Raw genomic sequence first — 144,179 nt, 5'->3', positions numbered from 1 at the left:
CGCCAATTCTTGCACATTCATTGTTTCATTGTGTGAATTGTTTGCCCTTTGATTGTTTATTTTGACCAATTCACATTACATATGTAACCAGTCGGCCTAGTAAATGCACCGTTAATCCCCGTAATATGGTTACATTCATTTCTGTTATTGCATTACAGTAATTTACCGTTCCCATTCTCAGAGTGGAAACGTTGAATGCCAGAGTTCACAACTTGCTTGGTTTATTTCATAACCATCATTTAGGAGTTTTGTCCATTTTTTCATTGTCTTTTGTTTGGAGTGCTCCATGTGAGCAATGAGCATGTGTGTGGCGTCTCTGTCCTGATAACCTTGAGGTAGCGCGCGCCTGAGCACGCCAACCTGCTGAGTTGATACATAGTTGCGCTTCACTAGGCAATAGCTCAAGTCAAGACAAATCGAAAGGGAGGCAGATTAATACGATTGAAAGAACCTACATTTTCATCAAGAGATTCTCTACTGTTTTTATTTGTCGGCTTTAGGCCTATGTATTTTACTTAGTTGACGATGGAAGTTATAGGCCTACTGCTGCATTGTCTATAGGCCATCTCTTGAGTTCCATGCGCAAATTTATTTAGCAGCCAATGGATCACGGCATATCAATGTGTCCATATGGCAAAGGCTGATGCTCTTGCATTAGTTGAATTTTAACTTGTCGATTTTTATCATTTTAATTCAGATTATGATTAACCACGTGACAATAATTTTGAGAAACGAAAACGTTATTATTTAAATTAAACTATTCCACCAAAATGCGCATATAAAAATAATCATAACTGGCACGCAGATACAGTAGGTAGAAATGGTAGGTTTAAATTGTAAGCTTCCCCAAACTTGAAACTCACCAGCTGCTTATGGTCTTTATTATAACACCCATTAACAAAATTAGTGTCCCGTGAAAAAAACGGGTCCGCCTATAGAAATCAAATGCAGTCCAAATGATTTGTTCTGGTGCCAGGCCCTGGAATAGTCTGATAGGTGAAAATATGATCACTTGATGATCACAGCGTGTGCAGCCTGAGGCAAGGAACAGATCGCAAGCTTTTTTTTCTTCTACTTTCTCAAATCATCAAAAGCCTATAGTTGCATCAGCCAGCCCATATTTGTTTTGATTTCTAAGACATTCTAAGATTTGTATCATTCACAACTAAAGTTGCCAAATAACTCTAAATCCAGCCTATAGGACCTGTTTCAAATGATCACTTTTATGCTCAACTTGCTTCAGAATGGGAAAAATATCCTTTACATTTTATTCAGCACACTTCAATTATATTCTTCTTACTATAAAATCATACAATGGCACGGGACTTATAAGCATCTCATGTCTGCTAAATGAACAAGCCTACAGCCTATGGCATGGCACATAGCCAGATAACATACAGTAGGCCAACTCATATTCTGTTCTTCTGAAACACATTTTTTTCATATCATGTTTCGTTATACCTGCCCAAATTAATGCATTTATTGTGATGGTGTATATTACATTGATTTATTAGATTTTTAAAAAATATGTAAAATGTTTCAAAGGCACGAATCAGCAGCTTGTATGCGGTTTGTATGCGTGGAGGCCTGGAGATGTTAAATGTTTTTATGTTAATTAACGGTAAATTACCGTAAAACCGGCAGTCTTTTGCATGATAATAACAGGCTGACAAAATGTAATGACTGCCACAGCCCTAGTCAACATCCACAAGGCTGTGGGGGCCAACGGTATTCCAGGGCGCATTCTCAGAGCATGCGCAGAACAACCTCTCCTTGTGCCAGTCTGTAATCCCGACATGTTTCAAGATGACCACCATCATTCCTCGTCCCAAGAACTCTAAGGCTTCATGTCACAATGACTACCGCCCTGTAGCACTCACATCTGTAATCATGAAGTGCTTTAAGAGGCTGGTTATGGCACACATCAACTCCCTCATCCCAGACACCCTAGATCCACTCTAATTTGCATACAGCCCCAACAGATCCATAGACGACGCAATCTCAATGGCACTTCACACGGCCCTAACCCACCTAGATAAGAGGAACACCTACAGTGCCTTCGGAAAGTATTCAGACCCCTTGACTTTTTACACATTTTGTTAGGTTACACTCTTATTCTGAAATGTATTACATTGTTTTTCTCTCTCTCATCAATCTACACATAATACCCCATAATGACAAAGCAAAAACTGGTTTTTAGAATTTTTTGCTAATTTATAAAAAATAAAAAACGGAAATATCACATCTCCAGAGATGTTCGATCAGGTTCAAGTCCGGGCTCTGGCTGGGCCACTCAAGGACATTCAGAGACTTGTCCCGAAGCCACTCCTGCGTTGTCTTGGCTGTGTGCTTAGGGTCATTGTCCTGTTGGAAGGTGAACCTTCGTCCAAGTCTGAGGTCCTGAGCCCTCTAGAGCAGGTTTCCATCAAGGATCTCTGTACTTTGCTCCGTTAATTTTTCCTTAGATCCTGACTAGTCTCCCAGTCCCTGCTGCTGAAAAACATCCCCACAGCATGATGCTGCCACCACCATGCTTCACCGTAGGGATGGTGCCAGGTTTCCTACAGACGTGACGTTTGGCATTCAGACCAAAAAGTTGAATCTTGGGGTCATCAGACCAGAGAATCTTGTTTCTCATGGTCTGAGAGTCTTTAGGTGCCTTTTGGCAAACTCCAAGCGGGCTGTCATGTGCCTTTTACTGAGGAGTGGCTTCTGTCTGGCCTGATTGGTGAAGTTCTCCAGAGATGGTTGTCCTTCTGGAAGGTTCTCCCATCTCCACAGAGGAACTCTGGAGTTCTGTCAGAGTGACCATCGGGTTCTTGGTCACCTCCCTGAGCAAGGCCCTTCTGCTCAGTTTGGCTGGGCGGCCAGCACTAGGAAGAGTCTTGGTGGTTCCAAACTTCTTCCATTTAAGAATTATGGAGGCCACTGTTTTCTTGGGGACCTTCAATGCTGCAGACATTTTTTGGTACCCTTCACCAGATCTGTGCCTCGACACAATCCGGTCTCGGAGCTCTACGGACAATTCCTTTGACCTCATGGTGTGGTTTTTGCTCTGACATGCCCTGTCAACTGTGGGACCTTACATAGACAAGTGTGTGCCTTTCCAAATCATGTCCAATCAATTGAATTTAGCACAGGTGGACTCCAATCAAGATGTAGAAACATCTCAATGATGATCAATGGAAACAGGATGCACCTGAGCTCAATTTCGAGTCTCATAGCAAAGGTTCTGAATACTTATGTAAATAAGTATTCTGTTTTTTATTTTGAACACATTTGCAAACATTTCTAAAAATCTGTTTTTGCTTTGTCATTATGGGGTATTGTGTGTGAGGATTTTTATTTATTTAATCCATTTTAGAATAAGGCTGTAACGTAACAAAATGTGGAAAAAATCAAGGGGTCTGAATACTTTCCGAAGACACTGTATGTGAATGCTGTTCATTGACTACAGCCCAGCGTTGAACACCATTGTCCCTTCCAAGCTCGTCACCAGTTCCTGTGTTGTCCTAAGCTTGAACACCCCCCTCTGCAACTGGATCGTGGACTTCCTGACGGGCCGATCCCAGGTGGTGAGGGTAGGCAACACTGGCCCCACAGGGGTGTGTGCTTAGTCCCCTCCTGTACTTCCTGTTCACCCACGACTGCGTGGCCATGCACAACTCCAACATCAATAATTTATTTCCTTCTTAATGCCTTTGAGCCAATCAGTTGTGTTGTGACAAGGTAAGGGGGGTATACAGAAGATAGCCTTACTTGGTAAAATACCAAGTCCATATTATGGCAAGAACAGCTCAAATAAGCAAAGAGAAACGACAGTCCATCATTACTTTAAGACATGAAGGTCAGTCAATACGGAACATTTCAAGAACTTTGAAAGTTTCTTCAAGTGTAGTCGCAAAAACCATCAAGCGCTATGATGAAACTTGCTCTCATGAGGACTACCACAGGAAAGTAAGAACCAGAGTTACCTCTGCTGCAGAGGATAAGTTAATTAGAGTTACCAGCCTCAGATATTGCAGCCCAAATAAATGCTTCACAGAGTTCAAGTCACAGACACATCTCAACATCAACTGTTAAGAGGGGACTGTGTGAATCAGGTCTTCATGGTCGAATTGCTGCAAAGAAACCACTACTAAAGGACACCAATAAGAAGACGAGACCTGCTTAGGCCAAGAAACATGAGCACTGGACATTAGACCGGTGGAGATTTGTCCTTTGGTCTGCAGTCCAAATTGGAGATTTTTGGTTCCAACCGCCGTGTCTTTGTGAGACGCGGTGTGGGTGAAAGGATCATCTCTGCATGTGTAGTTCTCACCGTAAAGCATGGAGGAGGTGGTGTTATGGTGTGGGGGTGCTTTGCTGGTGACACTGTCTGTGATTTATTTAGAATTCAAGGCACACTTAACCAGCATGGCTACCACAGCATTCTGCAGCGATGCGCCATCCCTTCTGGTTTGGGCTTAGTGGGACTATCATTTGTTTTTCAACAGGACAATGACCCAACACACCTTCAGGCTGTGTAAGGGCTATTTTACCAAGAAGGAGAGTGATGGAGTGCTGCATCAGATGACCTGGCCTCCACAATCCCCCGACCTCAACACAATTGAGATGGTTTGGGATGAGTCGGACGGCAGAGTGAAGGAAAAGCAGCCAACAAGTGCTAAGCATATGTGGGAACTCCTTCAAGACTGTTGGAAAAGCATTCCAAGTGAAGCTGGTTGAGAGAATGCCAATAGTGTGCAAAGCTGTCATCAAGGCAAAGGGTGGCTATTTGAAGAATCTCAAATATAAAATATATTTGTTTAACACTTCTTTGGTTACTACATGATTCCATATGTGTTATTTCAAAGTTTGATGTCTTCACTATTATTCTACAATGTAGAAGGTGTGTCCAAACTTTTGACTGGTATTGTATGTATTTTATTTGTGCACTGCCTCTATGCACACTCACAGGGCCCTACACACTCATGCACACTGACACTCCAACACACACTTCATCATTTGGTCACACACACATAATCCTTAAGAGTCTATTGACGCACCCATGCGTCAATCTAAGTAACATAAAAAAAATCCCCATCAAAATCCGTTAGCTTAAGCTAGATATAGGTTTTTTTGCTGCCTGTGGGCCTTCAGCATCTGCGGTGGAAGGTGATCGAGCTACAGCGGTGTTTGTCAGACTATGAAACATCCCAGAAATTGGTCTTCTCACAAAAAAGTCTGTAGCGTCCAAACTAATATGACCACGACAGTGGCTTGCGAAAGTATTCACCCACCTTGGCATTTTTCCTGTTTTGTTGCCTTACAAACATGGAATTCAAATTGATTTTTGGGGGGTTTGTATCATTTCATTTACACAACATGCCTACCACTTTGAAGATGAAAAATATTTTTTGGTGTGAAACAAACAAGAAATAAGACAAAAAAACTGAACGTGCATAAATATTCACCCCCACAAAGTCAATACTTTGTAGAGCCAACTTTTGCAGCAATTACAGCTGCAAGTCTCTCTGGGTATGTCTCTATAAGCTTGGCACATCTAGCCACTGGGATTTTTGCCCATTCTTCAAGGAAGGCAAAACTGCTCCAGCTCCTTCAAGTTGGATAGGTTCCGCTGGTGTACAGCAATCTTTAAGTCATACCACAGATTCTCAATTGGATTGAGGTCTGGGCTTTGACTAGGCCATTCCAAGACATTTAAATGTTTCCCCTTAAACCACACAAGTGTTGCTTTAGCAGTATGCTTAGAGTCATTGTCCTGCTGGAAGGTGAACTTCCGTCCCAGTCTCAAATTTCTGGAAGACTGAAACTGGTTTCCCTCAAGAATTTCCCTGTATTTAGCGCCATCTATCATTCCTTCAATTCTGAGCAGTTTCCCAGTCCCTGCCGATGAAAAACATGATGCTGCCCTTCACCATGCTTCACTGTGGGGATGGTGTTCTCGGGGTGATGAGAGGTGTTGGGTTTGCGCCAGACATAGTGTTTTCCTTGATAGCCAAAAAGCTCAATTTTAGTCTCATCTGACCAGAGTACCGTCTTCCATATGTTTGTGGAGTCTCCCACATTCATTTTGGTGAACACAAATGTGTTTGCTTATTCTTTTCTTTAAGCAATGGCTTTTTTCTGGCCACTCTTCCGTAAAGCCCAGCTCTGTGGAGTGTACGGCTTAAAGTGGTCCTATGGACAGATACTCCAATCTCCGCTGTGGAGCTTTGCAGCTCCTTCAGGGTTGTCTTTGGTCTCTTTGTTGCCTCTCTGATTAATGCCCTCCTTGCCTGTGTATTTTGTAGAATTTCTTGAAACAAGTAATTATTTTCATTTCACTTCACCAATTTGGACAATTTTGTGTATGTCCATTACATGAAATCCAAATAAAAATCCATTTAAATTACAGGTTGTAATGCAACAAAATACTTTTGCTAGGCACTGTATATGGAAAGATGAGACTCTCACGAATACGATAATGTTCTCAATTTTGCTCTACGACCCCCACGGGACTCATCTGAAGTCGGTAATGCTGACGTGCCAACTTCTGTCTGTAGCGTCCGAACGGTTTGGCCTACAAACTCTATTCAAAGATGACTCTCACGAACATGGTGTTCTCCATTTTGCTCTACGACCCCCACAAGTGTCACGGATTCGTTCAAAGGTAACCCATACAAATGAATGGAAGTATGGAGGTAGTTTTGTACCAACAAAAATAAAGGGGTTAAATATGTCAATAATACAAATAAAAAAACATGCGCTTTCTAATATATCTCTTATATAGGACAGACACTTCAAAACCTTATTCCTAATGATGTATTTATTGACTGTCTTTTTTGCCATTTATGAATGTGTTATTCAATGCGTTTCTATGGGCTATAGTAGTAATACAAAATCAAAAAATGGAGATACCTAAAGGGGTCCTAAAATTCAAAACCAATAGCTAAATGATCCATGGTATGACCATCTCAATAAAACAATTCCATATGTTAGCTTAGTACCTCCATATGTTAGCTTAGTACCTACATATGTTAGCTTAGTACCCCCCCCCCACCAACGGCTTAGACTTTTAGAGGATAATATACCCACACCCACTCACATACAATCATCATATACGCTGCTGCTACTCTGTTTATCATATATCCTGATGCCTAGTCACCTTACCCCTATACATGACCAAAAGTATGCAGACACCTGCTCGTCGAACATCTCATTCCAAAATCATGGGCATTAATATAGAGTTGGTCCCCACTTTGCTGCTATAACAGCCTCCACTCTTCTGGGAAGGCTTTCCACTAGATGTTGGAACATTGCTGCGGGGATTGCTTCCATTCAGCCACAAGAGCATTAGTGAGGTCGGGCACTTATGTTGGGCGATTAGGCTCGCAGTCGGTGTTCTAATTAATCCCAAAGGTGTTCGATGGGGTTGAGGTCAGGTCTCTGTGCAGGCCAATCAAGTTCTTCCACACCGATCTCAACAAACCATTTCTGTATGGACATCGCTTTTTGTGCACGGGGGCATTGTCATGCTGAAACAGGAAAGGGCCTTCCCCAAACCATGTTGGAAGCACAGAATCGTCTAGAATGTCATTGTATGCTGTATGCTGTATGCTGTAGCATTAAGATTTATCTTCACTGGAACTAAGGGGCATAGCCCGAACAAAGAAAAACAGCCTCAGCCCATTATTCCCCCTCCACCAAACTTTACAGTTGGCACTATGCATTCGGGCAGGTAGCATTCTCCTGGCATCTGCCAAAACCAGATTCGTCCGTCGGACTGCCAGATGGTGAAGCGTGATTCATCACTCCAGAGAACGCATTTCCACTGCTCCAGAGTCCAATGGCAGCGAGCTTTACACCACTCCAGCCGACGCTTGGCATTGTGCATGGTGATCTTAGGCTTGTGTACGGCTGCTTGGCCATGGAAACCCATTTCATCAAGCTCCGGACAAACAGTTATTGTGCGGATGTTGCTTCCAGAGGCAGTTTGGAACTCGGTTGTGAGTGTTGCAACTGAGGACAGACAATTTTTACACGCTTCAGCACCCGGTGGCTCCATTCTGTGAGCTTGTGTGGTCTACCACTTCGCGGCTGAGCCACTGTTGCTCCTAGACGTTTCCACTTCACAATAACAGCACTTACAGTTGACTGGGGCAGCTCTAGCAGGGCAGAAATTTGACGAACTGCCTTGTTGGAAAGGTGGCATCCTATGACAGTGCCACGTTGAAAGTCACTGAGCTCTTCAGTAAGGCCATTCTACTGCCAATGTTTGTCTATGGAGATTGCATGGCTGTGTGCTCGATTTTATACACCTGTCAGCAACGAGTGTGGCTGAAATAGTTGAATCCACTAATTTGAAGGGGTGTCCACATTCACTATATATACCAAAGTATCTACCTCTATCCCTCCAGTATCCCTACACATTGTAATGGTACTGGAACTGACTGACCCTGTATGTAGTATGCTTAGTTACTTTCTCATGTTCATCTTATTTTTATTTATTGTGTGTTTTTGTTCTACCTTATGTTATTTTTAGTATTACATTGTTATTGATTATTGCATTGATGGGATTAGAGCTTGCAAGAAAGGCATTTCACTGTACTTGTGCACGTGACATTAAAACTTGAAACCTAAGGATAGAAGGGACGGCCTTTTCCACATTCTGTGCCATAAAAAACTCTTCCACATATAGAAGGTGGAGTCAACATGGGCCATCATCCCTGTGGAACGCTTTCAACACCTTGTAGAGTCCACGCCCTCACAAATTGAGGCTGTTCTGAGGGCAAAGGAAGGTGTTCTAGGAAGGTGTTCTTAATGTTTTATACAGTCAGTGTATATTGGGAATAGGGTATCATTTCAGATAAAGCAAATGTGCTTTAGGTTAACAGGGGGGTCGTACCAGAGTCTGATTGTCCTGTCTGTTGATGGTGACGATGCGACTCTCGATAGCGGCGTCCTTGTTGGCCTGCTTAATGCTGATGTCTATAACCTCAGGGAAATCACAATACGTCTGGAAGCCCTGACAGAGAGACCGGGAGAGAGAGAGAGACCGGGAGAGAGAGAGAGAGAGAGAGAGAGAGAGAGAGAGAGAGAAAGCGAGCGAGAGAGAGAGAGAGAGAGGTCACATACAGTAGCAGCAATCCTGAATGCACAACAGTTTCAAACGCCCTTCCGCTTACTCTCTTTGAAACTATGGACAATCGGAACACATGACTAATCATAGTCCTTCCGTGGTCGTTTCAACACGGCATATGCTGTTTCCAAGAAGAGAGGAATAGAGAAGAGAAAGAAAGGAGAAGAGGACGAGAAGAGAAAGAGAACGCTACTTCTCCCTACCTTTTCTATCTCCATATCCTTCCCCTTGGACCACTGGATTCCATTGTTACCCATGACGACGATGGTGACCTCTCCGGCCGAGGGCTCTGTGACCCAGAAGCACTCAGAGTAGAAGGCTGGCTGCAGTGTCTCCAGATTTGCCAGGTATTTGAGCTTGAGGTCGCAAGCGGTGGCATTACACTGGCGGAACTGCTGGATGAACTTCCTGAAGCGATGGCGGATCCTCTTCCGGGTCACAAAGTGGTACTCCTGGATACTGGCACGTATGTCCTTGGGCAGGAATGACTTATAGCTATTGGGGGAGACAGAATGGGATTGGTTTAGTTACAATTGGGTGCATTACATACTAGTATCAATAGCAGCCAAGAGCTGAATTATGTGATACAATTTCATGATTTAAGAAAGGACATTATTATCAAATTAGCAACGAACACAAATTAATAAATATTTTAAATACATGGGCTGGGTTGGATTGGAGGGAGGTGTGGTGTGATGGGTTAGAGTGAGAAAAGGAGGCCAGGGTGAGTACAGACATTGTGTATCATGAAAATGTTTTATTCAAGCTCTGTCAAGTTGGTTGTTGATCATTGCTAGACAGCCATTTTCAAGTCTTGCCATATATTTTCAAGACGATTTAAGTCAAAACTGTAATTAGGCCACTCAGGAAAATTCAAGGTCATCTTGGTAAGCAACTCCAGTGTATATTTGGTCTTGTGTTTTAGGTTACTGTCATGCTGAAAGGTGAATTTGTCTCCCACTGATAAATAGGCATAAACTCATTGTTAAGAGAATAAAATGCAGATGTATGAAATTAGCATTTACAGTGGGGGGAAAAAGTATTTAGTCAGCCACCAATTGTGCAAGTTCTCCCACTTAAAAAGATGAGAGAGGCCTGTAATTTTCATCATAGGTACACGTCAACTATGACAGACAAAATGAGATTTTTTTTCTCCAGAAAATCACATTGTATGATTTTTAATGAATTTATTTGCAAATTATGGTGGAAAATAAGTATTTGGTCAATAACAAAAGTTTCTCAATACTTTGTTATATACCCTTTGTTGGCAATGACACAGGTCAAACTTTTTCTGTAAGTCTTCACAAGGTTTTCACACACTGTTGCTGGTATTTTGGCCCATTCCTCCATGCAGATCTCCTCTAGAGCAGTGATGTTTTGGGGCTGTCGCTTGGCAACACGGACTTTCAACTCCCTCCAAAGATTTTCTATGGGGTTGAGATCTGGAGACTGTCTAGGCCACTCCTGGACCTTGAAATGCTTCTTATGAAGCCACTCCTTCGTTGCCCGGGCGGTGTGTTTGGGATCATTGTCATGCTGAAAGACCCAGCCACGTTTCATCTTCAATGCCCTTGCTGATGGAAGGAGGTTTTCACTCAAATTCTCACGATACATGGCCCCATTCATTCTTTCCTTTACACGGATCAGTCGTCCTGGTCCCTTTGCAGAAAAACAGCCCCAAAGCATGATGTTTCCACCCCCATGCTTCACAGTAGGTATGGTGCTCTTTGGGTGCAACTCAGCATTCTTTGTCCTCCAAACACGACGAGTTGAGTTTTTACCAAAAAGTTATATTTTGGTTTCATCTGACCATATGACATTCTCCCAATCCTCTTCTGGATCATCCAAATGCACTCTAGCAAACTTCAGACGGGCCTAGACATGTACTGGCTTAAGCAGGGGGACACGTCTGGCACTGCAGGATTTGAGTCCCTTGCGGCGTAGTGTGTTACTGATGGTAGGCTTTGTTACTTTGGTCCCAGCTCTCTGCAGGTCATTCACTAGGTCCCCCAGTGTGGTTCTGGGATTTTTGCTCACCGTTCTTGTGATTATTTTGACCTCACGGGGTGAGATCTTGCGTGGAGCCCCAGATCGAGGGAGATTATTAGTGGTCTTGTATGTCTTCCATTTCCTAATAATTGCTCCCACAGTTGATTTCTTCAAACCAAGCTGCTTACCTATTGCAGATTCAGTCTTCCCAGCCTGGTGCAGGTCTACAATTTTGTTTCTGGTGTCCTTTGACAGCTCTTTGGTCTTGGCCATAGTGGAGTTTGGAGTGTGACTGTTTGAGGTGTCTTTTATACTGATAACAAGTTCAAACAGGTGCCATTAATACAGGTAACGAGTGGAGGACAGAGGAGCCTCTTAAAGAAGAAGTTACAGGTCTGTGAGAGCCAGAAATCTTGCTTGTTTGTAGGTGACCAAATACTTATTTTCCACCATAATTTGCAAATAAATTCATAAAAAATCCTACAATGTGATTTTCTGGATTTTTCTCTCCACAATTTGTCTGTCATAGTTGACGTGTACCTATGATGAAAATTACAGGCCTCTCTCATCTTTTTAAGTGGGAGAACTTGCACAATTGGTGGCTGACTAAATACTTTTTTTCCCCACTGTATGTTGTTTATGAACGAAACTCTTCAAAAATATAATTTCGGATACGGTCGGCATTTCACCTATTTTCACACAGATCCGAGGTCTGTGGCCACCGAGCGGGATCCAACCTGGGATCCAAGGGGTTAACTACAACATTTTGGTCGGATCTTGGGTAATCGGGTAGATCCGTGAAGACCTCTAGTAGAGAGGGAGCGACATCATTATACCATATGTCATGTGCCAAAACATGCAAGAGTTATATTTAACCCTGACTGTATTTGTATTTATTATGGATCCCCATCCCCCCAATAGTTGCAGGGGAGAGGGGTGCAGCTGAATGAGCCAATTGGAAGTTAGGGATTTAGGAATGATTAGGTGGCCAGGCAGGAAATACAAATGTCAGGTTAGCATTTTAGCCAGGACACAGGGTTAACATCCCTAATTCTTTAGTGACCACAGGGGAGGCTATGCATTCCACCTGGTTTGACCGTTGTGAACACTGCTTTGTGACCAAACGTTTTCAGTTCAGTTTCCTATACGTTGTTCTTTGTGTTGAGGTTCAATATGCGCCATCTTCCTCCATTGTACTCACCTGGTGTCGTTGTAGATGTCCACAGGAGCCTGGCTGCTCTCCTTAGCCATCCTCATCATATCCAACACAGCCATACCAAGACACTCCTCCTGGGCCTCATGGTTTACTGGGATACTAACCCAGCCATCCACAAAGTCACTACGCCACTGAGGGAGGGAGGGGAGGGACAAGCAAGAAAGGAAGTAGTGGCACAGGGAGTAAACAGGCAGGGAGATAGCGGGTAGAGGTGGCATGAGGTGAAAACAGAAAAGGGAAAGAAGGGAAAAAGAGAGAAGAGACAGAAAGAAAATGGGAGAGAGAACAGGTGGAGGGTTGATAACGTTAACATGATATGAGAGACGAGGAACGGCAGACAGACTGGCAGACATAAGTAACATATGACAAGTCTGATTAGGCACAAAGCAGTTGTTAAGGCCTCAAATCAGTAGTTATACAGCCCTATCAGTGTCATGCCTCTCTCTGTCCCTATAGGCCCTGGTCTAAAGCAGTGCACTACACTGAGTATAAAAAACAGTATGAACACCTGCTCTTTCCATGACATAGACTGACCAGGTGAATCCAGGTGAAAGCTACAGTATGATCCCTTATTGTCACTTGTTAAATCCACTTCAAATCGGTGTAGAGGAAGGGGAGGAGACAAGTTTAAAATGATTTGTAAGCCTTGAGACAATTGAGACATGGATTGTGCATGTGTGCCATTCAGAGAGTGAATGGGGAAGACAAAAGCTTTAAGTGCCTTTCAACGGGGTATGGTAGTAGGTGCCAGGCTAACCGGTTTGTGTCAAGAACTGCAACGCTGATGGGTTTTTCACACTCAACAGTTTCCCGTGTGTATCAAGAATGGTCCACCACCTGAAGGACATCCAGCCAACTTCACACACCTGTGGGACGCATTGGAGTCAACATGGGCCAGCATCCCTGTGGAACGCTTGACACCTTGTAGAGTCCATGCCCCGACGAATTGAGGCTGTTCTGAGGGCAAAAGGGTGGTGATGGGGGTGCAACTCAATATTAGGAAGGTGTTGTTAATGTTTTGTACACTCAGTGTACAATAGGAATATAGTGCCATTTGGGATGCAACCTTTCTGTCTGTACAGACACGCTGGCTCAGGATGATGTCCTCACATGCAGGGTTACCACCTAACTGGAGCAAACAGGCAGCCTAGGTGTTTGAGGGGATCAGTTTGAGCAAGGCAAGACGTAGGCAGAACCGCTTCATCACATAATGATTAGTTATGCTATTTGAGATGCAAGTTGATTTGCAGTTCTGTGATTCCAACTGCAATGTAACCGATCTCAAACACGTACACTCTGCACGTGCAATCCTGCATCCTTCGTCTTCTTGACTGTGTCCTCACTTCTTTTCTAGTTATAGAAAAGAATACCCAACATGAAATAACCTACATGACATGTTTTAACAAGCTACACTTGAAGTATTAAACTTTCTCTCTTCCATCTTTAATCTCAACAATTGTCTGTGGTGCACCAGTGATAGGGATCTTGTGTTTGTACACTTTAAGACTGTGGACAGCCACTCTCTTTGTTATTAGAACCATGGCAAGTCCATTTTCACTTTCTATATTCTCTGTGGATAACATCAACAGACATCGGCCTCGACTAGATGACTAATGCATTAACCAGACAGAACATCTTGAGGAACATTACCCAACTTTCGAAGATGTGTGGAAACCAGGTACCTCAGTTTTCAGAATGTGCACTAAAGAGTCAAAACCCCTTTTCCTTACAGCAACCCAGGGCCTACTGTTGGAAACGGACTAATTGACTTGAGCATGTTTTTGTATGTTTATAATCATATAAGTAGCCTAGCAATAGTGATTAACGTGTTTTGGGTTAGATGGATGGCCCCCTGAGACAGAATGTTTCCATAAGGGTGAGATAGGAGTCATATGATAGAGCTAATAGATTGCGAACTACTGCCCTGGAACATGTATAGCTTCACTGTTTTGTTAATATGTTTTGCATCATGATATTCACTTGAGTATGAATATATTGCTTATTCTCAAATAGCTCTCTGTATGAGAGGAGAATTAACAATGGACTGCGGCAAGGTGCAAGAATGTATACTCCCTATTCATAAGAAGACTGGAAGATGTGTGGAGGAGTACCAAAGGTTCTGGACTCGGGCTGGGACGATAACACCGCCTGCCAAGCCACAGAGATTCATTGTACATCCTAGACTCAGAAGGGGGGAGGACTTGTCTGGGAAAACAGAGGTGATAAATATATATATATGTGCTGAGATTCTGTAACTTGTCTTTTGCAGCTGTATGACCCAGTGTGGTTGAACAAATCTAGCTTGAGCTTTCTTCGGAGTCCGACTGGAATTTGTACCAGAAACTTAGAACCTAACGCTACAGAATTAAAGGGGCAATCCGCAATTGAAACAATAGAAAATACCCAACATGAAATGACCTACATGACATGTTTTAACAAGCTACATTTGAAGTATTAAACTTTTTGCTCAAAAATTTTCTCTGCTGCACCAGTGATAGGGATCTTGTGTGTGTACACTTTAGGACTATGGACAGCCATTGTTATTAGAACCATAGTATGTGAGTGGAGTTGAGCAGTCCGAAATCCCGCTCATCGCAACGCTCCGGTGCTCTAAGTCCTTTCCAACGCTCCGCTTAAAACCGCTCCGCACTCAACATTTTTTATAAACGACGCTCAAAATTTGCTCCATTCATTAACATCACAATTTAACAATAGGTAAATAAACCCATGTAATTCCAGTTGATATTGCGAGGGATGTTTTGTTTGCGAAATGCGCTGTCTGTGCGTCGGTATATTGTCTATAAAAGTGGATCCTCGTAATTGTATTTTACTTCGTTTTTAGACCACATACGCCTAATAAAATACTTCAAATGGTAGGCTAACCGCGTCTCTCTCTATCTGAGTCTCTGAATTTCTATCGGTGTCCATTTTGAAAGTGCTGAATGAATAGGCCTACCTCGTCGCAGCTCGTTTGCTTGCATTTGCTTATACTTAGAGCTAAGTGTTTATGAATTTACTGAAAATAAATGTAATAATGTTTGTGTATGGTTCAAAAGTCAAAACTCATGTTGGCGTTCGTTATTATTGAAGGACATTGAGGTTCTTATCGTCTTACACAAATCCACAAGGAGTCAGTTGACACCACATTTGTTTAAGCAAGTCAGCCAAATCTGCTATGGTTTTAAAAAGTCAGTAAATGAGGCTGAATTAACTGTTTCGCTGCCAGACGAGGCTCCGCTGATAGCCAGGTGTAGCGGTGGTAAGGATTCACTCCTTGGTGCTGAAAGCTCCGCTGTCGGGACAGCCTTATGTAGGCCCTAACAGTTTGTGGGCACCGTTTGTCACCGTTATAGTGCAATTAATGTATTGTTTAATGTTGTGTTGTGTAGTGGCTTTGCTGGCATGCATTTAAAGAACATTTGAGTTGAGTTTGCCCCAACAAGATTTACATGCTAAAATCGCCACTGATACAGTGGTATAGTATATGAAACTGTAACCTAAAGTTAGTTATATGTGACTTTATACAGTGGGGGAAAAAGTATTTAGTCAGCCACCAATTGTGCAAGTTCTCCCACTTAAAAAGATTTTCATCATAGGTACACGTCAACTATGACAGACAAATTGAGATTTTTTTTCTCCAGAAAATCACATTGTAGGATTTTTAATGAATTTATTTGCAAATTATGGTGGAAAATAAGTATTTGGTCACCTACAAACAAGCAAGATTTCTGGCTCTCACAGACCTGTAACTTCTTCTTTAAGAGGCTCCTCTGTCCTCCACTCGTTACCTGTATTAATGGCACCTGTTTGAACTTGTTATCAGTATAAAAGACAGCTGTCCACAACCTCAAACAGTCACACTCCAAACTCCACTATGGCCAAGACCAAAGAGCTGTCAAAGGACACCAGAAACAAAATTGTAGACCTGCACCAGGCTGGGAAGACTGAATCTGCAATAGGTAAACAGCTTGGTTTGAAGAAATCAACTGTGGGAGCAATTATTAGGAAATGGAAGACATACAAGACCACTGATAATCTCCCTCGATCTGGGGCAAAAATCTCAAATTTGGACTCATCAGACCAAAGGACAGATTTCCACAGGTCTAATGTCCATTGCTCGTGTTTCTTGGGCCAAGAAAGTATCTTCTTCTTATTGGTGTCCTTTAGTAGTGGTTTCTTTGCAGCAATTCGACCATGAAGGCCTGATTCACGCAGTCTCCTCTGAACAGTTGATGTTGAGATGTGTCTGTTACTTGAACTCTGTGAAGCATTTATTTGGGCTACAATCTGAGGTGCAGTTAACTCTAATTAACTTATCCACTGCAGCAGAGGGAACTCTGGGTCTTCCTTTCCTGTGGCGGCCCTCATGAGAGCCAGTTTCACCATAGCGCTTGATGGTTTTTGTGACTGCACTTGAAGAAACTTTCAAAGTTCTTAAAATTTGCCGGATTGACTGACCTTCATGTCTTAAAGTAATGATGGACTGTCGTTTCTCTTTGCGTATTTGAACTGTTCTTGCCATAATATGGACTTGGTCTTTTACCAAATAGGGCTATCTTCTGTATACCCCTACCTCGTCACAACACAACTGATTGGCTCAAACGCATTAAGAAGGAAATAAATTCCACAAATCAACTTTAACAAGGCACAACTGTTAATTGAAATTCATTCCAGGTGACTACCTCATGAAGCTGGTTGAGAGAATGCCAAGAGTGTACAAAGCTGTCATCAAGGCAAAGGGTGGCTATTTGAAGAAAATCAAATATAAAATATATTTTAATTTGTTTAACACTTTTGTTTACTACATGATTCCATATGTGTTATTTCATAGTTTTGATGTCTTCACTATTATTCTACAATGTAAAAAATTGTGTAGCTACTCACTCAGCAAGGCAATTAAACTGGCAAAACATCAGTATAGAGACAAAGTGGAGTCGCAATTCAACAGCTCAGACACAAGACGTATGTGGCAGGGTCTACAGACAATCACGGACTACAAAAGGAAAACCAGCCACGTCGCCGACACCGATGTCTCGCTTCCAGACAAGCTAAACACCTTCTTTGCCCACTTTGAGGATAACACAGTGCCACTGACGAGGCCCACTACCAAAGACTGTGGCCTCTCCTTCTCCATGGCCGACACATTTAAGCATGTTAACCTCCGCAAGGCTGCCGGCCCAGACGGCATCCCAAGTCGCGTCCTCAGAGCATGCGCAGACCAGCTGGCTGGTGTGTTTATGGACATATTCAATCTCTCCCTTTCCCAGTCTGCTGTTCCCACATGCTTCAAGATGGCCACCATTGTTCCTGTACCAAAGAAAGCAAAGGTAACTGAACTAAATTACTATCGCCCTGTAGCACTCACCTCTGTCATCATGAAGTGCTTTGAGAGACTAGTCAAGGATCATATCACCTCTACCTTACCTGTCACCCTAGACCCACTTAAATTTGCTTACCGCCCCAATAGATCCACAGACGATGCAATCGCCATCACACTGCACACTGCCCTATCCCATCTGGACAAGAGGAATACCTATGTAAGAATGCTGTTCATTGACTATAGCTCAGCATTCAACACCATAGTACCCTCCAAGCTCATCATTAAGCTCGAGGCCCTGGGTCTGAACCCCGCCCTGTGCAACTGGGTCCCAGGTGGTGAAGGTAGGAAACAACATCTCCACTTCGCTGATCCTCAACAATGGGGCCCCACAAGGGTGCGTGCTCAGCCCCCTCCTGTACTCCCTGTTCACCAACTCAATCATCAAGTTTACAGATGACACAACAGTAGTAGGCTTGATTACCAACAATGACGAGACCGCCTACAGGGAGGAGGTGAGGGCTCTGAGAGTGTGGTGCCAGAAAAATAACCTCTCACTCAACATCAACAAAACAAAGGAGATGATCGTGGACTTCAGGAAACAGCAGAGGGTGCACCCCCCTATCGACATCGACGGGACCGCAGTGGAGAAGGTGGAAAGCTTCAAGTTCCTTGGCGTACACATCACCGACAAACTGAAATGGTCCACCCACGCAGATAGTGTGGTGAAGAAGGCGCAACAGAACCTCTTCAACCTCAGGAGGCTGAAGAAATTCGGCTTAGCACCTAAAACCCTCACAAACTTTTACAGATGCACAATTGAGAGCATCCTGTTGGGCTGTATCACCGCCTGGTACGGCAACTGCACCGCCCGCAACCGCAGGGCTCTCCAGAGGGTGGTGTGGTCTGCCGAACGCATTACCGGGGGCAAACTACCCGCCCTCCAAGACACATACAGCACCCGATGTCATAGGAAGGCCAAAAAGATCATCAAGGACATCAACCACCCGAGCCACTGCCTGTTCACCCCGCTATCATTCAGACGGCGAGGTCAGTACATGTGCATCAAAGCTGGGACCGAGAGAATGAAAAACAGCTTCTATCTCAAGGCCATCAGACTGTTAAATAGCCATCACTAGCACATTAGAGGCTGCTGCTGCCTATTGAAATCACTGGCCACTTTAAGAAATGGAACACTAGTCACTTTAATAATGTTTACATATCTTGGACTACTCATCTCATATGTATATACTGCATTCTATTCTATAATATTCTACTGAATCTTAGTCCATGCCGCTCTGTCATTGCTTGTCCATATACAGTGGGGAGAACAAGTATTTGATACACTGCTGATTTTGCAGGTTTTCCTACTTACAAAGCATGTAGAGGTCTGTAATTTTTATCATAGGTACACTTCAACTGTGTTGAAAAATCCAGAAAATCACATTGTATGATTTTTAAGTAATGAATTTGCATTTTATTGCATGACATAAGTATTTGATCACCTACCAACCAGTAAGAATTCCGGCTCTCACAGACCTGTTCGTTTTTCTTTAAGAAGCCCTCCTGTTCTCCACTCATTACCTGTATTAACTGCACCTTTTTGAACTTGTTACCTGTATAAAAGACACCTGTCCACACACTCAATCAAACAGACTCCAACCTCTCCACAATGGCCAAGACCAGAGAGCTGTGTAAGGACATCAGGGATAAAATTGTAGACCTGCACAAGGCTGGGATGGGCTACAGGACAATAGGCAAGCAGCCTGTTGGCGCAATTATTAGAAAATGGAAGAAGTTCAAGATCAAGTTCAATCACCCTCGGTCTGGGGCTCCATGCAAGATCTCACATTGTGGGGCATCAATGATCATGAGGAAGGTGAGGGATCAGCCCAGAACTACATGGCAGGACCTGGTCAAAGACCTGAAGAGAGCTGGGACCACAGTCTCAAAGAAAACCATTAGTAACACACTACGCCGTCATGGATTAAAATCCTGCAGCGCACGCAAGGTCCCCCTGCTCAAGCCAGCGCATGTCCAGGCCCGTCTGAAGTTTGCCAATGACCATCTGGATGATCCAGAGGAGGAATGGGAGAAGGTCATGTGGTCTGATAAGACAAAAATATAGCTTTTTGGTCTAAACTCCACTCGCCGTGTTTGGAGGAAGAAGAAGGATGAGTACAACCCCAAGAACACCATCCCAACCGTGAAGCATGGAGGTGGAAACATCATTCTTTGGGGATGCTTTTCTGCAAAGGGGACAGGACGACTGCACCGTATTGAGGGGAGGATGGATGGGGCCATGTATCGCGAGATCTTGGCCAACAACCTCCTTCCCTCAGTAAGAGCATTGAAGATGGGTCGTGGCTGGGTCTTCCAGCATGACAACGACCCGAAACACACAGCCAGGGCAACTAAGGAGTGGCTCCGTAAGAAGCATCTCAAGGTCCTGGAGTGGCCTAGCCAGTCTCCAGACCTGAACCCAATAGAACATCTTTGGAGGGAGCTGAAAGTCCGTATTGCCCAGCGACAGCCCCGAAACCTGAAGGATCTGGAGAAGGTCTGTATGGAGGAGTGGGCCAAAATCCCTGCTGCAGTGTGTGGAAACCTGGTCAAGACCTACAGGAAATGTATGATCTTTGAGTTTTGATTGGTTTACAGTTTAGTACTCGGTAGTGTTTGCCTGTCCAGCTAGCGAACATAAAAGTAAGTATATTGAAGAAGTGTGCAAGAATTGACAACAAACGGAAATGTGTTCAGAATAAATAAATATACACAATATGTAAAAACCAGATCCTTCCTCGACAGAGATCGATCAGCTCGAAAACTAAATGATATAGCTTGCTACGGCCCACCACCTAATTGTTTTTGTGACCAGTGGACAGCCAGTGAAAAATGCGCTCTTGCAACAGCTGCATAGTGTATGGAATTCCTCCCTTCTAAACTCCCCCGTGGTATTCTGCTACATACTGTCAAAAACACGTTTATTTAAGAAATAACACCACGAGTGGGGCTTTTGTTGCTCAATCTAATTCATGCTGATTTAAAAAAAAAAATATATATATATATATATATATATATATATATATATATATATATATATATATATATATATATATATATATATATAGGCCTAACGTACACATGCTCAAACTTGCGCACTTTTAAAATACTTAAACAGCTGCAAATTATCAAGATATCAAAGGGTCACCAACAAAAATTTAAACAATAGGCCTATAGCAAAAGCAGCATATGGCATAAATTGTTCACATACAAATCGCACTTTTCGGTAGTGCTCAAAGCATGCCATTCCGAGAGCAGCATTTGAGCCCAATCAGCCCTCCATGACAACAAAATCATAAACAACACAATATAAAACTTTTCCCTGTAAATGTACAGCATTATACTGGCACCAGAGTTGCCAGATTAATACTGTAATTTTGCTTTACAGCACAGATGCTGTAATATATTTTGCAGTACTATTTTCCGTACTGTAAAACATATTACAGCATCCCTGGTGCAACTATTCGGAGTAAGGGGGTCAGAGGCAGTGAAACACACAACGGGACACTTTGGGCAGGAGAGCATCAGGCATTCCTAATGGGGCTCTGTAACAATCCTCCTCAATTCTGATTTGTCAGCTCTTCTTACCCTAGGACAAGCATAGAAAAATAAAGAATAGAATGAGAGACAGAGAGCACCAGGGCTGTTACTCTGTGGGTAGCCTCGACGCGAACCAGGCTTCCCTAAAATGGGATAGCCTGGGGAAGTTCATGGCAGAAAAATAGCTAGATAGGGGTGGGAAACCGGTGTAAATCAGTGATGCCTCGCAACACATCAAACCAATCAAATGCCTTGCTTGGGCGGAGCTCCAATAGTGCTCACTAGATTAAGTGTCGTAGGTGCAACAGTGCGTGAGGATGGCTAGGAAATCGCAGATTAAAACCCCATCAAAATATGTTAATGTATGTTGATTTTATGCATAGAGCACACTACTGGAAAAACATAATTCAGTTTTTCTTCAATTTTTTGCAATGTTGCAAACTAGCATATGGAACAACTCTCTGCAAAATGTGTCCTTCCCGGTCTAAAAACAGTGATGAACATAACACGTAGCACCAACGGCATGTGGGAGAGGGTTCTTGAAATGTAACATCGAATCAAAATCTTGCAATGGCAGCAAGCAGACCATTCAAACCGTTTTTTGCTATATACAATTCTCCAGACCTCCATGGGAAGCGTGACAACGACGCGAGACTGTGGGTAAAATAATTGGTGACAAGGGACACATCAAGCTGGTGTCGTGTGTGTGCGTATGTGGTCTAACTTTACTAGTGAGGACATTTTACCGGTCCCCAAAAGGAAAAATGATATTTTAGGGTTAGGGTTACAATTAGGGTTAGGAGGCAGGTTTAGTTTTAGTGTTAGGGGTTTGGGGTTAAGGTTAGGGTTAGGTTAAGGGTTAGGCAAAATAGGATTTTGAATGGGAATAAAATTTTTGGTCCCCACTTGGAAAGTAAAACCAACGTGTGTGTGTGTGTGTGTGTGTGTGTGTGTGTACTTACATCACTAGAGGTCGTCATTCAAACCCATTGAGCTCTTGGAAGAATGGGGAAATGTAGGGGTTAGAACAGCTGGTTTCCTTTGGGCCACCTTTGTCCCATCTTCAGGGTTCATCATCTTGATTATTTGACCAGACTCACAACATTTTCCTTTCTTTCTGTGTCACCAAATGTTTGCATACTACTAGTAAAGTGAACAGGTTTAGCTAATACTGTAACATTATGGAACAATGTTGTTGAGAGGTTATACGGACACCAAAGTATGTCGCGCAGCTGAGAGCCAAGTGAACCGAATCACACAGCCTGTGTGACAGGGTAGTGACAGCTAAGGTGGACACTGTGTCCCAGTGTTGTTGCCATTCACGCTCTCCCCATTGAGTAGACTGTATCACATTGACATCTAGATTGCTACCAATATTGGTTATTTCTTGTGTAGGCTGCTATCCTACATGCATGGAAGCCTTGAAGCCCAAGGAAAAAACAACAACCTGGAATTATCTTGTTCAAACGACTTAGTATCTTGTTTGAACAACTTAACTGTTCTTCTGTTTAATTAGGCCTAATTTGTTATGCACTGATTCCATCCATTGATATGATTATTCATTGACATTTCTTTAATAGCCTAAAGCAGGGTGGCTTTTGAATGCCAGAGCATGTAAGTGGGTGAGTGTGGAGCGAGGAGCATATCATAATTCGAGCAGATTTTTAAAATGGTGTTGACCTTCTCTCCTGCTCCAATTTTGCTCTGGTACTGCTCAGCCACAAGCTCTGGGCATGCTCTGCCTCGCAATTTTTGTTTCCTTTATCATTATTATTTTAAATTATGCCTATACGGTTGTAATTATTACGACCCCCACACAATAGCCTACAGTGCCTTCATAAAGTATTCACACCCCTTGACTTTTTCCACATTTTGTTGTGTTAGAGCATGAATTTAAAATGTATTACATTTAGATTTTTTGTCACTGGCCTACCCACAATACACCAGAATGTCAGAGTGGAATTATGTTTTTAGAAAGTATTCAACCACTTTGTTATTATTTATTTACATTTATTTAAATCAGGGAGTCACCATTGATACCAGTGTCTATTTTACAATGGAGCCCTGCATATACAATTTCATAAAATACATAAAAAATAAAAGACAATATAAAACAAATAAAATACAGCACAACACATATTGCACAGACAAACATAAATATACACAATATACACAAAGCACAGTCAACTAAAACAAACACATTCTTCATTATAAAAATCCTCTGTCGGAACTGCCCTAGGGACACTAACGCATCTATTCGAAATGTATTTTGGAGATCATTCCAAACATGTGAAGCAAGAAAACTAAAGGCTGACTTACCTAACTCTGTAGACACCAAAGGATTCTCCAGAGTTAACCAACCCTGTGAACGGGTTTGATAACTTAGCATTTTAAATTTTAACAGTGACGTTAGGTAAGTCGGAAGCTTGTGGAGCAGGGATTTGTAAACAAAAAGAGCGTAATGATGTGATCTACGTGACTTCAGAGGTCCAGCCAACCTTTTGGTAAAGAATGCAGTGATGAGTAATACAACTGTCTCCTGTGATAAAACGAAGGGCGCTATGAAAAACAGCATCTGGGTGTTTAAGAGTAGAGGCAGCTGCACTTTGATAAATAGTATCCATAATCAAAAACAGGTAGAAAGGTTGACTGCACAATCTGTTTCCTGCTGACTAGAGAGAGACAAGATCTGTTTCTGTAAAAACGATAAATCATTGTCAATCCAAATACCAAGGTATTTGTATGCAGGGACTTGTTTGATTATGGAACTATCCGATGAGTGAAGATATAATCCATCTGAGACAATATTATGAGAACTTGAAAACAACATGTATTTAGTTTTGCCCATATTAAGCACGAGTTTTAAATGAGGAAGGGCTTCCTGCACAATTGCAAAATGGGACTGTAGCCTTGTCACAACCAGGTCAGCAGTCGGGGCAATTGCGTACATAATAGTATCATCTGCATATAGATGTTCTGTCACTAAGATAATCATGAAACCAAGAACAGGCGTCAGAGTCCAGGCCAATCGAGGATAACTTGTTCAATAAAATAGCATGAACAACAGTATCAAACGCTTTTGACACTTCCACAAACAAGGCAGCACAATTCATTTTAGCGTCTAAAGCATTGACAATATCATTAGTGCTGTGCCTTGGCCTAAATCCAGACTGATTTATTTTCAAAATACCATGCTCAGATAAAAAAGAGCGAAGTTGCTTATTTACCAAATATTTGAGGATCTTGGCTAGACATGGAAGCCTGTAGACAATGATCAAGATCACTACTACCACCCTTATGGAGTGGCAGCACATAAACTGTGTTTGATTTAAGATATGGGTTACTGAGCCAGCAATGTGGGGGGCAGCACACATAACCAGACCTGGCTCCAATTAGTCCGCCCATGTCGATTTCTTGGTATCTAAAGCAAGTAACACATCAAGGACTTATTTTTCTGTGAGTTGCCGAAATGCAAAAACTTGACTTCCAATCTGTCAGTCAATCTGCAAAATTCCCGAATCAGCGTTTAGCCCACTATTAGAGATAGAAGGGTTAGACGCTCTTTCAAAAAGATAGCCTGCTGAAATAAAATGACGATTAAATGCATCAATGATGGCATTTTTGTCCATAATGGGGCCAGAGTCTGAATGAATTTGTTGGGGCAGAAAGGAGGAAGTGCAACCCTTCATATATTTGACAGTTTTACAGAATGTATCCAGGTTCCCCTTACAATCAGAAAGAGTGGTTACATAATAATCAGACTAAGCCTTTTTGATCAGTCTTACACATTGATTCCTCAGTTGCCTAAAATATTGCCAATAGTTGCCTTGACCCAGGCAACATTTCTCTTACGAATGACTTCGGATAATCAGGAATGAACCAGCCATTCGATTTACCTTTAACTCTCAGAGTTTTGAAGGGGGCATGATTATCTCCAATAGTATTGAAGACATTAGCAAAAAAGCTTAAAGCTAAATCAGGTTCAGGGATAGTTGAGATACAATCAAGGTCACTAAAATAAAGTTAATGTAAAAAAGCTTGTTCACTAAAGTTTTTAAAGTTCCACTTAGTGATGACACTAGGCTTAGATTTATGCATTTTCACATCTCTGACACAGACAACTGGGCAATAGTCACTAAAATCCAGTGGGAAAACCCCACTAGCAACATATTTATCTGGAGTATGTCAAAATAATATCAATCAGGGTAGATTTTAATGGATCTTTAGGATTCGGCCGTCTAGGCTCAGTTATTTACATTTTTACATTTTAGTCATTTAGCAGACGCTCTTATCCGGAGCGACTTACATGAGCAATTAGGGCTAAGTGCCTTGCTCAAGGGCACATCAACAGATTTTTCACCTAGTCGGCTCGGGGATTAGAACCAGCGACCTTTCGGTTACTGGCACAAACTAAGCTACCTGCCATCCTCTAGTCCTCTGACTCGTAAGACATTGACTGTACCCCACCCAAAACATGCCAGTACACCAATTTACCAGGTTCTAAACGCCTAACAGACATCGGCTCTGATTTAATCTTTCTATCCATTACAATATGCCTTGCAAATGTACGGTCAAAGTTTTGCACCTAGAGCAAACTAAAATAACAAAATAAAACATAAGGATACAGCACTTTTTACAAAAGGTCAAATGAAATACAAATTGTTGAATTTACAATATGTACCTGAACCAACAGGTTTATTTTTCATTTTTTTATTCTTTCCCACAGCAAACAGGGTTGCCAGACATTCCATTTTACTCCTTTGGAAAAACTAAAACAACTGATGGATAATGCAGATGGGCAGTAGGGACATTTCAAAACTCACAGGCAGCTCTCAAGCTGAGGTGAAGATAAGTTTTGGTGATTGGGGTTTGGGGGGGGGGGGCGTGCAGGGGGGGGAGCCCTAATGAGCCCATTACAGTTATATCAATGCAGCTTTCTGAAATATCCAAAAGGCTCTCCCAGCATATAGGTATGGTGATAAGACGGAGTCTTTTCAAAATAGTAAAATAGACCAGGATTTTAATCATCAAACTTGATCTTCTTGCCCTGGGGCTTGTCCCCGAATCCTCCACCTCTTCCACCTCTAAACCCACCACGTCCACCTCCACGGTCGCCTCCTCTACCCCCCCTGAAGCCACCGCCGCGACCTCCCCTGCCACCTCCGAAACCACCGCCACGGCCAAATCCACCCCCGCGACCTCCCCTGCCACCGCCGAAGCCTCCCCAACCCCCAAAGGGTTAGTTATCAGTTATCAGAGCAAATATCTTTCAGCGGATCGGACACTCCAATCAATATTAAAATTGCCCATAATTAATAGTTCAGATTTACCATTCTTAGATCGCAATTCAGATAAATTGTTAAGAGCACATGAAATTAGAGTGGAGTTAATATTGTGAGTAATTGTTTGAAGAAGCAATTCTGTCAAGCGACAGCATTGGGGTTACCAAACCTAAAATGACCTTTTAAAATGTTGTAGTGCGGTGGTTACGCAACATCATGGAGAAAATAGAGACCAGTCATGTATGGGAGTCAATCGTTAGACTCGGTGGCGAGAGGAATGCCGACGTGTCTAAGGGTAGTACAGGCTACATAAATGGTACATAAACGTTGGGATGGATTAAAACACAAACGATTAATTACATTTTAAAAAATTTTGTCATTTAGCAGACGCTCTTTTCCAGAGCGACTTACAGTTAGTGCGTGCATACATTTTCATACAATATATATTAATGAGTGTAGGGAGGACAGTGGACTCCCGGTGAACCGAAGTTATCATGTTTTGTCTGTAATTAAAACTTTAGTGTTGCTGATTTAAGATTTAGCATAGTGAAAACTAACGAAATGTACATTTTCTCCTCCAGGAGAGGAAGGGGTGACCCTATCTCTCTCTTTGAAATGTTTCCTGAGGCTGTTGTCTTGGGAGAGCAGTTAGTGAAATTCTCCAATTTATAAAGTATAAAGATACTCAGATTTTTGCCCTATGTTTTACCACACACACACCAGCACACGCACACACAACCCACCAGTTATGAATATTTGTTTGTGGTGTTAATACCTTCTCTCATTTAATTGTGTGGGGTCTTTTAATTTGATTTTAGTAGGTTCTTTATGGGTTAGAAAGGATGCACCTTAAAGGGCATGTCCCTTTTATAGTTAAAGTCTGCAAGTGACTCCATCTGTTTACTTTCAGGGCAGAGAAAACCATACATTTTGTTTTCCTTGCACTAAGCACAAGTTTCAATTCAAAAAGCTGCCTTTGAATAACATCAAAAGCCAACTGTAAGTCCTGTATGCATCATGGGCAGTGTTAATGGGGGCAGGAGTTATCTTGTTAGCATTGCTGGGATATCACCTTCTGAAGGCATTGATGTTGAAACGGGTGTACAGTGCTGATTTGCCTCAAGATGAGGTAGTTGATTAAGGCCACCGCACGTGTATATCGGGTGGCCATGGAGGAAGAAGGAGATGGGGGGCAACGTGATGATATGGCCTTTTGTAACCTGTGGTCTAACGGGGAAGACTGGGTGAAAGCATGAGGAGGTTTTTTAGGGCCTTCCTTTTTGTGGACCCCAGCAGAACAGTATCCCGAAGGTATAGAGTCAGGCTAAGAGAGAGTGGGAATTGTCATGTTATCAAACTTCAGATTTTTTTTGTATATCTAAATATGCATAGCTTAGCGCATTATTAATACTTACGTTTTGTGTTTCCTTTTGCTTTTCAAGTCTTGTGCTACACTCTCTTAGGAACCCGGAAGCTGAAATGGAGAAAGTCAAAAGCTCCAGCTGAAATGTCCTTATCAGTTGTACAACGAGAGGGGGGAATAGTGTGATTATAGATCAGAGACCATAAGTCTTGGAGGTGTAAACATACAAATCAACTGAGAATGTTAATCATGTTCTATTTTTTGTTCATTTATAAGTAATTTCAAAGTTTATGTAATGTTGAACAGTATGTTCAAAAAGGAGGGACTGTTGGATTCTAGCTTGACATATATACTTATTCATGTTCCTATACTAGAACTACGTTACATGTATAATGTTATTGTTAAATCTCATGGATCCTATGGAGAGGGTAACAGTCTGGTTTCAGTCACTGATAAGGTTGGATAGCTGTGGATTAGGGAGGAGTGAGGAATGTGGGCCGAGGTCAGGTCAGAAGAAGTGATAAGGAAGTGTGGCGCAGTGGTCTAAGGCACTGCATCGCAGTGCTAGCTGTGCCACTAGAGATCCTGGTTCGAATACAGGCTCTGTCATAGCCGGCCGCGACCGGGAGACCCATGGGGCGGCGCACAATTGGCCTAGCGTCGTCCAGGGTAGGGGAGGGAATGGCCGGCAGGGATGTAGCTCAGTTGGTAGAGCATGGCGTTTGCAACGCCAGGGTTGTGGGTTTGATTCCCACGGGGGGCCAGTATGAAAAATACAAAAAATAATGTATGCACTCACTAACTGTAAGTCGCTCTTTTAAGCAATGATGATGCCAGTTATACCAAAACTATACAAATAGACAAATTGCAACAGAATCACTTGGGACCAGTGTTGGGTGTAATATATTACTTTTATGAGTAATGGCGTAATATAATCAGGTATTGTCGTCAAATATTGTAATATTATTACAATATATGTTATTTTCATAAGCATATCTCTACTGGCGTGTTATATATATATTTTAACGCCTTGTCTCATGCTTACGGAATTCAAGCTGTAGGCGTAAAGCCACAAATCTAAGAAAGAACGCAGCTGTGTTACCCCGCTTGACCTTTTCCTTGTGAAAATGCTCCCATTATTTTAAGTTAATCGAGGAGAAAGAAAATGTTTGTCAAATGTTAACTCTGCAAAGGCATCATTGATCTCTTCTTCCGGAAACACCACATCAAACCTGAAAAAGCATCTGGAGGTCATGCACAAAGGCACAAAGCTGGTAGCCAAAGTTACAGAAATGCGTAAAAGAGGAGAAATCTATACTTATTATGGTAATAAACAAAGACGTATAAATAATATTTCCAGATGTTCTAACGAAAATTCCATATAAACAATCTAAATGCCTGATAAATGCAATTCAAAACAGCAATAATTACATTAACATATACTGTATTGCTAAGATTGTGAGAGTAGGGTGACTCCCCGAGCGGGTCTCGAACCCAGGCCCTCAATGACTAACGCCCTAACCACTGGCGTAGCACTCACGAGTTGGGGTCCCCCCGGAGGTCAGGCCCCCCAGATAGCATATGAACATGTCATAAGCCATATAAAAAATAAAATCACGACACCTATGATGGAAACAGCTAGTTTCTGTTCAACTTTGTAAATGCCTACCGATAATTTGTTGGTTTGACATCATATCGAAGTAAACCACGATGATATGGTATGTGGTCCTCCCACTACGACTAAGTTTATTAGACTACAGATGAAATATACTGAACAAAAATGCAACATGCAACAATTTCTAAGATTTTACGAACTTACAGTTCATACAAGAAAAATCAGTCAATGGAAATAAATGAATTAGGCCCTAATATATGGATTTCACATGACTGGGAATACACATGCATCTGTGGGTCACAGATACCTTAAAAAAAAAAAGTAGGGGCGTGGATCAGAAAACCAGTCAGTATCTGGTGTGACCACCATTTGCCTCATGCAGCGCGACACATCTCCTTTGCATAGAGTTGATCAGGCTGTTGATTGTGGCCTGTGGAATGTTGTCCCACTCCTCTTCAATGGCTGTGTGAAGTTGCTGGATATTGGCAGGTACTGGAACACGCTGTCGTATACGTCGATCCAGAGCATCCCAAACATGTTCAGTGGGTGACATGTCTGGTGAGTATGCAGGCCATGGAATAACTGGGAAATGTTCAGCTTCCAGGAATTGTGTACAGATCCTTGCGACATGGGGCCTTGCATTATCATGCTGAAGCATGAGGTGATGGCAGCAGATGTGGCATTGTGTTGTGTGACAAAACTGCACATTTTAGATTGGCCTTTTATTGTCCCTAGCACAAGGTGCACCTGTGTAACGATTATGCTGTTTAATCACCTTCTTGATACGCCACACCTGTCAGGTCGATGGATAATCTTGGCAAAGGAGAAATGCTCACTAACAGGGATGGTAACAAATTTGTGCACAAAATGTGAGAGAAATAAGGTTTTGTGCATATGGAAATTCTGTTATCTTTTATTTCAGCTCATGAAACATGGGACCAACACTTTACATGTTGTGTTTATATTTCTGTTCAGTGTAAGTCATGAACTTCACAGGGAGGTGAAAGTGCAGTGATGAGCTTGATGCTCCTTTCCAATAAATAGAGGGTCTTATTCTGGTGACATGATGATCGATGCTTGACTGCCGTTTGACAAATACAATTATTTTCGCTCCTATCCTCACCTGGGATTTGAACTCATAACCTGTTGGATCACAGTACTCCGATCTTCCCAACACGCCACCATATCCATGTCAGGTATCAGTTAATCTGACTGTTCTCATCATTGATTTTATTTACTTGTTTCTGCAATTTTAGGGCTTTCTGTATAGTTGTCTAATGTTGGTGGGGCATGTTAACCTGTTTTAATGATACACCTGAATCACTATGATGAATAAAAACGTTTTTTCTTGAGTGTACTTTTAACAGAGCTGACAGATTCTTCAAAGTGCATTCACCCTATTGCTTACACCTATCAAGTTGTTTAATCTACACAAGTGTCTAGGGATAAGGGGTTAGGATTTGCTTCTGGACAGGCCCTAACTACACTGGCCCAATAAATACATGCCCTAGGGATATCCCTTATTGGAACAGTGTTTAGGGCGTTTGTCATTGGTGCTGGTGGCCTGGGGTCGAGACCCACTAGGGGAGTCACCCTACTTTCTTAGCAACTAAGTGTACAAAACATTATGAACACCTGCTCTTTCCATGACATAGAAAGCTATGATATCTTATTGATTTCACTTGCCTTGATACAATTGAGACATGGATTGAGCATGTATGCCATTCAGAGGGCGAATGGGCAAGACAAAATAATTAAAGTGCCTTTAAACGGGGTATGGTAGTAGGTGCCAGGCGCACCGGTTTGTGTCAAGAACTGCAACACTGCTGGGTTTTTCACACTCAACAGTTTCCCATGTGTATCAAGAATGGTCCACCACCCAAAGGACATCCAGCCAACTTGACACAACTGTGGGAAGCATTGGAGTCAACATGGGCCAGCATCCCTGTGGAACGCTTGACACCTTATAGAGTGCGTGCCCCGACAAATTGAGGCTGTTCGGGGGGGGGGGGGGGGTGCAACTAAAAATTAAGGTGTTCTTAATGTTTTGTACACCGTGTATGTTAATGTAATTATTTGGCAACAGTTACAACACACCTATCTGATCAAATTTAAATGATTTGTCAATGATGCATGTTTGTTCTACATGGTATATGTGGTGTAGATTTAAAGAAAGACAATAGTTATCTTTGAGATGCTCAGCTATATAAGAATGAATACTGATAATTTACGAATGTAGTGGAAATGTGGTCAAAATTCATTCTCAAGAGAAAATCCTACAGATTCCCATCTTTCAATGAGAAACTTATTTTAATTAGATCCCTTGCCTTTACAACTATACAAAAACACTTAAATTACAAATAGTTACACATCATACATGTTTTTGTTTATACTGAACTGTTTATCAATGATTAACATACTGCAAGTCCTTTATACTGCAAAACTTAGTTTATACATTGTTTAAATCTACTTAAGAGTATGCAAATTGGCTTGTACCAGTAGTGATGTGTAAAGTTGTAGTGACATGTTTTGGGGATTTAGAGATATCTCTTATTTTGAATGCTAGAAAGTGAACAAATGTATTTAATATATTGTATAGATCAATAAAAACAAAGGCTATTAAAATACCTATGATTTTTTATTGTATAATGTCTGTCCCTCAGTTGTATGTAATTGGGGTTACCGCCTTGAAATTCAAAGATATACAAGTTCCTTGAGCATTCTCACCAGTGGCAAATTTATCGGCGGGGTCTATATTACAGAAATCCTTTTAGTACGTCATAAATTTGAGGATTCCATTGATAATTTGGTGTGTTTAAATCCAAAAAGTGTCACTTGGTGTTACTCAATTTAAATGAAGGGAAATAACATTGTGAGCAAAATTATTAATCATATCACTTCAGTAAATAATTTTTAAAAGGGTTAATAATGACCTTAGATTTGAGCACGTGACCTCCATTTACAAAAATCCTCAATAACATAAAATGTCTTATTGGTGTTACCATCATTGGTGTTACTACTCCTACTGGTGGCACAATGTTATCCTAATGGCACAAATTATTTAAAGTCATTAAGATTACATATTAGTTGATTTAGAATGGGAAGATGTGCCCAAATATATTTAAATAAAAATCTAGAAAAAATAATTTATCCAAACTGCCATTCCCAAATGCCACCGCAATTAAAGAACGACCCAGGTAGAAAAAATACTGTAGTCTTTATTTGATTGATTTGCTGATGTTGGTATAGCCGGCTCCAACACAGGTCATCAGTACTTTGTCTCCTCCTTTCCTCTCGTCCTCCGATGGTTTCTGAGTCTCGATCTTGAACATCATCTGGAAGAAGTCTCTCATGTGTCTGAGGAACTCAATCCTGAGAGGAGAGCGAGAGTTCAGGTGGGTGGGTTGGCTACTCAAATACAGCAGTCCAACACGTGACAGGCTAACCTCATGGAGATTATTCGTTATTTTACAACAGAGTAAAATACAAAACACCAGAGCATCCTAGAAAAAGGCTCTAAAGGCCAGAGGGGACATCAAACAATGTGGAATACTGAGAAGCACTGACCCCTGACTAGGGTTGCAGAATTCCAAGAACTTTCAATAAATTCCCTGGTTTTCCCAAAATCCCTGTTGGAGGATTCCCGAAATCAGGAGGGAATAAGCAGGAAATCTGGAATCCTCCAATCAGGATTTCTGGAATTCCGGAACAAAACATTCCCGAAATTTTGCAACCCTACCCCTGACCCTGTGTGATGTCAGAGTAGATGACTGGGGACAAGCACTGACCGAGGACAGTGTGTGCTTTGGGATGCCTTCAAAACACCTAACAGCAGCTCAAAGGTCTTTATGATCACCTATACACAACAACATATACACACACAATCAGGAAATGGATGGACCGTCCAATCATACTGTAGAACATCAATACTGAGAACTCAGAATCTGAAAATGGACGATCCACACTCACAGAAACCAATAAAAAACTGTTAATAGCAAGAAGAAGAAAAAATGAGAGAGAGCCCAGAGAGCTGTGGTCCTGGCTAACTGCCTCAGAAGGTGCTCAGAGAACCATTGAGATGGCACTGCCAATCTTCAGTTATCATAGTACTGTACTTGACAGGGACACAGCACCGGTACCATGATAACTGAAAATGGACAGTTCATAGTCTGACTCTGAGAGGACTGGAACCCATTCATATTGACAATAACATCTTCTGTTCGTGGGAGTTTTTTTAAAGATCCCCGACGCTCGTTCTGAATGTTAAAATCCATCGCTTGCGGTACGGTTTTGGAATCTTTCATATCAGCGAGAAACATTTTGAAAAAAAAAAAGGTTAAATTACTACACACCTTTATAGGGTTAGGGTTAGGGCCAGGACGATACCAATATTGCGATACTCGTTAGTATCGTGGCAAGGAAACAAAACACGAAGCGGATTTAACTTCTTTAGGAAAACAGCCCTAATGTTGGAAACAAACATCATTATGCTCTCATTATTTTCCAAGCTATAGCACACAGTATTTTACATACAGCAGGTTATTAAAGGACCAAAGAATTTGGTCTGCTTCACGTTTCTCATTTTAGCCATTGAAAGAATTGTTGATTAGCTATCTAGCTTGCTTTGAACACCTGTGTGTAAGCGTGACTGGGGAGGAAGTGTATTTCGTCAACTGAAGGCACACACAACTTGTGGATCTGTGCAAAACTGTGACAGAAAGTGTATATTTTTTATTTGAAAGATTATTTCTCACTGATATGAAAGGTAAGGGGCATATGTTTCAGAAAAACCGGTTTGAAAGCGAGGATTGACATTTCTAAACGGTAAAACATTGTCGGAAATGTAGTTCACATGGAGCCAACCGTGGGCGAATGTAACCGATAAAAACCCTACGTACGGAGAAGGGTTTTCGAGCGCTAAGAGGAGTGATGAAACCGCTGTTCCCGACTGAGCCACATGATCACTGCCATGCTATCATGGGATAAAATGTCAAAACACATGGAGAAACACACACCGACTTGTGCAAATGTCACCACACACCAACTTACAGTATACAGTTGAAGTCGGAAGTTTACATACACTTAGGTTGGAGTCATTAAAACTCGTTTTTCAACCACTCCACAAATTTCTTGTTAACAAACTATAGTTTGGGCAATTCGGTTAGGACATCTACTTTGTGCATGACACAAGTCATTTTTCCAACAGATTATTTCACTTATAATTCACTGTATCACAATTCCAGTGGTCAGAAGTTTACATACATTAAGTTGACTGTGCCTTTAAAGAGCTTGGAAAATTCCAGAAAATGATGTCATGGCTTTAGAAGCTTCTGATAGGCTAATTGACATCATTTGAGTCAATTGGAGGTGTACCTGTGCCTCTTTGCTTGACATCATGCGAAAATGAAAAGAAATCAGCCAAGACCTCAGAAAAAAAATTGTAGACCTCCACAAGTATGGTTCATCCTTGGGAGCAATTTCCAAACGCCTGAAGGTACCACGTTCATCTGTACAAACAATAGTATTCAAGTATAAACACCATGGGACCACGCAGCCGTCATACCGCTCAGGAAAGAGATGTGTTCTGTCTCCTAGAGATGAACGTACTTTGGTGCGAAAAGTGCAAATCAATTCCAGAACAACAGCAAAGGACCTTGTGAAGATGCTGGAGGAAACAGGTACAGAAGTATCTATATCCACAGTAAAATGAGTCCTATATCGACATAACCTGAAAGGCCGCTCAGCAAGGAAGAAGCCACTGCTCCAAAACCGCCATAAAAAAGCCAGACTATGGTTTGCAACTGCACATGGGGACAAAGATCGTACTTTTGGAGAAATGTCCTCTGGTCTGAAAAATAGAACTGTTTGGCCATAATGACCATTGTTATGTTTGGAGGAGGAAGGGGAATGCTTGCAAGCCGAAGAACACCATCCCAACCGTGAAGCATCATGCTGTGGGGGTGCTTTGCTGCAGGAGGGACTGGTGCACTTTACAAAATAGATGGCATCATGAGGAAGGAAAATTATGTGGATATATTGAAGCAACATCTCAAGACATCAGTCAGGAAGTTAAAGCTTGGTCAAAAATGGGTCTTCCAAATGGACAATGACCCCAAGCATACTTCCAAAGTTGTGGCAAAATGGCTTAAGGACAATAAAGTCAATGTATTGGAGTGGCCATCAAAAAGCCCTGACCTCAATCCTATAGAAAATGTGTGGGCAGAACCGAAAAGAGCAAGGAGGCCTACAAACCTGACTCAGTTACACCAGCTCTGTTAGGAGGAATGGGCCAAAATTCACCCAACTTACTGTGGGAAGCTTGTGGAAGGCTACCTGAAACGTTAGTCCCAAGTTAAACAATTTAAAGGCAATGCTACCAAATACTAATTGAGTGTATGTAAACTTCTGACCCACTGGGAATGTGATGAAAGAAATAAAAGCTGAAATAAATCATTCTCTCTACTATTATTCTGACATTTCACATTCTTAAAATAAAGTGGTGATCCTAACTGACCTAAGACAGGGAATGTTTACTAGGATTAAATGTCAGGAATTGTGAAAAACTGAGTTTAAATGTATTTGGCTAAGGTGTATGTAAACTTTCGACTTCAACTGTATGTAGAAACACACAAATGTTAGACAGAACGATACCAGTTATTTACCTTTATGGCTTAGTCTTAACTTTCTCTATTACAGATATGGTCAAATATATTGCACCCTTGCACGATTCACTATTTCTTCTAAAATATATTGAAATGTTTAAAAAAGTTCACGTGTTTTTGTTTTATATTTTTAAGAAATCCTAACAAACATTTAGTATTTTCACTTTAAAGTAAAAATGTCCTGGACTAAATCATTAAACATTTTAATTAATTTGGTTGGAGGCAAATTCTTGTTTACTGTGTAATTTCTCTCACCTGTGGTAAGTTGCAGGTGTCTACAGGGTAAAAAATAGCCATTCAACCAGTTTTGAAAAGAGAAATCAGAAAATGTCGCTCCATTCTAAAGTGCAAGGGTGCCGACATTTTTACCGCATCTGTAGGATATTAATGGATTGTATTTAATTTCTCAAAATGTTCTCATTAAATAATTAAATACAACATTAAAACAAATGTAGTAATAAAACATTCTTTTGAAGTTCGTAGAAGAATCAGAAGTATTCACCCTAAATGTTTTGCACAAATCGACAAACCAAAGATTCAACAAAAATGTGGCCAATGGTTTATCGGAAATGACAACTTGTTTGCGTTCCACTGTCAGGTTACTCGCAGTTTGTTTGACCTGCTATGGGAACTTTGGATTGCAGGTCCTGCCAAGCAGCGTACTGTAAAAAAGAAAATACATAAATAAATAAATAAATAACTTACGTGTATGGAGAGAGGTGGCCGAGCAGCGCTTTAGACACATCTTGTTGACCCAAGGTCATGTACACGAGAGCCAGGCTTTGATTGGCTGAGTCGATACAGCCGCCCTGAAAAAGAGTGAGCAGAGTGGGGGGTGTCAGTGCGTCAGAAACAACATCAACATAACACAACGTCGTCACAAGGGGAGAGGTCACATAAAGCTCAATCCCCTCGAAGAAAAGAAGACTGCATGTGGCATCATGGCCTCACTTAGAACATAACAAAAAGCAGATTAGACTGATCATTCTGTTATACAAAACTAAAATTTGACATAACCCAACTAGGAATATGAACAATCAAATCAAATGATATTTGTCACATGCGCCGAATACAACAGGTTAACCTTACAGTTAAATGCTTACTTACAAGCCCTTAACCAACAATGCCGTTTAAAAAAAGAATATCCCCCCAAAAAAACTATACAAAATAAAAGTAACAAATAATTAAAGGGCAGCAGTAAAATAACAATAGCGAGGCCATATACAGGGGGTACCGGTACCGAGTCAATGTACGGGGGCACCGGTTAGTTGAGGTAATATGTACATGTAGGTTGAGTTATTAAAGTGACTATGCATAGCTAATAAACAGAGTAGCAGCAGCTTAAAGGGGGGGGGGGCAATGCAAATAGTCTGGGTAGCCATTTGATTATATGTTCAGGAGTCTTATGGCTTGGGGGAGATGCTGTTTAGAAACCTCTTGGACCTAGACTTGGCGCTCTGGTACCGCTTGCCATGCGGTAGCAGAGAGAACAGTCTATGACTAGGGTGGCTGGAGTCTTTGACAATTTTTAAGGCCTTCCTCTGACACCGCCTGGTATAGAGGTCCTGGATGGCAGGAAGCTTGGCCCCAGTGATGTACTGGGCCGTACGCACTACCCTCTGGAGTGCCTTGCAGTTGCCATACCAGGCAGTGATGCAACCAGTCAGGATGCTCTCGATGGTGCAGCTGTAGAACCTTTTGATGATCTGAGGACCCATGCCAAATCTTTTCAGTCTCCTTAGGGGGAATAGGTTTTGTTGTGCCCTCTTCACGACTATGTTGGTGTGCTTGGACCATGTTAGTTTGTTGGTGATGTGGACACCAAGGAACTTTATGCTCTCAACCTGCTCCACTAATGGTAGTGACAACAAGTACAGCAACTCTAATATTGAAGTGTTTGTGTACTCAAAGACTTTCCAGACAGACAGGGTTAGAGTCCAATCATGTCTGTCAATTCCCTTGTAGCTTTGACATATGACATTTTAGTACAGTTGGGCGATATTGCGATAGCATCGTCTATCGACGATAATTGACAGCCATCGTCGATGGTGACGACATCGTGATGTGACAGACGATGGTTTGAACTTGACTGGCATTGCACAGTAAAAGTCTCGCAGGGCACAGCAGGGCTGCCCAACCCTAAAATAAAATGGTTGCCCAACCCAACATCTTAGATTTACTGAATAGCAGACGGTAGCCTGGTAGACAGAGAGTCTGGCTGTGTGCATCACGTGCCATGTGAGCATGCAGTGTCAGTGGCCTTCTTTATGCCCAACATCTGCTCATCATCATGAATATGATTCAATCACTTAATCAGTTTTTGAAATAACTAAGGCAACATTGTCTCCAGTCATTCCGTGTTCCACAATACTACTGGGATTCCAAACAATTCACTGTTCATTGTCCGACTGTCTGACCCGATGATCTGTTTAGGAAAGGTATGTCCTCACTCCTGATGAAAATGTAACAGAATAAGGACATAAGCTAAATGTTTAAATCATATCATAAAGCACCTAGACCTACCATTTAAAACAGAAATTTTTCACAATTCAAACAGTAACATTGCATCATTAGTAGGGCTGTGGTGGTCATTAAATTTTGTCAGCCGGTGATTGTCAAGCAAATAACTGCCGGTCTCACGGTAATTAACCGTTAATTAACATAAACAGGTTTAACATCTCCTGGCTTCCACACATAGCCTACAAGTCACTAATGCAGACCTTTGGAACATCTACATTAAAAAAGTCTAATAAATCCATGTAATATAGCCTACACCATCACAATAAATCCATTATTTATTTGAGACAGGTCTAAAGAAACATGATATGAAGAAAATGTTTTCTATTTCAGAAGAACAGAATAGCGTACTCTGAGTTGTCCTTATGTTAGGCCCTGATCTGGCTATGCCATATGGCTGTGGGCTACACTAGTTCATTTAGAAGAAAAGGTTTGCTCAGAATTCCGTGGCATTCTTTTTTATTATTTTATAGCATTAAGAATAGAATTGAACATAGCTGAATAAAATAGAAAGGATATTTTCTCCAAACGATTCCCAATGAAGGGCGCACATGCGGCTATTCTGTGATGAGCGATTAACAAAGAAACAGGTCCTCCTATATGCTTAATTTTGAGTTATTTATGCAACTTTACCTGTGATACAAACGTTGGGCTATACAGTGCATTCGGAAAGTATTCAGACCCATTGACTTTTTCCACATTTTGTTACGTTACAGCCTTACTCTAAAATTGATTAAATTGTTGTTTCCCCTCAATCTACACACAATACCCAATAATGACAAAGCAAAAACTGGTTTTTAGAAATATTAGCAAATGTATAAAAAATAAAACACACGGAAATATCACATTTACATAAGTATTCAGACCCTTTACTCAGTACTTTGTTGAAGTACCTTTGGCAGCAATTACACCCTAGAGTATTCTTGGGTACGACGCTACAAGCTTGGTACACCTGTATTTGGGGAGTTTCTCCCATTCTTCTCTGCAGATCCTCTCAAGCTCTGTCAGGTTGAATGGGGAGCGTCGCTGCACAGCTATTTTCAGATCTCTCCAGAGATGTTCGATCGGGTTCAAGTCCGGGCTCTGGTTGGGCCACTCAAGGACATTCAGAGACTTGTCCCGAAGCCACTCTGCGTTGTCTTGGCTGTGTGCTTAGGGTCGTTGTCCTGTTGGAAGGTGAACCTTCGCCCCAGTCTGAGGTCCTGAGTGCTCTGGAGCAGGTTTTCATCAAGGGTCTCTCTGTACTTTGCTCCTTCATCTTTGCCTCGATCCTGACTAGTCTCCCAGTCCCTGCCGCTGAAAAACATCCCAACAAGAATACAGATGCTGCCACCACCATGCTTCACCGTAGGGATGGTATTGGCCAGGTGATGAGCGGTGCCTGGTTTCCTCCAGACGTGACGCTTGGCATTCAGGTCAAAGAGTTCAATCTTGGTTTCATCAGACCAGAGAATCTTGTTTCTCATGGTCTGAGAGTCCTTTAGGTGCCTATTGGCAAACTTCAAGCAGGCTGTCATGTGCCTTTTACTGAGGAGTGGCTTCCATCTGGCCACTCTACCATAAAGGCCTGATTGGTGGAGTGCTGCAGAGATGGTTGTCCTTCAGGAAGGTTCTCCCATCTCCACAGAAGAACTCTGGAGCTCTGTCAGAGTGACCATCGGGTTCTTGGTCAACTCCCTGACCAAGGCCCTTCTCCCCCAATGTGTTCCCCAACTCATAAAATATTTTTGAAAAAAGCTCAGGGGGGGCCTCCCGAGTGGCGCAGCGGTGTAAAGCACTGCATTTTTTAAAATTACTTGTTAAATAAAATCTCTTTATCTGAGCAATTGTATTAGCATAAAATAATATAATTTCCCAAATTTTTTGAGCATCCAATATAGCTCAGTATTTTTTATTATACAGTCATTTTTGCTCATCTTTATCAACTGTGTCAATAATTTCTGACCCCAGAGTATTTGGCATCTCATGAACTGGTGGGAAATAACTGCTCAAATGTAATTATCCCACATTGAAAGCCATTGTAACCTAGGTCCAGAAAATACCTTGAATGATTTAGCCTAATATTTTGAAGAAGCCAAAGGGAGTTTATATTCCCCTGTCCAAGATGCGTAGGCGTAGCCTGCCTCTGAACAGAATATGAACTCTAAAAGTCTGACATTATGCATAGAAAACCGCCGAAGCGCAAGAAGACATTCTGACTTTAAGGTAACATATGGTTGAGTTACTGGACGAATACTATCAAATAATCCAAAACCAAAAAGATCAAGTTTACTTCATTTCATATTTAACAATTTGCCAAATCCATTGTATTGATATGAAGTCAACTCTAAAGACATTAATAACTCTAAAAATATAAAAAGACCACTACTTACATCAGCTCCCCTTGTCCCTCATCTCACCAGGCGCTCCAAAACATATCTTGTTTACTACGACCACTACGCTAGCTGCCTGCCTGCCAGTACTACTGATTAGCCACTGAACAAACACAGAAGTGCACCACGTCCTCAAAAAGAAACTCCAGCACCCTTATATGCTTCAAACAACCATTCACAGGAGACACCAGTGACTCTTCTATCTCCTATCTCCTAGTCTTCCCCTTCCCTCCTCTCGGCCAATGAGGAGATTGAAGCAGTCTCTCTCCACGGGCCTAGCTTAGTAGATAAGGGAGCAACAATATTCGGCATTCAAAACAAATCATAAAATTCTCCTGGCTAACTTGATTCACATGCTCTTATGAAAGGGGGTGACCAGTGGGAGTCAGGAGGAGTAAAGTGAAGTCACAGACTCAGCGGCTAATTTAATATTTTTTGATAAAGTGAGTGAGAGGGGGGTTGTGCATTTTGCATCACATCGTGATTATATTACCACTTATAGATAACATTCACAATGACATAGCGTTAACTTCCATTTATAATCCATGGCGTTAGCCAACCACTTAACCAACATTAACACTTCTAGCATTCCGCTAGTGATTAAAGATGAGGAACATATTTCTTCACAAAACTATCAACTATAAACACTCTCTCTCTCTATACATAAAGCACTGCAGTGTAATGTTGTCTAGATTGGTACAGTCACTTTATAGACAGACTGACATCCTTACAGTCTTAAAATGTCTAACTTTAACACTTCACAGGGCTTCATTGTGTCTCTGACTCGTGTGAGACAACTAACCAGGCACTGGTAATCTCATACAACTCAGGGCTCATATTCACAAAGCGTCTTGAAGGAGTGCTGATCTAGGATCAGTTTTGTCTTTTAAATCATAATGAATAAGAGGGGGAACCTGATCCAAGATCACCACTGCTACTCTGCGACGCTTTGTAAATACGGGCCCAGATGTCCGCAGCACATTAGAGCCTGTCAGACACATAAGTGTCTGTAACACAGTTGAGGGCTTGACTCAATCACAACATGTAAACAAACAGCGTCCTGCCTGTTTACCCACATTCCCCTGTAATGATGAGCTGAGTCTGAGCTCTATCTGAGAGATGGCTGTCTCTCTCTGTGCACCACTGATGGTAAATACCACACACTGAGAATGGCAAACATTTCATCTTAAACATATGGTGATTTGAATGTGTGAATTAACAAGCCCGGACACTTAATGTCTGGTACGTACTGTACAGTACTCAACAGCTGTGATGACATTTATACATGATAGTCCAGGTCTCCCTTGGGAAAAAGGTATTCTGACCTCCATGGGACTTCATGGTTAAATAAAGGTTAAATAAATAGTACATTCAAAGTCAATAAGAGCTTAAACTTGACTTGAGAGGGCTACAACTCGATTTAAAACGCGTATGACAGGAGTCCTGTGTGGCTCAATTGGTAGAGCATGGCGCTTGCAACGCCAGGGTTGTGTGTTCGATTCCCAGGGGGGACCAGAACAAAAAATGTATGCACTCACTACTCTAAGTAGCTCAGGATAAGAGCGTCAGCTAAATTACTAAAACATGTAATTTTTTTAAAGTGCACCACACCCTGTGGCTTGGGTTTCGATTGATGGTGTGTGTGTGTCACCTACCCTGTAGATCTCCTCCAGCAGTAGCTTGGCACAGTTTCTTCCCAGGTCCTCAGGCAGCACAGGGTCTCCCTGCCCCTGGGGGGTGGACACCTGCTCTGCACTAAGGAACGTCCCGTTCAGGGTTTCAGCCACCAAGGTCAGGCCAAAGCCTGGAGACCTGAGGGAGAGAAATCAGCCATGACAGAACAGTTTTCAGGGGAAACACAGGGAAACAACCTTATCAATAAGTGTTTGCGTCACTAAGTGAAATACTAGCTACTATTTGCTACTCGAAACAGTACCCTTGAACCTTGAAGTAGGCTAGAACAACTATTGTTAGTGTGATCAATAGTGCTGAGCGATTAACCAAAATTGTGATTTTTTCATTTTTAAAACAACTAAAATTGTCCGACATCTGTTCCATTATTGGAATTCCATTTCGTTCCATCTTTTTCTCAGTGCAATGCGCAGTTTCTCTACAGATAAATCAGATCCAACAGGCCAATTTTCTACGTAGTTAAGCACAGAAAACGTGGTCATTATTTACAATGACCATAAACTATTGCGTGCCTGCTTGTCCAGTCTGAGACAGAGAAGAGCCAGAAGAATGCACGATCGAGAGCAGTTGCTTCATGAGGTGCATCTACCTGAAAACACATGATCTAAGACTGATAGTTGGTATTCAGCAGTCATAAAAGTATGCCTTATTTACGTTGAAGAACTACTAAAACAGTGATTTTGTCACAGCATAGGCAGCAGCTCTATAGAGATGAGATGATGACTTGGAATGAAATAATAAAGTCATCAAATAGGCCTAAAACAAATGTAATATACACAACTAAAACATTTTAGTAAAGTAATGTGAATAAATGATGGTTAATAAATGATAAGCAGTAATGGGCAGTCACTACGATCATGGGACTTTTATTAATTGTTTTATTCTGTATTGTTACAGCATTCAACCCACAATGCATTTAAGGTTAAAAAATTGTATATATATATATAACCAAAATCAAATAATCAAACTGACCTCAAAAAGCACTAATCACTCAGCACTAGTGATCAACATGACTGATGACAAATGTTTCCCTACGATAAATAGTATAATGACGTGACCAACAGAAAATACTATGCGTGCATACAAGTAACGGACATTTATCATTAAGAGCTTCATTGAAACATGCAACAATAGCAAGCCAATCACCTCACACCAATTTATATATACAAAAGTATGTGGACACCCCTTCAAATTAGTGGATTTGTCTATTTTAGCCACACCCGTCGCTGACAGGTGTATAAAATCGAGCACACAGCTATGCAATCTCCATAAACAAACAATGGCAGTAGAATGGCCTTACTCAACGTGGCACTGCGTCGTCCAGGGTAGGGGAGGGAATGGCCGGCAGGGATGTAGCTCAGTTGATAGAGCATGGCGTTTGCAACGCCAGGGTTGTGGGTTGGATTCCCACAGGGGGCCAGTATAAAAAATAAAAATAAAATATATATATATTCACTAACTGTAAGTCGCTCTGGATAAGAGCGTCTGCTAAATGACTAAAATGTAAATGTAAATGTAATGAAACCTTTCAAACAAGTCCGTTCGTAAAATTTCTGCCCTGCTAGAGCTGCCCCGGTCAACTGTAAGTGCTGTTATTGTGAAGTGGAAACGTCTAGGGACAACAACAGCCGCAAAGTGGTAGGCCATACAAGCTCACAGAACGGGACTGCCGAGTGCTGAAGTGCGTAGCGCCTAAACATCGTCTGTCCTCGGTTGCAACACTCACTAGCGCATTCCAAACTGCCTCAAAGTAATGTCAGCACAAGAACTGTTCGTCGGGAGCTTCATGAAATGGGTTTCCATGGCCCGAGCAGCCGCACACAAGTCTAAGATCACCAAGCGCAATGCCAAATGTCGGCAGGAGTGGTGTAAACTCGCCGCCATTCGACTCTGGAGCAGTGGAAACACGTTCTCTGGAGCGATTAATAGCGCTTCACCATCTGGCCATCTGACGGACGAATCTGGGTTTGGCGTATGCCAGGAAAACACTACCTGCCCCAATGCATAGTGCCAACTGTAAAGTTTGGTGGAGGAGGAATAATGGTCTGTTTTTCATGGTTTGGGCTAGGCCCCTTAGTTACAGTGAAGGGAAATCTTAACGCTACAGCATACAATGACATTCTGGAAGAACTTGACTGGCCTGCACATAGCCCTGACCTCAACCCCCTCAAACACCTTTGGGATGAATTGGAATGCCGACTGCGAGCCAGGAAATCGGCCAACATCAGTGCCCGACCTCACTAATGCTCGTGGCTGAATGGAAGCAAGTCCCCGCAGCAATATTCCAACATCTAGTAGAAAGCCTTCCCAGAAGAGTGGAGGCTGTTAAAGCAGCAAGGGGGGACCAACTCCATATTAATACCCATGATTTTGGAATGAGCCGGTGTCCACATACTTTTGGTCATGTAGTGTATATTATTGAACAACTACTGTAATGATGCAGGCAATGTAAAACATTTGCCAAAATGCAATTCACTGGAAAACACTGTTCTAAATAGCACACCTGATGCGAGTGGTTCCATATGTGACAGCGATGAAAAGCTCAGTTAGGAACTTAGAGGGTGAATCTAAAGAGGCAACAACTAGGATGGGTTGCTAATATGACTAGGATTGTGCCTTTGGCTTCTGGACAACGAAAGAAAGTTGATCTGAAAACCAATAGAACAGGAGAGAAATGTCTCATAATATATGAAGTAAAACATCCAGGTTTCAAACAATGAAGTATGTGTTTTCAAAATGCATGTTGCCTCTAATTGCAAGGTGTCGGGTAATGTGCTGATAGCCTGCCAAACGTATTGCCTATGCACTCGAATGGCGAATGGAGGACGGGCTTCAATTAGGAGTTGAGAAATAAAGATAGTAGCAATAGAAAGCTGGGATCCTCTTTTTCATCAAGGCCATCAAATTTATTTTTAACACGCAACTGCATTTCGAATTGTTGCGCAATTACGGGGCTTATAAGAACAAGTTTCACTCCAGCAGCAATCAGCTGCAGCACTCCCTGTCTGACAGGTGATATTATTCCACTCAAACTATGCTCTGTATGGTGTGCGTGTGATAAATAAGATACACAGTCCAATTTAATTCCACTAAATTATGCAAATTAACCTATCGACCGATAAGCATGACCGGTCAAATTTTGGTCCGCCAGCTAACCGATTAACATCCCTAGTTAAGTACAGTTTGCCTGCCTGTTTTCTTGGAAAGTAAATCTTCCAGCTTTTCCTAAGTATTTCCCCATCTAGTGGCCAAAGTTACAGCATCAGAGAAAGACCATGGTTGTGTTCATCAGGCAACAAACAGAAGAAAACAGACTGAAACGGAGAGGGTTTACCTGCACTTCTTTTCTCGTTTTCCTAAGCTGTGGACTAATGAATATGACACAGGCTGAGACACTACTTACTTTCCAGACTTGTCCCCCTTCATGTGGTCTGTGTAGATGTAGATATCAGGAATGAATTTGTTCAGTATGCTTCTGGCAGAGTCCACTATTCTGTTGGCCATCTGTGGAGAGACTCTAACAGAGTATCTGTATGACCAATGTCAAGGTGTGTAACAATTTCTGTTGTCTCTGTATAACGGATCAATAAAGTTGTGTTATATGAGCCAGGTAAAGCAAGAAGGTGGCAATGACAGAGAAATACAAGTATGTAAACGAAGACTGAAACATGTCATACATACAATAACTGCCATACATTTTGCTGGTGTCAAGACTCTCGACAACACCATAAGAGAAAGGACAAAACATTGAATTAAGAGAATGAAAAAGATACGCTATTCCTCTGATCCGCTTGATCTTGCCGGGGTCTGACAGTTGGACGGGACGGAGAGTCTTGCGAACGGGACACGTAAACAGTACCTCGCCTCCCCCACCTGGAGCCATCCCCCTTTTCACTACCTGGACACAGGAAACACAATCATCTTTATTTAACCAGGTAAGTTCATTCAGAATAAATTCTTCCAACGTCCTGGCAAGTTGCAAAAAAAACAAAAAATGCTCTAAAACCTTATACCAATAACACATTCCACCACATACCAACGAAGAGTACCAGACAAAGATAGCAGTTATTCTGTATATCATATGAAGACGGGTAAACCCCTACACAGTAATGCTAGGAATGTGCTCTGAAAGCCTCACCTTCAGTTCCAGCCCCTCTCCATCAATCCCAAACTTCTTCATCACAGGAATGGCCGTATATTTCAGTTGGTCAACCTGGAAGAAAGGGCGAGATAAGAGGTTTGGTTTTCCACTTATACAACCTTTACAAACATGTTTCCATTCAGCATGTGTGACAGAGTGGAAATCACAACCCTCTGCATCATAACAATTTAAAGGGCAATTCTGCCACTATTCCAACTCGGTGTCTTACAAAAAAAGAAAATGCAGCCCCCTCCCCAACGTTACAAATATATGCACATTACCCTCCCCTTGTACTGTAAATGTTTTGGGCACAGCCTCCCCCCTCATTGAATTAACTGAAAAATATTGTTTACAACCACAAATAACAATAACGTGAATATCGACTTTGCCACTTCAGCATGCTTTTGTGGCACAGTCAATGCCACGCAGGGCCAGAAGGTTGAGGGATCGCTGACCACCATGGACAAGCTCACTCTCCCTGCCTGTTTCATTATTCTACGATCAAAACCAGCTGCAGACAATGATCAGCTAGGGGGAAATCATATTTGGTATATTTTGATGCTACAGTTGAAGTCGGAAGTTTACATACACTTAGGTTGGCGTCATTAAAACTCGTTTTTCAACCACTCCACAAATTTCTTGTTAACAAACTATAGATTTGGCAAGTCGGTTAGGACATCTACTTTGTGCATGACACAAGTAATTTTTCCAACAATTGTTTACAGACAGATGATTTCACTGTATCACAATTCCAGTGGGTCAGAAGTTTACATAAACTAAGTTGACAGTGCCTTTAAACAGCTTGGAAAAGTCAAGAAAATGTCATGGCTTTAGAAGCTTCTGATAGGCTAATTGACATAATTTGAGTCAATTGGAGGTGTACCTGTGGATGTATTTCAAGGCCTACCTTCAAACTCAGTGCCTCTTTGCTTGACATCATGGAAAAATCAAAAGAAATCAGCCAAGACCTCAGAAAATAAATTGTAGACCTCCACAAGTCTGGTTCATCCTTGGGAGCAATTTCCAAACGCCTGAAGGTACCACGTTCATCTGTACAAACAATAGTACGCAAGTATAAACACCATGGGACCACGCAGCCGTCATACCGCTCAGGAAGGAGACGCGTTCTGTATACTAGAGTTTAACGTACTTTGGTGCGAAAAGTGCAAATCAATCCCAGAACAACAGCAAAGGACCTTGTGAAGATGCTCTAGGAAACAGGTACAAAAGTATCTATATCTACAGTAAAACGGGTCCTATATCGACATAACCTGAAAGGCCGCTCAGCAAGGAAGAAGACACTGCTCCAAAACCGCCATAAAAAAGCCAGACTACGGTTTGCAACTGCACATGGGGACAAACATCGTACTTTTTGGAGAAATGTCCTCTGGTCTGATTAAACAAAAATATAACTATTTGCTCATAATGCCCATCGTTATGTTTGGAGGAAAAAGGGGGTGCTTGCAAGCCGAAGAACACCATCCCAACCGTGAAGCACGGGGTGGCAGCATCATGCTGTGGGGGTGCTTTGCTGCAGGAGGGACTGGTGCGCTTCACAAAATAGATGGCATCATGAGGAAGGAAAAGTATGTGGATATATTGAAGCAACATCAAGACATTAGTCAGGAAGTTAAACCTTGGTCGCAAATGGTTCTTCCAAATGGACCCCAAGCATACTTCCAAAGTTGTGGCAAAACGGCTTAAGGACAACAAAGTCAAGGTATTGCAGTGGCCATCACAAAGCCCTGACCTCAATCCTATAGATAATTTGTGGGCAGAACTGAAAAAGCGTGTGCGAGCAAGGAGGCCTACAAACCTGACTAAGTTACACCAGCTCTGAAGCTGAAATAAATCATTCTCTCTACTATTATTCTGACATTTCACATTCTTAAAATAAAGTGGTGATCCTAACTGACCTAAGACAGGGAATTTGTACTAGGATTAAATGTCAGGAATTGTGAAAAACTTAGTTTAAATGTATTTTCCTAAGGTGTATGTAAACTTCCGACTTCAACTGTATATTTCTAATTATATAAAATATATGCAACAAATTTTCCACCAACAGGTTTCTGTGCCAATGCACCACACAACCAGGGTTTCAGTTACCCGGTAATATCCGGCTTTTGTCCAGTTTTGTTGTTGTTGAAAAGCCAATAAATAAAATTGACACCGGCCAATTGTCCGGGAGAAGAAGAAAAATCTCATTGCGAAATAATGCTTTTTTGCCTATTAATTTATGGAAATACCATTCGATGGAAATACATTTGACTGGTCATGCATATCGGTCTATAGGTTAATTTGCATTATTTAGTGGAATTAAATTGGCGCGTGTGCACAGTTATTCGTTATGTATCTTATTTATCACAAGCGTACAGCATACAGATACAGCGCCTTTGAATGGAAAATCTGGCAGACAGTTGGATGACCGGTCAAAGCAATCTTTCCCCAGGCGGAGCTAGTCTTTTCCCAGTTGTCTTGAATGCACTGAAGTCAGAGTTCCCAGTTGTTTTGAACATGGCATCAAACGGCAGGCTTCATCAGCGCGTCACACACGACTTTGCAATGAGCTGGAGGCGGTACGCATTTTGAAAACATATACTTAATTGTTTGAAACCTGAACGTTTTAATACATATTATGAGGCATGTCTTACTTGCTTCAAAGTGGCCTATTAGATCTCCTCTCTTTCAACATTTCTAACTGATATTTTCATCTCTGTCACATGAAACCGCTCCCATGTGCAGTGCCCTTTTGACAAGTGTTTTCCCGCTAATTGCATTATTGAACAAACATTCACACATAGCCTACTGCCTTGTGCACATTGCTGCGTTTATAATGTGAAGAAATAATAGTTTATCAACATTTTAAGCTAAACGTTCTGATCTGTTGCATCAGACATCGCTTAAAAAAATAAAATAATTATGTAGCCTAGGCCTACTGGTTGTATGAATTTGGGATCCTTCGTCCCACAACTGTCCCAGAGTCTGTTTAGAATAGGCTATTTCTTTATCGACAAGCTGACCAATATAATAGGTAGCCTAAACTTTTCTATTATAGTAAATTGACATAGGCTAGTGTTTTTGTTGGTCGTTACTCGTCTTGTCGGCTGAGGAAAAGTAAATGTGGACAGTTATTCTAACATGTTCAAAGTGCACATCATAATTTCGCTAAGAAGGACTACATCGTTTTATCCTCAACTTGCATGTTCTGTTAATATGAATTACCATATCTAAATGGGATTTCTGTCATTCTGAGCACCGTAGGTGGACACCTTAATCAGGTTACGCACCCAATGCATACGAGTCCGGTATATTCCTCAAATGTATGGTAAATTAAAATGTTGCCGGACCGGCACCACATTTTCCTAACATAAACCCAGCACACAACCAATAAGCAAAGTATACCAACTTCGGGCACTTCAACATCATGGCTTGCATTTTCAGCACCACAATCAAATAGCCTATAGGCAGTTTTCCATTGACCCAGGTTTATTTGACAAAAGCAATGTCGCAAAAAAAAATCTTTGCCACATGTATAATGGAAACGGCAGATATAGGAGACATTTTCTAAAGATCAACAACATTTGTATTAATTGGCTAACCTTATTTATGACAAATTAAGTGTTTCGAATAAATTATGATTGCCAAATAAGTTTGAAGGTACGCAGGGCATGTGATGTCATCACGTAACTATAAGCTCCACTCCACTTTTAATTCTAAATGCCTACTGCTTGCAAAATCAATTTTTTTCCAACTATAAAAATAAGGCTTCTTTATAGAACAAGGATTGTCCTGACCTACAGTGAGGGGGGAAAAGTATTTGATCCGCTGCTGATTTTGTACATTTGCTCACCTGACAAATAAATTATCAGTCTATCATTTTAATGGTAGGTTTATTTGAACAGTGAGAGACAGAATAACAACAAAAAAATCCAGAAAAACGCATGTAAAAAATGTTATGAATTGATTTGCATTTTAATGGAGGGAAATAAGTATTTGACCCCCTCTCAATCAGAAAGATTTCTGGCTCCCAGGTATCTTTTATACAGGTAACGAGCTGAGATTTGGAGCACACTCTTAAAGGGAGTGCTCCTAATCTCAGCTTGTTACCTGTATAAAAAGACACCTGTCCACAGAAGCAATCAATCAGATTCCAAACTCTCCACCATGGCCAAGACCAAAGAGCTCTCCAAGGATGTCAGGGACAAGACTGTAGACCTACACAAGGCTGGAATGGGCTACAAGACCATCGCCAAGCAGCTTGGTGAGAAGGTGACAACAGTTGATGCGATTATTCACAAATGGAAGAAACACAAAATAACTGTCAATCTCCCTCGGCCTGGGGCTCCATGCAAGATCTCACCTCGTGGAGTTGCAATGCTCATGAGAACAGTGAGGAATCAGCCCAGAACTACACGGGAGGATCTTGTCAATGATCTCAAAGCAGCTGGGACCATAGTCACCAAGAAAACAACTGGTAACACACTACGCCTTGAAGGACTGAAATCCTGCTCAAGAAGGTCCCCCTGCTCAAGAAAGCACATATACAGGCCCGTCTGAAGTTTGCCAATGAACATCTGAATGATTCAGAGGAGAACTGGGTGAAAGTGTTGTGGTCAGATGAGACCAAAATGGAGCTCTTTGGCATCAACTCAACTCACCATGTTTGGAGGAGGAGGAATGCTGCCTATGACCCCAAGAACACAATCCCCACTGTCAAACATGGAGGTGGAAACATTATGCTTTGGGGGGGGGGGGGGGTTCTGCTAAGGGGACAGGACAACTTCACCGCATCAAAGGGACGATGGACGGGGCCATGTACCGTCAAATCTTGGGTGAGAACCTCCTTCCCTCAGCCAGGGCATTGAAAATGGGTCGTGGATGGGTATTCCAGCATGACAATGACCCAAAACACACGGCCAAGGCAACAAAGGAGTGGCTCAAGAAGTAGCACCTTAAGGTCCTGGAGTGGCCTAGCCAGTCTCCAGACCTTAATCCCATAGAAAGTCTGTGGAGGGAGCTGAAGGTTTGAGTTGCCAAACGTCAGCCTCGAAACCTTAATGACTTGGAGAAGATCTGCAAAGAGGAGTGGGACAAAATCCCTCCTGAGATGTGTGCAAACCTGGTGGCCAACTACAAGAAACGTCTGACCTCTGTGATTGCCAACAAGGGTTTTGCCACCAAGTACTAAGTCATGTTTTGCAGAGGGGTCAAATACTTATTTCCCTCATTAAAATGCAAATCAATTTATAAAATTTTTTACTTGCCTTTTTCTGGATTTTGTTGTTGTTATTCTGTCTCTCACTGTTCAAATAAACCTACCATTAAAATTATAGACTGATCATGTCTTTGTCGGTGGGCAAACGTACAAAATCAGCAGGGGATCAAATACTTTTTCCCCTCACTGTAACTTTCAAGAACGCCCGAAATGCTTCGCCTTGCTTTTCTGGTTGGCCGGCAAGTTTCACCATCCAATTAGTCAGATCTAAAGGAGTGCAAATTTCACCATGGCACGGCCCGTGGCGATACATCGGCACGAGAATTATTAGAATATGGCAACTATTAGTCAATTATTGCATTCTATCGATGCTGGCTTTCACAGGCTACCCGAGGCATGAAACAAGGTAGGTGGTAGGGCATATAGGCTGTCACCAATTTATTAATGCACAATTGGCCTAAATAGGGGTTGGAAATACTTCAACCACTACATTTTGATTCGACACTAAGTTTTAGCGAAAACTTTAAGTGTGATGTCATTACGTCCAGCTGTTTTTATCGACACAAGATAGTTAAATGGAAACGCAACCTAGCAGGCAATTACATTTTAGTCATTTAGCAGACACTCTTATCCAGAGCGACTTACAGTTAGTGCATACATTTTTTTTTTTGATGTTTCATACTGGCCCCCCGTGGGAATTGAACCCACAACCCTGCCGTTGCAAACGCCATGCTCTACCAACTGAGCTACATCCCTGCAAGCCATTCCCTCCCCTACCCTGGACGACGCTGGGCCAATTGTGCGCCGCCCCATGGGTCTCCCGGTCGCGGCCGGCTACGACAGAGCCTGGATTCGAACCAGGATCTCTAGTGGCACAGCTAACACTGCGATGCAGTGCCTTAGACCACTGCACCACTCGGGAGTGTATTGTTGTAATTGTTGCATCTATTTTCTATGTGAACTTTCTAAAATGTCTACAAAAAAAAAAATCACTGGACAAGTTTATGGAAACATAGCAGTATTGTGATACTCGTTAATATCATGGCAATATTTAATAAATGTTACTTCTTTAGGAAAACGACCCTAATGTTGGAAACAACCATCATTATTTTGTCATCCAGTCACATTTATTATTTTCCAAACTATAGCACACAATATCTTCCATAAAGAAGGTTTTTAAAAGACCATAGTGTTTGATCTGCTTCATGTTTTCATTTTTGCCATGGAAAAAATATTGCGATACTGGTATCGTCACAGCCCTAAAACATAGCTGCTGTCAATCTCGACAAACAGAACATACATCCCTCCCTACCTTGTACCCAGTATCGAAGGCTTGGCTTGACAATCTCTGAAAGTCATTCAACTTTCTGGTGCTTCGTAACAAATGTCTCTTTCCATTCATCAAATGGCCGGTGCACAGTTTGGATGTCCAGGTCCTGAGGCAGCAAAGCATCCCCAAACCATCACACCACCACCACCATGCTTGACCTTTGGTATGATGTTCTTACTGTGGAATGCAGTGTTTGGTTTTCGCCAGGCATAATGGGACCCATCTCGTCCAAAAAGTTGACTCAAGTTTGCCAAAAAGCACCTGGATGATCATCAAGACTCTTGGAAGAATGTTCTATGGACAGATGATTCAAAAGTATAACTTTTTGGACGACATGGTTCCAGTAATGCCTGGCGAAAACCAAACTCTGCATTCCACAGTAAGAACATCATACCAAAGGTCAAGCATGGTGGTGGTGGTGTGATGGTTTGGGGATGCTTTGCTGCCTCAGGACCTGGACGACTTGCCTTAATAGAAGGAACCATGAATTCTGCTCTGTATCAGAGAATTCTACAGGAGAATGTCAGACCATCCGTCTGTGAGCTGAAGCTGAAGCGCAGCTGGGTCATGCAGCAAGACAATGATCCAAAACACACAATCAAGTCTACATGTAAATTGCTAAAAAGCAACAAATTGGAAGTTTTGGAATGGCCTAGTCAAAGTCCAGACCTAATCCCAATTGAGATGTTGTGGCAGGACTTGAAACAAGCAGTTCATGCTTGAAAACCCACACACGTCACTGAGTTAAAGCAGTTCTGCATGGAAGAGTGGGCCAAAATTCCTCCACAGCGACGTGAGAGACTGATCAACAACTACAGGAAGCATTTGGTTGGAGTCATTGCAGCTAAAGGTGGCACAACCAGTTATTGAGTGTAAGGGGGCAATTACTTTTTCACACAGGGGAATTGGGTGTTGCATAACTTTGTTTATGAAATAAATGAAATAAATATGTAATTGTTGTATTATTTGTACACTTATGTTCCCTTTATCTAATATTAGGTTTTGGTTGAAGATCTGATAACATTCGGTATCACAAATATGCAAAGGTAGAGAAAATTAGAAAGGGGGAAAATACTTTTTCATAGCACTGTATATATATATATATATATATAAAACACAATAAAATAACAATAACGAGGCTATATACAGGGGGTACCGGTACCGAGTCAATGTGCGGGGGTACAGGTTAGTCGAGGTAATTTGTACATGTACTGTAGGGGTAAAGTGACTATGCATAGATAATAAACAGCGAGTAGCAGCAGTGTAAAAACAAAGTATGAGGCCAAGATTGGGAATTTAGCCAGGACTCAGAGGTTAACACCCCTAATCTTACAATACGTGCCATGGGATATTTAGTGACCACAGAAAGTCAGGACACCCGTTTAACGTCCCATCTGAAAGACGGCACCCTACACAGGGCACTGTCATGGGGATATTTCTTTTTTTGACCCGAGGAAAGACTGCCTCCTACTGGCACTCTAACACCACTTCCAGCAGCATCTGGTCTCCCATCCAGGGACTGACCAGGACCAACCATGCTTAGCTTCAGAAGCAATCCAGCAGTGGGATGCAGGGGGTATGCTGCTGGAAAGGATGACTTGAGAGAATGATGATCCGCAAAAGACAGCGCATCTCAGTATCTGAAGTAAAAATACAGCCAGACTGGCCTGCTACTGTGCCTTTCTAGACCTTACAAACTATCCAGAGTAGACCCACAACTGATCCAAATGGAATTAAACATTCAAATCACAGGGCTTTTGTCCGTTATTCAAATGACATTTTCACTGCAGTTTACAGCCTAAAGTAGAATGCTGTACTCACTTGAAAACAATCATGCAATTATTCCTTGTACTGTGGTGTTGTAGGCTACTATAGTCTAGCTAGGATAATTGTATTGTCCCTAAACAAGATCAATAGGGGAGCTTTTTCAGCTGTGTGTCTCACGTCTTCACTGTTCTTTCATGCGCAATGACGCACCTGGCCTCTCCGCTGCCTATCAGCTATTAGTCTTTGTTCTTGTGGATTTATATAGAAAATTGCTGCAGCTTTGAATTATTGTATGTGTGGTATAGTTAACGTGCGGAAAAGCGTAGTGCATAAGGGAAGTACCAAAACACCTTGATCTGCAAGCAGATGAGGAAATTTGGCTAGGATGGAAGAAATTATATAGTAAAACCTGCAAAAAGGTGACTGTAAATCAGGGAAAAAACACACTACCTTTCCCTGTGCCCAATAAAAATAAAAAATACTGCCCAAAGCAAATAAATATTTTTTACAATAGACAACCCTCCCCTATTTTGTACCACCCCCCCACCCCAGTAATTGTTTTACTGCCCCTTAGCCATCCGCTACACATGTATATATAAGAAAGGGAACATGGGTCTAACCGAGGGGTCTGTAGGGTCATTGGTGACCCCCTTCAGCACAGCCTTCAGAGGGTTCTTCATGAAGGGAGCCAGCATGAGTAGAGCTTCCAGGTAGTAACCCACAGACCGCTGGGTGTTACACTCATGTTCCACCACACCACCATACAGCAGGCCTGGCTGGTAGAACAGCACCGTACCTACAGGGCAGAGAGAGGAGAGGTTGGTTTTCAGTGGGGATTTTTATTTTATTTTTACAACTGGATGGTCGTACATACAGTTGTCCAATGAAAACACAGATTTTTGTTTTCTGTTGCATGATGTCTTGCTACGATGTGCCCTTATGAACATGGCCCAGGACAGGGATATCAGTCTGTGCCGCCTGGCCTCTGGGTCTAGGAGTTGAAAAATGTACGCAGAAATGCCTAGTGACATCATCAAAAGCGGACATTTGGTGCATGTAAACAAATGCAACTACACCCACGTTAGCATGTGCATATCATGCCTTGCAAATGCTGTGTTTCAACATCTATGACACTGTTGGGGGCGCCGCAGCACCAAGGTCTCCAAAACATGTGGAAACATTTCCCAACATAAAAAACATTCAAGAGCTAAACTGCAACATTCATGTTACAACAAGCAAAAATCAGGTTCAGGATTACAAAATATGACCTATGTTTGGGTAATACCATGTTCATTGGCCCAGCGTCGTCCGGGTTTGGCCGGTGTAGGCCGTCATTGTAAATAAGAATTTGTTCTTAACTGACTTGCCTAGTTAAATAAAGGTAAACTAAATAAAAGAAAATATCATTGAAGGGCTGATGAGTTCCTTCCTGTTATCCCACTGTCAACCGTGATAGATCAATAGCTTGCCCCTTCAAACACAAGAGATGACCTGTGTGTGTGTGAGGACGAGTGAAGTGTGCATGTGTTGTGTCATACTGCGGTCCTGCCAAGGTCAGTTTGGTGTACATGCATGCATCATGCATTCAAACGGTAGGTGGCTGCAGAGTACAAACTAACCCAATTACATTGAAATTCAATAGTGAGCATGACATATGATGTGGTCTGTGTATTCATCCTCCCGTGGTTTACCTGTTTGGTTGATTTCTATTCTGGTCCCATTGGTTACCTTGTCCAGAAGCCTGATGAAGCTGGCTTCAAAATCTAGAAAAAAATAAGTCAATAAAAGTGTAGCTCCACCCCAATAACAACCACACCCTTATATATGTATTAGGCATATGCAGCATTTACTTGACTGTATACAAAGAGTTATGGGATAATTTGCAGAATTAAGGATGTGTGTTTATAGAAGCATGATCTTCTATAGAGGAGTGTTAGTCTTTGGTTGAACGCAAATGCCAGCTGGTAGGGGTAGTGACTGCTATTTACCTAGCTAACAAAAAATCCTCAAAAAGGATCACATGAATATGCATTGTTATGTAGCTATGTTCCTAATGTATCCTACATTAGATGTTGTCCAATAACTTAGCTGGTTGACTAATGTCTATGGTATTTGTGCCAAAAAGCAACAATTCAGTCTACTTGTGCGTGCTGGAATGGGTGAACTTTAACTGCGTAGTAACAGCTAGCTAGGTAATGCTAGCCATATATAATAATGCGACGCCACATGGGTGTTTTGTAGTCCACTTACCTCTAAGTCCTGGGTTATCATCTTTAGATCGTATGTTTCGGATTTTGACTCTTTTGCCACTTAGAGTTGATAACACTAGTCGTTGTCTGAAAAAATTACAACCATCGTAGGTGAGCCCCTGGCTTGCCATGCTGTTGTTATTTCCACACGTGTTTTCGATATGGGGAGGCGAGAGGGTGAAGGGTTAACTACGGTACGCCATGAGGGACATAAAGGGCATTTTAAATGGAGCATTCCGATTAACCACCAGATGGCGCCCTAGCACTGCTTTAACCCCGTTATCTCTAGTTTTATCAAACACCACAGGGCACAAAGTTCAGTCAGAGAGAGTTAATGGCTCACACTGTGACACCAATACATCACACTGTGATGAGAAACCTTTTGACCGTGGGTAAATATCAGTAATTATTCACTTATTTATTTATTCTCTGTCCAAATGGTCTTTGGTCCAAATAAAAGCCTATGCAAAAAACACATACTGTTATGGCACATTTTCATACAGGACAAACCTTTGTTCTCGAGAACCCAAGGCATTAAACGAGGCATTCTGCCTTATCTCAAGGGTTCTCAGCTATAAGCACTGTTTTAACATTTAGAAACGTCAATAATCATTGGTTGCGATACAGTTTTTGAAACATATGGAAGTCATCTTCCATATCACCAAAAAATAATTTCAAATAAAAACATACACTTACTGAGGCAGGTTTGCACAGATCCATATGGTTGTGTGCCTCCAGCTGACGAACTACACTTCCTTCCCAGTTATGCTTACACACAGGTGTTCGAGCACGCTAGATAGCTAATTAGCACAGGTAATTAGCACAGGTAGTCGCCTCTGTCTTCCGTAAACAAGCGCTGTAACATGGAGATATCGCTGTGTGGGAACACTAACCCTATAAAGGTGTGTAGTGATTTAACCTTTTTTTTCCTTTTCTTTTTATCTATGAAAGATGTTTCCAAAACCGTACCGCGTGTTAATGTTCAGAACAAATCTACCCCGGCCAGAAGATACCATCAGGAATAGATGCTAAAGGTAGTTAGCATCTATGAATGGGCTAATTTACCCCAGTGTTTTACCCAAAAGGCTCAGACTTTTCTATTTCCATCTATGCGGGTCGAGCTCCTTGGTGTCAGAGGAAGGCCCCAAAAAATGTAAAAGACTCCAGCCACCCAAGCTATAGACTGTTCTCTCTGCTACCGCACAGCAAGCGGTAACAGCGCACCAAGTCTGGAACCAACAGGACCATGAACAGCTTCTACCCACAGGGCATAAGACTGCTAAACAAGACTGCTAAATGGCTAATGAAATGGCTACCCGGACTACCTGCATTGACCCTTTCTTTGCACTAACTCGCTTGCACTGACTCTATGCACACACACTGGACTCTACTCACACAATCCCACATACTTACACTGACACCCCAACACACACATACACATACTACATACACCCACACACACATACAGTACCAGTCAAAAGTTTGGACACACCTACTCATTCCAGGGTTTTTCTTTATTTTTTACTATTTTCTACATTGTAGAATAATAGTGAAGATATCAAAACTATGGAATAACACATATGGAATCATGTAGTAACCAAAAAAGTGTTAAACAAATCAAAATATATTTTGTACTTGAGATTCTTCAAATAGCCACCCTTTGCCTTGATGACAGCTTTGCAGACTATTGGCATTCTCTCAACCAGCTTCATGAAGCAGTCACCTGGAATTCATTTCAATTAACAGGTGTGCCTTGTTAAAAGTTAATTTGTGGAATTTCTTTCCTTCTTAATGCGTTTGAGCCAATCAGTTGTGTTGTGAGGGGGGGTATACAGAAGATAGCCCTATTTGGTAAAAGACCAAGTCCATATTATGGCAAGAACAGCTCAAATAAGCAAAGAGAAACGACAGTCCATCATTACTTTAAGACATGAAGGTCAGTCAATCTGGAAAATTTCAAGAACTTTGAAAGTTTCTTCAAATGCAGTCGCAAAAACCCTCAAGCACTATGATGAAACTGGCTCTCATGAGGACCGCCACAGGAAAGGAAGACCCAGAGTTACATCTGCTGCAGAGGAGAAGTTTATTAGAGTTAACAGCCTCCGAAATTGCAGCCCAAATAAATGATTCACAGAGTTCAAGTAACAGACACATCTCAACATCAACTGTTCAGAGGAGACTGTGTGAATCAGGCCTTCATGGTCGAATTGCTGCAAAGAAACCACTACCAAAGGACACCAATAATAAGAAGAGACTAGCTTGGGCCAAGAAACACGAGCAATGGACATTAGACCGGTGGAAATCTGTCCTTTGGTCTGATGAGTCCAAATTTGAGATTTTTAGTTCCAACCGCCGTGTCTTTGTGAGACGCAGAGTAGGTGAACGGATGATCTCTGCATGTGTGACCCAAAACACACCTCCAAGCTATGTAAAGGCTATTTGACCAAGGAGCATGATGGAGTGCTGCATCAGATGACCTGGCCTCCACAATCACCCGACCTCAACACACTTGAGATGGTTTGGGATGAGTTGGACCGCAGAGTGAAGGAAAAGCAGCCAACAAGTGCTCAGCATATGTGGGAACTCCTTCAAGACTGTTGGAAAAGCATTCCAGGTGAAGCTAGTTGAGAGAATGCCAAGAGTGTGCAAAGCTGTTTTTTGGTTATTACATGATTCCATATGTGTTATTTCATAGTTTTGATGTCTTCACTATTATTCTACAATGTAGAAAATATTAAAAATAAAGAAAATCCCTTGAATGAGTAGGTGTGTCCAAACGTTTGACTGGTACTGTATGTGCACACATGCATACTGATGCTACACACACATTCACACACACAGACACACACAGACACACACACACTTTCACACGCTGCTGCTACTGTCTATTATCTATCCTGTTGTGTAGTCACTGTTGTCTACCCCTACCTATATGTACAGTAGCTAACTCAATTACCTCGTACCCCTGCACATCGACTCTGTACTGGTACTCCCTGTATATAGCCATGTTAATTTTACTCGTTATTTTTATTCACCATTCACTGTGTATTTAGGCTTATCATTTCATTATTTCTATTATAATTTTGTATTTATCTTTAACTGCACTGCTGCAGAGCATTTTTGTCTGATGAGTATTTGTCTCTGCTCATACAGGAGTAATAAAGGCCTAGTGCACTAATTTGGTAGATTTTGTTCTTCATTTTTTAATTAAAATCTATTTATATTATATGATTTTATCAGGGGGTGCTGCAGCACCCTCAGCACCCCTACTTTCTGCGGCTATGAATCTAGGGTTTATATCACAGTCATTGGTTTATATTATACATCATTGATCTTGACTGATGTGTGGATTTGAGCGTCCTCACGTGCCCTCCGTGCAGCGCAGCCAGCCCATGCAGCGAGCCGAAGCGGTTTTCTCGTTATGAACTACCTCCTCCTCTATCCACGTCAATGTTTTCAGAAAAAAAGGGCTGATTTGAAGGGACAAGCTAGGACTGCTACAGGAGACGCCCACAGTAGGCGAATGCACTATTGCGCACAGTGGATAGGCTTGGACATCCAAGGGCACTTGAACGGAAGTTTCCTTGTGTCAACGCACAAACAACAGTTTCATGGGAAGGACAATACTTTTCTTTATGTGGTGGTTACAACATTAACAACAACATTGGAAAATGGTTCTACAAAGGATATTCCGGGCGGTTATCGTGGGACCTCCGGGCTCGGGGAAAGGCACTGTGTCGGGGCGCATAGTAAAACGTTTCGGATTAATGCACCTTTCAAGTGGGGACCTTTTGAGGGCCAACATGAAAGCCAAGACAGGTAAGATTAGATCAGGGTGCAGTTCTAAACCTCTCCACATACGCAGATAACGGAAATGGCTGCTATGGCTGATGATGAAATTCTGCAGAATTTGAAGTAATGCATAATGCCTTAGATAGTTTCCTCGATGTAGTCAGATTGATCCAATTTGTTTGTGTTAGGTCTTTCTCATGCATGACCGCAGCAGTTGTCACATTAGATAGGATAGATGTTGCTATCACGTTCTTAAGTTTGTGTGATTGGCTATTATAGGGTTACTTTCAAGAACCCTAATCAATAATCATTCATAAATCAAAATGAATATGAATATATGGTTTAAATCGGCAATCAATAGTAGAAACAATAACAAAGCGTTTTATCGCCCCTGTTTCAGTAAAAAGCTGAGGGATTGGGGCTGGAGAATTTTAACCAAGAGCTGTGGATGCAGCTAGCCTTTTGGGGGCCCTAAGGCGAATAATTGTTTTGTTTGTTTTAAAGTAAGGTTCCTGCAATTCTACACATTTTGCCATGGGGGTAGAGACAATGTTGGAGTTTTCTGCATTTTGGCATGGGGCAGAGAGACATTTGAGCAGTTTAAAGCTATTTTTCTGAAATTCTACACATTTTGCCATGGGGGTAGAGACAATGTTTGAGTTTTCTGCATTTTGGCATGGGGCGGAGAGAAATTTGAGCAGTTTAAAGCTATTTTTCTGAAATTCTACACATTTTGCCATGACTTATGCCATGTTAATATGATATCTGAGTGAATGTGACAATCAATGGGGGCCCCCTGGAGGTCAGGCCCTGGGAACGTGCCCTTTTTTGTCACTGGCAATACCCCATAATATACAGATACAGTATATACCCCATAATATATACCATATAATGTAAAAAATAATGCCAAAATGTCAATGTCAAAGTGGAATGATGTCTTTTGAAATTTGAATGAATTAATACAAAAGGAAAAGCTGAAATGTCTTGAGTCAATAAGTATTCAACCCCTTTGTTACGGCAAGCCTAATTAAGTTCACAATAGCCCATAATGTCAAAGTGGAATTATGTTTTCAATTTTTTTATGAATTAATTAAAAATGAAAAGCTGAAATGTCTTGAGTCAATAAGTATTCAACCCCTTTGTTATGGAAGCCTAAATAAGTTCAGGAGTAAACATTTGCATAACAAGTCTCATAATAAGTTACTCTGTGTGCAATAATAGTGTTTAACAGGATTTTTGAATGACTGCCTCATCTCTGTACCCCACACATACAATTATCTGTAAGGTCCCTCAGTCGAGCAGTGAACACAGATTCAACCACAAAGACCAGGGAGGTTTTCCAATGCCTCGCAAAGAAGTGCACTTATTGGTAGATGGGTAAGAAAAAAATAAAGCAGACATGGCGGTGGCTGCATCATGTTATGGGTATGCTTGTCACTAGGGAGGTTTTTATGATAAAAAGAAACAGAATAGAGCTAATCAGGCAAAATCCTAGAGGAAAAGCTGGTTCAGTCTGCTTTCCAACAGACAAATTCACCTTTCAGCAGGACAATAACCTAAAACACAAGGCCAAATATACACTGGAGTTGCTTACCAAGACGACATTGAATGTTCCTGAGTGGCCTAGTTACAGTTTTGACCTAAATCAGCTTGGAAATCTATGGCAAGACCTGAAAATGTTTGTCTGGAAATGATCAACAACCAATTTGACAGAGCTTGAAGAATTTTGGAAAGAATAATGGGAAAATGTTGCACAATCCAGGTGTGGAAAGCTCTTAGAGACTTGCCCAGAAAGACTCACAGCTGTAATTGCTGCTAAAGGTGATTCTAACATGTATTGACTCAGGGGTTTGAATGCTTATCTAATCAAGATATATTAGTGTTTTATTTGTAATCTTTTTTTAACGAATGTTAAACATTTTCTTTCACATTCAAGTATTTTGTGTAGATTGTTGACAAAAAATCACAATTACATCAATTTGAATCCCACTTTGTAACACAACAAAATGTGGAAAAAGTCAAGGGGTGTGAATACTTTCTAAAGACACTGTATATGGGTCTTTCTATAAATAATGGGGCCAATTTGTGACATTGGGATCAACATTTCAAAATGGTTTGAAACAAAAATAGTATTTTCATGCAGTTCCACATGTGAGAATAATGTGGATATTGTTTTGCCTGACTAAATAGATTGTGTGCATGCATGGCGATTTTTCTGTAGGCTATGTGGCCGACTCAGCCATAAATAGTGATAGCATTAATCTCACCGTTTGAATCTCACCATTGCTGTTTTTGTAATGAGAAAGTGACCAAAAACCAGGTTCCTTTTTTAATGGAATGATTTTTTTAAAGCCAAGTTGAAGCCAACATTAGATGTTGTCGTCCTCATAATAACCGCACATGGATTTACCGCAACAGAGTAGTGCAACACCCTTCAATTAAGCGTCGGGACACAAACGAAAGTGGCCAAATCACTTACAAAAACGGATCAAAAATGTAATCGCGGATCATTATAAGGGAGCAGGAGAACTTATACATTGGCTACAATAATTACAATAACTTTTCAAGCACCAAATTGAGGAAATGTCTGATTTTCAAGGTAGGCCTATTCCAGTACTTGAATTTTTGAGCTCCAAATTCAAGTTCAAGTAGGCTACTTCAAGCCCCTTGTGTTGTTTAAAATTGCAGGTCTAACATGGAAAACAAAATGTATTTGTCATGTTATTTCATTACCAGATCATATTGTGAATAAGCCCACTAGGCTATGTAATTTGTTGTCATAATATCCAGAATAGTTAATAGGAATAGCGCTGGGTGTTGCCTTTCCTACACAATTGTGCACAGTAGACTCTGTGTCCAATCTGAAGCACAAAAACATATGAAAACATGAACTCATTACCTTGATGCTTTCTCTGTTAAATCTTACAAGACCCTGCTGTAAATCAAGCAGACAATAACAGATGATCAACATCAATTCGCTAGGGATATTGTGCATTGAAGTCCACAAGCGAAGGGAAAAGGTGAGAGGAGGAGAGCGCATAGATGCGAGAAGGAATACAACTTGGCTGCTATGAAAGTGAACTGTGTTTACGCGTGATCAGGGGTGTATTCATTCCGCCAATTCTGTTGAAAAACATTTCTTTAATGGAAGCAAACGGAACAAAACGGATAATAATTGTTGAAATAATAAGCTTCACTGTGCAGTTGTTTCGGAGTGCCTACAGAAAAAAGTGAGCGCAGATTCGTTCAATCCAAAGTCTACATGTAAAGAATATTAAAGAATGCATCAGTGATTTGTATTTCTTGCAACTTTCTGAAGACTTAATGGCATGGGAAAGCCTGTGTCTACCACTTTGTGTAGCCAGTTAGCGATGCCAAAACAGTCATTTCTAAAGGCTTTCCCATAAAACTTTCCAAATTAAATGTTAACTGCAAAGTAGGCTTACCTGGCAGAATGATATGATATCATGATTTGTATTAATCAGGTGGTCTTTTGTTTTGCAAACTCTGCTATTGCGCATGCAGTACAGAAACACCGCCAGCCAAACACCAGTCTATTGAAGTGTGCAAGCGAAAATAAAGAGCAACTATACCCTCCAAATATATATATATATATATTTTTCCAAACCTCAAAAGTGGTCTCCTGATGTGGTTTAAGCATTTTTGTGGACTTAGAACATCAATTTGTTTAGTTTTTCTATTTAAAAAAGTGTGATTTTGAGAGTGAAACCCTGAAAAACACTAGGGGAAATCAGAAACCTGGAAAAACAAAACAGAAAACTATTTTTTTGTAGGTTTTGGTGTTATTATGGCGAATAAATGTATTGGTTGGTAAGAATTCTGAGTGGCTGGTAGATTTTTTCATCTACCTGGGACAGTGGCTGCTGGACCAAAAAGTTAGTTTTTATGGCCATGTCCATAAACCAAACATTTGTTTACACCTTGTTCAGTCATGCTACCTCATTAGCTAGCTATCTAAACATTTGTTTATACCTTGTTCAGTCATACTACCTCATTAGCTAGCTATCTAAACATTTGTTTACACCTTGTTCAGTCATGCTACCTCATTAGCTAGTTATCTAAACATTTGTTTACACCTTATTCAGTCATGCTACCTCATTAGCTAGCTATCTAAACATTTGGGGGCACAGAAAGAAAGGAAAAGGGATAGCTTCTTTAGAAGATCAATGATCATAGCAATTAATTAATGACTTATCTCTTGCATGTCCTCACTCACATATTTGAGACAGTGTAGATTTTTCAATGTAATGCAGCTCAATAGGTAGTGCTTTTACACAATGTAGAAACCACCTAATATTCCACAAATTACTTTCAATGACAGGTTGTATTTACAGGTTTAAATATTAGTTTCTAGAGCACAACCAGGCCCCCAGTGTCCGGTCTGGAGTGTAAAGTCATGAGCTCTGCTAATCGGCTACTGCGTAGCAACCTAGTGGTCCACGAGCCCTGGTCTGCCCTAGAAAGCCTATGTTTTGGCCTCTAAAATGTGTTTGCTATGATCAGGTTTGATTCCAACTATTAATTATTTTAAAGTTTGCTACAAATCTAGATATTTAATAAAATAGTGATCTATTCTGACTACTACATTTGTCGTCACACAGGACCACGTGCTGACACAGACCAATCACGGGCCAGCAGGCTAGGAGGAGGCTCCCGGTTGACTCTCTCAGGCAGGATGAAAACGACTACATCGACCATGATCCTTTGCTAGTTACGGCCACATTCACCATGATCCTTTGCTAGTTACGGCCACTTTCACCATGATCCTTTGCGATTTTTTTGTGCCATTCAGCCCCTTTCAGCAAAATGGCGCGCTTCAAATTCAAACACTTCCGGCTTCATGCACGATCGGGAGTTTTCCATAGGAATAGGTGGATGACATGCCTATGATCACAACATGTGCTTCAAAAGTAGCTAGAATTAATATAGGCCCAATATGCTATATCTCAATCAATGAAAAAATATATATCTTCTGGTGCTCCTAGATTTTATGTTGTGCTCCTAGCTTTGTTAAATTGGGCGCGCCAGTGCTACCAATGTTTTTATTTATTTAGAGCCCTGGGTACGGCAGTTGAACTAAGCTATTGAAGCATTTATACGTTATATTCTTCAAGAATATTGGGAATATATCATTAATTTATAAGTCCAAAAATGAATGTAGCATCTGCCACTTTAATAGTGATGCAATCAGATTATTTTGGATGTAAGCACAAAATGCAACAGACATAGAGAGAGAAAGAGAAAAAATAAATAAATTGTTATCCACAAGATTATGCAATGAAGCATGCAATGAATGTCATTAAAAAGTTCTGAGTTCTCACACTCCTACTAAATTATTATGGTGTGGTGGTTGCTGATCATCTGACCCCTGGGGAGAAAGATGCAGATAAAAAGTTCTGCAAAGTTTTTCTAATGACCCCTGGCCTAAACATCTGGATTTCCTGTCTAACTAGTTGTTGTTTTGTTGAAGTTGCTCTTGACAACTATTACAGAGATAGTAAAAGACCTATACCTTGCAAATAAAATAATCCCCCCTACAGTAGCCAATAGTGTGTTTCTGGTCGGACTATGATAAGAGAAACAGTTCAGTCCAGTTCCACAATCATACTGGTATCTTACTGCAGTTAGGTCGAGCCTAACTGGAGCCTGAAGAGGAGTGATAAGACCCCCATCACATATCATTAAGTGGAAAGAAGAGTCATTGTGACAAAGAACAGTTTTAGTTTGAAACAATTCATACACCTGTATTTTACATAGACCTACAGCTAAGGTAAACCTGTGCACAGGTAACCTGATATTTAAACAAGCTGCTACCTGAGCTTTCTACAGTGAAGGTCATGTGGTTCTGTATGTAACTGCAACATGTTATCACACTGCTCCAGCTCTTACCTTGGCTGAAGTCCCATCAGATATGAGGACCATCATAAACTGAGGAGTAGCCTATAGCGGACAACTGACTTCAAGGACTTAATTCCCACTCTCCCTAGCTCCTTTTTATTACATTGGAATGATATGAAGGACATAAAAGGCAATAGAGTTTTCTTTCAGAACACCACGTGAAAACATGATGAAAAGACTCAGTTTTATTGCCCATACCATCTTCCACAAATCTGTGATCTAGTTAGCAGTTGAATTGTATATTTTGTAAGTACACACAAGCACAGCAAGACATGTGCCAAGTCCTCAAAGAATGCCAATAGTTCAAAGAATGCAAGCCTGTATTTCCAAAACACATATTTTCAGTGTGGAGTGTGCAGCCTCTGTGCTCTAGCCTGAGATGAGCTCCACTGAGCACAGTAGGCAATATTATCATGCATATGGGTCCTGCTGCACCGTCTATGGCCCTGCACAACCCCCTGCCCTGACTGTCAGGAAATTCCTTTCTGCTGTTGGACAAAGACCAATTAAGGGAAAGGCCGAGGGGGAAATGTATTCTGGCCTACATAGGAAATAATCTACTAAAGTTTTTCAAAACTTATTAGAAATATATAGGTAACTGCCAAAATAAAGGAAACACTTGAGTAAATGAGGGATACAACGTATATTGAAAGCAGGTGCTTCCACACCGGTGTGGTTCCTGAGTTAATTAAGCATCCCATGGTTAGGGTCATGTTTAAAAATGCCCAGTTGCCCATTATTTTGGCTACCATGGCTAGAATAAGATTTCAATGACTTTGAAAAAGGGGTCTCAAAGGAGCATAGGGGGTTTAAAGTGTGTGTGTCTCAGTCTCCAGAACCGAATCCAATTGAACACTTATGGGAGATTTTGGAGTGACGCCTGAGACAACGTTTACCACCACCATTAACAAAACACCAAATTATGGAATTTCTCGTGGAAGAATGGTGTCGCATCCCTCCAATAGAGTTCCAGACACTTGTAGAGTCAATGCCAAGGCGCATTGAAGCTGTTCTGGCGTGCCCTATTAAGACACTTTATGTTGGTGTTTCCTTTATTTTGGCAGTTACCTGTAGTTTCTTTGAGTACAGTACATATCGTAATCAATTGGAGTGATTTTGTCTTTTCTCGACTTGGTAAAGACACAGGATGTTTTTGTCCTTAATGTACATGTTATGTTATATATAGCTCTATTCTGGACAAAATAGGATTTGGTAGAATATGTTCTTACTAGAGAATACACAGGAAAGATGACATCTGAGCTGTGTGTTCCTGTGTCTCTTCTTCTGGCAGAGCTGGAATGAATACTGAACAAAAATATAAACACAACATGTAATGTGTTGGTCCCATGTTTCATGAGCTGAAATATAAGATGCAGTTTTGTCACACAACTAAATGCCACAGATGTCTCAAGTTTTGAGTAAGCGTGCAATTGGCATGCTGACTGCAGGAATGTCCACCAGAGCTGTTGCCAGAATATTGAATGTTCATTTCTCTACCATTTCTCTTCATTTTAGAGAATTTGGCAGTACGTCCAACCGGCCTCACAATCGCAGACCACGTGTAACCATGCCAGCCCAGGACCGCCACATCCGGCTTCTTCACCTGCGGGTGATGAATGAAACTGTGGGTTTGCACATCCAAACAATTTCAGCACAAACTGTCAGAAACCGTTTCAGGGAAGCTCATTTGCATGCTTGTCATCCTCACCAGGGTCTTGACCTGACTGCAGTTCGGCATCGTAACCGACTTCATTGGGCAAATACAGTGCATTCGGAAAGTTTTCAGACCCCTCAACGTTTTCCACATTTTGTTATGTTACAGCCTTTTTCTAAAATTGATTAAATTGTTTTTTTCCCCTCATCAATCTACACACAATACCCCATAATGAGAAAGCAAAAACAGGTTTTAGAAATGTTTGAGGAGTACACCATATCAGTCACTGGCTTCATCAATAAGTGCATCGATGACGTCATCCCCACAGTGACCATACGTACATACCCCAACCAGAAGCCATGGATTACAGGCAACATCCGCACTGAGCTAAAGGGTAGAGCTGCCGCTTTCAAGGAGCGGAACTCTAACCCGGACGCTTATAAGAAATCATGCTCTGCCCTCTGACAAACCATCAAACAGGCAAAGCTTCAATACAGGACTAAGATTGAATCTTACTACACCGGCTCTGATGCTCGTCGGATGTGGCAGGGCTTGCAAACAATTACAGACTACAAAGGGAACCACAGCTATGAGCTGCCCAGTGACATGAGCCTATCAGACGAGCTAAATCACTTCTATGCTTGCTTCGAGGCAAGCAACACTGAGGCATGCATGAGACCATCAGCTGTTCCGGACGACTGTGTGATCACGCTCTCAGTAGCCGATGTGAGTAAAACCTTTCAACAGGTCAACATTCACAAGGCCGCAGGGCCAGACGGATTACCAGGACGTGTACTCCAAGCATGTGCTGACCAATTGGCAAGTGTCTTCACTGACATTTTCAACCTGTCCCTGACTGAGTCTGTAACATGTTTCAAGTAGACTGCCATAGTCCCTGTGCCCAAGAACACTAAGGTAACCTGCCTAAATGACTACAGACCTGTAGCACTCACGTCTGTAGCCATGAAGTGCTTTGAAAGGCTGGTCATGGCTCACATCAACACCACTATTTCAGAAACCCTAGACCCACTCCAATTTGCATACCGCCCCAACAGATCCACAGATGATGCAATCTCTATTGCACTCCACACTGCCCTTTCCCACCTGGACAAAAGGAACACCTACGTGAGAATGCTGTTCATTGACTACAGCTCAGCGTTCAAAACCATAGTGCCCTCAAAGCTCATCACTAAGCTAAGGACCCTGGGACTAAACACCTCCCTCTGCAACTGGATCCTGGACTTCCTGACGGGCCTCCCCCAGGTGATAAGGGTAGGTAACAACACATCTGCCACGCTGATCCTCAACACGGGGGCCCCTCAGGGGTGCGTGCTCAGTCCCCTCCTGTACTCCCTGTTCACCCATGACTGCATGGCCAGGCACGACACCAACACCATCATTAAGTTTGCCGACGACACAACAGTGGTAGGCCTGATCACTGACAACGATGAGACAGCCTATAGGGAGGAGGTCAGATACCTGGCTGTGTGGTGCCAGGATAACAACCTCTCCCTCAACGTGACCAAGACAAAAGAGATGATTGTGGACTACAGGAAAAAGAAGAGGACCAAGCACGCCCCCATTCTCATCGACGGGGCTTTAATGGAGCAGGTTGAGAGCTTCAAGTTGTGTCCACATCACCAACAAACTATCATGGTCCAAACACACCAAGACAGTCGTGAAGAGGGCACGACAAAGCCTATTCCCCCTCAGGAGACCGAAAAGATTTGGCATGGGTCCTCAGATCCTCAAAAAGGTCTACAGCTGCACCATCGAGAGGATCCTGACTGGTTACATCCCTGCCTGGTATGGCAACTGCTCGGCCTCCGACCGCAAGGCACTACAGAGGGTAGTGCGTACGGCGCAGTATATCACTGGGGCCAAGCTTCCTGCCATCCACGACCTCTATACCAGGCGGTGTCAGAGGAAGGCCCTAAAAATTGTCAAAGACTTCAGCCACCCTAGTCATAGACTTCTCTCTGCTACCCCACGGCAAGCGGTACCGGAGTGCCAAGTCTATGTCCAAAAGGCTTCTTAACAGTTTCTACCCCCAAGCCATAAGACTGCTGAACAGCTAATCAAATGGCTACCTGGACTATTTGCATTGACCCCCCCTCTTTTTATACACTGCTGCTACTCGCTGTTTATTATCTATGCATAGTCACTTTACCCCTACCTACATGTACAAATTACCTCAACTAACCTGTACCCCCGCACATTGACTCGGTACCGAGTCTATATAGCCTCGTTATTACTTTTTATTTTATTTTTGACTTTAGTTTATTTAGTAAATATTTTCTTTACTCTATTTCTTGAACTGCATTGTTGGTTAAGGGCTTGTAAGTAAGCATTTCACGGTAAGGTCTACACCTGTTGTATTCGGCGCAAGTGACAAATACAATTTCATTTCATTTGGGTTGGTGGTGGTGGTGGGGGGGTGGCTACGCAGACATGCGAGCAACTGCGGCCCCTCATGATGAGTTCAGATTTTTTGTGGTCCCCGCCCTCAGTTGTAGAGCATGAACCTGCAGGAGCGAGTCACTGCTTTGATGTTTCCATCAAAAGCTGTAAGCACCTACACATTGATGAAATGTTGTCTTGTTTGGAGGCAGAGCTCATTAAAATATTAGCCATTGTGTAGAATTATACCCAAATATGCAAAGGAGGATATTACATATTTATACCTTTGTGTACCTATTTAGGATACATTACCATGAAGAGAATGACTTTCATATCCATAATTATGAATTTCTGTGTACTACAGATCAGGGACATATGATGAAATTCCGTTACCGCAGACATAAAAAAAAACTGAGGAAGATTTTACTGAAATTCTGTTACCAAACCTTGCATCTGCACAGTTCTTCCAAAAATGTATTTTTGGAAAATGTTCAGTGTAAATTGTTAAAAGTAGTCCTTGTGTGATGCGGGATTTGAAGGAGTCAGGCGCAGGAGGGTAAATCACAGTATACAGAGTTTATTCCGTAATCCAGCGTAACCAGTCCAGTGCGCAAAACAGGTGCACTTGAACAAACATGGCGACAGGGAAAATACCCCGGCAATACAAAATACTGAGCTCAACCGAGCTACTAATCCTCACAATGAACAATCACCCACAAGGACAAGGGGGCAGAGGGAACACTTAAACACATACTAATGAGGGGGATATGAACCAGGTGTGTGTAATAGACAAGACAAGACAAATGGAATGATGAGATATGGAGTGGCAGTGGCTAGAAGGCCGGTGACGACGAATGCCAAAGCCAGCCCGAACAAGGAGGGGAGGCAGCTTCGGAGGAAGTCGTGACAGTACACCCGCCTTGACGCGCAGCTCCAGCAGCGCGCCGACCCCGGCCTTGGGGACGGCCAGGAGGACACGGAGCAGGGCGAGCCAGATGGCAACGGTGGAAATCCCGCAACAGGGAGGGATCGAGAATATCCCTCACCGGGACCCAGCACCGTTCCTCCGGACCGTACCCCTCCCACTCCACGAGGTACTGAAGGCCCCCCATCTGACGCCTCAAATCCAGGATGGAACGGACAGAGTACGCCGGGGCCTCCTCGATGTCCAGAGGAGGCGGAGGGACCTCCCGCACCTCAGACTCCTGGAGCGGACCAGCCACCACCGGCCTGAGGAGAGACACATGAAACGAGAGGTTAATACGGTAATCATGGGGGAGTAATAACCTATAGGTAACCTCGTTGATTCTCCTCAGGACTTTGAACAGCCCCACAAACCGCGGGCTCAGCTTCCGGCAGGGCAGGCGGAGGGGCAGATTCCGGGTCGAGAGCCAGACCCGATCACCCGGTACGAAGACCGGGGCCTCACTGTGGTGGCGGTCAGCGTTGGCCTTCTGACGACGCACGGCGCGTTGGAGGTGGACGTGGGCAGTGTCCCACGTTTCCTCCGCGCGCCGAAACCAGTCATCCACCACAGGAGCCTCGGTCTGGCTCTGGTGCCACGGTGCCAGAACTGGTTGCTCTGGTGCCATGGTGCCAGAACCGGTTGGTAACGTAAAACACATTGGAATGGCGTTAGGTTAGTGGAGGAGTGATGGAGAGAGTTCTGGGCATATTCGGCCCATGGCAAGAACACCGACCACTCCCCCGGCCGGTCCTGGCAGTAGGACCGCAGGAACCTACCCACATCCTGATTTACCCGTTCCACCTGCCCATTAGACTCGGGGTGGAAACCAGAGGTCAGGCTGACCGAGACCCCCAGACGTTCCATGAATGCCTTCCAGACCTTGGATGTGAACTGGGGACCTCGGTCAGACACTATATCCTCTGGTACCCCGTAGTGCCGGAAGACGTGTGTAAACAGGGCCTCCGCAGTTTGCAGGGCCGTGGGGAGACCGGGCAGAGGAAGCAGGCAGCAGGCCTTGGAAAAGCGGTCCACAACGACCAGGATGGTGGTGTTACCTTGGGAGAGGGGAAGATCGGTAAGGAAATCAACACTCAGGTGAGACCATGGTCGTTGTGAAACTGGTAAAGGTTGTAACTTACCCGCTGGGAGGTGCCTCGGTGCCTTACTCTGGGCGCACACAGAGCAGGAGGAGACATACACCCTCACGTCCTTAGCCAAGGTAGGCCACCAGTACTTTCCGGTCAGGCAGCGCACTGTACGACCGATACCTGGGTGACCAGAGGAGGGTGACTTGTATGCCCAGTAGATCAGACGGTCACGGATAAGAGCAGGCACGTACTGCAGCCCAGCTGGACACTGAGGTGGAGATAGCTCTGTGCGTAACGCCTGCTCTATATCCGCGTCCATCGCACATACTACCGGCGCCACAATGCAGGAGGCTGGGAGTATGGGGTTGTTGTCTCTGGGCCTCTCCTCTGTGTCATACAGCCGTGACAATGCGTCTGCCTTCACGTTCTTCGTACCCGGGATGTATGATAGTGTGAAATCAAACCGGGTGAAGAATAGGGCCCACCTGGCCTGGCGAGGATTCAGCCTCCTCGCTGCCCGGATGTACTCCAGGTTACGGTGGTCTGTCCAGACAAGGAAAGGGTGTTTCGCCCCTTCGAGCCAATGCCTCCACATGGTCAGGGCTCGGACAACAGCCAACAGCTCCCGATCACCAACGTCGTAGTTCTGCTCCGCCGGGCTGAGCTTCTTAGAGAAGAAGGCACAGGGGCGGCGCTTGGGTGGCGTGCCCGAGCGTTGAGATAGGACAGCGCTTATCCCTACCTAGGACGCATCCACCTCCACTACGAACGGTAGTGATGGATCGGGGTGGGCCAGTACCGGGGCTGAGGTGAACAGACCCCTCAGGTTACTGAAGGCCCTGTCAGCCTCAGCAGACCAGCGGAGCCGGGACGGCCCACCCTTCAACAGAGATGTAATGGGAGCTGCGACCTTGCTAAAGCCCCGGATAAACCTCAGATAGTAATTGGCGAAGCCAATAAAGCGCTGCACCTCCTTAACCGTGGTTGGAGTCTGCCAATTACGCACGGCTGAAATGCGATCTCCCTCCATCTCCACACCTGAGGTATCCGAGGAAGGAGACGGACTGCTGGAAAAACAGACACTTTTCTGCCATGGCATAAAGGTTATTTTCCAACAGTTGGGCCAGCACTCTGCGAACCAGGGACACATGCTCGGCGCGCGTAGTGGAATACACCAGAATGTCATCGATGTAGACCACTAAACCGTGACTAAGCATGTTCCGAAACACCTCGTTCACAAAGGACTGGAAGACGGATGGAGCATTCATCAAACCGTACGGCATCACCAGGTATTCGGAATGCCCCGTGGTTGTGCTGAATGCTGTCTTCCACACATCCCCCTCTCGGACACACACCAGGTGGTACGCACTCTGGAGATCTAATTTGGTGAAGAAGCGCGCCCCATGCATTGACTCGATCACTGAAGGAATGAGGGGGCGAGGATAACTAAATCGTATCCTTGTTCAGTGATAGATAATCAATGCAAGGGTGCAGACTGACGTCTTTCTTCTTCACAAAAAATAAACTTGAGGAGGCGGGTGAAGTGGAGGGACATATAAACCCCTGGCACAGGGACTCGGTGACGTATGTTTCCATAGCCTCCGTTTCAGCCTGTGACAGGGGATACACATGAATCCTGGGAGGCACAGCGTCTACCCGGAAGTTTATTGCGCAATCCCCCGCCCGATGAGGTGGTAACTTGGTCGCCTGCGTTTTGGAAAACGTGTGCGCCAAATCGAGGTATTCGGGGGGAATGCGCACAGTGGAGGTACTGTCTGGACTTTCCACCGTGGTTGCACCAACGGAAACACAGAGACACCTACCTTGACACTCTCGCGACCACCCCGTGAGAACCCTCTGCGGCCATGAGAATGTGGGGTTGTGGCGTGCTAACCAAGGGATACCTAGTACCACAGGGAAAGCAGGAGACTCAATAATGAAAAAACGTGACTTGCTCGCAATGAGTCTCGTGGGTAACCATGGTGATTGGTGCGGTAACTTCCCTAATATACCCAGACCCTAATGGTCGACTGTCAAGTGCTCTGATGGGGAGTGGAATGGATAGGGGATCCAATTAAATGCCTAGACTGTGTGAGAATGCCCTGTCCATAAAGTTCCCAGCTGTGCCTGAATTGACTAGCGCCTTACACTGGGGAACTACAATGTGATCAGGAAAGTGGATGGGTAGGGTACAGTGCGCAGCAGAGGGCTCTGAACAAGTGTGGGTGATCGATACCTGGGGTGATGTGAGAGTGCCCTGCCTGCCACCTCTAGACCCAAAAGAACGCTGATGACATCGTGCGGTGTAATGTCCCTTCGTGCCACCAGAGTGACACTGGCGCTGTCGTCCTCCGCTCTCTCGGATCACGGCTCCACCCAGCTCCATCAGCTCGTGATCCGAGTCGGCCGGGGTTGGAACGGGCAGATCCCCTCCAGGACGTCCTCTGGCCGCCAGCAGGTTGTCCAAACGGATGCCCATGTCCACCAGTTGCATGAAGGACAACATGGTGTCCCGGCAGGCTAGCTCCCTTCGGACGTCCTCCCGCAGATGGCCCCGGAAGTGGTCGATAAGGGCCCGCTCGTTCCACCCGGACCCAGTTGCTAGAGTCCACAACTCCAAGGCGAAGTCCTGCGTAGTCCTCGTCCCCTGCCTCAGGTGGACCAGCCGCTCGCCCGCCTCTCGACCTTTGGGTGGGTGAAGACAGCCCGAAAGAGGCGAGCGAACTCCCCGTAGTTGTCCAACGAGGCTCCTCCTTTGTTCCAGACCGCGTTGGCCCATTCCAGGGCTTTCCCCGAGAGGCAGGAGACGAGGGCGGACACCTTCTCCCGCTCCAATGTGGCCGGGCTGATGCTGGAGAAGTAGAGCTCCAATTGGAGGAGGAATCCCTGGCAGAGAGCAGCTGTCCCGTCGAACTCCCGTGGTCGGGATATATGGATCCCTCTGGGTGCTGGGGTGTGGGTGGCTGGATCCAGTTGCCCAGCTGGTCTCGACAGATCGGGTCCTCTCCTCTCCAGGCGTTGGACGACCTGGAGAACCCGATCCATCGCTTCTCCCAAGCTGGCTAGCATTGTTGAATGCTCCTGGACCCGTGCCACGACTCCAGGCATGTGCTCCTCTCCCGCTGACTCCATAGTGGGTGGGTGATTCTGTGATACGTGATTTGAAGGAGTCAGGAACAGGAGGGTAAATCACAGTATACAGAGTTTATTCCGGAATCCAGCGTAACCAGTCCAGTGCGCAAAACAGGCGCACTGGAACAAACATGCACACAGGGAAAATACCCCGGCAATACAAAATACTGAGCTCAACCGAGCTACTAATCCTCACAATGAACAATCACCCACAAGGACAAGGGGGCAGAGGGAACACTTAAACACGTACTAATGAGGGGAATATGAACCAGGTGTGTGTAATTGACAAGACAAGACAAATGGAATGATGAGATATGGAGCGGCAGTGGCTAGAAGGCCGTTGACGACGAACGCCGAAGCCAGCCCGAACAAGGAGGGGAGGCAGCTTCGGAGGAAGTCGTAACACCTTGTGCATAGAGTTAGACTATGGTTTGTTAAACTTTGAAATCAATGGTTTTTGTTTGGCATACATTTTAAGTGAAAAATCTGAGTCTCGTCGCAATTCCGTTAGTGTGGAATTGCCCATGACAGCTTTCTGTTTTATCCTTGCAGAATTGGGTCTTCTGAGATAATAAATTGTAAAGATGACAGCTCTGATCCTTGTGTTTTTCTGTCTCCTCTCCGGACTCCTGCAGAGCTGGGTCTTCTGATGAAGTGCATAATGTGTATATGTTTAAATAGTAAAGATCACAGCTCTGTGCTTTATCTTCCACTGTGTCTCCTCTCCTTGCAGAGCTGGGTCTTCTGATGAAGTCATGCATCGACCAGGGTCAGCTGGTACCTGATGATGTCATCTCCCGTCTCATCCTGACAGAGATGAGGAACATAGACCAGAGCAGCTGGCTGCTGGATGGTAAGCAGTAAGCACCTGCACCACACTAATTACACCAACAGATAGAGGGGATAAAAATGGGGAAAGATAGAAAAAGGTTATAATAATAAATATAGCTCCGAGCACCAATGAACGGGGTTCACAGGATTACAGAAAGGACACAAGATCAGTTGAATAACAAAGCAAGCACTCTATCATGTGAAAGCATTATTATGTTTATCTCTCAATACCACATGGATGACACAAGTGAAGTTTAGACTAGTACTGTAGGTTGGTTATCTTTGAATGCAGCATCTAATCATTCCATGGTTCATGAGAAGAAGATTTTTAAGCATTAGCATATGTGCTAACATGCATCTATAGGTACACATGAGAAGAAGATTTTTAAGCATTAGCATATGTGCTAACATGCATCTATAGGTACAGTGCGGCCATATTTGAATTCAGCAACAATTTTTTATCTAAACCATTAAAGACTGAGGTAATGAGTCTAAATACAAAAGCTGGAGTGAATCTGATGTATGGTTCATGAGAAGATGATTGCAGATGATTTTGAGCAAAGAATGAGTTGTTAATAGTTTCCTTGTTTTTTGAAATATCAATACCAAATTCAGTGTGGTTCATCTTAGGGACATCCATGATAGCGATAACAAACTTCAAGTTGATAGGACACTGTGGAGTGGATTTACAGTGGTTTAAATGGACACGTAAAATCATATTTTTGATTAGTAAATAACTCAGCCATCTTTTGATCAATCCCTTAGCTTATATCGAACTTTTAGGTAGTCTGGGTAACAGTCTTTTTAGCTAATGTTCCACTCCTTGCCACTCCTGTCATTTGCCAAAGAGACTGGCCTTTCGGCAGTCTCATTGTTCAATATGCAGCCGGATTTACGGCGCAGTTGCTGATTGGTAGTTGGAAACAACATTAATGTTAAACATAAACATGTGTGCAAATTCGATAGAAATATAGAATTTTAAGAACAACAATAAACAATACCGTTACGACCTGCTGCGGTCACTCCCTTGTGAGAAGGTAGTGTCAATGCAGGATCATGTTAAAAGTGGCTGGAGAAGACTAATGAGAGACAGAAATAATGATAAGGAAAATATTAGCCTACAAGATTCAATCGCGCTACGTTTGCTTCAGTTGCATCCCATTAAAACTGGCACCTGTTGTCATTCCTCGCACTTGCTGATCATCATGACTTTCTTACATTTGTTACATTTTGTTATGCTCATTTCAGTTATATTATTTGTCCCTCCTCTCTTATTAAGATATGGAGTCCAGACAGGCTACTTTAGGATTGCCTAATTTCTGAATGGAAATTACTTTTCCAAACTGCCCCCTCTAATTCTTTTTTAAATTCAATTAAGTCTATGATGGAAGCCTGGTGGTTTTTATTCTAGGCTTGAAGATATTTCAACATCATGTCTAGACGATAAAATGCTGCACGATCACTCATGCTGGGCTGCCAAATGTGTAGGTGTCCCCATAGGCCTAATATGTGATCATAATCATTATTTAGTGATCTACGGCAGACGTCCCTCCTAATGAAAAGGCTCCCCATCCTGCTGATGTGAGCTGCTGGAAAGCACACTTGCACTTGATCAAATCAAATCAAATCAAAATGTAAAGCCACATGCGCCGAATACAACAGGTGTAGACCTTACAGTGAAATGCTTACTTACAAGCCCTTAACCAACAATGCAGTTTTAAGAAAAATAAGTGTTAAGTAGAAAATAGATAAGTAAATAATAACAGTAGGGAGGCTATATACATGGGGTACCGGTACAGAGTCAATGTGCGGGGGCACCGGTTAGTCGAGGTAATTGAGGTAATATGTACATGTGGGTAGAGTTAAAGTGACTATGCATAGATAATAAACAGAGTAGCAGCAGCGTAAAATAAGGGGTGGGGTCAGGTGGGGGTGACAATGCAAATAGTCCGGGTAGCCATGATTAGCTGTTCGGGAGTCTTATGGCTTGGGGGTAGAAGCTGTTAAGAAGCCTTTTAGGCCTAGACTTGGCGCTCCGGTACCGCTTGCCGTGCGGTAGCAGAGAGAACACTCTATGACTAGGGTGGCTAGAGTCTTTGACAATTTGTAGGGCCTTCCTCTGGTATAGAGGTCGTGGATGGCAGGAAGCTTGGCCCCAGTGATGTACTGGGCCGTACGCACTACCCTCTGTAGTGCCTTGCGGTCAGAGGCTGAGCAGTTGCCATACCAGGCGGTGATGCAACCAGTCAGCATGCTTGATATGCGTTTATGGATTAGAAAGTGAACTTGCCATTTCCAAAAAGGAGCTCAGTGGGGAATTGGGGATTCCCAGCTTTGCGATCTGTTGCTTACGTCAACTGCCAGGGTTTCATTAAATAGGCCTAGGCACTATACTTTTTTATTGCACATTTAATTAACCCTCATACTACCGACTGGGGTTATTTTGACCCCAGAGGCATATTTTTTATCATAGCCCAAAGTTGGTCCATTCAAATTTTTCATGACTTTGTCAATCAACTTGTTCTTAATACATCAAAATAATTGTTCAGTGTTTCTGTATCAATATGGACTTTAAAATAATGTTAGTCCTTTGAGGTCATTTTGATCCCAGCTAAAAACACCTCATTCCTCTTATAGTAATTTGATAGATAGGACCTTTCTTTGAATCTAGGTTTCACTGGAGACATAATAACAAGATATCCATACCACCAAAGGGTGGAGGAGGACCTGTATCAGTGATTTTGACCAGATAGACAGATCACCTGCAGAGATATAGCAAAATGACCCCAGTTGGTAATCATGTATGCAAAATATGTTGGTAGAATGAGGGTTAAACTGACTCATTTGGCGATGTTCAGCTTCAATTAATTGGCACAAAACGTGCGTCAGACAAAATATATTTTGCCAAACTTAACATGTTTAAAAAGTTTCAAGTTGATTGGCCTTTTTGGAGTGGATTTATAAAGGATTTAAATGGACAGGTAAAATCTGATCTCCTGATTTATCAATAACTCAGCAATATCTTAACCAATCCCTTATTTATTTTTATACACCCAAAACCACTCATTCCAATAATTTACAGTGTAACACTAATATGTGAGAATAATATTTTTTGTGAACAAATGTTTCATTTTGTCATTATAATAAGGTTGGTAGCAACATGGTGGTTAAGAGCGTTGTGCCAGTAACCGAAAGGTCGCTGGTTCTAATCCCTGAGCCGACTAGGTTCTAACCCTAATTGCTCCTGTAAATCGCTCTGGATAAGAGCGTCTGCTAAATGACAAAAAATAAAAAATAAAAAGTGAAAATCGTTGCGGAAATCTGTTGCAGCTCAAGTCGACTACAAAATCCACAATGCAATGCTCCAGTTGTCTTGATAGATGCGAAGGGTGAACACCTTTAGTTGGCTCTCCCTATTTTCAGTTGTAAACAAACAATCCTTTATCAGATTTCCCTGATTTTGTTTTGCTCCACCTTTTTGGTTTGCTTCCTGTCTTTAAGATTGATGTGTGTTTTCCTTTTGTTTGCTTCTTAGTGGACGCTCATGGTGGGTGTCTTTTAGGTCCCAGTTCTTGCTAGTCAACTTTCAGTGGAACCCCTCCTGTTTCGTTTTGGTTATTGTCAGTGACTCTTTGTTAGTTCCCACTTCTGTTTGAGCGACAATTCGATTTTTTTTTTTTTGGGGGGGGGCGGGCGTAACAAATCTCACCATGATCAACCTGCAGATCGATGTGAGACATTCACAACGGCACCATGCAATGCACCCTGGACTGAAGAGGCAGACAAATAGGAGAAATGTGTTTGAGACATTCACAACGGCACCATGCAATGCACCCTGGACTGAAGAGGCAGACAAATAGGAGAAATGTGTTTGAGACATTCACAACGGCACCATGCAATGCACCCTGGACTGAAGAGGCAGACAAATAGGAGAAATGTGTTAGACCCTCGGTTAAATTACAAATTTCTCGAGGTAGGAATATCGCAAAAAATATGATTTTATATGATCAATGTCTCCTTCGACAGAAGACAACCTCCTGCATTATGACATTGGCCAGTATTGAAATCTGACATGTATGGTAGACGTTTTTGCGATCTAAAAGTCATATTCCTATTAATTTCCAGTGTAGTGAAAGCGGCATTATCGCAATGCTACGTCATACCGGCTGAATTTCTGCCTGCTTGAACGGCAATAGCTCAGATACACATGAAAATATTGAATGACCCAGGGAATCGATAGAACATCGCTCAGAGATGCACAACAACAATAACATTCTAAATAGGTGAATCTTTACTTTAAGGCATTATGGAGTGGACTTATGGTTTATGAGAATACATTTTTCAAAGGCTTTCCATTGTCCTTGAGGCAATTTTGCCTCAAGGACCTGTACAGTCCATCTAGATGGACTGTACAGGTCCTTGAGGCAAAATTGTTCAGCATGAGGAAAGACACCTACATACAAAGTTTCAAGTCTCTAGGTCAAACGGGGCGACGGATATTAGGGTTTAAGCCCCCCACCGAGTCCAGAACTGGGCAGCGCAGGGCCAAACAGGGGTTGTACAGTCATAACTGTACGTTCTCTTTCAGTCGGTCAATTCGGTACAACACAGCTACGGGGACATGAAATCACGCCCCAAGCCGACCCCAGCCGACACTAAATGACATGGCCCACGGCAGACCACCCATTGTTCTAACCCTACAGGAAAACATGTGGTACCTGAAATAAAAAAGAACCTCATAACATTTGACCTGTAATGCTCATCTCCTGTAGCCTAATTCTCATCTCCTTATTTATTTATAAAAAATAAAAAAAATAAAAAATCATACTGTACTTAAATCACAATGGTTGGATTCTCACTAAACAACTTTATATGTCAGCACTTAAAAGTAATGTATAAAATCTGGTATGTGGTTTGCCTCATATACATTGTCAACTGGTATCATTTTAAATTGAGAACATATAGCTCAACATGTAAACAATGTGTGAGTTTAGCTATTCTCTGCCTCAGATGACAGATGCCCATAAGGCCAGTAATGCCATCATACTGTAGGCCTATGGCTGCATTGGTGATGCATGACATATGATAAGCTGCTAAATGGATTCACATAGCTGATATACTGAGAGAGAGAGTGACAATAAAATAAAACTGATTGGAGATCTTACAACTAGACAAAAAGGAAATGTTCATTTGAGAATACAACACAGAAACACAGACACATTACAGACAGAACCTCTTCCCCTTTTTATTGCAGGATTGTGATATGTGATTAATCAACATTGACACTAGTTCATTTTAAATAATAGTTTAACAATTAAAACAAGTTTAAACACTTCACTTCAAATAATCAACACTTCATTACTTAAAAATCTACAAATAAATGTAACTTGTACTGTATGTAATGGTTAGACAGCTTAGTCTAATTAAGTGATAATGCCCTCGAAGCCGGTGTTTAGAGGATATATTGGCACGGATGTTGTTAGGCCGAGACGTGCCAATATATTCTCCAAACACCGGCATCGAGGGCATTATCACTTTTATATAACGGTTTACCAACATATTCAAATAATGATTGACATATTTTCATTAAAAACGTTATTTTGATTAATTTATTGATACTATTTTATCCTTCCACAAGATATTGTCCCGACACAAATCTAGGTTTGCTACCCAAGCCCGCCGGTCGTTCCTTCTATCGGTTCGGTTGTCAGAGACGCGACCCAGCCTTTTTGTTCTGTATCTATGGACGCAACCCAGTAGTTTGTTCTAAATGTTCCATTTCCATATATATCCATAAAAATTATGCCAGCTGATTCATGATTTAGACTGGCTGAGAAACGCTGCCTGTCTGTCCGTCTTGTACCCGACACGTTCATTACTCTGGGACAGCTGGAGATCGAATTTGAATATTGAAACAATGTTGCAAATGTCGGAGAGACAGACAGCAAGGTTTATACAAATCTCCACTGTTGAAAACCAAATGTTAGTCTAAAAGAAATGTGGCATAATGTCTGGATGCTTTTTATTGTGGAGATCAAGTTGATAAATTCCTTGGCTGGGCTGATGAGACAGTGGATTGCGCAGTCAGATGGAACAGAGTAAATAGGCATTTTAACGTCATAGATTTAGCCAGTGGTAATTTGTGGGATAGACACCGGCTGGAATGCGGGTTTAACCAATCAGCATTCAGGATTAGACCCACCCGTTGAATAAACAACAATAGATAACTGAGTAGAAACAATTAGGCTATTATTACTAAAGCATAATTTCAGTTGAACAAAAAAAACTCCATACCAGCGGTGGCCAACCTTGCAGACTTCTATTCCAGCTCAGCAATAGCTCACTTGATTATCAACTCATCAGATTTTATAAATTGAATCAGGTGTGTTATTGCTGGGATGAAACAGAACCCTGCACACCCAGTAGACCTCCAGCAAGGTTGGCCTGCTCCAATTGTGATAGGTTTATACATTTTGTGTGATGTTTAACAGTATTTTTGTATACAACATTTGATAATATAGGTAGGCCTACACATATAACCCATTGCATATAGGATATACCCTTAGTCTCTTGGGACATTCATTAGGATCCTCTCTCTTCATCTGAAAACAGGCTTTTACAGCTTTCCATATCTGAGGACAGAAAGAAAGAAACAGGCTTCATTTTACTCAAATTAGACAGCACTGAATATTATGTTGCTATTATCTCTCTGTCCTCAAAGTTTTCCCCTCTAGGGACTGGAACTGGAGAATCTTTTCATAATGTCCTCCCACAAAAGTATCTGCCCTATCCAGTGCAGTAGCCTACACTCTCCCTTTACTGACAGCTGGAGCTGCAAGTTCACCCTCCACCATGGCTGTTATCTACAAATACATTTACATACAAATACATACTGTGTTTTTCTTTTACAATGATTACATCAAGATAGCTAGCTAAAAGGAAGTTAGCTAGCTGATGACATTTAATTCACTCAGTGTGTAAAGTTAGCTAGCTAATTACTTGAATAGGTTCTCCCACTGACTCTGTTTTTTGGGTTCTTACAAAACTAACTAGCATAGTCAACAACTACCCAGATGGAAAACAGTGACGCACAAAAGACACCACCCCTTCTACGGGCGTGTGGGGTGAGGGTTCTTGAAATGTAACATCCAATAAAAATTCCCAGCGGACCATTCAAACCGTTTTTGCAATACAAAATTCTCCAGACCTCCAAGGGAGGTGTGACGACGATGTGACTTTGGAGGTATGGCAACGTGAGACTAGTGAACTCCTAATAATAATTTTGTGGGTGCTTACATCTGTCCTATTTCACAAATGTACAAGTGTGTATTAATATGCATGTATGAATTAGAAATTTGTTTTTTGTATATCCCACTCTCCCTGAGACACCCTCTGAAAGTGGGGTCACGGCCAGGGTCTGCCATTATCTACGGGCGACCCTGGAGCAATTACGGTTAAGTGCCTTGCTCAAGGTTGTGTCAAAGGGCAGTATAGCTCAGATTTAAACCTATGCTGAGGCCGATGACATTACAATGTTGTTGATCCATCCTCAGTATTTTCCTATTACAGCCATTCAACTGTACCTGTTTTAAAGACACCATTGGCCTCATGGTGAAATCCCTGAGCAGTTTCCTTCCTCTCTGGCAACTGAGTTAGGAAGGGCACCTGTATCTTTGTAGTGACTGTGTGTATTGATACATCATCCAAAGTGTAATTAATAACTTCACCATGCTCAAAGGGATATTCAATGTCTGCTTTTTTTTTACCCATCTACCAATAGCCCTTTGCGAGGCATTGGAAAACCTGCCTGGTCTTTGTGGTTGAATCTATGTTTGAAATGCACTGCTCGACTGAGGGGCTTTACAGATAATTGTATGTGTTTGGTACAGAGGTGAGGTAGTCATTCAAAAATCATGTTAAAGACTGTTATTGCACACAGAGTCCATGCAACTTATTATGTGACTTGTTAAGCACATTTTTACTTTACTATTTAGGCTTGCCAAAACAAAGGGGTAGAATACTTTTAGAAATTTAGAAAAACAATTCCACTTTGGGTATTGTGTGTGTGTAGGCCAGAGACAAAAATCTCAATTTAATCAATTTTAAATTGGGTTGTAATGTGGAAAAAGGGGTGTGAATACTTTCTGAAGGCACCTGAACAGCTGGCTGATGAACAGTAAGCAGCACCTGCATTCATTAGGCTACTGGTCTTTAGGCACGTACGCACACAAACACACACACCACGCTCATTAGGCTTCTCTTTAGGCACACCAGCATTAGTCTCTACCACCAGCTGGCTCTCTAGAAATTAGACTGGGGACTAGGTTATACCAACACAGGCTTACGTAAAAAGGCATACACTCCAAAAACCTTCAGATGAGAAGGAATAAGCTTTAGATGTATCTACATTGAACAGATCTTGATTGCTTTCATGCTATTTATTACAACTTTGTAATTATTTATAGATGAATACATGTATGCTTTTTGTGGGAAAAAGCCACTATGTATAAAAAAGGCTCTAAAAGGGTTAAATAACCTTAGGCCACTAATATGACAACTGAAACTGTATGTGATGAACGGGAATGGACTATCAGATCAATTTATGTTCAGCCTGGCCCAAAGTGGTTTTCCATTTCAAAATGTCTGTCCAAGTGGGAGATAATGACAAATTGTACAGTCATATACAGTGGGGAGAACAAGTATTTGATACACTGCCGATTTTGCAGGTTTTCCTACTTACAAAGCATGTAGAGGTCTGTAATGTTTATCATAGGTACACTTCAACTGTGAGAGACGGAATCTAAAACAAAAATCCAGAAAATCACATTGTATGATTTTTAAGTAATGAATTTGCATTTTATTGCATGACATAAGTATTTGATCACCTACCAACCAGTAAGAATTCCGGCTCTCACAGACCTGTTAGTTTTTCTTTAAGAAGCCCTCCTGTTCTCCACTCATTACCTGTATTAACTGCACCTGTTTGAACTCGTTACCTGTATAAAAAACACCTGTCCACACACTCAATCAAACAGACTCCAACCTCTCCACAATGGCCAAGACCAGAGAGCTGTGTAAGGACATCAGGGATAAAATTGTAGACCTACACAAGACTGGGATGGGCTACAGGACAATAGGCAAGCAGCTTGGTGAGAAGGCAACAACTGTTGGCGCAATTATTAGAAAATGGAAGAAGTTCAAGATGACGTTCAATCACCCTCGGTCTGGGGCTCCATGCAAGATCTCACCTCGTGGGGCATCAATGATCATGAGGAAGGTGATGGATCAGCCCAGAACTACATGGCAGGACCTGGTCAATGACCTGAAGAGAGCTGGGACCACAGTCTCAAAGAAAACCATTAGTAACACACTAAACCGTCATGGATTAAAATCCTGCAGCGCACGCAAGGTCCCCCTGCTCAAGCCAGCACTTGTCCAGGCCCGTCTGAAGTTTGCCAATGACCATCTGGATGATCCAGAGGAGGAATGGGAGAAGGTCATGTGGTCTGATGAGACAAAAATAGAGCTTTTTGGTCTAAACTCCACTCGCCATGTTTGGAGGAAGAAGAAGGATGAGTACAACCCCAAGAACACCATCCCAACCGTGAAGCATGGAGGTGGAAACATCATTCTTTGGGGATGCTTTTCTGCAAAGGGGACAGGACGACTGCACCGTATTGAGGGGAGGATGGATGGGGCCATGTATCGCGAGATCTTGGCCAACAACCTCCTTCCCTCAGTAAGAGCATTGAAGATGGGTCGTGGCTGGGTCTTCCAGCATGACAACAACCCGAAACACACAGCCAGGGCAACTAAGGAGTGGCACCGTAAGAAGCATCTCAAGGTCCTGGAGTGGCCTAGCCAGTCTCCAGACCTGAACCCAATAGAAAATCTTTGGAGGGAGCTGAAAGTCCGTATTGCCCAGCGACAGCCCTGAAACCTGAAGGATTTGGAGAAGGTCTGTATGGAGGAGTGGGCCAAAATCTCTGCTGCAGTGTGTGCAAACCTGGTCAAGACCTACAGAAAACGTATGATCTCTGTAATTGCAAACAAAGGTTTCTGTAACAAATATTAATTTCTGCTTTTCTGATGTATCAAATACTTATGTCATGCAATAAAATGCAAATTAATTACTTAAAAATCATACAATGTGATTTTCTGGATTTTTGTTTTAGATTCCATCTCTCACAGTTGAAGTGTACCTATGATAAAAATGACAGACCTCTACATGCTTTGTAAGTAGGAAAACCTGCAAAATCGGCAGTGTATCAAATACTTGTTCTCCCCACTGTATGCGTCATGTTTAGGGTACTATAAAGGGTTAGAATACTTTTCACCTTTTACAAAGCATCTCACCAATGGAACTCTAAGCCTGGTTGTGTGGTACATGTAAATGCATGGTCCTTAGCAGTTAGGCTTGGAGAGCTAGGCTCCTGGTCGGGTAGTAGTCTGTTATAAGGTGACCTATCTTCCCTCTGAGAAGATTCTGACTAGGGTTTTCTCAATTAATCTTTCCATGATTCCTCGCCTCCTTTCTCCTTGAATCCCATCTCATCTCCTTCTCTTACGCATTGGGGGAGAAGGTCTGAGGGAAGGGACCTTGTACCTTCTCCCTCTATATGGTTAAGAAGGAGGCGAGGAAAGATGATGCAAGGAATCGTGGAAAAATGTATTGGAAAAGAGCCTGACTCTGGGCCTCTCCTCCTTTCCTGTCAGGGTTCTCGAACTATGAAGGTCTATAACATCAGCCGCTCTTTTGTACACTGAGTGTACAAAACATTAAGGACACCTTCCTAATATTGAGTTGCACTCCCCCCCCCCCCCCCCCTGCCTTTTGCCCTCAGAATGGACTCTACAAGGTGTCGAAAGCGTTCCACAGGGATGCTGGCCCATGTTGACTCTAATGCTTCTCACAGTTGTTTCAAGTTAGCTGGATGTCCTTTGGGCGGTGGACCAACTGTTGAGTGTGAAAAACCCAGCAGTGTTGCAGTTCTTGACACAAACCGGTGCTCCTGGCACCTACTAACATACCCCGTTCAAAGGCACTTAACTCTTTTGTCTTGCCCATTCACCTTCTGAAAGGCACACATACACAATCCATGTCTCAATTGTCTCAAGGCTTGAACATCCTTCTTTAACCTGTCTCCTCCCCTTCATCTACACTGATTGAAGTGGATTTAACAAGTGACATCAATAAGGGATCATAGCTTTCACATGGATTCACCTGGTCAGTGTCATGGAAAGAGCAGGTGTCCTTAATGTTTTGTACTTCTCTCCTGTCTGGCAGGGTTCCCCCGTACCGTGTCTCAGGCAGAGTCTCTGGACAACGTGTGCAGTGTGGACACAGTCATCAACCTGGACGTGCCTTACCAGACTATCAAACAGAGACTGACCTCTCGCTGGCTCCATCTGCCCAGTGGACGTGTCTACAACATAGACTTCAACCCACCCAAGATCGCTGTAAGTCTAGTCTATGACAGATGTATTTGACAGCTATATAAAGGCTGGCAGCTAGCCTAGCGGTTAGAGCGTTGGGCCAGCAACTGAAAGGTTGCTGGTTTGAATCCCTGAGCCAACAAGGTGAAGAATCTGTCGATATGACCTTGAGCAAGGCATAAGAGCGTCTGCTAAATGACTAAAATGTAGATACGACTGAGTTATATTGAAGCTTCTGCTCCAAATGTGTGTGGCCACGTTTTACACAGGTCTTATCAAATTGTAATTAGAATGTTATTACACATGTAATAACCATGTAACAGGATAGTAAAAACACTGATACGACAGCTATGTCTTTAAAAACTGTAATATCTTATGTTTCACCGAGTCGTGGCTGAATGACGACACGGATAATATACAGTAGGCTGGGTTTTCCGTGCATCGGCAGGACAGAACAGCAACGTCCGGTAAGACGAGTGGTGGGGGTGTGTGTCTATTTGTCAATAACAGCTGCTGCGCGATGTCAAATATTAAGGTAGTCTCGAGGTATAGCTTGCCTGAGGTAGAGTACCTCATGATAAGCTATAGACCACGCTATCTACCAAGAGTTTTCATCTATATTTTTCGTAGCCGTCTATTTACCACCACAAACCGACGCTGGCACTAAGACAGCACTCAACGAGCTGTATAAGGCCATAAGCAAACAAGAAAATGCTCATCCAGAAGCGGCGCTCCTAGTGGCCTGGGACTTTAATGCAGGCGAACTTAAATCCGTTTTACCTCATTTCTACCAGCATGTCACATGTGCAACCAGAGGAAAAAAAAACTCTAGACCACCTTTACTCCACACACAGAGACGCGTACAAAGCTCTCCCTCGCCCTCCATTTGGAAAATCTGACCATAATGCTATCCTCCTGATTCCTGCTTACAAGCAAAAACTAAAGCAGGAAATACCAATGACTCGCTCAATACGGAAGTGGTCAGATAACGCGAATGCTACGCTACAGGACTGTTTTGCTAGCACAGACTGGAATATGTTCCGGGATTCATCCAAAGGCATTGAGGGGTATACCACCTCAGTCACCGGCTTCATCAATAAGTGCATCGACGACATCATTCCAACAGTAACCGTACGTACATATCCCAACCAGAAGCCATGGATTACAGGCAACATCCGCACCGAGCTAAAGCCTAGAGCTGCCACTTTCAAGGAGTAGGACACTAATCCGGATGCTTATAAAAAATTCCGCTATGCCCTCAGACCAACCATCAAACAGGCAAAGCGTCAATAGAGGACTAAGATTAAATCCTACTACACCGGCTCTGACGCTCGTCGGATGTGGCAGGGCTTGCAAACTATTACGGACTACAAAGGGAAACCCAGACACGAGCTGCCCAGTGACGCAAGCCTACCAGATGGGCTAAATACTTTTTATGCTCGCTTCGAGACAAGCAACACTGGAGCATTACCAGGACGTGTACTCAGAGCATGCGCGGACCAACTGGCAAGTGTCTTCACTGACATTTTCAACCTCTCCCTGACCGAGTCTGTAATACCTACATGTTTCAAGCAGACCACCATAGTCCCTGTGCCCAAGAAAGCGAAGGTAACCTGCCTAAATGAATACCGCCCCGTAGCACTCACGTCGGTAGCTATGAAGTGCTTTGAAAGGCTGGTCATGGCTCACATCAACAACATCATCACGGAAACCCTAGACCCACTCCAATTCGCATACTGCCCCAACAGATCCACAGGAGACGGTGCCAGTTTCATCATAGCGCTTGATGGTTTTTGCAACTGCACTTGAAGAAACGTTCAAAGTTCTTGAAATGTTCCGTATTGACTGACCTTCATGTCTTAAAGTAATGATGGACTGTTGTTTGTCTTTGCTTATTTGAGCTGTTCTTGCCATAATATGGACTTGGTCTTTTACCAAATAGGGCTATCTTCTGTATACCCCCCCACCTTGTCACAAAACAACTGATTGGCTCAAATGCTTTAAGAAGGAAATAAATTCCCCAAATTAACTTTTAAGAAGGTACACCTGTTAATTGAAATGCATTCCAGGTGACTACCTCATAAAGTTGGTTGAGAGAATGCCAAGAGTGTGCAAAGCTGTCATCAAGGCAAAGGGTGGCTATTTGAAGAATCTCAAATACTAAATATATTTTGATTTGTTTAACACTTTTTTGGTTACTACATGATTCCATATGTGTTATTTCATAGTTTTGATGTCTTCACTATTATTCTACAATGTAGAAAATAGTAAAAATAAAGAAAAACCCTTGAATGTGTAGGTGTTCTAAAACATATGACCGGTAGTGTATACCAAAAAGCAGGAAAAAGAAGCAGGATCGGTAAATTAGTGGGATCTTTGTCTGTGTTTGAAACGGGGTGACAGATGGTGGGATGAGGGATTAGACAGGTAAGACACTGTGCATCCCAAATGGCACCCTATTCCCTATGTAGTGCACTACTTTTGACCAGAGCCCTAGGGTGGCATTTGTTTGCTGTAGAAATCCAAGTGGGGACCTTTGCTCTCATCCATGCAATTCAACTGGAGCAAACAGACTTGTTGGCAGCCGACCACAGCCATTGTCAGCTGACTTGGGTTCAAATGCTATTTAGAATCATTTTAAATACTTTAGCTATGCTTGATTGAGCTTGCCTATTGCAATGGAACCAATAGATAAGTCCCAAAATTTGAAACCTGCCCACTTGGCACTCCACACTGGCTAAAGCACATGCTCAAAGTATTAGAATGATTTCGAATAGTATTTTAACCCAGGTCAGATTGTTAGTAGGGTAAACAGACAGTGCCAGTGGAAATGTTGTTACTGCTTTCACATAGGATTCACGGTATGTTGCCTGTAAAAACGGTATTCACGGTATGTTGTTTCTTTCAACCAGCCCTATTTTTTACCTCTTTCTTGTCGGCATCACCTATTATATAGCCATTGCTTTTGCCTGGAAGGAGCAAGAGACAATCAACTTTGACCCCGTTGTTGCGACTATTGTCATGGTAAGATCTTCTACCCCCCCCCCCCCCTTGTTTTTACACTGCTGCTACTCACTGTTTATTATCTATGCATAGCCACTTTATCCCTACCTACATGTACAAATGACCTCGACTAACCTGTACCCCCGCACATTGACTCGGTACCGGTACCCCCTGTATATAGCCTCGTTATTGTTATTTTATTGTGTTACTTTTTATTTCATTTTTTACTTTCCACTGCTCCAGAGTCCAATGGCGGCGAGCTTTACACCCAGCTGACGCTTGACATTGCGCATGGTGATCTTAGGCTTGTGTGCGGAAACCCATTTCATGAAGCTCCCAACGAACAGTTCTTGTGGTGACTTTGCTTCCAGAGGCAGTTTGGAACTCGGTAGTGAGTGTTGCAATCGAGGACAGACAATTTTTACATGCTATGCGCTTCAGCACTCGGCAGTCCCGTTGTGTGAGCTTGTGTGGCCTACCACTTTGCGGATGAGCCGTTGTTGCTCCTAGATGTTTCCACTTCACAATAATAGCACTTACAGTTGACCGGTGCAGCTCTAGCAGGGCAGAAATTTGATGAACTGGCTTGTTGGAAAGGTTGCATCCTATGATGGTGCCACGTTGAAAGTCACTGAGCTCTTCAGTAAGGCCATTCTACTGCCAATGTTTGTTTGTGGAGATTGCATGGCTGTGTGCTCGATTTTATACCTGTCAGCAACGGGTGTGGCTGAAATAGCAGAATCCACTAATTTGAAGGGGTGTCCACATACTTTTGTAGTGGATCATACTAAATGGATTGTCTCGGATTTACATACAGAATAATACGAATTGCTCTGAGACCAGGTTGTTGTATTCTGAGGTGTTGAGACTGAGAGGACTGGATGCTTTATACACCTCTATATGTGCAACTATAGATTTTGTCAAGACAAACTGTTTCACATGAGTTTTGCAAACAGGATGGAACTTTAGTAGATAACAACCTCTTATCTTTGCACTTTAGAGGCTGCTTGGTCTGGGAGGGAGGTGCATAGTCTACACTGTAAAAATAGTAAGCCTCAAAACACCATGATTGTGTAATGAAACCATGAAACGTAGTGCATCTAACCTGAGATCTGGTGTTTAGAGGGTGTTTGAACGTAAACCCATTTGGAAAGTATTCAGATCCCTTGACTTTTTCCACATTTTGTTATGTTACAGCCTTATTATAAAATGGATAAAATTCTTTCCCCCCCCCTCATCATTCTATACACAATACCCCATAATGACAAAGCAAAAAAATAAAAAACTGAAATATCACATTTACATAAGTATTCAGATCCTTTACTCAGCACTGTTGAAGCACCTTTGGCAGCGATTACAGCTTCGGGTCTTCTTGGGTATGACGCTACAAGCTTGGCACACCTGTATTTGGGGAGTTTCTCCCGTTCTTCTCTGCAGATCCTCTCAAGCTCTGTCAGGTTGGATGGGGAGCGTCGCTTCACAGCTATTTTCAGGTCTCTCCAGAGATGTTTGATTGGGTTCAAGTCCAGGCTCTGGCTGGGCCACTCAAGGACATTCAGAGACTTGTCCCGAAGCCACTCATGCGTTTTCTTGGCTGTGTGCTTAGGGTCGTTGTCCTGTTGCCCCAGTCTGATGTCCCGAGCGCTCTGGAGCAGGATTTGTTAATTTAATTTAACAAAACATGTTACGAATAAATCCAATTTAATATGTTTCTCAAAATGTACTGAAAGTATATTTTTTGTGAGGATAACCAAAGAGAGAAAATGTTGTGATTGAACTAATTACAAGTCTGGTTTTAATCTCCTTGCACTTCCTATATGTTTTTAGAGGATTGTGGGTAGTTAAACATTTATTATTTTACACAATGTTATATGTGTAGCACATCGGGATGTGTGAAACTTACTCCTCAGCCTGAAGTGCCCCCACTTGAGCCAGCGTATAGCTAGCTTTTCGTGTGGTGCTGACTGGAAAGAAGCTTCAGTAGGGCGGTCACATGTGCTAGCAAGGCAGGGGTCCCGGGTTCACGCCAGGTATGGGCCAAATCGGGAGGAAGTGGTATTCACTAAGCAAGCAGCGTGATGTCCTGTACATATGCATGTTTGAAGTAAGAAAAGTATACTTCTATATTAGCAGCTTGTGCCATGATGTGTAATGGATCATGATGAACGGATATCAAAACCGTCAGCAAAATGACGTTCAATGATAAGACGACCCATTACCACATTACCAACTTTTAATGGTAGAGGCAAATACAGTATCCTGCAATGCTTGCTGCTAAACATCCAGTTACTGCTGGTGGATTGAGCACTGTGCTCAACAGATCCTGCCAAAATGGGTTAAACTGGCAAATGATCAGATACATAAATCAATGAAAATACCCCAGAAGAAGGTATCTAATTCTGCACTAAACAGAACTTGAAACACCAAAATTGTGTTTTCAACATTTTCCGGTAGTGCTCCCAGACCCTGGCAAGGTGCTGCACAACACTTGATTAAGTGGTGTACCAACACACCGTGTCATGTTTCAAAACATCTCAGGATGATGTCTTTCAATACTCCAGCAAAGTTAAGGTTTCATCTCCTTTGCATTGGTGGCAGCTCAGTTGCCACTAGTTTTGGTGTTACAAAGCACTTTATTTTAACAGTGTACTCTCTCTCTCTCTCAAGGGTCTATTCACATCTTTAGAGAAGTGGAACAAATGTTGTTCAAGGTTTTCTATGCAGTGATCACTTGTTGGAGTGTTTTTGTTGTCATGGTCACATGAGGAGTTTAAAGTATGTGGCAATTTCTTTGAGTGCTTTCAAGGTAAAGCAAGGTCATCATAGTTCTACTAACTATAGGCCTACAGGTTTTCCCTGTCCCTGCATGTCTCAGAACAGGCAACACAGGCTTGGGCTGTGGTGTTTACAATTTACATTCCACTATGGCAGTATGTTGGACACATTGACAATGGCTTAACAGCCAAATCGTTTGTCCTGCACTTGTTGCCTCTAAAGTTAATAAATAAGCTTAAAATAACTTAAGCTCTCTTTTTTGAATACAGACCATCACTGCATTATGATGTGCTACTAAATCATCCAATATACCTCTTCTAAACACACTCATGGACTGTTTGGTCTGTTTTGGTTTGCCTACAGGGCCTTGATGACGTCACCAGAGAGCCTCTGATTCAGAGAGACGATGACACACCAGAGACCGTCACCAGGAGGCTAAAGGCATACGAGAACCAGACACAACCTGTGCTGGAGTACTACAGGTAGCGTCCCAAATCTGAGCCATATACAGTTGAAGTCGGAAGTTTACATTCACTTAGGTTGGAGTCATTAAAACTCATTTTTCAACCACTCCACAAATGTCTTGTTAACAAAGTCGGTTAGGACATCTACTTTGTGCATGACACAAGTAATTTTTTGTTTACACACAGATTATTTCACTTATAATTCACTGTATCACAATTCCAGTGGGTCAGAAGTTTACATACACTAAGTTGACGGTGCCTTCAAACAGCTTGGGAAATTCCATAAAATGATGTCATGGCTTTAGAAGCTTCTGATAGGCTAATTGACATCATTTCAGTCAATTGGAGGTGTACCTGTGGATGTATTTCAAGGCCTACCTTCAAACTCAGTGCCTCTTTGCTTGACATCATGGGAAAATCAAAAGGAATCAGCCAAGACCTCAGAAAAAGAATTGTAGACCTCCACAAGTCTGGTTCATCCTTGGGAGCAATTTCCAAACGCCTGAAGGTACCACGTTCATCTGAACAAACAATAGTACGCAAGTATAAACACCATGGGACCACGCAGCCGTCATACCGCTCAGGAAGGAGACGCGTTCTGTCTCCTAGAGATGAACGTACATTGGTGCGAAAAGTGCAAATCAATCCCAGAACAACAGCAAAGGACCTTGTGAAGATGCTGGAGGAAACAGGTACAAAAGTATCTATATCCACAGTAAAATGAGTCCTATATTGACATAACCTGAAAGGCCACTCAGCAAGGAAGAAGCCACTGCTCCAAAACCGCCATAAAAAAGCCAGACTACGGTTTGCAACTGCACATGGGGACAAACATGTCCTCTGGTCTGATGAAACAAAAATAGAACTGTTTGCCCATAATGACCATTGTTATGTTTGGAGGAAAAAGGGGGTCGCTTGCAAGCCGAAGAACACCATCCCAACCGTGAAGCACGGGGGTGGCAGCATCATGCTGTGGGGGTGTTTTGCTGCAGGAGGGACTGGTGCACTTCACAAAATAGATGGCATCATGAGGAAGGAAAATTATGTGGATATATTGAAGCAACATCTCAAGACATCAGTCAGAAAGTTAAAGCTTGGTCGCAAATGGGTCTTCCAAATGGACAATGACCCCAAGCATACTTCCAAAGTTGTGCCAAATAGGCTTAAGGACAACAAAGTCAAAATATTGGAGTGGCCATCACAAAGCCCTGACCTCAATCCTATAGAAAATGTGTGGGCAGAACTGAAAAAGTGTGTGCGAGCAAGGAGGCCTATAAACCTGACTCAGTTACACCAGCTCTGTCAGGAGGAATGGGCCAAAATTCACCCAACTTATTGTGGGAAGCTTGTGGAAGGCTACCCGAAACGTTTGACCCAAGTTAAACAATTTAAAGGCAATGCTACCAAATACTAATTGATTGTATGTAAACTTCTGACCCACTGAGAATGTGATGAAATAAATAAAAGCTGAAATAAATCATTCTCTCTACTATTATTCTGACATTTCGCATTCTTAAAATAAAGTGGTGATCCTAACTGACCTAAGACAGGGAATTTTTACTAGGATTAAATGTCAGGAATTGTGAAAAACTGAGTTTAAGTTTATTTGGCTAAGGTGTATGTAAACTTCTAATTCAAGAGTTTTTCTTTATTTTTACTATTTTCTACATTGTAGAATAATAGTGAAGACATCAAAACTATGAAATAACACATATGGAATCTTGTAGCAACCAAAAAAGTGTTAAACAAATCAAAATATATTTTATATTTGAGATTCTTCAAATAGCCACCCTTTGCCTTGATGACAGCTTTGATCACTCTTGGCATTCTCTCAACCAGCTTCATGAGGTAGTCACCTGGAATGCATTTCAATTAACAGGTGTGCCTTCTTAAAACTTAATTTGTGGAATTTATTTCCTTCTTAATGCATTTGAGCCAGTTGTGTTGTGACAAGGTATACAGAAGATAAGACCAAGTCCATATTATGGCAAGAACAGCTCAAATAAGCAAAGAGAAACGACAGTCCATCATTAATATTACTTTAAGACATGAAGGGCAGTCAATACTGAAAATGTGCAGTCGCAAAAACCATCAAGCGCTATGATGAAACTGGCTCTCATGAGGACCGCCAAAGGAATGGAAGGCCCAGAGTTACCTCTGCTGCAGAGGATAAGTTCATTAGAGTTACCAGCCTCAGAAATTGCAGCCCAAATAAATGCTTCACAGAGTTCAAGTAACAGACACATCTCAACATCAACTGTTCAGAGGAGACTGTGTGAATCAGGCCTTCATGGTCGGATTGCTGCAAAGAAACCACTACTAAAGGACACCAATAATAAGAAGAGACTTGCTTGGGCCAAGAAACACAAGCAATATATATATATATATATATATATATATATATATATATATATATATATATATATATATATACAGCTCTGGAAAAAATTAAGAGACCACTGCACATTTTTCTTAAATCAGCATCTCTGCATGTATGACAGCCATTCCATTCCAGTGTCTGTTGAATTCCAACGCAGGCACACCTCATTCTACTGAATTAGGTACTGATTAGGTGATCACCTGAACCAAATCTTATTTAACGGGGAAAAGTATAAAAACATCACTATCGTCTTGCAATAGGACCAGCTGGATGGCAAAAACAGTGCTAATAGTACCTCAAAAGTAATATTAATAAAAAAATAACTATTGACCATGCCAAAATAGTTGAAAAGGAAAGTTTTGAGTGAGGAAAAGAAAGGTTCAATTCTGGCTTTACTGGCAGAGGGATACAGTGAGCGTCAGGTTGCTTCCATCCTTCAAATTTCAAAGACGGCGGTTCATAAGAACAAGGTCAAGCAGCAGACATTGGGGACAACAAAGCAACAGACCGGCAGAGGGCGAAAACGACTCTACTGACCGGGATGACCGCCAACTAATTAGAATGTCACTCAACAACCGTAGGATGACATCAAGTGACCTACAAAAAGAATGGCAAACGGCAGCTGGGGTTAAGTGCACGGCGAGTTCGAAACAGGCTCCTAGGGGCAGGGCTGAAGTTGTGCAAAGCTAGAAAAAAGCCCTTCATCAATGAGAAGCAAAGAAGAGCCAGGCTGAGGTTTGCAAAAGACCATAAGGATTGGACCGAAGAGGACTGGAGTAAGGTCATCTTCTCTGATGAGTCCAATTTTCAGCTTTGCCCAACACCTGGTCGTCTAATGGTTAGACGGAGACCTGGAGATGCCTACAAGTCACAGTGTCTCGCACCCACTGTGAAATTTGGTGGAGGATTGGTGATGATCTGGGGGTGCTTCAGCAAGGCATGAATCAAGCCACGTACAAGGTTGTTCTGGAAAAAAACGTGCTTCCTGTTGCTCTGACATTGTTCCCCAACTCTGAGGATTGGTTTTTCCAGCAGGACAATGCGCCATGCCACACAGCCAGGTCAATGAAGGTGTGGATGGAGGACCACCAGATCAAGACCCTGTCATGGCCAGCCCAATCTCCAGACCTGAACCCCATTGAAAACTTATGGAATGTGATCAAGAGGAAGATGGATGGTCACAAGCCATCAAACAAAGCCGAGCTGCTTGAATTTTTACACCAGGAGTGGCATAAAGTCACCCAACATCAATGTGAAAGACTGGTGGAGAGCACGCATGAAAGCTGTGATTGAAAATCAGGGTTATTCCACCAAATATTGCTTTCTGAACTCTTCCTAAGTTAAAACATTAGTATTGTGTTGTTTAATAATGAACATGAACTTATTTTTTTTGCATTATTCGTGGTCTGACAACACTGCATATTTTTTGTTATTTTGACCAGTTGTCATTTTCTGCAAATAAATGCTCTAAATGACAATATTTCTATTTGGAATTTGGGAGAAATGTTGTCAGTAGTATATAGAATAAAACAAAAATGTTATTTTTACCCAAACACATACCTATAAATAGTAAAACCAGAGAAACTTATAATTTTGCAGTGGTCTCTTAATTTCTTCCGCAGCTGTATATGTATTTATATGTATGTATGTGTATATGTATGTATATGTGTATATATATATATATATATATACATATATATTTGCGAGAAAAAAAACATATGGGGGATTGGTGGTGATGCAGACAATTACATTGATGGAAGTTACAATCTATCTGCAATATTAAAGCTGATCTACCCTCTAAAAAAAACTAAAAAAACATGAGCAATGGACATTAGACCGGTGGAAATTTGTCCTTTGGTCTGGAGTACAAATTGGAGATTTCTGCTTCCAACCGCTGTGTCTTTGTGAGACGCAGTGTGGGTGAACGGATGATCTCCGCATGTGTATTTCCCACCGTAAAGCATGGAGGAGGTGTTATGGTGTGGGGGTGCTTTGCTGGTGACACTGTCTGTGATTTATTTAGAATTCAAGGCACACTTAACCAGCATGGCTACCACAGCATTCTGCAGCGATACGTCATCCCATCTGGTTTGGGCTTAGTGGGACTATCATTTGTTTTTCATCAGGACAATGACCCAACACACCTCCAGGCTGTGTAAGGGCTATTTTACCAAGAAGGAGAGTGATGGAGTGCTGCATCAGATGACCTGGCCTCCACAATCCCCCGACCTTAACCAAATTGAGATGGTTTGGGATGAGTCGGACCGCAGAGTGAAGGAAAAGCAGCCAACAAGTGCTCAGCATATGTGGGAACTCCTTCAAGACTGTTGGAAAAGCATTCCAGGTGAAGCTGGTTGAGATATGCCAAGACTGTGCAAAGTTGTCATCAAGGCAAAGGGTGGCTATTTGAAGAATCTCAAATATAAAATATATGTTGATTTGTTTAACACTTTTTTGGTTACTACATGATTCCATATGTTATTTCATAGTTTTGATGTCTTCACTATTATTCTACAATGTATAAAATTGTAAAAATAAAGAAAAACCCTTGAATGAGTAGGTGTGTCCAGACTTTTGACTGGTACTGTATATATACAGTGGGGAAAAAAAGTATTTAGTCAGCCACCAATTGTGCAAGTCCTCCCACTTAAAAAGATGAGAGAGACCTGTAATTTTCATCATATGTACACGTCAACTATGACAGACAAAATGAGAAAGAAAAATCCAGAAAATCACATTGTAGGATTTTTAATGAATTTATTTGCAAATTATGGTGGAAAATAAGTATTTGGTCAATAACAAAAGTTTCTCAATACTTTGTTATATACCCTTTGTTGGCAATGACACAGGTCAAACGTTTTCTGTAAGTCTTCACAAGGTTTTCACACACTGTTGCTGGTATTTTGTCCCATTCCTCTATGCAGATCTCCTCTAGAGCAGTGATGTTTTGGGGATGTCGCTGGGCAACACGGACTTTCAACTCCCTCCAAAGATTTTCTATGGGGTTGAGATCTGGAGACTGGCTAGGCCACTCCAGGACCTTGAAATGCTTCTTACGAAGCCACTCCTTCGTTGCCCGGGTGGTGTTTTTGGGATCATTGTCATGCTGAAAGACCCAGCCACGTTTCATCTTCAATGCCCTTGCTGATGGAAGGAGGTTTTAACTCAAAATCTCACGATACATGGCCCCATTCATTCTTTCCTTTACACGGATCAGTCGTCCTGGTCCCTTTGCAGAAAAACAGCCCCAAAGCATGATGTTTCCACCCCCATGCTTCACAGTAGGTATGGTGTTCTTTGGATGCAACTCAGCATTCTTTGTCCTCCAAACACGACGAGTTGAGTTTTTACCAAAAAGTTATATTTTGGTTTCATCTGACCATATGACATTCTCCCAATCCTCTTCTGGATCATCCAAATGCACTCTAGCAAACTTCAGACGGGCCTGGACATGTACTGGCTTAAGCAGGGGGACACGTCTGGCACTGCAGGATTTGAGTCCCTGGCGGCGTAGTGTGTTACTGATGGTAGGCTTTGTTACTTTGGTCCCAGCTCTCTGCAGGTCATTCACTAGGTCCCCCTGTGTGGTTCTGGGATTTTTGCTCACCGTTCTTGTGATCATTTTGACCCCACGGGTGAGATCTTGCGTGGAGCCCCAGATCGAGGTAGATTATCAGTGGTCTTGTATGTCTTCCATTTCCTAATAATTGCTCCCACAGTTGATTTCTTCAAACCAAGCTGCTTACCTATTGCAGATTCAGTCTTCCCAGCCTGGTGCAGGTCTACAATTTTGTTTCTGGTGTCCTTTGACAGCTCTTTGGTCTTGGCCATAGTGGAGTTTGGAGTGTGACTGTTTGAGGTTGTGGACAGGTGTCTTTTATACTGATAACAAGTTCAAACAGGTGCCATTAATACAGGTAACGAGTGGAGGACAGAGGAGCCTCTTAAAGAAGAAGTTACAGGTCTGTGAGAGCCAGAAATCTTGCTTATTTGTAGGTGACCAAATACTTATTTTCCACCATAATTTGCAAATAAATTCATTAAAACTCCTACAATGTGATTTTCAGGAAAAAAAAATCTAAATTTGTCTGTCATAGTTGACGTGTACCTATGATGAAAACTACAGGCCTCTCTCATCTTTTTAAGTGGGAGAACTTGCACAATTGGTGGCTGACTAAATACTTTTTTTCCCCACTGTACCCTTTGTTGGCAATGACACAGGTCAAACGTTTTCTTTAAGTCTTCACAAGGTTTTCACACACTGTTGCTGGTATTTTGGCCCATTCCTCCATGCAGATCTCCTCTAGAGCAGTGATGTTTTGGGGCTGTCGCTGGGCAACACGGACTTTCAACTCCCTCCAAAGATTTTCTATGGGGTTGAGATCTGGAGACTGGCTAGGCCACTCCAGGACCTTGAAATGCTTCTTACAAAGCCACTCCTTTGTTGCCCGGGTGGTGTGTTTGGGATCATTGTCATGCTGAAAGACCCAGCCACGTTTCATCTTCAATGCCCTTGCTGATGGAAGGAGGTTTTCACTCAAAATCTCACGATACATGGCCCCATTCATTCTTTCCTTTACACGGATCAGTCGTCCTGGTCCCTTTGCAGAAAAACAGCCCCAAAGCATGATGTTTCCACCCCCATGCTTCACAGTAGGTATGGTGTTCTTTGGATGCAACTCAGCATTCTTTGTCCTCCAAACACGACGAGTTGAGTTTTTACCAAAAAGTTATATTTTGGTTTCATCTGACCATATGACATTCTCCCAATCCTCTTCTGGATCATCCAAATGCACTCTAGCAAACTTCAGACGGGCCTGGACATGTACTGGCTTAAGCAGGGGGACACGTCTGGCACTGCAGGATTTGAGTCCCTGGCAGCGTAGTGTGTTACTGATGGTAGGCTTTGTTACTTTGGTCCCAGCTCTCTGCAGGTCATTCACTAGGTCCCCCCGTGTGGTTCTGGGATTTTTGCTCACCGTTCTTGTGATCATTTTGACCCCACGGGGTGAGATCTTGCGTGGAGCCCCAGATCGAGGGAGATTATCAGTGGTCTTGTATGTCTTCCATTTCCTAATAATTGCTCCCACAGTTGATTTCTTCAAATCAAGCTGCTTACCTATTGCAGATTCAGTCTTCCCAGCCTGGTGCAGGTCTACAATTTTGTTTCTGGTGTCCTTTGACAGCTCTTTGGTCTTGGCCATATTGGAGTTTGGAGTGTGACTGTTTGAGGTTGTGGACAGGTGTTTTTTATACTGATAACAAGTTCAAACAGGTGCCATTAATACAGGTAACGAGTGGCGGACAGAGGAGCCTCTTAAAGAAGAAGTTACAGGTCTGTGAGAGCCAGAAATCTTGCTTGTTTGTAGGTGACCAAATACTTATTTTCCACCATAATTTGCAAATAAATTCATTACAAATCCTACAATGTGATTTTCTGGATTTTTTTTCTCCATTTGTCTGTTATAGTTGACGTGTACCTATGATGAAAATTACAGGCCTCTCTCATCTTTTTAAGTGGGAGAACTTGCACAATTGGTGGCTGACTAAATACTTTTTTCCCCCACTGTATATACTGTATTTGTTTCTGTCCCAAACATACTTCAGTCATTCTACAACACATTTTAAATACCTTTATATTAGTTATTACATTATATAAGATGTAACTGCGTAATAACGTTGCAGTGGCTCTTCTCGGGTCATCATAGGCTTTAAGGCTTACTGTATATCTGAGCTTTCAAAGCTGGGACATAAGGGGGCATAACAAACTGACATTAATCTCAATTAAATAGCTATGCATCTAAATTCAAATTTGTAAGTGCATGTCTGAATGTCAGGATGAAAATCATATCTACATATTTCAGTGGCCAATTAAAGAAGGAAAACATTAGTCAGAGCTCCCTGTGTACATAGGATGTTATAGCGTCCAAGTTATTGATAACATAGATGTTGGGGCTCTTCATCACTGGTAAATTAATAGCAGGAAGATTAAGCTGATTAAACCCTACTACAGAGGCCAGTCTGAGAACTGAAATATCTTGGGAATGTAACAAAGGATTCAGGTTCAGACAGCAGACCAGACAGTGAATGCTTTACACTGTACAGTGATTTCTTTCCCTTTGTTATACAGTGAATGATCTATGTTGGCAATCTTGAAAGTATTATGTAACCGAGAACTGGGTTGCATTCAGTAGAGCATACTGCAGCAAAACATTTTGCAGAAATGTGTTCTGATTGGAGAAAATGTAGGTAGTACCTCCCCGTTTCAAAAGTGTTTTACCTACTGAAAATGACCCTGTTCACTGCTTATGTTTATTATGATAACAACTGTCATGACTGTCATGAGGTACTAATGTCTGTTTCTAACAACAGGAGTAAAGGGGTGTTGGAGACATTCTCAGGAACGGAAACCAACGAGATTTGGCCTCACATTCAGGCCTTCCTGTCCAAAAAACTCTCCCCACAAAATTAAAAGGTTGTTGGGAAAGCATAGAATACACTCCCGGGAAAAGGATGGATCAGTTTACCACAACTTAAATGGGACTCAAGTCTTTGTTCCAAAACGTAACAGCATCTCAGTGCCTATACAAGACCATGTCATTTACTACTACAACATAGGTTGATGAGTACCACTCATTCAACTAATGTCACATTCTATTTCTTTTCATTCCATATGTAGCCTGGTCCAAGATCTGTTTGCGCTCTGGCCAACTTCTATAGTCATGCCAAACAATGACCATAGAAGTTGGCAGGGCAGCACAAACAGATCTAAGACCAGACCAGGCTATTCCATATGTATTGTAGCTTGTTGCCAGGTGATGTGGTTTTGTGTCCAATTCATACCAGTCCTTGGTCTGTCTGTGGACAGGACAACTATAATGGGTTAAAGGGAAAAGTGCCATTATATTATGTGAAGTTGTCATTAATCAATCTTTAGGGCCAAGTGCCTTTTGTTGACATGACAATATGTCGCTTTTAAATGATAAAATGTGAATCACCATGCAATTAATTACTGATAAAAAAAGACTTAATGCCTATGACTGACCACACTGATTGTAGTGAAACATGTGTAACCAGAAATGCAGTAGTTTAGAATAGCTGTCATTTTAAATTGTTAGTCTGGTTAAACCAGACTGAATGCTGCACTCCCGTGAAGTGAAACATCAATTATATTTGAATGCCAGGCTAATAAGATACATTTTTATCAAAAAAGCTATAATTAGCTGATGCCTAGTTTTAATTACGATGTGTGTATTTGCTCTGACTGTGGCCTTGCCTTGGGAGTATATATTTGTAATCTGATTAATCTATACTGAAAATGTATGCTGAATGTCTTACCAGCTAATTATAGGTAGTATTTTTGTAGCACATTATCTGTACTTCAATGATCAGTGAAAGGAATAATTACATTAAATGTGTATAATATACTTTTATGAACCTTCAACCTTTACTTCATAACAAGTGTATTATAGTCTCACTTGCTGGAAGAGACTGTATTCAGACAAACTGTTAAAAAATAAATACTGTAACAATAATGAAAAAAAAAATAGTGAAAAGCAACAAACAGCTTTCCATTTATGCTTACTTTATTAGACTTTTGCAGAGCGTCTAAGTACCTAATATGGCTGGTAGGCCTAAGGTATTAAAACCATTTCCCCTGCACATAGTTGTTTTAAAGCTGTTCTATTTCAAACAGAGCACTGAAGCGGAGTCCAGGATGTGATCACGTTATGTCAGCCAGAAAGTTTTACGGTTTGTTTCTATTTCACAATCAATTATGTGAGAAGGTTTAGCAGCTATACACATGTTGAGAAGCTTATTCTGTGATGGACATAGAAAGGCGGACACATTCTTGGAGGGTCGGTTGTTGGTTGAGGTGAAGTGACAAGCAGTAACAAAAACAATATCATTCAGTACAACAGCCAACTGATCACTTTGCATAGTTAAGTCATCATAGCTACACCATGGTAGTATATTAGCATTCAACGTTGGCCTACTGATGACAAACTGGACACACACAGGAGTTGAAATGAGCACAGCACAGTTTCTATTAAAGTTTTCACCACATACGCTAGTGTCATAGCAGTTTTAGACAGCATGTTGGAGATGCCCACTGCAGAACCATGAGTCCAGGAACGGGCCTTTTGTTTCTTCAATTCAAAAACAATGTGTACTTTTATTTACAACAAGAGCGGTTTTTATTATAATGCTCAGGTTTTCCCCCTCCTACTAGGGAAGGACTGTGTTGGGAGTCCAGTGAAACCTACTGTAGATGAAAAACTTAACTCCCTTCACACTCTTAAAGCTTGATAAACAAGAATAAAAAATAAAAACAAATCCTCAAAGGTTTCTGAAGTAGCTCTTCTAAATTCCTGTGTAGATTCCAAAGCCAGTTTCACTCTGCTAAAACAATCAAGATATGACAGAAGATTTACTTTAGCGATATAAGCAAAGGTACAGTAAGTGCCTCAAAATACCTACCAATCGTCTCCTCTTAAATATTTTTTTGTTTTGAACAAAGTGCAGGACACATTCCAGCGCAGATTCTGCAGCATACAAAAATACGTCTCTGTGGGAGCTCAGCCCTTTGTCCTCCATTTTGTAATATTTCTATTGGAGAGTGTCATTAACTCCTAGAAGGGAGATGATGGGGAGAAGGAGGGCTCTTGCATCACATTCGTTATGTCTCCATCATGCGCAGCTCGTCTGTTTCTACAGTAGTGTCCTCCTTGGACCATCTCCCTTCTCTGTTAGTCCACAAGCCAGCCTCCAGACAGCGCTTCACATGGTACTCTGCCACCTGGTGGTACAAACAGAGACAGCATGTAAGGGCAACTTCAACTCACGAGAGAATTCAAAAATAATAATGCAATTTATTGCAGTATAGATAGGCATAACTCATCTAAAGAAGAAAGCAGACACACTTATACAATATGTGCAATAAGTTCATTTCTATGTTCACTTTGCTCCCTTGGAAGTGTAGTTTGCAACCCTGATCAACCTGCTCTGTGGGGTATCTGATAGCTAACACTGATAACTCCCTATCGCCAAGTTCACCGTAGTAACATCTTTCAGCAGCACTCAATCTAAAAGGAGTCTGCCATGTTTAACTCCAGTGAACAACTCTCCAGGGCCCGTATTTAACAAGCATCTCAGAATAGGAGTGCTGATCTAGTATCAGGTCCAACCCCGTCCATATAATCTCATTCATTATGATCTAAGAGGCTAAACTGATCCTATATCAGCAGCACTCCTACTCTGAGACTCTTTGTGAATAGAGGCCCAGCGCTTCGTGAGCCTGTGGGGGAGAGGGTTGGAGAGTAGACCCGTCTGCTCTGAGTGAATGTACAAATAACACCCTATTCCCTATATAGTGAACTACTTTTGACCAAGGGCTCTGGTCAAAAGTCATGCACTATATAGGGAAAAGGGTGCCATTTGGGATGCAAATAGGGATTAACACACTGTGCTGCTCAAGCAGATTATAATGCTTATGTAACAGGAGTTAATTGGCCCACATCTAGACTTCCAACTAAGCCCTTGCTGCTAACTAAGTATAATTTGTGGAGGAGGAGAGGACATTTGTTTATTTTCCCTCCGTCTGTTAGGATTTGGCAGGAAGTCAGACTTTAGATGGCCAGTTAGGGGTGATCTCATTCTTTAACTCTCACTCCCTCCCACTCGCTCTCCAGAAAGGAATTATGTTCTAAAGCAATGCACTGACTGTTAATTTACTTTTGGTTTAAAAAACAGAGCGCACAGCTTGAACTTGAGCATGAACTTGGGTTATGGTATCTTGGGATATTTCCATCTGTTATCTCAATCAATGTTCATATAAGAATTTTTTTTAAATCAACAAATAATATGTGTGGCTGAATAAACAGATCTGATTCTCATATAGGCCTACAGTACGTGTCTGACTCTGTGGAAACTGTAGTGAGAACTGTAGCCAATACCTGTGGATTCATGGTGCCGAGAACATTCTGGAGAATCTGCATGTCTTGCAGCTGGAACCCCGACTTCAGTTCCTGTTCCAGAATGATAGGAATAGAATCATACATATGTACTACTTTGTGAATATATACGGTCCTATATCAGAACGTACAGCTTCTAAAATACCTTTGAATTAAGGTCTACTAAAAAATAATGTTTCAAACTTTCCATACGTGTAAATGATGCCATTCCGAATACTTACAGGGGGTAAAGATTCTAGAACTTCTTTGGGGTCCAGACGACAGCGTGCTGTGCTGCTCTGGTGCTCTGTATCGTTAGGGAGTGTCTCTCCTTTGGACTTGACAGTGTACTCTTTTACTCTCTGCTTAAAGGCCTCTAGCTCAGTATGGAAGACATCTAAGTACCCCTCTTGTCCTGCCTTACATAGAAAGAAATGGCAACAGCATTAAAGTATATTCACTTGATCATTCTCTGTTGACAAGAGGAACATGGAATCATAACTGAGATGCAACAAATGTCTTCTAAATGGCATATTAAAACAGTGTCAGTTATAGATAAATGTTTACAGATGAGAAACGCAACGTATTTTGGCATGAAACCATACAGCTTCTGTTTACAGAAGGAACTTAGAATCGTATCAAAATGTCAGACTGGCAATCACACAGAAATGCTTACAATGTTTTGACATGAATGCAACAGTGTTTTGGCATGAAATCATGTAGCTGTATATCATTGCCTTGTGTTGTAGGAATCTTTGTCTTGACTCCTGTCTCGCTAGTGGTCATCTGACCACATTACATCACTGTCCGTACACCTTCCTTCTTCCAGCAAACCATTTTTTGTGTGAATTACATGTTAGTTACATAATAACATAACCAGTAAAAACAAGTTTGGTCAATAAATTACAATGTAAAAGTTTGATCATTCCTTAACCTAGCTTATCAATAACAACTGGTTAGACGGTGGGTGAACAATGTTTCTTAAAATTACTTTATGGTATAATGACGCGACAGTGACTCAGCAGACAGACCAAGGCTGATTTCCAAGCCATTTCCCAAAACCGTCTCCTCCCCTTCATCTACACTGATTGGAGTCGATTTAACAGGTGACATCAATAAGGAATCATAGCTTTCACCTGGTCAGTCTGTCATGGAAAGAGTTTTGTACACTCAGTGTAAATAGCCTAAACATTTTGCAATGTTATAAACAAGCAAAGCAAGGATACATTTCTTCATGAAAACGAGACAACCAAATTATATAATAGCTAGATTATTAGGCAAAATATTGACATCACTTTCATGCATGTCAGGGATGGGCCACTTTGATGGGTTGGAGGCCACAAACAAGCAGAACTCATCATGAGGGGCACCAGTGGGTCAGCGTACCCACATCCAGCTATCCCACCTCGCTAGCAAAATATTTTAGCGGCCCCCCTTGTGACAGCGAAGAGAACCGTTTTTTTGTTTTAAAGTAACTTTCCTGCAATTCTACACATTTTTCCATAGGGTGGAGGCAAATGTTTGCAGTTTTTAATATGATAACTGATATGATAACCGGCCCCACGCCGGTCGGTAATTAGACCATGCTTACTAGTTTTTCTGGCCACTAGACTCATTTACCAATAAATAAATGCTGACATGGGCTAATTGAGTGCCTGCTGATGCACAACCAAATTTCAAAATTGCACCTTGTGTATTCTATTATTCTTACTCTGAACAGTATGTTGAGACCGACGAGTTCCCCCCAAAAATAAAAAGGACCTACAAAAAGGGGGCCACCAGTTGCCCATCCCTGATGTATGTGCAATCGATATACCTACCTAATATCAAGCCATTAGGCTACACATGAGCCGCTTCAATATTCGTATCCATTAGGCTTATAGGCTACCATTATCTAAAAGCTCACGCATTTCACAGTAGCCTAACCAATAACCTAAAGGCCAACATATTAGGTCAATGACAAAGCTTAACTTGCTACATCAGGTTTAATTATTTTAATGGTTTAATTATTTAATTGTAGAATATCTGTAGCCCTACTTGAAGCTCAATTCCTGCCTGCCATTAGGATACAATGATTTGTTGAGCAATTACAAAAACCATTGTCATCATATCTTATTTTTAGGTCACATTGATATTTTCTATAGCGAACTTGACTTCAAATCATTCTCGCTCACAGTTTACACAAATGGAAGAAATGCAGAATTTACATAAACATTGCATACAAAATAGCATAAGAAAACACTTAGATTACATAACACAAGGCAAACATATAATACAAACAAATACATAATAGGCTACAGAGCATTTATTCTCTTGATGGGAAAATTGTGAGAAAAAAAAAAAAGGATTAAAAAAAAGAAAAAAAAGACTGAATAGCCATAAATCATTCAAGAGCTACAGCGAGCTCTTACGCCTATATCCTGGAATCATTTTCAGCACAGAACAGCTCCTGTAACGACACAGTTAAGTTTTACTTTGTAACGAGTGTACCGCGTGGTCTTTTGGGAAATGGGTGCGAGTTCGTTGCCCGTTATTTTTACGATGCATTGTTAAAAAAACACTTGTTAGCATAAGTTCCATCACCATCAAAAACCGGGCCCAGGATAGAGAGAGAGGCTTACTTTGGCTTTGTGGAAGAACTGACGGAAGCAGCCTCTGGGGTCCTGCTGGGAGGTGCTGGCCATCTCCAAGATAAACTGCATAACAACAGCCTGGTGAGCTACCTGCTCCATCAACGCCTCTTTCTGTGGTTGAATAAAAACATTGAAAATAATATCAGAAAGGGGGAAAATGTGAATTCATCTGTATAACACAAATCAAGTCTGTGTAGGCTATACTATAAAGTAAAATGTTTGTAAACCTGAACTGTAAAAATATATACACAGTACCAGTCAAAGGTTTGGACACACCTACTCATTCCAGGTTTTTCTTTATTTTTACTATTTTCTACATTGTAGAATAATAGTGAAGACATCAAAACTATGAAATAACACATATGGAATCATGTAGTAACCAAGAAAGTGTTAAACAAAATCAATTATTTGAGCTGTTCTTGCCATAATATGGACTTGGTCTTTTACCAAATAGGACTATCTTCTGTATACCACCCCTACCTTGTCACAACACAACTGATTGGCTCAAACGCATTAAGAAGGAAAGGAATTCCACAATTAACTTTTAACAAGGCACACCTGTTAATTGAAATGTATTCCAGGTGACTGCCTCATGAAGCTGGTTGAGAGAACGCCAAGAGTGTGCAAAGCTGTCAAAAGGGTGGCTACTTTGAAGAATCTACAATCTAAAATATATTTTGATTTGTTTAACACTTTTTTGATTACTACATGATTCCATGTGTGTTATTTCAGGTTGATGGCTTCACTATTATTCTACAATGTATAAAAGAAAAACCCTTGAATGAATAGGTGTCCAAACTTTTGACTGGTACTGTATATTTTAAAGGCCTCTTTCTGGCAGGGGAAAGGGGACAGGATGGAACCTTTCACTGTTACAACAACCTCTAATATCGGGGCGGCAGGTAGCCTAGCTTGTTAAGAGTGTTAGGCCAGTAAGCGAAAGGTCGCTGGTTCAAATCCCCGAGCTGATTAGGTGAAAAATCTGTTGATATGCCCTTGAGCAGGGGGTGAGGGTAGGGGGAGATGAGGCCTTTCACCAGATTCTGACACCCTATTCACTTAATAGTGCACTACTTTTGACCGAGTCTCATAGCACTATGGGGAGGGGAATGAAAGGCACATTAGCAGTCTCAAATAGATGCCCCAGTGACCAACTGAAATACTGTGGTTGATATTGAAATATGGAGTGCTTATTATACATTAGAAACAACTGACTGTATGCAGACAGTGAGTTCAACCTAGTTTCCACATGTTGCCCCCCCCATTATTCCAGTGAGTAGCTGTCGAGGTGGGGTGAAAACACCTCGATAATGGCGCCAGACATCCCTACTAAGATGGCAGCAATTAAGATGGCAGAATGACTGGAGGACAGCCGGAACTACAGCCCAGATCCACTCCACTGATGGGGGCATTTAAGCAGGAGGTCCAGCCTTGACTCACTGTGAATACATATGGAATAGCACCCTCTGGTGGGCCTTATTGATAAAACCTCGTACAAATTCAAGGCATTTATACAAATCTCATGCTGAAAATAAATGCTCATTGTAAATTACAAATAAAAAAAATAAAAAACTGTTTATGCATCAACTCTGGACAGGAAACATAAGGATGACATTGGCTGTTAGATACAATATATTTTATCAAATACTAGTAGCAAATAAATTCACAGAACAGTGTACGTGTGATTGTTCTGACCTCTTCAGCCTGTAGTCTGAAGCACCAGAGGATCAGGTAGTTGGCTGTCTCCTCACAGATGAGGTGAGGCAGGTCAGACAGGAAGCGCTGGCTGTCATCCCACCTCCGCAACATGCCTGACCAATCACAATAGAGACATCGGACCAATACCACATCCACACCCAGCCCGTACTCCACACTAGTGACATCAGCTATTACAATCCATGGATCTGCATAATTCAATATTAAACCAAGCTATAGATGAAACCTTTCACTCACCGAAATGTCTAAATTCTTGTTCATACTTCTGAACAAATGTTTTGCTCTTGTCGTGATCTTCCAATTCAACGTTTTTACTTTTTGCATTAATAATACTCTATAGGAGAAAGAGAAGAGAAACACCGAGTCCATAACACTTTATTCCTCACATCCTCCTCCTCCAATGTGTTTTGATAAGGAATCAAGGAGATACACATGTAATCTTTCTCCAGACTGTTAGGGCGAATCGCAATTGTATATTATCAGGGATGCAAACTGGCAAGGGTCCAAAAAGGAAACATTTTTTTTGCATATTTTCAGAGAATAACAAGTACATAATACATATTTGAACAATCTCAATACTCTGGAAACATGTTTGTGGTAGGCTAGCATTGCTTAATTGATTACCCGGGTCTAATTTAATCCACAGAAGTGTATTGTGCCATATCACAACCTGTTGCTGTACTCATGAGCGGCATGATTTTCCATGTCTGAAGCGAGCCTATAGGGCTATTTGTTTGGCAAGACAACTGTACATGGCTTCATCTCACTGTAGTAGGCTGTGTTTTGGTTATTTGGATCTCCATTTGCCTTTTGTTTACTGCATTTGTTTACTGTTAATGTAGCTAGCCTAAATATAGACCTTCATCGATCTGACATTTTGTTTACTAGGCCTACTTGGTACCGCTGTTTTGTTCTGTTTGCATTCATTTGTTTGCATTTGCAGTGGTGTCAGTATTCAAAGCCAAACTGCTATTCAGTATTTTTGGGCTTAAGTGTAGGCCTTGTCAAAGGCTTAAGGGTAGGCCTTGTCAAAGAGGTGGGGCTTTAGGAGGGACTGAAAGATCGTGATGGACTCGTCACGGATGGCTGAATGGAGGGAGTTCCAGAGCCTAGGAGAAGGCCCTGTCGCCTAAGCTCTGGAACTTCGACTGGGGATGACAAGGTGGCCTGCTGTGGTGGAACAGAGTGAGCGTGTGGGTTGGTAGGGGAGAAGGTCTGAGAGGTGGTGAAGGGTTTTGTAGGTCAGAAGGAGGATCTTGTAATCAATGTGTTGGGAGACAGGGAGCCAGTGGAGTTCACGGAGGACAGGGGTGATGTGCTGCCAGGACTTAGTGTGGGTGAGGAGTTGGGCTGCAGAGTTTGGAACCATTTGGAACTTATGGAGGGAGCTTGAGATGATGCCGAAGAGTAGCGTGTTGCAGTAGTCAAGCTGAGATTAATTAATGTATGAGGGTTTCAGCAGCAGGATGGGAAAGGGAGGACCTGACTTTGTCAAATCCTCATTCTTCCACCGCCGCAACATTGACAGTCTGTCTTATGTGGTGGTGAAAGGAGAGGGTGGAGTCCAGGGTGACGCAGAGTTGCGTGCATGGAGGGAGAGACAGTGGGGTCGTCAATGGTGAGGTTGCCAACTTTGGTGAGGGTGGATTTGGTGCCTATGAGGAGCAGTTCCGTTTTGAGGAAGTTTTGTGGCATCCATGTTTTTATTGCAGGGAGGCAGGATTCAATGTGGGTCAGAGGTGGGATGAGGAGGGATTTGGTGCCGAGGTAAATCTGGGTGTCATCGGCATAGCACTGGAAGTCAAGGTTGATGTGACGGAGGATCTGACTAAGGAGGAGGATGTAGGTGAAGAGTAAGGGACCCAGCACAGATCCCTGGGGGACACCATGTATCATTGCAGCGGAGTCTGAGGTGTGGCCATTGAGGGAGATTTAGTGGGTCTGTTTTGTGAGGTACACACACCAAAGTATGTGGACATCCCTTCAAATGAGTGGATTCGGCTAATTCAGCCACACCCATTGCTGACAGGTGTATAAAATCAAGCACACAGCCATGCAATCTCCATAGACAAACATTGGCAGTAGAATGGCCTTACTGAAGAGCTCAGTGACTTTCAACGTGGCAACGTCATAGGATGCCACCTTTCAAACAAGTCAGTTCGTCAAATTCCTGCCCTGCTACAGCTTCCCCGGTCAACTGTAAGTGCTGTTATTGTGAAGTGGAAATGTGTGCAAAGCTGTCAAAAGGGTGGCTACTTTGAAGAATCTACAATCAAGGAGCAACAATGGCTCAGCCGCGAAGTGGTAGGCCACACAAGCTCACAGAACGGGACCACCGAATGCTGAGGCGCGTAGCGCATAAAAATCGCCTGTCCTCGGTTGCAACACTCACTTCCGAGTTCCAAACTGCCTCTGGACGCAACGTCAGCACAATAACTGTCGGGAGTTTCATGAAATTGGTTTTCATGGCCGAGCAGCCGCACACAAGCCTAAGATCACCATGCGCAATGCCAAGCGTCAGCTGGAGTGGTGTAAAGCTCGCTGCCATTGAACTCTGAAGCAGTGGAAACGCGTTCTCTGGAGTGATGAATCACGCTTCACCATCTGGCAGTCCGACGGACGAATCTGGGTTTGGCAGATGCCAGGAGAACGCTACATGCCCGAATGCATAGTGCCAACTGTAAAGTTTGGTGGAGGAGGAATAATGGTGTGTGGCTGTTTTTCATGGTTCGGGCTAGGCCCGTTTTACGGGCTCCTAACCAACTGTGCTATTTCGTTTCTTTTTTTTCTTCGCATTGTTTGTAACTTATTTTGTACATAATGTTGCAGTCTCTTATGACTGAAAAGCGCTTCTGGACATCAGAACAGCGATTAGTCACCTTGAACTGGAAAGAGATTGTCTTTAATGAGCCCGATGCGAAGGATATACTGCTTCCCCAAGATCAGGCCCAAATCCCCGTCATTCGCGTGAAGAAAAGACGGAAATACAGGGGACGGAGGTCGGGGCGCCTTGTGAGAATTTGTCGGCGAGTGGGTAAGCTGCCTCTACCATCCGTTCTATTGGCCAACGTGCAATCACTGGAAAATAAACTGGATTATCTACGATCGAGACCATCCTACCAACGGGACATTAAAAACTGTAATATCTTATGTTTCACCAATTCGTGGCTGAACGATGACACGGATAATATAGAGCTGGCTGGGTTTTCCGTGAATCGGCAGGACAGAGCAGCTACGTCTTTGTAAGACGAGGGGTGGGGGTGTGTGTCTATTCGTCAATAACAGCTGGTGCACGATGCCTAATATTAAAGAAGTATTGAGGTAAGCTGTAGACCACGCTATCTACAAGGAGAGTTTATCTATATTTTTCGTAGCCGTCTATTTACCACCACAAACCGATGCTGGCACTAAGACCGCACTCAACGAGGTGTATAAGGCCATAAGCAAACAAGAAAATGCTCAACCAGAAGCAGTGCTCCTACTGGCCGGGGACATTAATGCAGGCAAACTTAAATCCGTTTTATCAAATTTCTACCAGCATGTAACATGTGCAACCAGAGAAATGAAATAAATAAAAAAAACACCCTAGACCACCTTTACTCCACACACAAAGTTCTCCCTCGCCCTCCATTTGGCAAATCTGACCATAATTATATCCTCCTGATTCCTGCTTACAAGCAAAAACGAAAGCAGGAAGTACCAGTGACTCACTCAATACTGAAGTGGTCAGATGATGCTACAGGACTGTTTTCCTAGTACAGACTGGAATATGTTCCGGGATTCATCCAATGGCATTGAGGAGTTTACCACATCAGTCACCGCTTCATTAAGTGCCTTGACAACGTCGTCCCCACAGTGACAGTACGTACATACCCCAACCAGAAGCCATGGATTACAGGCAACATCCGCCCTGAGCTAAAAGCTAGAGCTGCTGCTTTCAAGGAGCGGGACACTAATCTGGACGTTTAGAAGAAATCCTGCTATGCCCTCAGATGAACCATCAAACAGGCAAAGCGTCAATACAGGACTAAGATTGAATCCTACTACACCGGCTCTGATGCTCGTCGGATATAGGGCTCCCGAGTGGCGCAGCGGTCTAAGGCACTGCATCTCAGTGCTTGAGGCGTCACTACAGAGCCCCTGGTTCGATTCCAGGCTGTATCACAACCGGCTGTGATTGGGAGTCCCATAGGGTGGTGCACAATTGGCCCAGCGTCGTCCAGGTTTGGCCGGTGTAGGCCGTCATTGTAAATAAGAATTTGTTCTTAACTGACTTGCCTAGTTAAATAAAGGTAAAATAAAAATAAATAAATAAATATGGCAGGGCTTGCAAACTATTACGGACTACAAAGGGAAACCCAGCCGCGAGCTGCCCAGTGACGTGAGCCTACCAGACGAGCTAAATGCCTTTTATGCTCGCATCGAGGCAAGCAACACTGAAGCATGCATGAGAGCACCAGCTGTTCCGGACGACTGTGTGATCATGCTCTCCGTAGCAGATGTGAGCAAGACCTTTAAACAGGTCAACATTCACAAGGCCGCGGGGCCAGACTGATTACCAGGACGTGTACTCAGAGCATGCACGGACCAACTGGCAAGTGTCTTTACTGACATTTTCAACCTTTCCCTGACCGAGTCTGTTTCAAGCAGACCACCATAGTCCCTGTGCCCAAGAAAGCGATCACGGAGAGTATGATCACATAGCCTAAATGACTACTGTCCTGTAGGACTCATGTCGGTAGCCATGAAGTGCTTTAAAAGGCTGGTCATGGCACACATCAACACCATAATCCTGGAAAACCTAGACCCACCAATTCGCATACCGCCTCAACAGATCCACAGATGACACAATCTCTATTGCACTCCACACTGCCCTTTCCCACCTGGACAAAAGGAACACCTATGTGAGAATGCTGTTCATTGACTACAGCACAGCGTTCAACACCATAGTGACCACAAAGCTCATCACTAAGATAAGGACCTTAGGACTAAACACCTCCCTCTGCAACTGGATCCTGGACTTTGACGGGCCGCCCCCAGGTGGTAAGGGTAGGCAACAACATCTGCAATGCAGATCCTCAACACGGGGGCCCCTCAGGGGTGCGTGCTTAGTCCCCTCCTGTATTCCGTTCACCCACGACTGCGTGGCCAAGCACGACTCCAACAACATCATTAAGTTTGCTGGTGACACAACAGTAGCCTATAGGGATGAGGTCAGAGACCTGGCAGTGTGGTGCCAGGACAACAACCTCACCCTCAATGTTACAAGACAAAGGAGGTGATCGTGGACTACAGGAAAAGGAGGGCCGAGCACGCCCCCATTCACATCGACAGGGCTGTAGTGGAGCAGGTCAGGAGCTTCAAGTTCCTTGGGGTCCACATCACCAACAAACTATCATGGTCCAAACACACCAAGACAGTTGTGAAGAGAGCACAACACCTTTTCCCCCTCAGGAGACTGAAAAGACTTGGCATGGGTCCCCAGATCCTGAAAAAGTTATACAGCTGCACCATCGAGAGCATCCTGACCGGTTGCATCACCGCCTGGTATGGCAACTGATCGGCATCCGACAGTAAGGCGCTACAGAGGGTCGTGCGTACGGCCCAGTACATCACTGGGGCCAAGCTTCCTGCCATCCAGGACTTATATACTAGGCGGTGTCAGAGGAAGGTCCAAATTGTCAAAGACTCCAGTCACCCAAGTCAGACTGTTCTCTCTGCTACCGCACGGCAAGCGGTACCGGAGCACCAAGTCTAGATACAAAAGGCTCCTTAACAGCTTCTACCCCCAAGCCATAAGACTGCTGAACAATTACACTGCTCAAAAAATAAAGGGAACACTTAAACAACACAATGTAACTCCAAGTCAATCACACTTCTGTGAAATCAAACTGTCCACTTAGGAAGCAACACTGATTGACAATAAATGTCACATGCTGTTGTGCAAATGGAATAGACAACAGGTGGAAATTATAGGCAATTAGCAAGACACCCCCAATAAAGAAGTGGTTCTGCAGGTGGTGACCACAGACCACATCTCAGTTCCTATGCTTCCTGGCTGATGTTTTGGTCACTTTTGAATGCTGGCGGTGCTTTCACTCTAGTGGTAGCATGAGACGGAGTCTACAACCCACACAAGTGGCTCAGGTAGTGCAGCTCATCCAGGATGGCACATCAATGCGAGCTGTGGCAAGAAGGTTTGCTGTGTCTGTCAGCGTAGTGTCCAGAGCATGGAGGCGCTACCAGGAGACAGGCCAGTACATCAGGAGATGTGGAGGAGGCCGTAGGAGGGCAACAACCCAGCAGCAGGACTGCTACCTCTGTCTTTGTGCAAGGAGGAGCAGGAGGAGCACTGCCAGAGCCCTGCAAAATGACCTCCAGCAGGCCACAAATGTGCATGTGTCTGCTCAAACAGTCAGAAACAGACTCCATGAGGGTGGTATGAGGGCCCGACGTCCACAGGTGGGGGTTGTTCTTACAGCCCAACACCGTGCAGGACGTTTGGCATTTGCCAGAGAACACCAAGATTGGCAAATTCGCCACTGGCGCCCTGTGCTCTTCACAGATGAAAGCAGGTTCACACTGAGCACATGTGACAGAGTCTGGAGATGCCGTGGAGAACGTTCTGCTGCCTGCAACATCCTCCAGCATGACCAGTTTGGCGGTGGGTCAATCATGGTGTGGGGTGGCATTTCTTTGGGGGGCCGCACAGCCCTCCATGTGCTCGCCAGAGGTAGCCTGACTGCCATTAGGTACCGAGATGAGATCCTCAGACCCCTTGTGAGACCATATGCTGGTGCGGTTGGCCCTGGGTTCCTCCTAATGCAAGACCTCATGTGGCTGGAGTGTGTCAGCAGTTCCTGCAAGAGGAAGGCATTGATGCTATGGACTGGCCCGCCCGTTCCCCAGACCTTAAACCAATTGAGCACATCTGGGACATCATGTCTCGCTCCATCCACCAACGCCACGTTGCACCACAGACTGTCCAGGAGTTGGCGGATGCTTTAGTCCAGGTCTGGGAGGAGATCCCTCAGGAGACCATCCGCCACCTCATCAGGAGCATGCCCAGGCGTTGTAGGGAGGTCATACAGGCACGTGGAGGCCACACACACACACTACTGAGCCTCATTTTGACTTGTTTTAAGGACATTAAATCAAAGTTGGATTAGCCTGTAGTGTGGTTTTCCACTTTAATTTTGAGGGTGACTCCAAATCCAGACCTCCATGGGTTGATACATTTAATTTCCATTGATAATTTTTGTGTGATTTTGTTGTCAGCACATTCAACTATGTAAAGAAAAAAGTATTTAATAAGATTATTTCATTAATTCAGATCTAGGATGTGTTGTTTAAGTGTTCCCTTTATTTTTTTGAGCAGTGTAATAAAAATGGCCACCATTACTATTTACATTGACAGCATGTTGAGGGCACCATTATCAGCATGCAATTGAGATTCTCCCAGGGAGAAGATATGTTCGCGCTTCTCTTTTATAGCTCAATGGGTGATACACTATGTCTGCGCACTTTGTCAGACCCCCCACCCCCCAATTTTTTTCTATTTTAAAACGGATCTACACGATTCACATGGATTGCCCATTTTGAGATAAAAATGGCAAATGGCACCGAAAAGTGGCAAGTTTGCATCCCTGTTATTATTGTCAGGGACATCTAATGTGGTATGTTTATCTTGTGTTTCAATGTGTGTGTAGGTTTCCATAGTTACCTTGTCAAACACGTCCCGGCTGCTGTCAGCACTGAGCACAGGGCTTCTGCTGCCACCCAGCATGCTCTCCTTCCGGAGCCACTCTTGTTCTGTCTGGGAGAGCTCTGATTGGCTGGCAATGGCGCGGGCACGCTCCTGCTCAACACTCTCAGAGCCGTGTAGCTCCAGCCCACACAGCTGGTCCTGAGCCTCCACCAGCTGCCAGCTGGACACGATGGAGGCCTTCACACACTGCTGCTGGCTCTGGCACAGGGACGCCATACTGTCTGCTGATGCAGACGCCATACTTAATGCCATGCCCTCTTCAACGACACCACCCTGGTCACAGAGAGGAAGAACAGTAGGTTGTTATGAAACAACTGATGGAGGCTTTAACACACTGATGCTGGCTCTGGCACAAATATGCCATGGACATGCAGCTGCACCCTGGGGTCACAGAGGGGAGAAGAGGTTATGAACAACTGATATCCAAGCATCTTTATATTATATTCTGCTGCTGGCTCTGGGACAGAGATGCCATACTCTCTACACCACCATGGTCACAGAGGATAAGAAGACAGTAGCTTATTATTACTGATATCAGAAAATCTTTCCGGGCTCCCAAAAAACTGCCCATCCTCCATTGCAGCTGAAATCTCCTCCTCCTGATGATGCATTGCAGTTAACTCTGTTAGGGCGATGTGTGTACAATGGTTGTGCATCTGGACATGTAAAAACACAGGTTGTGTAGCTTTGCATAACAAGATAATAATAACAACAACATGTACCACCCACTAGCTACAGCTATCAAGACAATACTGTATGGATACTTCAGGGAATAGAGATGACACACATACCTGGGATAGCTAAGTATGTTGCTAGTTACAGCTTGACTGGCTAAAGCAACAATACAGCAAGTACTACTGAGAAGTATATGGTGTAACAGTGTTCTATGGATCAATTCGCCGTGTAATATTGGTAAGCCACTCCAAATTACAATGGCGCTATCTTGGCTGAGTTAAGAACCGGCGAAAACTCGCTGATGTGAAACCTGGCAATGACAATGTCTAGAGTCGTTCTGCTGAAATAGCAGACTCATCTAGAGCTAGCTAGTTGCCTCTTTCGAATCCCAGTACGGAAATCTACAGAGGTAGTTATCACACACAGTCTGATTTATTAGGCAAGCTAGCTAGCTAACGTTAGTTGCACTGGTCATTCCAGATGGACTCAACAGTACTAGCTCATACTCGTTTCCATTGTTGACTTCATGTAATGAAATTGACTTGTTAGCTAGCTAATCGCATACTGCAGCTATTATTATCAGAGATCATCAGGCAAGGGTGTCGAATAGCTAGCAGCAGGCTAACTAGCTAGCTAACAACGGGGGGGGGGGCTTGCCTAAGCTAGTTGCTATAAGCCTTTATTTCCTGGATGACTGACGTAACGTTAGCTCCCTAGCTCCCCCAATTGCTTCGTCTAGTACGAGGCAATTGGTAAAAGTGTATTGGCATTTAGCCACACAATACCTGCAGTGAAGTGCGGTAAAAGCTACCGTTACTTGGTACAGAAGAGGCAGAGGCACTGCAGCTCTCTTCTTCGTCTGGTAACATGGGGAAGTTTATAGTCCCGAACCACTCCATCGCTGCTGCTGCTGCTCCTCCTCGAGCCGCCTAAAACACCGTCACTGAGTTCTAGAACCTGTCACTAGAGACAATATATTGCTTAAATTATTCCCAAGAAAGGCAACGAGCTAGCCAAACTAACAGTAGTAATATTTGGATAAATCAGAACACAAAAATACAGCAGCCTCTTTGATCCACTCCATCCTCCATGTTTTTATTCAACTTCAAGTACCACGTGGTTTGGAACTTTGATCACGTGGTAAATCGAGTTGATTATCCCTTTTATATCATGGCTATAATTTAACACATTTGCTGCTAGAAAAGTGTTCATTTGCCATTAGAAATGTGTTCAACTTCCACTGAAGTAGCTAGCAAGTTTACTAGATAGCTACAGTAGTTGCCGTGGTAACCAAACAAACAGACTTTGGTAGTTTAGTTAACCAAACCATCATCAGTCCTAACTTGCCATTATGAAAATCGAATTCAACAATGCCAATAATGTTTTCAATTCGACGTTTGCTTTCAAAAGCAGCTCAAACATAGAACATGTAAGAATGAACTATAACCATTGAATTCTACAGTGCAACAATACAGTGAGTTATAGGTAAATAATGCATGCTCTAGAATGCTCTTCAAGCCAATAAGAAACCAGTATTCAACAATGCCATGGTATAATTAAGCAATAAGGCACGAGGGGGTGTGGTATATGGCCAATATACCAAGGCTAAGGGATGTTCTTATGCGCAATGCAACGCGGAGTGCCTGGATACAGCCCTTAGCCATAGTATATTGGCCATATACCACTAACCCCCCAAGGTGCCTTACTGCTATTATAAACTGGTTACCAATGTAATTAGAGCAGTAAAAATATATGTTTTGTCATACCTGTGGTATACGGTCTGATATACCACGTCTGTCAGCCAATCAGCATTCAGGGCTCGAACCACCCAGTTTATAATTAAGCCATAAGGCCCGAGGGGGTGTGGTTGTATGTGGCCAATATACCACAGATATTTCACTGATTGTATAAATGTGAAGCATCCGCTTGGCGTTTCCACTCACAACCAAATATGGTAGTGAGAGGGAGCCACTGGCCGGTGTAACAGGGTTGGTTATGTTTCCACTTGCCTCTAAAGAAATGTGTATTTAATGTTCACGGACTCTTATTGGTTGGTTCAATTCCGATGACAATAAGGCGTGTTGTTATTGGCCCCGCTTGCAGATAGGGAGATCGCGAACGTCAGGTCTCCCAAGTATGAAAATGTGATGCAAGGGGTAGGTCACGTTCTGAATACTGTATTCTATGTTTATATTTTACAATGTGTACAAGTTTGCTGTACATTCCTGATTTATACATGTGTGGGTATATGGTACCTGTTAGGGATTGAGGGGATTTCTGGGATGTGCTTTGGTAGATGACTGCTGTATATAAGTGTGTTTGTTAGCATGCACCGATTTAATGGTCACATAAGCTCACTGCTAACACAGTTGTTTTCATGCTACAGATTTTACCATCAACTGCCATCAACATCATTAAGCCCTGCACAAGTAACGTGCTGTTTCCTATTTACTAACAGGTATTTACACGTTATATTTTGTATTGTATTTTTGTATTTTGTTTATGCCCCAGTATGAAAATGTGATGCAAGGGATTTTACCATCGACAGCCATCAACATCATTAAGCCCTGCACAACTAACATGCTGTTTCCTATTTAATAACAGATAATAAATAACGATCAACTGGGACCACTGGCTGGGGTTATTTCTTTGAACTAAACACAACGCAAGGAGAGTACGATTAACATCTGTTACACCGGCAGTGGGAGTAGATGGATTTTGGCCGACATTCTGCAAATGTTCTCATCGACTAAACATTTGATGTCAAAACAGTTTTCGGTTCCCAAGACCAGAATATGTTATAAACAGAGTGGACTAAGTTTTGTAGACTTTACCCTTTGCAAAAATCGCATTGTTTAGAAGGACTGAAAAGGCGAATTGAGTTATTGCACATGTGCACTTCACAGAGGACGCGTTCCCTAACGGAAATATGCAGATGCATGCTAGAACACGCCAATAGGATCTCGCTAGCTCGTGCTTGGCTCTGCCCACCTCCTTGCTTGTTCTGCCCACTATGACTAATATGTTCCCATTGGAAACGACAGGATGTGGTCTTGGTTTAGTCTTAAAAATCTTTGAATATACTGTACCACCGCTAAGGGCTGTTCTTAGGCACGACGCAATGCCCTCCGTGCAGACCCTTAACCTGACATTTTTAGTTCCATAAGCTTTCAAAATATAGAACAAGTCCATCGTTTCGCTTTCCCTTAATGCTAGAGGCAAGTTACAACGTAAGTTTATTTTTCACCTTCAAAACATTGTACGATAACATATAGTTGACATGTGGTGAATTCGGTTAACATTCAACCCATCTAAAAACATGTCAGATCTAACAAACGTGAAATAAGGGCTATAAAATGCTACCTAGCTAGTTAGCTAACTTGTGACCAGCAGCAGGGAGATCTCAAACTCTAGGTGGCATTCTACCTTCTCCCTACAGTTTCAGCCATTAGCTTCGCCCATGACTACCTCATGTGAACTACAATCCCAACGCTGTATTTTAACATTTAGAAACGTCAATAATCATCACTTGCGATATGGCTTTCGAAACATATGGCCCTTATCTTTCATTAGCGAGAAAGAATCCTTCAAATAAAAAGATACACTTACATTTCAGTCATTTAGCAGACGCTCTTATCCAGAGCGACTTACAGTTAGTGAGTGCATACATTTTCATACTGGCCCCCCATGGGAAATGAACCCACAACCCTGGCGTTGCAAGCGCCATGCTCTACCAACTGAGCTACAGGGGACTATACTGTAGCAGTTCTGCACAGATCCATACAGCTACGGGTGCCTACACCCGACAAAACTACACTTCCCGAGTTACCAAAGATTATGGATATACTGACAAGATACATGTCTCTCCACCCTAACAATGGGAGTCGTTGTCCACAAAGCGGAACGGCAGGCTGTCTAGCTCCCGCCGATCCTTTCTTTGGATTGGTGGATACATCTCATTATTGCAATCCTTTAAAAAATATTTGATGAGGGTTGTTGACAAATGCTATGCTACTAGCCTGATATCATGAATATGCATAGCCATATCGAGACAACTCCGAAATAAAGTGTTTTTTTATCAATGTTGCCGGGATGTCACGTGTCCTACTAATATCAGTACACTCGTAACAACTTAAGCATTACGAAACTTCTATTCAATCAAATAAACCTCACATAGCAAATAAGTAATTCATTTTTTTGTTGACATTCGAGACACTCATTGACCTCCATATAAAAAGTCCTTGCTTGGTGGGCAAAATGAAAAAAAGCCACCTGGTGGAGGGAGACAGATTTTCCGCCAAATTGGGCCTCTCTTCCTCTTCCTCTCTGGAGTTACGCTTACACACAGGTGTTCGGAGCATGCTAGATAGCTAACTAGCACAGGTGGTCGCCTCTTGTATTCCGTAAACAAGCTCTGTAACCATGGAGATATGGCCGTGTGGGAACACTAACCCTAACCCTATCAAGGTGTGTGTCAATTTGACCCCCCCAAAAAAAGTAGTATTATTTTCTCGCTTATATGCGATTCATGTTAACTTTCAGACCGAGCGTCAGGGCTCTTAACACAAAGCCCACCGTAAAGAAGATACTTTCGTCAATAGGCGCTAAAGCAGTTAGCGTCAATGAATGGGGTAGGTCGAGGATAGAGGGAACAATGAATGGAGCCAAAAACCAGCAAATCCTTGACGAGAACCTGCTTCAGAATGCAAACGACCTTAGACTTGGGCGAATATTTAAGTTCCAGCAGGACAATGACCCCAAGCATACAGCCAAAGCAACACGGGAATTGATTCAGAACAAGAATGTGAATGTTATTGAGTGGCCCAGCCAAAGCCCAGACTTGAATCCCATTGAAAATCTGTGGAAAGACTTGAAGATTGCTGTTCACCGCCGCTCTCCATCTAATTTAACAGAGCTTGAAAAAATCTGCAATGAAGAATGGAAGAAAATCTCAAAATCCAGATGTGCAAAGCTGATACAGACATACCCAAGATGACTCAAAGCTGTAATCTGCTTCTATAAAGTATTGACTCAGGGGTGTGAATACTTATGTAAATGAGATATTTCTGTATTTCATTTTGTCCTTTTTTTTATTGGCAAAACTTGTAACGTTTTCACTTTTTCATTATGGGGTATTGTGTGTAAAAAATAATTTGATAAATTTGGAGTTCAGGCTGTAACACAACAAAATGTGGAATAAGTCAAGGGGTATGAATACTTTCTGAAGGCACTCAATTATTATATACTGTATTGGTCCTCTGTAGCTCAATTGTGGTCCTCTGTAGCTCAATTGGTAGAGCATGGCGCTTGTAACGCCAGGGTAGTGGGTTCGATCCCCAGGACCACCCATACGTAAAAATGTTTGCACGCATGACTGTAAGTCGCTTTGGATAAAAGCGTCTGCTAAATGACATATTATTATATTATTATTATTACCTCACCTAGGAGGGCCTCACCCTGCTGTACTACTCAATAGTCGCCAATAGATGGAAGCAGAGTACAGCAGAGCGCCCTGCAGAGTCCCCCACTGCTGTAAAAGTGAGCAGTGAGAGCCAAGAACCTCCCACGGGGACCAGGGAGAGAAAGGGAGAAAAACAGTCCAGACTCCAGACCTAAAAAAACATCCTCAGCCTCAAAAGCATGTCTCATAGCCAGCTGGTAGCCTGCCCTTTCTTGGGCTGCTGTTCCCACAGGGAGGGTGTGTGTGTGTGAGTATGCGTGAGAGCGAGTTAGACCTTCAGTCTTCAGCGCTGGTTAATGACTTGCTCAGTGATATTCTGAAATAGGTAAGATGAGGGTTTTCAAGTTAATACAAGTTTGGGGTTTTATGAGTCTGTCAGTATATTACAGAGCCTTTTTTATACTTAAAAAAAATACAGAGCCATGTACAGTGCATTCGGAAAGTATTCAGACCCCTTCACTTTTTCCACATTTTGTTACGTTATAGCCTTATTCTAAAATTGATTAAATAAAAAAAAAGAATTCTCATCAATCTACACAATAATGACAAAGCCAAAACAGGTTTTTAAAAATAAAAACATAAATACTTTATTTACATAAGTATTCAGACCCTTTGCTATGAGACTCGAAATTGAGCTCAGGTGCATCCTGTTTCCATTGATTGTCACACCCTGACTCAGGGGACTCTTATATGTTGAGTCAGGGTGTGTTATTCTATGTTGTGTATATCTATGTTGCAGTCTAGGTGTTGTATATCTATGTTTGGCCGGGTGTGATTCCCAATCAGAGACAGGTGTCACTCGTTGTCTCTGATTGGGGATCATACTTAGGCAGCCTATTGGCACTAGTTAGTTGTGGGATCTTGTTTAGGCTAGTTTTGTGTTCAGCCTTTGGACTTCACGTTTCGTTTGGTTTGTTGTTTTGTCGTGTGTTTATCATTTAAATAAACATGCACGCATTTCACACTGCGCCTTGGTCTGACCCGTCCTTAAACGAACGTGACAGAAGATCCCACCAAACAAGGACCAAGCAGCGTGCCCAGAAGGAGCAAACGCCTGGGATTCAACAGGAGGTAACATTAGTAGATGTCCTCCTCGGTTGGGGGAGAATTACAGAGGAGGAGGCCGTCCGTTATCGGGAGGCGATGAAGGAGAGTGTAGCTGATAAAGGATCCTGGGTGAAGGAGGAAGCCCGGGCAGGAGAGGAGAAACGGCGCCAACAGTGCCGACAACGGAGACCCGAGAGGCAACCCCAATAATTCTTTTGGGGGGGCACACGGGGTGGACGACAAGGCAGCAGGAGGCCGTGAAAGGGCGGATCTGCAGGTTAAGACAGGAGGCCACCATGTTACGGGGGCTGTTAGCTCAGAGGGAGCAGGAGTTAGCCGGTCAGTTACAGGAGGCTCAAAGGGTGAAGGAAATAGTGGAGGCACGGAGAGAGGAGCTGGTTAGGCAGCAGAAGGAGCGGGGGTTAATAAAGGAACCCAGTCCTGCTCCTCGCACCAAGCCAGTGGTGCGTGTCGCCAGTCCGGTCCGGCCCGTTCCTGCTCCTCGCACCAAGCCAGTGGTGCGTGTTCCCAGTCCGGCCCGGCCTGTTCCTCCTCCCCGCACCAAGCCAGTGGTGCGTGTTCCCAGTCCGGCCCGGCCCGTTCCTGCTCCTCGCACCAAGCCAGTGGTGCGTGTTCCTAGTCCGGTCCGGCCCGTCCCTGCTCCTCGCACCAGACCAGTGGTGCGTGTGTCCAGTCCGGCAGCTGCTCCACTCCGGAGGCAGAGCAGTCCGCTCCACCGGTGCCTGATCCAGCTCCGGTCAGCTGCTCCACTCTGGAGCCAGAGCAGTCCGCTCCACCGGGGTCTAGTCCAGCTCCGGTCAGCGGCTCCACTCCGGAGCCAGAGCAGGCCGCTCCACCGGTGCCCAGTCCAGCTCCGGTCAGCAGGCTCCACTCCGGAGCCAGAGCAGTCCGCTCCAACTGTGCCCAGTCCAGCTCCGGTCAGCGGCTCCAGTCCGGAGCCTGAGTAGTCCGCTCCACCGGCGTCCGGTCCAGCTCCGGTCAGCGGTTCTAGTCCAGACCCAGACGTCAGCCCCTCTCCAGGTTCGGGGTCTCCCACACCAGGGTCCAGACAGGGCTTGGAGTATCGTGGGAGGAAGGAGAGGGGAAGCAGCGCGCCGAGGTCCAGACCAGACCAGGGGCGCAACAGGGAGGCGGAGAGTATGTGGTCGTCACGCCCGGAGCCGGATCCGCCTCCGAGGCGGAGTGCCCACCCGGCCCCTACTCTGTTAGGTAAAGGTTGTGCGGTCGGAGTCCGCACCTTTGGGGGAGGGTACTGTCACGCCCTGACTCAGGGGACTCTTATATGTTGAGTCAGGGTGTGTTATTCTATGTTGTGTATATCTATGTTGCAGTCTAGGTGTTGTATATCTATGTTTGGCCGGGTGTGATTCCCAATCAGAGACAGGTGTCGCTCGTTGTCTCTGATTGGGGATCATACTTAGGCAGCCTATTGGCACTAGTTCGTTGTGGGATCTTGTTCCGTGTTTAGGCTAGTTTTGTGTTCAACCTTTGGAAGTTTGGTTTGGTTTGTTGTTTTGTGTTGTGTTTATTCGTTGTAAATAAACATGTATGCATATCACGCTGCGCCTTGGTCTGACCCGTCCTTAAACGAACGTGACATTGATCAACCTTGAGATGTTTCTACAACTTCATTGGAGTCCACCTGTGGTAAATTCAATTGATTGGACATGAATTGGAAAGGCACACACCTGTCAATATAAGGTCCCACAGTTGACAGTGCATGTCAGAGCAAAAACCAAGCCATGAGGTCGAAGGAATTGTCCGTAGAGCTCCGAGACAGGATTATGTTGAGGCGCAGATCTGGGGAAGGGTACCAAAAAATGTCTGCAGCATTGATGGTCCCCAAAAACACAGTGACCTCCATCATTCTTAAATGGAAGAAGTTTGGAACCACCAAGAGTCTTCTGAGAGCTGGCCGCCCGGCCAATCTGAGAAATCGGGGGAGAAGGGCTGACAAAGTAGGTAGACTAGCAACATAGAAAGAAGATTTCTGTGAAGTGTGCAGTGCTCTACATCCATGCATTGTGCTGTGCTGTGCTCTAGGGAGTCAGTGAAAAGTGTTTTTCCTTAGTGCAGTTCGTCCCTGTGCTTCCCAGACCTGTTCTGAGCTATGTTACAATACACACTGCTCTGTCTCTCTGCTTTTAGGTATGCATTAGCTAGCTCCGATCTGTGAGGACCTGAGAGTTAAAGTGTGGTGAGAGAGGGAGAGAGAAGCCCTTTGGTCTGCTTTCCCAGGCTGTCCGTCAGGAAGGCTGGATGTTTTACACCATGACCACCGTGTTGCCCTTTCCTGGGGAAATCCGAGACAAACAGATAGCGGTGGGGAGAGGGGAACAAGAACACTCGGCCTGGGAAGGAGGGAGACGGAGGGGGGGGTCGGAGCCGACACAGCATAAAAGAGAGAGAGAGAGAAAGAGACAGAGAGAGAGAGGCAGGAGCATTTGGGAATGTTTAGGAACATACCCGGCCTATACCTCCCCTTGTCTCCATTTTGTAAACAGGCCTTTTTTTAACTCACCCCAGCCGTCCAAAAATGTGCCCTGTCCTCTCAGTTCTCAGTGGGTATTATGGCTTTAAATCAAACCAAAAGCTAAGCAGAACTAGTCCAAAACTCAGTCAGTAACCCTCAACAACTGCTGTTAATCCTATCCCATCTCACTCTTTTGAGTTAATGATAACCCAGCTATTCTTAGCAACGATACAAACATTAAGGTGTAGTGACACACATTGTGAAGGAGTGGTTAGTGTAGGAATAGGCTAATGTGTGTGTATGTTATTTGTTCAGTTTGCCATGCGTAAGGACTTAGGAGGTTAGGTATATCTAGTGTGTGTGAAAATGGGGGGAAAAGGAAAGTGATAAACACAATAGGATGGGTGGGTTGCTCTAATGCTCCAATGGATTGGGTGAAGGATTAGGCTGGTAACCCCATAGCCATTGACAGGTTGGGGTGAGAGGTCAGTAGGGGGCCGTGTAACCCCATATCACCTGTGTGACCTCCAGGTGCTGACCCCATGGCACTGAGAGAACAACTCTTTGTCCTCTGGACCAGAAAAGAGCTGGAGGCGGTGAGAAAGAGCTGTAATTACAGTGTGTCTCTGTCATCAACTTCACAGTCAGGCCCTGTGTGGAGGCTGGTGACTTGAAAAATTGAGGAGGATGGGAGACCCACGGTATAGCCGCGGACAGCATGGAGACGACAAAGCATGTTTCAAAAATCGTCAAAGACAAGTTAGTTTAACCTAAAATATTTAATAAAGACATTTATAGTAAAATATTATGGGGAATGGGAATGAGAGGGCTACACAGCAGTGATTGAATACGGGTATGAGGCATGAGTTGAGGTGTTCAGAGGCTTGACTTAAGTGCAGGAAAGGGTTCTGAATATGAAGCTGAAGGTTCGAGTTGCCAAACGTCAGCCTCGAAACCTTAATGACTTGGAGAAGATCTGCAAAGAGGAGTGGAACGAAATCCCTCCTGAGATGTGTGCAAACCTGGTGGCCAACTACAAGAAACGTCTGACCTTTGTGATTGCCAACAAGGGTTTTGCCACCAAGTACTAAGTTGTTTTGCAGAGGGGTCAAATACTTATTTCCCTCATTAAAATGCAAATCAATTTATAATTTATAATATAATTTTATATTTTGACATGGATATAGCGTCTGCTAAATGACGAAAATGTAAAATGTAAAATGAATGCATTTGACACCTTGTAGTCCATGCCCAGACAAATTGAGGGTGTTCTGAGGTCAAAAGGGAGTGCAACTCATTATTAGGATGGTGTTCCTAATGTTTTCTACACTCAGTGTATACAAGGTTTACATACAAAATTATGGTCCCATGTCCATCGGTTCAGTTCTTATAGCCCTGGTGTGATGTGGTGTCATCTAGTGGTGTAGCGTGGCTGACTTTGAATGCAGCAACTCTGGAGTCAATCCGACTAATAGTTCATGAGAAGAAGATTAAGTATTTTTAGTTACACAGATCAGAATTGGATCAGAGGCTAACATTGGAATAATATTCAAATCTATTTTTAATGTATAAAAAAGCCTACATGTCAAAGTTTAGGTGATATGCATATTGGCTACAGCCTCCTGTACAAACATGATACTGACATGAGGAAGGCGCCAAAAGGCATGTGGGAGACTCCCCAAACATATTTAAAGAAGGTACTCTGGTTGAGCTTTTTGGCCATCAAAGATAACACTATGTCTGGCGCAAACCCAACACCTCTCATCACCCCGAGAACTCCATCCACACAGTGAAGCATGGTGGTGGCAGCATCATGCTGTGGGGATGTTTTTCATCGGCAGAGACAGGGAAACTGGTCAGAATTGAAGGAATGATGGATGGCACTAAATACAGGGAAATTATTGAGGGAAACCTCTTTCAGTCTTCCAGAGATTTGAGACTGGGACGGAGGTTCACCTTCCAGCAGGACAATGACCCTAAGCATACTGCTAAAGCAACACTCGAGTGGTTTAAGGGGAAACATTTATATGTCTTGGAATGGCCTAGTCAAAGCTCAGACCTCAATCCAATTGAGAATCTGTGGTATGACTTAAAGATTGCTGTACACCAGCGGAACCCATCCAACTTGAAGGAGCTGGAGCAGTTTTGCCTTGAAGAATGGGCAAAAATCCCAGTGGCTAGATGTGCCAAGCTTATAGAGACATACCCCAAGAGACTTTTAGCTGTAATTGCTGCAAAAGGTGGTATTGACTTTGGGGGGGGTGAATAGTTATGCATGCTCAAGTTTTCTGTTTTGTTGTCTTATTTCTTGTTTGTTTCACAATACAAAATATTTAGCATCTTCAAAGTGGTAGGCATGTTGTGTAAATCAAATGATTCAAACCCCCAAAAAAGCCATTTTAATTCCAGGTTGTAAGGCAACAAAATAGGAAAGATGCCAAGGGGGGTGAATACTTTCGCAAGCCACTGTGCTGGAGCCGACCCCCACGACGTCGCGAGTCCAGGAGGGATCTGAAAGCATAGGCAGGGCTTCCCTCAATGTCCAGGGGAGGTGGAGAATTGACGTGGGGGACGGCATCAGCCAGGGGACCAGGAACCACCGGGCTGAGGAGGGAAACGTGAAAAGAGGGTGAGATCCGGTAGTTAGGGGGAAGCTGTAATCGGTATGTTACCTCATTGACCCTCCAGATGACTTTGAATGGCCCCACAAACCGAGGGCTCAGCTTCCAGCAGGGCATGCGGAGCGGGAGGTTCCTGGTGGAGAGCCAGGCGTGATCACCAGGATGGAACACAGGAGCCTCACTGCGGTGGAGATCCGCTTGCTCCTTTTGGCTGCGGATGGCACGTTGGAGCCTCACGTGGGCAGTGTTCCAAACTTCCTCGGCACGCCGGAACCACTTGTCCACTGCAGGGGCATCGGTCTGGTTCGGGGTCCACGGGGCCGGGTGGTACCCCAGGACACACTCGCCACGAAGAAGAAACCTGACGATGCAGGGGAGGTGGATGGGCGGATGAAACCATGTTGGAGAGCCTCCTGGATGTATTCCTCCATAGCCTTGGTTTCAGCCACCGACAGGGGGTAGATGCGGCTGCACGGAGGCGGCGAGTCTGTTAGCTGGTCAATGGCACAGTCCCAGGGGCGATGAGGAGGGAGACAGGTGGCGTGGGTCTTGGAGAAAACCTCCCGGAGATGCTGGTAAACCTCCAGGATGTCGGCCTGGAGGGCAACCACAGGACTCTCAACCGACGTGGAACCACAGGGTAAGGAAACGCAGGTCTTACGACATCTGGTTTCCCAGGCCGTGATCTCCATCCTCGACCAGGAGATGGTGGGGTCGTGGCGTTGGAGCCACGGGAGGCCGAGGATGACTTTATGTACGGGTGCCTGGATGATGATGAGGAAGAGAAGGTTTTCTTGGTGCTGAGGTCCCACGGTAATGGTGAGTGGTGCTGTGATATGTGTAATTGTTCCAGATCCCAGTGGTCGGTTATCCAGCGCTTGAACCAGAAACGGAGAGGAGAGCGGGTATGTTGCTATGTTCAGGGAGGAGGCAAGGACCTGGTCAATAAAATTCCCCGTGGCACCGGAGTCAACTAGAGCTGTAGAAACACCACATGAAGGACAGCCAGCTAGTGAAATCGGTACTAAAAACTAAAAAGGGCTTGGTGGAGAGTGATGATGGAATACTCACACCTACCCCAGGAGATGGATGATCACGGGGCCGTCCCTCTGCTCTAGTGGCTCCCGGGTTGGGAAGTAGCGGACACCGTTGAAGCTGGTGCCCCTCTTGACCACAATAGGGACAGAGCCCCAGCTGTCTCCGACGCCGTCGCTCAGCCGCGGGGAGGCGTGTGGCCCCTACCTCCATGGGTTCAGACTGACTCAGATCGGTCAACGAAAGAGGGAGAGAGGCGATGGGAGTGCTGACGCTCCCGAAGGAGGTTATCCAGACGGATGGCCATCGCGATGAGTGCGTCCAATGAGAGGGTGTCGTCTCGGCATGCCAACTCCGTCTGGAGTTAATGTCAAGCCCTGCTCTAGGTCAAACGGCATGACGGATATGAGGGTTTAAGTGAGCCTGCTTATAACAGTGCCCCGTATAGGCCAATCGGTGCCATTAATCTTGACTCATGGCCTTTAGTTTCAGTGCCAAATTAGAAGAAAAGTTACCAATCTGTGCTTCAGTTATTTGACCATGTCAATAAAAAATTAATTCAGAGAACAGTTTCGCTGTGAACTCCTAATAAATTGCACTAACTAGACATAAAAATAAAGTTCTAAAACCAAGAAAACAATACATAATCTTGGTAACTTTTTTTCTCCTGTAGTTTGAAGAAACTAATTTGAATGGAATAATATATATTTTGTAATGCTCCACTACCACTATTCACTATCTCAATCTATCCAACAATGTCACCAACTCACCAAGCTTCTAAATTACACATGCATAGTATGAAGTTAATTCACTGATCCTTTGATTGGATGGACAACATGTCTGTTCGTACTGCAAAAGCTTTGATTGGTTAGAGGACGTCCTCCGGAAGTTGTCATAATTACCATGTAGGTCTATGGAAGGGGGTGAGGAGCACAAGCCTCCTAGGTTTTCTATTGAAGTCAATGTAGCCAGAGGAGGATGGAAAAAAACTGTCCTCATCTTCCAGCATCCATTAGAGGACCTGCTGTGTTTGCTGGAAGGCAGGCAGAAGAGCAAGGCTACCACCATGGGCCACAGCATCCTTATGGAGTTTGAACGCTGGAGACTGACCAACCCAATGTCAGTCTCAGTAAAGTAAAATGAAATAAAGTAAACTCAAAATATTTTTCTGTCAACAAGTAAAAAGGGTGCTAGGAAGGTACCAAAAATCAATCACGTAAAAATGAAAAAAAAACTCACACTGTTACACGCACTGATGAAGGCGGCATGGCGCAACACATACCTCAAACTGTTACACGCACTGAGGAAGGTGGCATGGCGCAACACATACCTCACACTGTTACACGCACTGAGGAAGGTGGCATGGCGCAACACATACCTCACACTGTTACACGCACTGAGGAAGGAGGCATGGCGCAACACATACCTCACACTGTTACACACACTGAGGAAGGTGGCATGGCGCAACACATACCTCACACTGTTACCCGCACTGAAGAAGGTGCAGGCCGAAACGTATGCGTGTGGTTTATTAAGACATGTTGCTATTATGAGTGTGAAATGGCTAGCTAGTTAGCGGTGTGCGCTAGTAGCGTTTCAATCGGTGACGTCACTCGCTCTGAGACCATGCATTAGTTGTTTCCCTTGCTCCTCAAAGACCACAGCTTTTGTGGAGTGATAGGTAACGATGCTTCAAGGGTGACTGTTGTCGATGTGTGCAGAGGGTCCCTGGTTCAAGCCCAGGTTGGGGTGAGGAAAGGGACGGAAGCAATACTGTTACACCACTAAACCAAAATTGGTTCTGTGAATGTTCCCAGAACATTCGTTAGGTTGTGGCAAATGTTCTTATAGCACAAAAACTGGCTAGTTGTGCTGATGATTATTCAATATTTGTATAAATCATTCGCCTGATGTTGCAAGAACGTTCCCAGAACACATTTAATCTGTTCTTTACCTGGAAACCTAATGAGAATGTTTGAGGAATGTTCTGTAGTGGTTGTTACAGATGTTGTGCACAACAGGATATTTAATGTAATTCTTCAGGATATTTAATTGAAAACATTTTCTGACGCAAAACTTTTTTTTTGGGGGGGGGGGATGTTATTATCCTAATGTTAGATAAAACCCTAACTAGAACTTCATGGGAATCTTGGCTAATGTTCTGGGAATGTTCCCGGATTGCTGGGTGGTGACAATAAAAATAAACACAAAGTTGTACGTGCAAATCGCCCACCCCCAGGTGACTCTCCAGACCGTCCCGGAGGCCTCTGAACTGGGGCTGCACCACCGCGCCCTCAGCCTCCACATGGACCCTCTCATAGACATCTACCAGCTAGGGAATTGAGACCGGAGCATCCTGAGGCTGCATATCATCAGACAGCAGGCTCTCAACTGCTACAGGGCGGTTTTCGTCCACGTTCACTCTCCTCGATTACCTTTGACCTTTTTCAAAAGGAGGCGAGAGAGGACGGAGGAGAGAGGAGGCAGGAATAGGGCCATTAGAGCCCCTCTCTGTCCTCTCCCAGTGAGTGCTGTGCTCCTGTGAAAGCCCACAGTGCTGTTTTCCTGTGTCCTCTATTACTTGTGAGAGAACATCTGTGCAGCTTTTCTAGGCCTTTGAACACTGTCAAGACCGTGTCAGTATACTGTTCTGTTCATCATGATATGGCCTCCCTGTCAATGTGCTCTTGAGCAAGGCACTTAACCCTACTTGCTCCTGTAAGTCGCTCTGGACAAGGTTGTCTACTAAAATGTAAATGTGTGTGCATTTGTGTGTGGTATTGGATGGAAATCAAATGGATCAACATGCTTGAGTCAGACAAAGCTATGTTAGATGAATGTCATATACTTCATGTTTTGAGTAAAGTAATGTTGTATTAAATGTTGTTGTTTTTCAGGCAGCGCTTCTAAGCCGAATGAAGTGGATATGGAGGAGGTGAGAGTTTCAGTGTTATCAAAATATAATGTGTGTGTGTCTATTGTGCGAGTTTGTGTGTCTGTGTGTGTGTGTGTGTGAGTGTGTGTGTGTGTGTGTCTGTGTGTATGTGAGTGAGTGAGTGTGTGAGTGTGTGTGTGTTGCATATGTGATCCTGCAGGACAAGCTGCCTATGGCTGAGTCATTTGTGAGGGGCCATCCTAAACTGGAGGAATGCATGGTCAGACTGCTAGACTCCGGGTGCCAGCCTGACTATAGCATAGCACAAATACGCAGGTATAGTTTGTGTGTGTGTGTCTGTTACGTTTGTTCTGTTGTTTATGATTCCTTGTGCTTCACTGCAGGCAGTTCCCTCTCCAAACATCAAACTGACCAAATCCAGCCTAAGATGCTCAGCAAACAAGTGCTTCGACTGCTGGAGAAATTCAACATCGACCCTGGTGTGTGTGTGTGACTGTGTGTTCTGATAGTTCCCATGTGTAATACTGATCATCAGTGTGCCTGCTCAACATTTTCAATGGTTTAATTTTTCACTTTGCAGCGCTGTGTCCCAATTCAGTGTAGAAGCGTAAATCGGACTCTGCGTTTCCTCATGTATAAAAGGTTTGTGGATGTAAGCAGGCTGGGGCCTTCAATACGATACATTTTACTTTGACATTCTAGTCATTTAGCAGGCTTTCTTATGCAAAGCCACTTGCAATCAGTGCATTCAAATAAAGTAGGTAAAACCACAATAGTTTTTTTGGTAATGTTTCCTTTTGATCCTCTGCTTTCCTTCCCATTCACGTTGTCTTCCCACCCCCTCTGTCTTTCAGAAAGGCATGTCTGGGGAGAACTGGGGTGACCACGTACAGGTACGTTTAAAAACATTTATAAACTTTTACAAGCATTTCAAATGTTTTATTCATGAAAGTCATTAAGTGTTACCCTCAGTATCTCAGTCATTAGTTGATTGATTGTATGTGTTCAAATATTGACGAATATGGTCAGTCTAAAGTGGCAGACGATCCAGAGCTGCAGATTCAGTTGGTGGAGCTGGTGGTCAAATATGGTGGGATGGTCAACGCTGCCCAGTGATCACTACTCTACGGTCTCCCCAAAGACAGGATCCCGTTTGGGGTGTGGGACAATGGAGGGGCTGCAGCGCTGCAGAGATGTGGTTATACAGGTACAACGGACCATAGAAGTAGAATGATCCACCTATGTTGACTTCAATGGGAATGTCCATTCTAGTCATTCTAAATTATTTCTATGCAACTGACCAATGTCTTCACTGGCTGGCTTGTGTAACCTTGTAGATGTAAAGATGATAATAATACAGTAGTAAACATTATTCAAATAGCACCTTTCATTCTTACCGCCCTGTCAGTGCTCTATGTACAATCACCTATGAAATATAATAAGGCAAGAAAACAGTACTGATAAGCAACACTGACCTTACTGACTTGCATGTATTGTTTTGTATTGCACTGTTGGAGCTACGAACATAATCATTTCACATAACATCTGCAAAATATGTGTATGCGACCAATAACATTTGATTTGATTTGAATACACCCCAGGTCTGATGTCTATCTGTCTGTCCATCTGTCTGTCATTCCTTCTGGTCACATGGCCCCAGTTCTCTGAGGAACATCTCAACGTGCACCAACGGGTACAGTACACTTGGTTCAGCTGCACTTATAGTGACCAATAAAATGTGATTTGATTTGATTTTATATAGATTGTCTGACACAATGGAACAATGAAATACTCAAAAAAGTGCAAATCCTGCCCATATAGCACTCCAGGCAGGCTTAATGAAACGTTCAAAGATCTATATTTATATTCACCAACGGGTACAGTACACTTGGTTCAGCTGCACTTATAGTGTCTTAGTCTAACCCTAATCCTGTCCCTAGAGGGGCTTTTACATACTGTATTACATTTACTTTTTAGTCATTCAATCAAATTAAATCAAATTTTATTTGTCACATACTAGTGTTTAGCAGATGTTATTGCGGGTGTAGCGAAATGCTTGTGCTTCTAGCTCCGACAGTGCATTAATATCTAACAAGTAATATCTAACAATTTCACAACATATACCCAATACACACAAATCTAAGTAAGGAATGGAATTTAAGAATATATACATATATGGACAAGCAATGACAGAGCGGTATGGACAAAGATACAGTAGAATATTATAGAATACAGTATATACATATGAGATGAGTAATGCAAGATATGTAAACATTATTAAAGTGACTAGTGTTCCATTTCTTAAAGTGGCCAGTGATTTCAATAGGCAGCAGCAGCCTCTAATCTGCTAGTGATGGCTATTTAACAGTCTGATGGCCTTGAGATAGAAGCTGTTTTTCATTCTCTTGGTCCCGGCTTTGACCAGTCTCAGCTCTTATCCAGAGCGACTTACAGTTAGTGCATTCATCTTAAGATAGCTAATAGGTGGGACAACCACATATCACAGCCGTAGAAAGTACATTTTTCCTCAATAAAGTAGCTATCAGCAAAGTCAGAGCTAGTTAAAAAAAAAAAAGTCAAGTACGAGTATTAGTTCGCAAAAAGGCATTTTTGGGGGAGGGAGGGGTCGGGGCGAGGATGGGTGCGAGGGGGGGTGCTCTGGGATTATTTAAGATACTCTTTGAAGAGGTTGGGTTTCAGATGTTTTCTGCTGTCCTAGCTTCAGGGAGAAGCTGGTTCCACCATTGGGGTGCCAGGACAGAAGAGCTTGGACTGGGTTGAGTGGGAGCTGCCCTCCCGTAGGTGCGGGAGGGCCAAGAGACCAGAGGTGGCAGAACGTATTTACTTTGGGGTCATAAGATTAAGTTAAAATGGGCCCTATTATTACCAATGTTATCACAATATTCTAAACATTGACCTGTATCCTATGTGTGTGATCCCCAGATCCAGCATAGTGCTAGCAGTCGTGGTAACAGCGGGCAACCTCGTAGGGTGCTGGTTGGGGAGGGCCCAACAGAGAAGGGTCTCAGTCTACTGGTCCAGCGGTGATGGAATAGCTGTGTAACTGGGAGAGACGACCACTGAGGATGAGTCAGCTACGATAAGGCAGTTATATACACACACTCATGCAGGCACACACACACACACACTAGCTCTGCTACGCAGGTACACAAGTAGGCACGCACACACACACCAACTGGGAGAGATGACTGCTCCGGACCAGCCAGCCCCGCTACGCAGGTGAGCAGCCTGTTGTCATCTTTAGTATTCTCTCAGTGCTGGAGAATGTGAGAAGAATTCCTGAAAAGGCCAATAAAGTGAACTGTAGCCTTGTTCCGATGTCCATAATTACTATCATACCTCTTAGAATGCATGCCCAATACAGTTTATGACCTCATACTTCAGTAGTATGCTAGTGTGGACACTGAAACGCTGTCTGTCTCTGACGAGATAGAGAGATAAAGGGACAGACGATACTATCTCTCTCTCTCTTTTGATGTTCTCTGTCTTATCTTTTTGTCTCTCTTATCTCTAAATCTTGTATTTTTTCCCAGTGTTTTTCTCTCACGCCTTCTCACGCCTTCCTTCAAGCCTCTCTCTCTCTCTCTCTCTCTCTCTCTCTCTCTCTCTCTCTCTCTCTCAATTTCAATTTAAGGAGCTTTATTGGCATGGGAAACATTGCCAAAGCAAGAGAAATAGATCATAAACAAAAGTGAAATAAACAATAAAAAATGAACAGTAAACATTACACTCACAAAAATTCCAAAAGAATAAAGACATTTCAAATGTCATATTGTGTCTATATACAGTGTTGTAACAACGTGCAAATAGATAAACTCTCTCTCCCTCTCTCTCTCTCTCTCTCTCTCAATTCAATTCAAAGGTCTTTATTGCCATGGGAAACACATATTTACATTGCCAAAGCAAGTGAAATGGATAATAAACAAAAGTGAAATAAACAATCCAAAATCAAAAAAGTCAAACAGTAACCATTACACTCACAAAAATTCCAAATAGTACAAATAGCTAAAGTACAAAAGGGAAAATAAACATAAATATGGGTTGTATTTACAATGGTGTTTGTTCTTCACTGATTGCCCTTTTCTTGTGGCAACAGGTCACACATCTTGCTGCTGTGATGGCACACATATGGGAGGTTATCAAAATTGGATTTGTTTTTGAATTCTTTGTGGGTCTTTGTAATCTGAGGGAAATGTGTGTCTCTTATATGGTCATACATCTGGCAGGAGGTTAGGAAGTGCAGCTCAGTTTCCACCTCATGTGGGCACTGTGCACATCTCTCTCTCTCTCTCTCTCTCTCTCTCTCTCTCTCGCGCTTTCTCTCTCTCTCTCTCTCTCTCTCTCTCTCTCTCTCTCTCTCTCTCTCTCTTCTCTCCTCTCCCCCCTTTCTTACTCTCACCCCCCCTTTCTCTCTCTCCTCTCCCACCTCCTCTCGCTTTCACCACCCCCCCCCCCCCCCCCCCCCCCCACCACCCCCCCAAGTGGAATAGATAATTAACAAAAGTGAAATAAACAATCAAAAATGAACAGTAAACATTACTCACAAAGGTTTCAGAGGAATAGAGACATTTCAAATGTGTTATAACGATGATACATTTGGCAGGAGGTTAGGATGTGCAGCTCAGTTTCCACTTCATTTTGTGGGTAGTGTGCACATAGCCTGTCTTCTCTTGAGAGCCAGGTCTGCCTACGGCGGCCTTTCTCAATAGCAAGGCTATGCTCACTGAGTCTGTACATAGTCAAAGCCTTTCTTAATTTTGGGCCAGTCACAGTGGTCAGGTATTCTGCCACTGTGTACTCTTTATTTAGGGCCAAATAGCATTCCAGTTTGCTCTGTTTTTTGGTAAATTCTTTCCAATGTGTCAAGGAATTATATTTTTTTCTTCTCATGATTTGGTTGGGTCTAATTGTGTTGTTGTTGTTATTGTCCTGGGACCCTGTGGGGTCGGTTTGGGTTTGTGACCAGCTTGCTTAGTCGACACTTCTCTAGGTTAATCTCTCTGTAGGTGATGGCTTTGTTATGGAACGTTTGTGAATCGCTTCCTTTTAGGTGGTTGTATAATTTAACGGCTCTTTTCTGGATTTTAATAATTAGCAGGTATCGGCCTAATTCTGCTCTGCATGCATTATTTGGTGTTTTACGTTGTACACAGAGGATGTTTTTGCAGAATTCTGCATGCAGAGTCTCAATTTGGTGTTTGTCCCATTTTGTGAATTCTTGGTTGGTGAGCGGACCCCAGACCTCACAACCAGAAATAGCAATGGGTTCTATAACTGATTCAAGAATTTCTTGCCAGATCCTAATTGGGATGTCGAATTTTATGTTCCTTTGGATGGCGTAGAAGGCCCTTCTTGCCTTGTCCCTCCTTGGTTGGGGACAGAAGCACCAGATCATCAGCAAACATCAGACATTTGACTTCAGATTCTAGTAAAGTGAGGCAGGGTGCTGCAGACTGTTCTAGTGCCTTCGCCAATTCATTGATATATATGTTGTAGAGGGTGGGGCTCAAGCTGCATCCCTGTCTCACCCTACGGCCCTGTGGAAAGAAATGTATGTGTTTTTTGCCAAACAAAAGCCATAGCCATAATATGACATTTAAAATGTATCTACAGTGCATTCGAAAAGTATTCAAACCCCTTGACTTTTTCCACATTTTGTTACGTTACAGCCTTATTCTAAAATTGATTAAATTGTGTTTTTTCCTCATCAATCTACACACAATACCCCATAATGACAAAGCAAGATGACCAGTCAAAAGTTTGGACACACCTACTCATTCAAGGATTTGTCTTTATTTAATTTTTTTAATTACATTGTTGAATAATAGTGAAGACATCAAAACTATGAAATAACACATGGAATCATGTAGTAACTAAAAAAAGTGTTAAACAAATTGAAATATATTTTATATTTGAGATTCTTCAAATAGCCACCCTTTGCCTTGATGACAGCTTTGCACACTCTTGGCATTCTCTCAACCAGCTTCATGAGGTAGTCACCTGGAATGCATTTCAATTAACAAGTGTGCCTTCTTAAAAGTGAATTTGTGGAATTTATTTCCTTCTTAACGCGTTTGAGTCAATCATTTGTGTTGTGACAAGGTAAGGGGGTATACAGAAGAGAAACGACAGTCCATCATTACTTTAAGACATGAAGGTCTGTCAATACGGAACATTTCAAGAACTTTGAACGTTTCTTCAAGTGCAGTTACAAAAACCATCAAGCGCTATGATGAAACTGGCTCTCTGTTACAGGAGGGGGTCACAGTTCCGGAGCGACCCACTAGGTGTCATCCTCCGACAACCTTAGGCACCTCCTCACTCACAGTCTGGACTAATCATTATTCTATTGGTATCACCTGTGTCTACCTGTTCACCTGTGTATTTATGCCCTCACTTCCCTGTGTTCCTTTGCTCTGTTCTCTCTGCTAGTTTCTCGATGCCAAACAGTACTAATCAGTGTCTGATCGCGAGACATATGTACAGGCACTTGAGAAGTGTTCTCCCTGTTTCATTGTTGTTTTCAGTCGTAGTTAGTATTTCGTATGTTTGCTGTCAGCCTGTTTTTGGAGACCAATTTGCTCCTCCTTTATTTTATCGTGACAAGTCCATTATTTTGTATCCTGGTTTTGGAACCACCAGTAAAGATACTTGTTTCACCATCTCTGCCTACTGCCTACTGTCTATCCTGCACCACACCTGGGTCACACCTCACACCAACCCTTAAATTCTCATGAGGACCGCTACAGGAATGGAAGACCCAGAGTTACCTCTGCTGCAGAGGATAAGTTCATAAGACTTACCAGTCTCACAAATTGTAACCCAAATAAATGCTTCACAGAGTTCAAGTAACAGACACATCTCAACATCAACTGTTCAGAGGGGACTGTGTGAATCAGGCCTTCATGGTCGAATTGCTGCAAAGAAACCACTACTAAAGGACACCAATAATAAGAAGAGACTTGCATGGGCCAAGAAACATGAGCAATGGAAATTAGACTGGTGGAAATGTGACCTTTGGTCTGGAGTCCAAATTGGAGATTTTTGGTTCCAACCGCTGTGTCTTTGTGAGACGCGGTGTGGGTGAATGTACGAGCTCCGCATGTGTAGTTCTCACCGTAAAGCATGGAGGAGGAGGTGTTATGGTGTGGGGGTGCTTTGCTGGTGACACTGTCTGTGATTTATTTAGAATTCAAGGCACACTTTACCAGCATGGTTACCACAGCATTCTGCAGCGTTACGCCATCCCATCTGGTTTAGGCTTAGTGGGACTATGACCTGGCCTCCACAATCCCCCGACCTCAACCCAATTGAGATGGTTTGGGATGAGTAGGACAGCAGAGTGAAGGAAAAGCAGCCAACAAGTGCTCAGCATATGTGGGAACTCCTTCAAGACTGTTGGAAAAGCATTCCAGGTGAAGCTGGTTGAGAGAATGCCAAGAGTGTGCAAAGCTGTCATCAAGGCAAAGGGTGGCTATTTGTTTTGATTTGTTTAACACTTTTTTGGTTACTACTTGATTCTATGAGTGTTATTTCATGGTTTTGATTTCTTCACTATTATTCTACAATGTAAAAAATAGTACAAATAAAGAAAACCCCTTGAATGAGAAGGTGTGTCCAAACTTTTGACTGGTACTGTATATATATATATTCTAATATCACATTTACATAAGTATTCAGACCCTTTACTCAGTACTTTGTTGAAGCACCTTTGGCAGCGATTACAGCCTTGTGTATTCTTGGGTATGACGCTACAAGCTTTGCACATCTGTATTTGGGGAGTTTCTCTCAATTTTCTCTGCAGGTCCTCTCAAGCTCTGTCAGGTTGAATGGGGAGCGTCGCTGCACAGCTATTTTCAGGTCTTTCCAGAGATATTTCATTGGGTTCAAGTCCGGGCTCTGTCTGGGTCACTCAAGGACATTCAGAGACTTGTCCCGAAGCCACTCCTGCGTTTTCTTGGCTATGTGCTTAGGGTCATTGTCCTGTTGGAAGGTGAACCTTCGCCCCAGTCTGAGGTTCTGAGCACTCTGGAGCAGGTATTCATCAAGGATCTCTCTGTACTTTGCTCTGTTCATCTTTCCCTCGATCCTGACTAGTCTCCCAGTCCCTGCCGCTGAAAACATCCCCACAGCATGATGCTGCCACAACCATGCTTCACCGTAGGGATGGTGCCAGGTTTCCTCCAGACGTGATGCTTGGCATTCAGGCCAAAGAGTTCAATCTTGGTTTCATCAGACCAGAGAATCTTGTTTCTCATGGTCTGAGAGTCTTTAGGTGCCTTTTGGCAAACTCCATGCGGTCTGTCATGTGCATTTTACTGAGGAGTGGCTTCTGTCTGGCCACTCTACCATAAAGGCCTGATTGGTGGAGTGCTGCAGAGATGGTTGTCCTTCTGGAAGGTTCTCCCATCTCCACAGAGGAACTCTGGAGCTCTTTCAGAGTGACCATTGGGTTCTTGGTCACCTCCCTGATCAAGGCCCTTCTCCCCCGAATGCTCAGTTTGGCCGGGCGGCCAGCTCTAGGAAGAGTCTTGGTGGTTCCACACTTCTTCCTTTTAAGAATG

General features: G+C 43.0%; 4 protein-coding genes and 1 pseudogene across 6 annotated transcripts in view; 2 read left to right on the top strand and 3 right to left on the bottom strand.

The window, feature by feature from the left end:
• The window catches only part of LOC311128644 (tyrosine-protein kinase JAK2-like), a 48,122-nt pseudogene extending 16,331 nt beyond the window's left edge, over positions 1–31,791 (bottom strand). Inside the window, exons 1-4 of the transcript XR_014615291.1 lie at positions 22,212–31,791; positions 12,315–12,460; positions 9,328–9,619; positions 8,891–9,010 (exon numbers count right to left, since the gene is read on the bottom strand). The product of XR_014615291.1 is annotated as a tyrosine-protein kinase JAK2-like (transcript). The remainder of the gene's footprint in view (positions 1–8,890; positions 9,011–9,327; positions 9,620–12,314; positions 12,461–22,211) is intronic.
• Positions 31,792–32,711: 920 nt separating this feature from the next.
• Positions 32,712–57,613, bottom strand: rcl1 (RNA terminal phosphate cyclase-like 1). Of its 2 annotated transcripts, none has more exons than XM_084160836.1 (9): positions 57,456–57,613; positions 56,897–56,968; positions 55,826–56,001; positions 46,891–46,965; positions 46,526–46,650; positions 46,156–46,281; positions 42,716–42,872; positions 36,877–36,980; positions 32,712–32,881 (listed from the first exon to the last, which is right to left on the bottom strand). In XM_084160836.1, the coding sequence occupies exons 1-9, from the start codon at positions 57,583–57,585 to the stop codon at positions 32,728–32,730; spliced, it is 1,119 nt and encodes a 372-aa protein (XP_084016962.1). In that variant the 5' UTR covers positions 57,586–57,613; the 3' UTR covers positions 32,712–32,727. The 2 variants fall into 2 exon arrangements, with proteins under 2 accessions (XP_084016962.1, XP_084016963.1); XM_084160837.1 differs by lacking the exon at positions 32,712–32,881 and adding an exon at positions 32,888–33,365.
• Positions 57,614–60,979: 3,366 nt separating this feature from the next.
• On the top strand, positions 60,980–104,729 carry LOC311128698 (GTP:AMP phosphotransferase AK3, mitochondrial-like). The gene is made up of 5 exons (XM_084160929.1): positions 60,980–61,273; positions 77,140–77,259; positions 88,525–88,697; positions 94,815–94,933; positions 103,668–104,729. Exons 1-5 carry the CDS (start codon positions 61,126–61,128, stop codon positions 103,765–103,767), a joined length of 660 nt encoding a protein of 219 aa, XP_084017055.1. The 5' UTR covers positions 60,980–61,125; the 3' UTR covers positions 103,768–104,729.
• On the bottom strand, positions 104,709–121,151 carry LOC311128697 (hsp90 co-chaperone Cdc37-like 1). Its single transcript, XM_084160928.1, has 8 exons — positions 120,826–121,151; positions 119,321–119,638; positions 111,835–111,931; positions 111,577–111,692; positions 109,870–109,992; positions 107,491–107,667; positions 107,252–107,323; positions 104,709–106,095 (listed from the first exon to the last, which is right to left on the bottom strand). Exons 1-8 carry the CDS (start codon positions 120,937–120,939, stop codon positions 105,976–105,978), a joined length of 1,137 nt encoding a protein of 378 aa, XP_084017054.1. The 5' UTR covers positions 120,940–121,151; the 3' UTR covers positions 104,709–105,975.
• Positions 121,152–122,172: 1,021 nt separating this feature from the next.
• Positions 122,173–138,834, top strand: LOC311128695 (uncharacterized protein). The gene is made up of 9 exons (XM_084160926.1): positions 122,173–122,196; positions 122,427–122,498; positions 135,596–135,909; positions 135,978–136,073; positions 136,175–136,236; positions 136,449–136,487; positions 136,624–136,801; positions 138,314–138,421; positions 138,538–138,834. Exons 5-9 carry the CDS (start codon positions 136,226–136,228, stop codon positions 138,640–138,642), a joined length of 441 nt encoding a protein of 146 aa, XP_084017052.1. The 5' UTR covers positions 122,173–122,196; positions 122,427–122,498; positions 135,596–135,909; positions 135,978–136,073; positions 136,175–136,225; the 3' UTR covers positions 138,643–138,834.
• The last annotated feature ends 5,345 nt before the right edge of the window (positions 138,835–144,179 follow it).

This window comes from Coregonus lavaretus (assembly GCF_964263955.1).
Source record: "Coregonus lavaretus genome assembly, chromosome: 4".
NCBI classification, from domain to species: domain Eukaryota; kingdom Metazoa; phylum Chordata; class Actinopteri; order Salmoniformes; family Salmonidae; genus Coregonus; species Coregonus lavaretus.
Note: the sequence above shows the minus strand (reverse complement) of the source record. Positions and strands in the feature narration are given on the sequence as shown.

Excerpts from the sequence above, each read along its gene's own strand:
- rcl1 (XM_084160836.1), bottom strand. The coding sequence starts at position 57,585 with ATGGCAAGCCAGGGGCTCACCTACGATGGTTGTAATTTTTTCAGACAA. Across the intron at positions 56,969-57,455 it reads TGATAACCCAGGACTTAGAG|ATTTTGAAGCCAGCTTCATC; the intron begins GTAAGTGGACTA and ends ATTTTTTTCTAG. Across the intron at positions 46,651-46,890 it reads GAGAGGGGCTGGAACTGAAG|GTAGTGAAAAGGGGGATGGC; the intron begins GTGAGGCTTTCA and ends TCCTGTGTCCAG.
- LOC311128698 (XM_084160929.1), top strand. The coding sequence starts at position 61,126 with ATGGTTCTACAAAGGATATTCCGGGCGGTTATCGTGGGACCTCCGGGC. Across the intron at positions 61,274-77,139 it reads CAACATGAAAGCCAAGACAG|AGCTGGGTCTTCTGATGAAG; the intron begins GTAAGATTAGAT and ends CTCTCCTTGCAG. Across the intron at positions 94,934-103,667 it reads CCTGTGCTGGAGTACTACAG|GAGTAAAGGGGTGTTGGAGA; the intron begins GTAGCGTCCCAA and ends TTCTAACAACAG.
- LOC311128697 (XM_084160928.1), bottom strand. The coding sequence starts at position 120,939 with ATGGAGTGGTTCGGGACTATAAACTTCCCCATGTTACCAGACGAAGAA. Across the intron at positions 107,324-107,490 it reads TTCTAGAATCTTTACCCCCT|GAACTGAAGTCGGGGTTCCA; the intron begins GTAAGTATTCGG and ends ATTCTGGAACAG. Across the intron at positions 106,096-107,251 it reads TCGGCACCATGAATCCACAG|GTGGCAGAGTACCATGTGAA; the intron begins GTATTGGCTACA and ends TTGTACCACCAG.
- LOC311128695 (XM_084160926.1), top strand. Across the intron at positions 136,488-136,623 it reads ACTGGGGTGACCACGTACAG|TCTAAAGTGGCAGACGATCC; the intron begins GTACGTTTAAAA and ends GAATATGGTCAG. Across the intron at positions 136,802-138,313 it reads GCAGAGATGTGGTTATACAG|CTTCAGGGAGAAGCTGGTTC; the intron begins GTACAACGGACC and ends CTGCTGTCCTAG.